This window comes from Pongo abelii, chromosome 3 (genome assembly GCF_028885655.2).
Source record: "Pongo abelii isolate AG06213 chromosome 3, NHGRI_mPonAbe1-v2.0_pri, whole genome shotgun sequence".
Classification (NCBI taxonomy): domain Eukaryota; kingdom Metazoa; phylum Chordata; class Mammalia; order Primates; family Hominidae; genus Pongo; species Pongo abelii.
The window spans coordinates 210,551,577-210,695,755 of record NC_071988.2 but is presented as its reverse complement, the minus strand read 5'-3'; the positions used below and the strand labels follow the sequence as shown (position 1 = coordinate 210,695,755).

Here is a 144,179-nt window from a genome sequence, read left to right as displayed (position 1 = left end):
ATTGCAGTGAGCCGAGATCACACCACTGCACTCCAGCCTTGGCGACAGAGCTAGACTCCATCAAAAAACAAAAGAGAGAGAAAGAGAGATATTTTATGTAAAAGAAATTTGGATTTTTGTATTCAATTAGAACCTACAAACTCATACGATAACAGGATCTGAAACTAAGGTTTCTGTTCTAGGTGGCAGGCCTATCCATCAGCAGTAAAAACACGTTGGGTTGGTTTGGTTTGGTTTGGGAAAAAGAGGGAGCAGAGAGCCTGGTACTTCCTAAGCAGAAGAGGGTGGCCCGTCTCAAAGAGATGCAGAGCAAGAAGACAGACGCTTCGATGTCAAGGCCAGTGCCTGACGCCCCTACAGCATTCTGCAAGGTGGCTGCATCCCTGAAGAGGAAGGACCGTGAATGACATAAACTGGGAACTCATCCGAGAGTGCTCAACCTAGACAGCAGCCATTGATGAAGGGCCCCACTGAGGTCACCGAGACAGTTCTTAATGGGCCTAGAACACAGGTGCCTGGCACATAGTGAGATCTGTATCAGGAAAGGTATGGGTAGCTGTTGTAACAAAGTCCAATATGTGTCCAACATGTGTGTGTACATATGTTTGGGTGTGTATATTCTATATTTCCAAACAGATTTATTTCCTGTATATCCAAACACAATAGCAGTTCTTTATCAAATCCAAATAGCTATTCGTGATTATGCATATGACCCTCCTTCAAACGCAGATTCCTTCCTTCTTGGCTTCTCCCACCTCCTACACTGTCTTCTAAATTTTCATCTGAAACAACTAGGCGAATGGGAAGGAATGTGCAGAACTATGTGTGAGACATTTTTTAGTTTGGGTTCTCCAATGGACAGAAGACATGGAGATGAAGGTTTGCATGAAGTGTTTTTCTGTGGGAGCATTTATGGAATCAAGTATTTTCTGTGTCATTGAATACACTGACAGGGAAATAAAGATACTGACATAAAGCAAGTTATTCGTTTGTTTTCAATCTTCACAATGAATAAGAAAAAGGCATGGGCCAGGCACAGTGGCTCACGCCTATAATCCCAGCACTTTGGGAGGCTGAGGCAGGTGGATTACGAGGTCAGGAGATCGAGTCCACCCTGGCTAACACGGTGAAACCCCATCTCTACTAAAAATGCAAAAAAATTAGCCAGGCATGGTGGCGGGTGCCTGTAGAGCCAGCTATTCAGGAGGCTGAGGCAGGAGAATGCCGTGAACCCGGGAGGCGGAGGTTGCAATGAGCCGAGATCGTGCCACTGCACTCCAGCCTGGGTGACAGAGCAAGACTCCATCCCCCCCCAAAAAAAGAAAAGAAAACCACATGCTGTAGACTGACTGTGTTAAAATCTAACCCCACCCCCCCGGGCGTAGTGGCTCACGCCTGTAATCCCAGCACTTTGGGAGGCCGAGGTGGGCAGATCATGAGGTCAGGAGTTTGAGACCAGCCTGGGCAACATGGTGAATCCCCATCTCTACTAAAAATACACACGCACACAAAAATCAGCCAAGTGTGGTGGCACGTGCCTGTAATCCCAGCTACTCAGGGGGCTGAGACACGAGAATTGCTTGAACCCAGGAGGTGGAGGTTATAGTGAGCTGAGATTGCATTCCTGCATTCCAGACTAGGAGACAGTGAGACTTCGTCTCAAAAAAAAAAAAAAAAAAAATCTGACCCCCATTTTGATGGAGGTGAGGCCTTTGGGAGGTAATTTGGGTTACATGGGGTCACAAGGGTGGGGCCCCTCAATGGGATTAGTGCCCTTCTAAAGGAGACCCCAGAGATCCCCTCGATTCTTCTGCCATGTGAGGACACAGTAAGAAGACACTGTCTATGAACCAGGAAATGGGCCCTCACCAAACATGAAGTGTGCCAGTGCCTTGATGTGGGACTTCTAGCCTTTGGAATTGTGATAAATAAATGTCTGTTGTTTATAAGCCATCCATCTATGGTATTTTGTTACAGCAGCCCAAAGGGAGGAAGACATGGTGTGATGCATCTTTATTGAACTTGTGAAGTGACTCAGAAAAAGCCACTCTAACTTTAGCTGTTTATTTCTTTTATACAGTTATACTACTGAGTGGCCAAATAGAAAGAAGTCCCAAAAGCTAGAGTAGGAGGGAGTTTATCTTCCAAATTCCAGGACTCTCAAAAACAAATAATGGTTCAGCCTTAAGGAAGAATGTCAGACAGTCCTTAGCACCTTCTGGAAGAAGAGCATTCAGTCACTTTGAGATATGTCTGCTGGCCAGGGAGAGAGCCTTTAAGAGCTAGGATGATCTGCTTCCACACTGCTGATTAGAAGGAAAACCAGGGCTGGCCTTGTCTTATCTGTTCCAAGGAGGAAGGGAGGTGTGGGCATGCTCTATGACTAAGCAGGGAAGAAGGAGGAGGGATGGGGGCAAATTGGTTGTTTGGGGTATAAACAGGAACTGTAATCAGGGAAGGCAATTCCAGAAGATTTTGTTACTGAAATTCTAAGTAGAATGGACTTCATTACAATGTCATCAAGCCTATAAAAAAATCAGGTGTCAGGATTGTTGAGTAATTATCTTAAAAGCTGGCACTGGGAATCCTGCTATCCTTTGTGGAAATTATCTTAATAAGCTGTTGGCGGTGAAAGGTGATACTCTGCAAATATGGTAGCAGGAAGTGAATAAAATAATCGAGCATGCTGTTCTACAAATTGATAGTAACTGAGGAGGAGAATCTGAGAAAGCAGAGAGAACAGGGTACACACATGAGAAAAATGGGAGCGGCAGAGAACAACAGGGCGCTCTGAAAGATGGGACAGCTTCTCTCCTTAGAACAGTTGTTCACATCCCAGTGATAAAAATCCTCCTCTATCTCATGAGATCAAAAAAAAAGCATAGTTGTATTAAACAAAGGACTCTGGTTATTTGGTTTGGTTTTGTTTTTGGTGGAAAAATCAAGGAATGGAGTGAGTTAAACATACACATAAATGCTAGAGTAGAGATAAAGGAATAACAGCAAAGAATGTAACAGAGACAAGAATGAGGGCCCAGAAATTAATCATATGGATCCCCTCCACACACACACACACACACACACACACACACACACACACACACTCTTATCCACAGATTTGCAGAATTATTGAAGAGGGCATTGAACTTAACAGACAATATGAAACAGAGTGAATGTTAAGGTTAAAAGAAGACTCCAAGTGACATGTAGCTTACAGGTTTTCTCATGCACTTAACACACATACACACTGAAACAAAGTTCTACTTTCCGTCTCAAAATGTCTTTTGTCCTGGTATTGGCCTTTTGAATTAGGAAAATGAACTGATTATCAAACAAAGGAACTGTACTGTGCCTTGACAAACTATCAAGAACTGAAATACACTGTTCCCCTGGGCTGCCTGGTCTTGAGGTAATGAATATGATTTTAACAATGTGGTATCTTCCCAGCTACCACCCACTAAACTCTACCCAGTGCTGCAATTGCCGCAGTCAATCCTAGGCTTTTCCAGCACTTGAAATCCAGCCAGCAGGGAACTGCAATACCTCCTCTTGGAAGGTTAGCAATAAGGGATTCATCACACTATGTGTATCAACACCCCATCATTAAAGGACCCGGTGCTATTTACCTAGCAGTTGAGTAATCCCATTTGGGGATACTGGGATCACAGTATATAGTGATCACAACACATAGCACAGGACCCTCTCTGCTATATCTGCACTGCAGAAGTCAGAAGCCAGACCAAGATTGCCCAGAAAGCTGTGATGTGTGACTGCCTAGAGAAGGACCTGCAGTCTCCCCTAAGTGCCTGGGACATAGGACGATTTTTGTCCAACTCTCCATCCTTTTGACTAACTACTCCCCAAACTACCTTTGGGTAAAAGCTGATTGTGATAGGTTTTTGTTTGGGTTTTGGTTTTTGTTTTTTGCTTCCAGTAAACTCACAAAGTGGGAACGTCAACTCAGAAGGTCTGAAGAGGAAGAAAAGGACCAAGTTTTTAAAATAGAGTCCCATCTCTTCACAGAAAGGCATTAGATGGTAGAGAAGGGCTATTGGGAAAGATCTCTCTCTAACTCTCCAAATGGACACAGCAACCCGCTTCAGGAGCCGGGGAAGTGTTGCAATGGGGTGTCCAGTCCCCCACCTCCTCCTCTCCAGTGCCCACTCGCTGGATTCTCAGAGAAGGTCCAGTCACAGGCTCATAGCCATGCTTCTTAATAGAAGTGTGAAAGAGATAAGGGTGCAAAGTGGCAGCAGCTGGGCCAGGCACGGTGGCTCACACCTGTAATCCCAGCATTTTGGGAGGCCGAGGCAGGCAGATCACCCAAAGTCAGGAGCTGGAGACCAGCCTAACCAACGTGGAGAAACCCCATCTCTACTAAAAATACAAAAAATTAGCCAGGCGTGCTGGCGGGCGCCTGTAGTCCCAGCTACTCAGGAGACTGAAGCAGGAGAATGGCTTGAACCCGGGAGGCGGAGCTTGTAGTGAGCCGAGATCGCACCACTGCACTCCAGCCTGGGCGACAGAGCGAGACTCTGTCTCAAAAAAAAAAAAAAAAAAAGGATTCCAATCCTTTTCTTAAGTGTTGATCTGTTAAGTTGTGCTCTCAAATGGTTCCTGGTTGTTTTCATGCCCTTTCCCCAGGAATGAGTTTTGCTTCTCTGCAGCTGATCAAAGCTTTTTGTTAGCAATGGTTTTTAAGAAGAGACGGCCAAGAGTCTCGATTCCCTGACCAGCCTGTCCTATCACCATGACACCGCTTGGATGTCTAAGGACACTCCAGGCAGACTTGTCAGCACCAGTGAGTCCTTCGGTTCTAATGTGCCATGTAGCAGTTTAGCTCATGAGCTGGAATGAATCATGTAGAAACTTTAAAAACCTCATTAATGCTATGCTAAGCATCTAAACTACTCAGTCCATATTTTATCTTCCCTGTCCTCTCCCAAGCCTCACTTGATCTTTTAAAGACCCAAGACTTCAAAGAAACCCTCAGGTACATCTTACTGCACTTAGTGTACAAAATAAGAGAAAGAGTCAGAAAAAAAAGTATTATGTTATAAATATATTTATAACATTTTGTATCTGATTACTAAATTACTAAATTAATACTAATTTGTTAGAGAATTTGATAAATATGAAAACTAAAACAACATTTTAAAACTAGTCATTTAGTCACATCACCTAATCTTAGCTGCTATTTGATAAATTCTTCCTTTAATTATACTCTAACTATATATTTGTTTTTACATCTTTATAAACCTTGTGCATGTACTAGTTTCAAATTTGTGTAAAGTTTTCCAGGCAAAATAGGAAGTGATTATAACTCTGCCTGAGAAAGCTGTGTGTGGTGGTTGCATATATAAAGCTGGATTGAAGGAGGAGAATCTGGAGTCCAAAAAATCCACATGAGGCCAGGCTGAGTAGCTCACGCCTGCAATCCCAGCACTTTGGGAGGCTGAGGTGGGTGGATAACCTGAGGTCAGGAGTTCAAGACCAGCTTGGCCAACAGGGTGAAACCCCGTCTCTACCAAAAACACAAAAATTAGCTGGGCATGTTGGCGGGCACCTGTAATCCCAGCTACTCGGGAGGCTGAGGCAGGAGAATCACTTGAATCCGGGAGGAGGAGGTTGCAGTGAGCTGAGATCGCGCCACTGCACTGCAGTCTGGGCGACAGAGCAAGACTCTGTCTCAGAAACAAACAAACAAACAAAAAATGAGAACAAAACAGGCATGGAAAAAGATTAATGCAGTAGCAAGGCAAAGAAGCTGCCAGGTGAAAGAAAAATCTTTTCCAAAGAAGCATTTGTCTAAGTCAGTCTTTTCCGTAGAGTTCTGAAGGAAACCACAGGGCAGCTGTCCCAGATGGGTAGGTAACAGTTTCACAGGTAACCAATTCTCTCTCTCTCTTTTTTTTTTTTTTGAACTTAGGCACAGTTGTAAATAAACACTGTATCACTTATTTGCCTTCAATTTTCCCATTCTTCTTCTACCAGCTTTCCTAATTTTAGCAACTAGAAAAAGAAATGTACATAAAGAATAAAATTCATGATGCCAGTGTGAAGACTTTCCTGGCTGCCTTCTAATCATTTTGACCCAGGCTCCTACTTTGTGTGATTTCCTAGAAATGTCATTAGAAAGTGTTCATTGTTAAGTGCTCAGATATTAGCTGTGTGCTCCTTGATGTCAGCTTGCTTGATATGTTCCATAGGTGTGGCATATACACATTCTTTATTGTTTACCAAAATTGAATTGTCAAGATTTTGTATTCATCATCAAATGGTGCATCTGACCATGTTTCTAGATTTGGGAGCAAATCTGGATTCTTCTTTGGAGGTTAAAACAATGCAGTGTGCACACTAGGAAATGACTAATTGCTTGATGCATGAATGTGTTACGGCAGAGACCATCATAAATAAACATTAGCACTAATTTTTAAATGGTATGTTTGAAACAAAGAGGTTTCAAACCTGTTTATTAATATAAAACAGGATAAAGATTTGCACCTGTTTAATTAAGAGAAATTAATAGTTTCATTGAAGTGTAGTGTGAATGTCTGCAGAGGTGGAAAAATTTTTATAACTAATAAGATGATTGTTTAGAATTCCTTTGTGCCCTCTGAGCACCATGGGAAGGAAAAAAAAAACATCACCCATATCTATGATTCCCACTGCCTCCTTTCAACTGAATTACCATGTGACTGAGTTGAGCTGATTGGCCCCTGGGGAAATGACATACACTCCCTGTTAGCCACTGGCTTCTGATGCAAACTGGCATCAAAAGGCAGTGGCTAATGCCTATGGACTTTCCTGAAAAATGAGCAGTAAGAAAATTATGCAATCAGTGAGCTAAATCTGGGAAGCAAGGGAAAAATAGAAAATTGCCAGAATTCATGCCTGCTTCTTCTTTTGGAAAATGATGGAGAAAAAAAAAAATCCAACAAACCAATCAACAAATTTCCTGCCTCATTTAGAGCTGGCAATTTCCACAGCTCCATTTCCAACAGACAGCATGGGCTCCAGCCAGCATTTTCCTAGTCTCAACCAATAGATTGCTTTCTGTAAGCATTTGTTTCATCATTCTAAGGCAACCATGTGCCTGAATTAACTTATAACTATACATAGACACATGGATAAATTTTTCAGGCTTTATCCTAGGAAAGAGCAGCCCAATATGGAATTAGTTGTATTTGGCCTGTCAGAGGAGCAAAGTTGAATTCACCATAAAGAGGACAGAAAGACATTTGTTCACGTGGTCTCAGCCTCTAGACTTTTTCACTTTCTCTTGCATGTTAAGACTTTCTTCTCAGCACCAGAAAACAAGACAACACTAGCAAATGTCTGACTAAACTAAAGCATGTTATGTTTGCCAGTACAATTTGATTCTTCCTGTTGCCGTTCATAAGTAATTTTCACTAAAAGTATTATGTTTGTAAAAAGATGTATCTTGAAAATAAAAAACATTTTTGCAATATATAAAAATTTACTTAGTACTTTTCTGCAATGCATTAGCATAAATACTGGGCTTGCGGAAGCAGAGACATGGGTATATAAAGAGGAATAAGGCACTGATACTGCATTCGGAAGAGAAGAAAATGCAACATGAACACCAAGGAAGTAGCCTACCCCAATAACGGCAGGACCACACAGTCAGACAGACCATGGGGAATATTGCCTGACATACCCAGCCTCAGGTCTCTAAGTGTAAATGCTCTGTTTGGGTAAAGAGCCACCACTTCAACATCTATTATCCTGTCACTGCATCCCAGGAGTATGGCAATGGTAGCATGTCCTCCAATACCCATAGCAGCCTGGGGATAGGTAAGTTGACAGGAAGGAAGGGGTTGTTTTCAGTCTTGTTCTAGCATCATGAAAAGTGTCTGTGGCTTTCAAGCCTTTGCTCAAATGTCACCTTCCTAAATAACCCTATTTAATATAGCAAACTGCTACATTATATATCCGTTATACTATTTATCTGCCTCACAGCTGTGCTACTACCAACAGTGTTTGACTTTGTGTCTTATTATTGTTTGCTTCTTCATTATACATATTTTATCATCTGTTTCCCCCTTAGAACATACACAAAACAAGGGGAAAGACTTTGGGCAATGTTTGTGCACTGAAAAACAGTGCCTGCCATAGAAAAGATGCTTGATAAGTATTTGCGGGAAAAGTGAAGGAACAAAGAACATTAATAGTTGTAAATTGTTGTGTGAATGAGCAGTTTGCAATTATTAATTTAGGAGTTTGGAGCAATGACTCTAATCAAAGAACTCAAATCCTACAGTCTAAGTTACTGAAATGTTCTACCCCTCCATGGATCAAGAGGAATGAATGAACTCAACACATGGCGTGGTCGGTGTGTTGCACTCTCAGTGGATAGTAACTATTTGCTGCTGCATTATCATTCTCAGGTGGTAAACATGCTATGCCGAAGACAAACTAAATCCACCTCATTTGCAATATGATTTAGGATAAGCCACCAAGACTAAAGAAATCCTGCTCTGCATTGTTAAGTTTATCTCATTGGAAAAAAAAAAAAGGCAAAGAGATAATTTTCTTGAACATCCCAACACTGTATAAATAATATGGTGATCTAATTGGAAAGCTTTTAAAAAGTCATTCGGCCGGGCATGGTGGCTGGTGCCTGTAATCCCAACTACTCAGGAGGCTGAAGCATGGGAAAGATAGCAAGACTCCCTTCTCTCTCTCTCTCAAAAAAAAAAAAAAAAAAAAGCCATATGAAAAATTTCCTTCAACCTGAAGATAACATTCATTTACTTGTTATATTATTTTCTACCATGGCCACTGGGAAACCTTGTTCTTCACACAGCACATCATCCTCTGTCCACTTTACAATATACAGCTCTGCCAGAAGTAATGCACCTTGCCAAAAAACTTCTGTGCCTACCCTGAATAGACATAAATTAGCCCCTTCTAAATCTTTGCTTTAAGCTTCCGTTCTCCATGTACATGGCATCTGATTAAAACTTTTTTTCTTTTTTTCTTTTCTTTTTTTTTTTTTTTTTTTTTTTTTTTGAGACAGAGTCTCACTCTGTCACCCAGGCTGGAGTGCAGTGGCGTGATCTCGGCTCACTGCAATCTCCACCTCCTGGATTCAAGCAATTCTCCTGCCTCAGCCTCCAGAGTAGCTGGGATTACAGGCACCCACCACCATGCCAGGCTAATTTTTTTGTATTTTTGGTGGAGACAGGACTTCACCATGTTGACCAGGCTGCTCTAGAACTCCTGACCTCAGTAGATCCGCCCACCTTGGCCTCCCAAAGTGCTGGGATTACAGGTGTGAGCCACCGCAGCCGGCCTCCTCTCTCTACTTTTATGCCTCATGTGGGCAAGAGCCTGAGACCTGTTCTTTAGGTTTCTCTTTGCAGCTTTGATTCCCACCCTCCCAGAAGTGCCAGCTCCAGCCACCTTGGAGAGAGAACCACTGCAGCAGCTATGCCTGTTGCTGGTTGAAGAAAAGAAATCACTCAGCTAAAAATGTAAATGTTCAGTAGTATTCTTGTATAAAAGTGGTTCTGACTGTAAAAGTACAAGACAGGTATATACGGCACCGCTCAAAGCAAATAAAAAGAAGCATGGTCTTCTGTCAAGGTTTTCATGTACCTGTTAGGATGGCTCAGGCACCAGCATTAAATGGGGGCAAACTTTTGACTGCGGTGACTTATTTTGCTGTGTCGATCAAATCTCTTGTCATAGAAATCTATTCTGTAATGCTTTTTACATTTCAAATTTTGAATTATTCATTACATTTCAGATGTATGTATGTGTGTGTGCCTATCTATTGTGTAGGTTTAGCTTGTGTTTTAGATATTGGTCATTTACATAATTTATATAGATTTACTGAATTATTCAGAAATAGAAAAATTCAGTGTGAAAGGTAAAGTAACATATGGGCTAACCCATAGACTTTTCACTACACCCAATCTAATGCAAAGTTGTGTTTTGTTTTCCGCTTTTTAATTGCCAAGTTTAAATTCACAAATCAGGTTAAAGGATGTCGTCTGAATAAGTGTGGCCACAAAATCAGCAAAAAATGGATCAAAGCTGAGTAATAAATAATCAATTGCCAATGAATGTCTTGAAGTTCTTAAAGAAAATACATTTATGATCAAATTTATGAGCCATTATTAGAAATGTAGTTTACATCTGTGAAAGCCAAGCAAGCAAACCCAAAGATGGACTGCAGATAGGGCCACAGTATGTAAAAATCCAGGTTCTGATTCTAGGTGATCCTTTGTCTAAAATATTGCAACTGTAGTTAGCCCTGTTTAACGATACAATTGTCCTTTACATCCACACTTAACCAAATTCCTGCAATAATGTTACTAAAATGTAGCAGGAACAGAGATTTCACTTATTACGAGAGATGTCTGATTCAAGCATTTAACATCTTGCCTTTGAGGTATTTTTCTGGAGGTTTTAAACAACCCTCCAGGCAGTTCCTATTTTAATTTATGTGGCTCTGTGAGTCGCCATGATTGTATTCTATAATCAGCCAAAGGTGCACCAGCTCCCTTAAAGGTGTAACTTTCCTTTCAATGCACTGGCCATGGAGGCACACGGACAGGCACTCAATGCCTCCTTCGTCTTCATGGAAATGTACACTTGGAGACACAGTCTGCTCGTTTCTAACTTTATTCAACAGAAATGTTTGAAACACATTTTTAACCTTTTGCTTGCATATACGGAGGTTTGGAGCAGTCCCCACTACTTTTTGTCAAATCCAGTTCCAACCAGCCCACCTGGCCAGATTGTGTCAACACAACTGGGAGGGACTAACTTTTTGTCCTTAGATTCAATTTGAAATTCTCAATCACATGTTTATTTAACCTCTAACTCAGGTAAGAATTGGCACTGTAGGTAATGCCAATCTGATTTAATATGATTGTTGTTTAACTATATTTTACCAAAAAAATTAAAAATCTGTATTAGAATTTTATGTACCACAGTTTTTATACATCACTGGTTTTATAGTTATATTGAATATTATTGACTATTCCTCATTAAATTCTGCTTCAACTTACTATATTTAAAATGTAGTAGTATTTTAATCTTCAAAATAAAAAATTGGTATCTATTAATAATTTACTGCAAAAGATTTATCGTCACTTTCAAGTAACACTTTTTGTTTGCTTATAACACTTGCCTTCCATTTGATTTTGGAAATGTTTCTAACTCAACTGAGCTGAATTGTTTATTTATTCATTTTTATGAATCAGTTGTAATCGTGTGGAGTTTATCAGTGCGTAAGTATTGTAGATAGTGTAAATTATGTATCCTGCTCGACATTAATCCACTATTATTAATATTTTTACTTTATTTTACAGAAAACTATGTTATATTAAAAATAATTTTTAAAAGAGGAAGTTACATTCAAGTTATGGAGCTATGTCTGAATTTAACATTTTGCTCTTTCCCCAGATACCACAACAACATGACCCTTACTTTTGTGGTGTAAAGACTGAGCACAAATTCAGCTCCACTAGAGGAAAATGTTCTTTGCTGGAACCTTTCTACAACACTGCCAGTTCAAGCAAACAGATTGCCTATTCTTAAATAAGTATTTTTTTAAAAAAAAGAAAAGGACAATCTGTAAATATAAATTACAAAATTACAAAAGAATAAGAGCGGAGGGGCCATAAGTCCTTTTCACATGTACCATTCTTTTTTTTTTTTTTTTTTTTTTTGACAGTCTCCCTCTGTCGCCCAGGCTAGAGTGCAGTGGCACAATCTCGGCTCACTGCAAGCTCCGCCTCCCAGGTTCAAGCGATTCTCTTGCCTCAGCCTCCTGAGTAGTTGGCACTACAGGCGCCCGCCACCACGCCTGGCTAATTTTTTTTTTGTATTTTTAGTAGAGACAGGATTTCACGGTGTTTGCCAGGATGGTCTTGATCTCCTGACCTTGTGATCCACCCATCTCGGCCTCCCAAAGTGCTGGGATTACAGGCGTGAGCCACTGCACCCAGCCATGTCAGGCTAATTTTTGTATTTTTAGTAGAGACGGGGTTTCACCATGTTAACCAAGCCAGTCTTGAACTCCTGACCTCAGGTGATCCACCTGCCTCAGCCTCCCAAAGTGCTGGGATTACAGGCATGAGCCACCACACCCAGCCACATATACCACTCTTACACTCCATTTACCCAGCTCGGTTTCTATACAGTTCCTATTGTTTTATCTCATTAGAGTGGCTCCATCTCTTCTTTCGATCACCAGTCCATGAAATAGTGAGCATGGCAGGGCTGAACACATAGGCCTGAGCACACTCTGCAGGCATCTGTCCAGGACAGCCATGAACCAGCAGTAGCATCTGTGAAAGAAGGCCTTCAGTCAATTACAAACTCACGTGGGTGACTATACAATCTACATGTCACTAGCTTGCCCAAAATACTCCCCAGAATGTCTTTGTCACATTTTTTTATTGAAATTCATATATGACATGTTTATAGCATTTTCCAAATCTTCCTGTCTAAAAAGACTATTTTAAAAAGTATTTAATAATCTGGTATTTCTTAGTCTTAGTTAATTTATCCTAACCTGATTACCATTTGCTTTGTGAAAGCTCATAAGCCGTTATATAATTATTCACTCTAGAATTTTATTATAACTTCAAGCTCTCTGAAATGGTGCTCTATTTTGTGGAATCTATCATGTTATTTTTTTATTAAAAATCACTGCTCTCCCTTATTCTAAATCACATTTCTCATAATTATATGCCTTTCTGACACAAAGAAGGAAAATGTACTATAATAGGCAAAGTTCAGTGAAATCATTAAGTTTAAGTCTTGGGATCTAGAAATTCCTAAAATGGGGAGTGGCCTGAATTAGGCTAGAAAAAAAAAAAAGAAGAAGAAATAGAAGGCTGATGAGCGTTGACATTTTTTTGACAGGTGTGATCAGCTTTGTAAAGTTTTTATGACTTTAATTGAATTGACTTAGGAAGCATCACAATGCCTGCACGTCAATGCATACTTATATGAAAAGAGTTTATACTAGCCTAATCTATCCCACCTACACACTGCCACTGTTTCTCTTTGTATACTCTGGAATAATATAGTACTTAACAGGATTAAAATATCAGGATATTGTGATAAAGACTAGAAGACATAGAGTCTATTCACATCTAATTTTTCTGTTGTTATTGTTGCTGTTGTAATTATTGAGAACAAACTGTTGAAAGAAACCATATCAGAGTTAGTGTACTTACCCTACAGAACATGTCTTTCTGGGTCTTATAGTATAGAGGAATTAATACCAAATACAAAAACCACTTATGAATATGAATTCCACAAGCAATGACAGCCTTTTCCTAAAAATAAATCCCTCTCCAGAGAACTTATAGTGCCTTATTTTGAATATTTGGATTACTCGGAAAATTTCAGACAAAGGTTTCCAGGGGAATGTGCAATAAAACTGTGTCATGCTCTTTCCATACTTCAGCGGATTTGCCTATTTTAGAATATGTTTTGGAAGCCTATTTGACATCAATCATTTTTAACATATGGATTTTGAAAACAGAACACAGATTCTCCTCGACTTACAATGGAGTTGTGTGCACCCCCTGCTCCCCATTAAACCCATCCTAAGTTGAAAATAACCTAAGTGGAAAGTGCATGAATACACCTACCATACAGAACATCACAACCATACCTATCCCACCTTAGATGTGCTCAGAGCATTTACATTGGCCTACAGTTGGGAAAAATCATCTAACACAAAGCCTATTTTGTAGTAAATAAAGGGCTGAATATCTCATATAATTTACTAATGACTCTACTGAAAGTGAAAAACAGATGGTCACAGTATGGTTCCTATTCAATGCCTGTCACTTAAGCACCATTGCAAAGTTGAGAAATCCTCAATTGAACCATTGTAAATCAGAGACTGTACATTTAATTTTAAAAGTTCATGTAGCACCCTATGTGGTTTCTATTTCAAATTTATTAAATTATACGAAACTGGGAAAACACTGATTTTATATTCATAGACCTACACCTTGGCCCCTGAACTATGTATTTCTGTTACCCTATTTCTTCTTTCCATTTCCATTTATTTATCTGTTCCTTTATTTGTTTAAAAGGTGAATGCCTAATATACGAGAACTAGTCTAGAATTAGTTTAGAATGCTAATTTTTTAAAAACATCACCACCCCATCTCAAATGTTCTTAATTATTTCAGAACTTATATCAATAGAAGTACAGATGTATAAACCTATGATTATCTCACAATATTATAAGTGAATGTATGTGCCAGGTAAATTAAAAGTGAAAATGAAGACATGCCTATGCTTGCCAGGTAGGGATCATTAGACTAGCGTTAAATAAATGCTAACATTTTCTTATGGCACATCACAGCTCCTTCATGTTTGTCACTCATAATAACTGATCCTTCTACTATTATATCATCCACCATGTCTTTGTTTCTTTTTCTTTTTTTCGAGACGGAGTCTCACCCTGTCTCCAGGCTGCAGTGCAGTGGCACGATCTCGGCTCACTGCAACCTCCGCTTCCCAGGTTCAAGGGATTCTCCTACCTCAGCCTCCTGAGTAGCTGGGATTACAGGCGCCGCCACCACACCCGGCTAATTTTTGTGTTTTTAGTAGAGACAGAGTTTCACCATGTTGGCCAGGATGGTCTCCATCTCTTGACCTCGTGATCCGCCAGCCTTGGCCTCCCAAAGTGCTGGGATTACAGGTGTTAGCCACCGTGCCCAGCCATAATCCATCATCTGTTAATTGATGTTGCAGGTTTGTGTTTCACTTCTTAGGCCAGTGATAAACATCAATGATTATAAAGAGTGCAGAAAATACTTGAAAACTTGGGAGAGTATATCTGGTTGATTAATATTAATGAATCATAATAATGTTCATGCAATTAAGACTGTACTTTCTTCCACAAATTAAAAGGATCTGTTAGGAATAAACTCGCACTTGAGATGTTCCAAACAGCAAGGTACTTATTTCTTCCATTCTCTTAATATGGTGCTTATGTTTACTTTTTATAAAGTGCATTTCGTAACAACACGGGCACAGTACCTCCTGTGGTTGTTTGTGGAGAGCTGGGGAACAGGCAGAACCATTTCATCTGTCGAAGACCTACTATAATGAAGTCCCTCTCAGCTCTCTTAATGACCATGAAATGAAGAGCTTGCTGTAGCTCTATCTGGCTTACTGGTATTCATATTCCTCCAGCATCCTTGTACATCAGACGCAGGGCATCAAGCCAAAAGAGAAATGGCTTTTTGATTGGATAAATCTTAAAGCTCATGGGTATAATGCCATGCTTCTATGACTTAGGTATTTTTTTGTAGTACATGATAGTAAACACTCAAACATTATGATGTAGGCATTGCAGTCCTCAGCAAAGGACAACTCAGGCAAACAAAAGACACCATAACTCACAGGTGTTATATATTGCCCGTAAATTACCAGCAGCTATGGATGACAGTGAGGAGCTGACCCCCATCCGTCTCCGCATTGCCATTCAGCTCTCAGAAAGTCTAAGAGCAAAGAAGTAAAAGATGATTTATGGTAAGTTGCCAGAGACCATGCTTGGGTATTGCTGTGTGTGGAGCAGGGATCAATTCACGGCTTACAAATTTGTCACAGGACACTGCATCTTCCAGTCTGCCACCTTTAAATTAAGTGTCATGATGAGAGAAAAATATGGCATTGCCTTAGGGGAAAGATGCCGCATTTTGATTAGACTACAGAAATGGTGTGTGACAGTGAAAGGTAGAACTTTAGAGTTCTCATTTGCTCACAGCTTTCAGTCTAGTATCTACGGTGTAGAAACAAGAGAGAAAATATGTAAAACACAGAGGAAAAATGAAAATCCTTACAACCAAAATGAAAATGGTGTCCAAGTCTGTAGCATTAAAAAAATCACTGATCACCAACAAGAGAACTGCCTCCCTCTAGCTCGTGACCATAGCCTCTCAGCATTTTAGAGGAAGCCAGCGTGTAGCTTTTCTGCTCAAAGAAATTTGCCTAGATATCACCATGCCATGAATATTTATTTGAAAACCTTAATTTATGTACTTTCTATTTTATGATCATGAGGGTAAGGCAGACCAAGGACACGTGATCAATACTGGACAACTTTACTTCTCTCTCTATAGCATCTGTAAATTATTTTTATTTTAAAGGCTTAGGCTTAAAATCTTTCTTGGGCTAGTGTGGTAAGACAATTAAATAATTAAAGCTCTGCTGACTAACATAAGCATATTATTCTGCAGATGTAGATCTGCCTTTATAGAACATTCCAGAAGCATTGTGGACTTTATTTGCATTCATTCCGGTTGTGTACGTCAATACCTCAAGATAAAATCAGCACATATGAGCTTAGTCTTCGGATTTCTCCTGCTTTAGACAAACAGCAACAGATAGACATGATCTATATCGATACATATAAAAGATCCACTATAAAATATACATAGGATCTACTATAAAAGATCTATCTATATGTATAGAAGATCTATCTAGATCTATCTATCTATCTGTAAATTAAGTGTGGGTTTTAAATTGACAAATAAGTATCCAGATATTCAGTATGATTAAATGTCTTCTTGGAGCTCACACATCTGAATTTTTTTTTTTTTTTTTTTTGAGACAGAGTCTGCTCTGTCACCCAGGCTGGAGTACAATGGCATGATCTCGGCTCACCGCCACCTCCACCTCCTGGGTTTAAGCAATTCTCCTTCTTCACCCTCCCCAGTAGCTGAGATTACAGGTGCACGCCACCACATCCAGCTAATTTTTGCATTTTTAGTAGAGATGGTGTTTCACCATGTTAGCCAGGCTGGTCTCGAACTCCTGACCTCAGGTAATCCACCTGCGTCAGCCTCCCAAAGTGGTTTGAGCCATCGCTCCCAGCCACACATCTGAATTCTTAATCTTGGTCCTAAATCTGTTTCTACTCCATCTCAGTAGACATCACCTCCAGCACGCTAGGGATCTCCCGGACATCACCTTCTCCATCGCCTCCTACACACCACACTTCCCCCAGTCCTATCAGTTATGCTTCCAAAATCCATTGCTGGTGCATCCCGTTCTCTTTGCGTTGCCCGTCTCCATGGTAAGCCACCTCCATCCTTTTCCTCACCTATAACAATAGCTTCTCAATTGATCTTGCCATTTCCTCTCTCCATTCAAATGATCTTGTATAAAGTAAATCTAATTGGTTTCTCTATTTTGTAAAGCCCTCAATGTTTTCCAATTTCAGGTAAGATTAAACTACAAGCCCTTGATGTGACACATGAAGTTCTTCAGTTTCTGACTGCTACTTACACGAGAGGTGTCCAGTCTTCTGGCTTCCCTGGGCCACACATAAAATACACTAACAGTAACGATAGCTAGTGAGCTAAAGAAAGAAAAATCGCAAAGAATTCTCATAATGTTTTCAGAAAGTTTATGAATTTGTGTTGGGCTGCATTCAAAGCCATCTTGGGTGGCATGCGACCCACGGGCCGTGGGTTGGATAGGACTGACCCCCACCCGATTGACTTACATCTTCAGCTGAATCCCACGTGCCCCTCCCTTACTATGCTTCAGGCACCCAGGTGTCTTTTCAATTCTGTGACTATTTTCTGCTCTTTGCTTGTGCTGTCTGTCCTCTGTACTCAGAATCTCTCCTCCCCACCCTGTGTTCCTGAGCACCTCACCTCCCCTTTCTGTGTGAAGTTTCCAGGAAGGACTTTCCCTGACCCCAGTCCTGGTGGATCTCCCCATTATCTTCTCTCAGAGCATCCTGCTTTCTTATAATGCACAACTTGTATTTAAATTTTGTATTTACTTAATATTGGCTTTGCCCATTCAACTGTGGACTTTATTAAGTCAGGTGTTTTTTGTTTTGTTTTTGTTTTTGAGACAGAGTTTCACTCTTGTTGCCCAGGCTAGAGTGCAATAGCGTGATCACGGCTCACTGCAACTTCCACCTCCCAGATTCAGGCGATTCCCCTGCCTCAGCCTCCAAAGCAGCCGGGATTACAGGGCCCGGCTAATTTTGTGTGTGTGTGTGTGTGGAGACAGGGTTTCACCATGTTGGTCAGCTGGTCTCGAACTCCTGACCTCAGGTGATCCACCCACTTCAGCCTCGCAAGGTACTGGGAATACAAGCGTGAGCCACTGCGCCCAGCCAAGTCAGGCTTTTTTATTTTTATTTCTTTTTCAAGATGGAATCTCGCTCCGTCGCCAGGCTGGAGTGCAGTAGCGCAATCTTGGCTCACTGCAACCTCCACCTCCTGGGCTCAAGTGATTCTCTTGCCTCAGCCTCCCAAGTAGCTGGGATTACAGGTGCAAGCCACCACACCCAGCTGACTTTTGTATTTTTAGTAGAGACGGGCTTTCACCATGTTGGCCAGGATGGTCTCAAACTCCTGACCTCATGATCTGCCCGCCTTGGCCTTCCAAAGTGCTGGGATTACAGGTGTGAGCCACTGCGCCCGGCCCAAGTCAGGCTTTTTTATTCACCACAAAGCATCAAGGAAATAGCACACCCCTTGACACAGGGTCTGTATTCACTGACATTTGTCGTGTTGTAGCTATGAATCAAACCATAAACTCAGTGTGCAAGACACGACCATTTCTTTATTCCTTTAAACAACACAACCCTCATTCTGAGCCTCCATGCCTGGGAATGTCAGGACATTTAAGTACAAACATTATGGGGCTCTCTCCCCCTCAAAGGATCATACTGGGACCCACCTGTGACCACCTAAATAAATGGGAAAGGACCATTATTCTTAAGCCTCATTGTTCACCACTGACAACTGCATAGTTCAAGATCATGAGGACCCTTGCGTCTGATGGCTCTATTTCTGTGCCACGTGTGATGTATGAGAGTGTTGGCCAGTGCTGAGAAGCTGACGGCCTGCAGTCTCCCTGGGCATACCCATTTTCTGGGGTCCTGTCAACTTCCCAGGCACCACCAGCATGCGGCATGTGGGTCTTCCCTGCTCACAAGCCTACCTCCCCTTCCCAGCATAAGGGAAATTGTTCTGGCCACCTCTCTATTCTTCACAGCTCCCTACTTCTCTCTTCTTTTGTCCTCGAAGGCACTGACTAGGCATAAAGGATCTATGAAGACTGCTTAAGAGGAAACACTGAATCTGGGCCTTCCTGCTCCCTAGGTGGCCTTAAACCACTCTGAACCTCAGTGCTCTCATCTGTAAAATGGGATGGCATGAGTACCCACCTTGTGGGACTTTTAGAAGATTAAATTAATGCATATAACCGTCACAAGAGTCTGATTCATAGTAAATACAGAATAAATGCTAGTTTTTATTCCTAGGATAGGTGCAATCCAGGCAGCTTCTGTTTTTGACTCAGCCAGGAAAACGTCTCCTGGAGCAATGAGGCACAACAGGGCCTGGCTTTAAATTTTTTCTGTCCACACACAGGCTGGATGATAAGACTCGTTTTTCTTTTTCACCACTGCGTCTCTGACACCTAGAGCGATTCTGAGCCTATAGCAGGGACTCCATAAACGTATTGAAGAGCTCATTAAAAAATCACAGCCTAGCTTCAGGTGAGGAGTAGGAAGACGAAGTCTTCCGGGCCCACCCGTGAGGTGAAGTGAAGTGAAGCAGAGACCGATGACCCAGGCCCAGGGAGAGCGCCCTGCAGCACCGACAGGTGCAAGGTGGCCGTCACAGCCGAGCAGCAAGCTACAAGACCCACTGCGAGCAAAGGGAGCGGCCTGGCCGCGGGCCAGCGCGAGGACAGAGGAACCCAGGGCCCTGGGGCTGAGCCAACGAGAAGCAAGTCCCTGGGAAATGGAACGGGCTGGGACTGCGTAAAGGCCACGTCCGTGTCTGGCCCGGCAGGTGGGGCCTGCGGCATCCCTGCTTCCTACTGCGGAGGAGAACGAAGAACGGGTCCCAGGATTAAGCAAGGGCACAGTCTCGCAGAGACTCGCAGAGGAGTGTCTGCAAACAAGGAGCTGGCAGTGGCGGTGCGGGCCACAGAGTCCTGCCCTCACTCCACCGAGCCCCGGGAGCGGGCCAGCCCGCTTACCAAGGCCTGGAGCCCGGGGCCGTGCACACCGCTGGAGCCCTAGCAGGTGCTCAGCCATCACCTGTTTAACGGCTGAGCGGGAGGGGAGTAGAGCCGGGACAGAAATCAGGGCGTGAGCGGCCCTGGCGGGAGTGCACCGTGCACGGGAGGCTGAGGGTGACGCGGGCGTCCCGGGGATAGGGAAGGAGGAAGGCAGCGCAGGCCGGTCTGGGACCGCGGGGAGTTCCCGGCAGCAGCGGGGAGGAGAGACTGGCAGGTGCAGAAGGCTTTGCATGCCGCGCACATTAGCTTGTTTCTCAATGTGCATTTTTCTCCAGTCAATTAATTTGCTAACCACACTGAGGAAAAACAAAAACGAAAAGCAACCTTGTTAAGCAGTGCCCCGTGGAGTTTCAGCACACCTGATTATACAACTCGGCCCCTCGCATTTTGTCTCTCTGATTGAACATTACCATGTAGCAAACTGTTCCCCTCTAAGTATCCCTATTTGTTCTTACGAGGAGCAGGTGACAAGCCTGAATACTGATGCCACAATCTTCATTAGACAGGAGCTCTAATGACACTTTCAAGGGACAAGGAAAGCACAGTCAGATTTGTTTCTGCCGGGCTAATTGCCGTCACTTTGAATTTTTAAATGTTTGAAATATTTCTACGGAGTTTACGGTGGCTCACGCCTGTCATCCCAGCACTTTGGGAGGCCGAGGCGGGCGGATCACGAGGTCAGGAGATCGAGACCATCCTGGCTAACACGGGGAAACCCCGTCTCTACTAAAAATACAAAAAATTACCAGGACGTGGTGGCGGCGCCTGTAGTCCCAGCTACTTGGGAGGCTGAGGCAGGAGAATGGCGTGAACCCGGGAGGCAGAGCTTGCAGTGAGCCGAGATCACACCACTGCACTCCAGCCTGGGGGACAGAGCGAGACTCCGTCTCAAAAAAAAAAGAAAAAAGAAATATTTCTACGGAGTTTAAATTCTTAGAGAGTGAGAAAGCAATAGCAATTTATAAAACTAGTAGAAACTATGTTGAAACTCTTCATAATACATAATTTCTGTGCTTATCAACATATTTTTCTATTTCCTATTATATATATAGGAAATAGAAATATATCCACTAAATATATTATAGTGGAGATATATATATCTCCACTAAATCTTTTTAGCAAGCAAATGAGAAAGATTTCTTTTTTTTTTAATTATTATACTTTAAGTTCTAGGGTACATATGCACAACGTGCAGGTTTGTTACATATGTATACATGTGCCATGTTGGTGTGCTGCACCCATTAACTCGTCATTTTCATTAAGTATATCTCCTAATGCTATCCCTCCCCCCTCCCCCCACCCCACAACAGTCCCCAGAGTGTGATGTTCCTCTTCCTGTGTCCATGTGTTCTCATTGTTCAATTCCCACCTATGAGTGAGAACATGCAGTGTTTGGTTTTTTGTCCTTGTGATAGTTTGCTGAGAATGATGGTTTCTAGCTTCATCCATGTCCCTACAAAGGACATGAACTCATCATTTTTTATGGCTGCATAGTATTCCATGGTGTATATGTGCCACATTTTCTTAATCCAGTCTATCATTGCTAGACATTTGGGTTGGTTCCAAGTCTTTGCTATTGTGAATAGTGCCGCAATAAACATACGTGTGCATGTGTCTTTATAGCAACATGATTTATAATCCTTTGGGTATATACCCAGTAATGGGATGGCTGGGTCAAATGGTATTTCTAGTTCTAGATCCCTGAGGAATCGCCACACTGACTTCCACAAGGGTTGAACTAGTTTATAGTCCCACCGACAGTGTAAAAGTGTTCCTATTTCTCCACATCCTCTCCAGCACCTGTTGTTTCCTGACTTTTTAATGACTGCCATTCTAACAGGTGTGAGATGGTATCTCATTGTGGTTTTGATTTGCATTTCTCTGATGGCCAGTGATGATGAGCATTTTTTCATGTGTCTATTGGCTGCATAAATGTCTTCTTTTGAGAAGTGTCTGTTCATATCCTTTGCCCACTTGTTGATGGGGTTGTTTGTTTTTTTCTTGTAAATTTGTTTGAGTTCTTTGTAGATTCTGGATATATTAGCCCTTTGTCAGATGAGTAGATTGCAAAACTTTTCTCCCATTCTGTAGGTTGCCTGTTCACTCTGATGGTGGTTTCTTTTGCTGTGCAGAAGCTCTTTAGTTTAATTAGATGCCATTTGTCAATTTTGGTTTTTGTTGCCATTGCTTTTGGTCTTTTAGACATGAGGTCCCTGCCCATGCCTATGTCCTGAATGGTATTGCTTAGGTTTTCTTCTAGGGTTTTTATGGTTTTAGGTCTAATATTTAAATCTTTAATCCATCTTGAATTAATTTTTGTATAACGTGTAAGGAACAGATCCAGTTTTAGCTTTCTACATATGGCTAGCCAATTTTCCCAGCCCCATTTATTATATAGGGAGCCGTTTCCCCATTTCTTGTTTTTGTCAGGTTTGTCAAAGATCAGATGGTTGTAGATGTGTGGTATTATTTCTGAGGTCTCTGTTCTGTTCCATTGGTCTATATCTCTGTTTTGGTACCAGTACCATACTGTTTTGGTTACTGAGAATGATTTCTACAAAAGAAAAATTAATACTAACTTTGTTTTGCCAAGAAATAGCTTTTTACGCTGTCAAAAACATTTATATCGTTTTCTATTTGCTGGTAGTTAAAAATGCACTTGGATTATTAACTTTTTCTTTAAATGAGGGAAAACATAAAAATTGAACTGGACAAGCCTATCTTGCTATCACCAAAGTTTTTCAACTTTCAACCCCCTTCCCCCTTCCTCCTGCCCAGACTTCCCAAGTACTCCACATGCATCTCTCAGGCATTTGCATATTGCCACTGCATTTGACTTTACGAATGCAGTTTATCTGCCCACTAAACTGCAGCTCCCTGAAAGGGATTCATGTCCCAGAAGGTATTCTGGAATACCACATGCAACAAACAAATACACAAGAAAAAACAAAAAAAAATGCTCTTGAATGAATTCAAAATGTTTAATAATATGCTTCTAAAAATATATGGGGGTTAAATTAGAATATACATTAGAATGGAAATCTATAATAAATTATATTTCAGGTTTCCAAACACAAATGCATTCACACAAGATATGGATATGGAAAATATAAATATAAAAGAATTATATATAGGTACTCTGCCCTCTGAAGGTCTTTTTAGTTTCATATCCTGAGCATCTTTCTTCACGGTTTAAGCTTAAAAGTAAGGTTTTGGTGTGGTAGCCAAGAAGAAACTATTTATAAGTTTGTCTCTTCTTTTGATCTTGTCTTTTTAAAAACTTGACTGAAATAACTGATTTTTGAAATAAGCTACCTTTTTTCCTTACTTATTCCCTGCACAGAAAGTTGTTACCAAGCCAGGGAATATGTTTCCCTGCTTCACAGCATGTAGGCACAGCCGTGTGACCACTACTGTAGCGTGTGACAGCAGCCATCTGTGTCGCGGGGTTGATGCCTGCACGCCCGCTCCTGGATGCCTTCTATTCTACTGGAGACTGCATTTCAGGTGGCAGCACCGTGAGACAAAAGCAGCTTGGGCCCCTCAGGAAGGGTGAGAGCCATTGCAGCAGAAGTACCTTCACTGGCCTTTAAGATACTGGACTGAGAAATAAGCCTTTACAGTGATTACTATGACTAGAGGTCGTCTGTGGCAGCGGTTCACATTAACTAACCTAAAATGCCAGCAGACTTATGAATGTGTTCAAATATCATAATGTCATAATACGATACAGAAAAGAACTTGGTACAGCCTGGAGCAAACCCTGAATATGTGGTATCACAACGTTCTAGTTGAAACAGGTGACCCTGGGCAAGTCAACCCTACTTACTCCACTTGCCTGATGGGGATGTAACAAAAAAGCAAAAACTGATGAGATAATGTGTGTGTGTGTGTGTGTACATTCCTCAAAAATCAAAAGCACTGTGTAACTTCAGGTAGTCTTATGGTTATGATAAAGATGAAAACATCAACAAACAATGACACCTGAGCACACACAGTAGAAGGGAGTGTAGCAGTGGCTATCAACAGCAGTGCAGAATCCTAGACACTTGGGCACACAGCATGAGAGAATATTTCACTGTGAAAACATGAAGTTTCTTTGGATGTTATTCCTCTGGACGTAGTTTCTTCCCTCACCTATCTGTGAATGACTGGTTCTTCCAGCTAGGTCAACTGTGAATCTAATCAAACTTAGGCTTCAGGACTATCTATTGCATAAACCGTTTCTAAAAGCCAACTACAGGCTGGCGCGGTTGCTCATGCCTGTAATCCTAGCACTTTGGGAGGCTGAGGCAGGCAGATTACCTGGGCTCAGGAGTTTGAGACTAACCTGGCCAACATGACGAAACCCCATTCCTACTAAAAATACAAAAATTAGCTGGGCGTGGTGGTGTATGCCTGTAATCCCAGCTACACAGGAAGGAGGCTGAGGCAGGAAAATCACTGGAACCCGGGAGGTGGAGGCTGCAGTGAGCCAAGATTGTGCCACTGCACTCCAGCCTGGGCAACAGAGTGAGACACTATCGCAGGCGGAAAAAAAAAGAAGCCAACTATAAACAATATAAACACATTATGATTTTTTTCGTAAAGGAATCAGGTGAAGCATAACTTCCTGAATTCTTGCAACCATGAAGCATTGTGGCAACGCTACAGTCAGCAGGCATAGCTGCGTGACTCTATGAGCATTCACATGCTTTTCAGAGCCCACTGTTTCAGGTCACATATCTTAGCCTACCTCATACTGCAAGAGGTGTAGAATTGTCACTAACACAGCAAAAATGTTCTCAATCTTATAGTTCTTATGCAAAAGCAACTTGATAGAAGTTTTCCAAACTTTGACAACAATCCTAAAAATTTCACATGGCCAATAAAGAGTTAAGAAGCTAAAATAATTATTTCTAGGCTGGGCACAATGGTTCATGCCTGTTATTCCAGCATTTTAGGAGATCGAGGCAGAAGGATTGTTTGAGCCCAGGAGTTCAACACCAGTCTGGACAACGTAGTGAGACCTCATCTTTACAAAAAATAATAAACTAAACAGGTGTGGTGGCACAAGCCTGTAGTCCCAGCTACTCAGGAGGCTGAGGTGGGAGGATCACTCGAGTCGAGGAGGTCAAGTTGTAATAAGTCATGACTGCAACAGTGAACTTCCGCCCAGGCTGTACAATTTTGGAGGTCCTCTTTAAGAAAACTAATGCAAAATTATTTTTTTTAGAATGTCTCAAAAAAAATTCTTCTTGAAATAAATTTCGATCAACCATACAAGAAGCAAGGCATTTTTTCTATTGTCCCTATTGAAAATAATAATTTAACTTTCTTATTTGAAAGTAGCTTTTTTTTATTTTTTGAGACAGAGTCTCTCTCTGTCGCCCAGGCAAGTGCAGTGGCGCAATCTCAGCTCACTACAACCTCCACCTCCTGGGTTCAAGCGATTCTCCTTCCTCAGCCTCCCGAGTAGCTGGGATTACAGGTGTGCACCACCACACCCAGCTAATTTTTGTATTTTTAGTACAGATGGAGTTTCACCATGTTGGCTAGGTTGGTCTCGAACTCCTGACCTCAGGTGATCTGCTCACCTCGCCACCCAAAGTGCTGGGATTGTGGGTGTGAACCACCACACCCTGCCAAAGTTTGAATTTTAGAATAGAAACATTTACTCATTACACCCATTCATTTGTTCACACAATTCTAATCTATTTACTTCTTTTACCATTTAAGTTACAATAATTCAGACTGTCTCAATGATTTATGTAAATATGAGAAATAGTTTTATTTGAAACTATCAAGATCTGTGGTTAAATGAACTGATTATTTTTAAAATATATACTTACATTTCCTAAACATGTTGTTTTAACTCAAAACAAATAAATTTGCATTCATTTGCCAAACATGTGCCATAGGGCTGAGGCCTTTTGCATATGTGATTCTGACTGGCAATAGGTATTATTTTTCTGACCTAAACTAAAACCATAATTCTTGATCTATGAATTCAAGTTTAGCTTCCTTTGAAAAGGAGCCACTTGAGAAGCGATCTGAATGCAGAACCCATCTGGGGTTTGACCCTCCTTTGTAACACGTGCCTTCTACGCCACTCATGATTTTCTTACCTACTTGCTTTATCAAATATTTCCAATGCATTTTACTTAGCTGGTATAGAAACAACTTCCTTTTTCACACTCATTTTATGACTTACATAATATTTATTTATTTATTTAATTTTTGAGACAAGGTGTCACTCTGTCCCCCAGGCTGGAGTGCAGTAGCACAACCTTGGCTCACTACAACCTCTGCCTCCCAGGTTCAAGTGATTCTCATGCCTCAGCCTACTAAGCAGCTGGGATTACAGGTGCCTGACACGACACCTGGCTAATTTTTGTATTTTTAGTAGAGACGGGGTTTTGCCATGTTGGCCAGGCTGGTCTCCAACTCCTAACCTGAAGTGCTCTGCCCGCCTTGACCTCCCAAAGTGCTGGGATTACAGGCGTGAGCCACCACGTCTGGCCTACTTACATAACATTTAAAAAAATTTTGTAATTATGAAATATAACCAACGTAAATCAGTTTGGGAACAACCATTCTTATTAAGCATTGTCACCAAGCAGGAATAGAAGGATGTGGGAGTCTTAGAGAGGACGTGTTCTAGGAGCCACAGGTATACACCACTGCGTACACCCTGGTCAGTGTGTTGAGATCAGTATGTTTTATACCTCAAGCAAATGAAAACTTTGATTCAATAAATCAGATCAGTAGAGGTTGAGTAAAGCGTTTCTAGTATTATGATTTTTATTTCAGCTTTTCCCATGTAGTCAGCAGATGATCTACGATGATTTCTGGCTTTACTTCTATTAACTACAATGAACTCTTCTGAGTCAACGGTGCCCAGCAAAACTTTTCACCTGCATTTGGGATTCTTGCCTGTAGTGAGTAAATCAACAGGGTAATGCCCCTTGTAGGTTCTGCCACCCATGCAATGGCTGTCGTGTTTCCTTCCCACACAGGATGGGGATGCATTCACCTGTTTCCCGCGATGAAGCCATGTTTCCCTAAATTCGTTCCTCATCACTTCTCTGGAATCCTCTAGAAACGGGGAAAGAGAGAAGAAAGACTTGGTCTTTATCATGGTGATGTATTTTTCCTTTTGTTCTATATAAAAACAAGGAAAACAAAACACACATATACACTCTACTAGTTAATTACAGTAGGTAAATGCACAACATTAGACTGATTTCCACAGAGGAAACTACAGTTTTGCCTATTCATTTACCATTGTGTAATACCCAGTACGTAGTCGACTACTTGGCAGTCACGGGCAGACATGTATACCAGTTAAATGAATAAATAACTCATACCTTTTAATAAATTTTTATTTTGGAAGAATTTAATAACGAGGAGATTGTTTATATCCAAATTACCCAAAAACAGTTGGTCAAAAGTTCAGCAAACTGTGAAGTTAGATTTTATTCTCTTTACATGTTTATTTTTAAACTCCATTATACGTAATGAAAACACTAGATGTATATTTTTTTAATTGGCTGACAGGCTTAGTCAAATGTTTCTGTATTTTATGGCATTAAGTAATACAAAATTATACTTTGCAATAAGAGTGTAATATTTGAAATAGCTGCCATTCACTAGAAGGGGCTACTGGCTATTTGAAAATGTTAGAAATGTTGAATTATTTTATATTTGTAAGAAAAATATAACAAGATTGTAAACTCTTTAGTTTTGTTGGCTATTACTTGGATCACAGATTGATACATTGTGTTATGCTATGCTATTTTGTGCTAGGTTACATCATATTATACTATGGAACTAAGTTTTCCCTTAAAATGGATAGAATTCTACAGTGGCTATTAGCTTTTGAACTGTAGCATAAATATGACTGCCACCCTATAATGTTAACACACTGCTCCAGACTGTTGAAGACTGACTGATGTCCCTTTGTCCCAGGAGGAATTTAACCCATGTGCAAATATGGGCATAGGTATTTATCTTCTTTGACTTTGCTTTTTTTTTTTTTTTTTTGAGAGTCTTGCTCTGTCACCCAGGCTGGAGTGAAGTGGCACCATCTCGGCTCACTGCAACTTCCGCCTCCTGGGTCCCAGCAATTCTCCTGCCTCAGCCTCCCAAATAGCTGAGACTACAGGCGCCCGCCACCACGCCCCACTAATTTTTGCATTCTTTAGTAGAGACGTGGTTTCACCATGTTGGTCAGGCTGGTCTCAAATTCCTGATCTCGTGGTCCGCCCGCCTCGGCCTCCCAAAGTGCTGGAATTATAGGCGTGAGCCACCGTGCCCGGACTGACTTTGCTTTTCTCTGGGGATCCTACTTTAGGACCTGGAAGAACAGGACACGTCATGAGCTGGAGAAGACATATCATGTGAACAACAATAGACTAAACTGTGAAACTAAAAGGTCAGTCCAACTAAACTCTTTATTTCCCTTGCAATAGTGTGTTGCAGATAAATCTCAATTAAGTGGCTGCAATTCCCCTAGCCTTGAGTGAGGAAGGATGGAAAATGTAAGACAACTACAACTCAGTTTTATATTAGTACACCTGCACCTCTAAACATTGTCTTCTCCAGTTGTATATAAGTTTTCTTTAGCCTTGGAAAATGTGCAAAACTTTTTTTTTTTACTTTATTGCAAAAGCATTTTCAGTGCTTGTATTCAATTATACATAAATGTTCTGAGATTAGGTGTTGGATATTATACATTAATATAATTTAAATATTTATGGAAGAATTTAATAACTAAATGGATTTGAAGTTTTTACATTGACATTAGGACATTTTAAGCAATGCTTTCATGTAAGTTAATTTATAAACTAAACAAATATGTCTTTCTAAAAGCACTATTATGTTTGCTTTATTCACTTATTAAAGAACACACGTTGGCCGGGCGCAATAGCTCATGCCTATAATCCCAACACTTCGGGAGGCCAAGGTGGGTGGATCACGAGGTCAGGAGTTCGAGACCAGCCTGACCAACATGGTGAAACCACATCACCACTAAAAATACAGAAATTAGCGGAGCATGGTGGCGCACCCTGTAGTCCCAGCTACTCGAGAGGCTGAGGCAGGAGAATCACTTAAACCTGGGAAGTGGAGGTTGCAGTGAGCCAAGATCATGCCACTGCACTCCAGCCTGGTGACAGAGCGAGACTCTGTCTCAAAAAAAAAAGACCACACGCTATGTTTCAATAATTCTGAAATATCAACTTTTTTAACATCTTGCCAATAAGTAAATAATAGAATATACAGCTAAACTTACCTAAACTCTAAAAAATGTTTTTCAAAATGCTTTTACAATGCAGAAACAAGACAATCAATTAGAAAAACATCTTTGTAGCAAAAATTTGAATAGTTTTATTTTTTAAAATATATGCTTAGAAACGTTCAGGCAAACAGGAAGAGTCTATGAATTTTAACTGTGGTAATGATGCCACTCTTCTAAAATCATTACACATAATCAGTTTAACTGAAAAATGGAACAACTTGAAATAATCATTAATAATACGACTGATTTTTCATACATTTAAATAGGGCTAGAAATATAATCAAGTCTGCGTATTGGAGGAAAATAATTATCTTACTTTGTCCCATAAGATTTTAATTTCAAGGCTTCCAGCAAATATTTCTCAGAAAGGTTGTTTTCTGGTGAAAAATAAATGATTGTTCATTATAGTCAGCACACTGGCATTGTAATCCTGTCCTAAGTTCTAAGACTGTGGAAGACTCTCCTCACCACACATAGACAAGGTAACAATTATCAGTATGAGTTAGGAGTCTGGGCCTTAACTACTAGTACCAACTTCTTCGTCATAAAACCTAAACCAACAAGCTTTCCTCCTGCCTTAATTTAGAGTAATCATCACAATTTGGTTATAAAACAAACAAAAAACTATTCCTGGTAACTGGTAACCAAATACAATATGTTAGCAGATGTGTATCTTGTAAAACAACAAATGGGCTTTGTGTAGCAGTCTTCCTGCTTGTGTATGGGAATGCTTCTTGTAGGGCAAGGATTCTAATTTTCAGTTATTATCAAAACCTTAATGTCATCCCTGGGCTACTCCTTAATTTCATCCTCGGTTCCTTTGTGATGGCTCTTTCAGCCATGGGCACTAACTTTAAAACCCTCTTCAAATTCCAAAAAGGATATATTTTCTCTTTTCTTTACTTATTTCTGCTATAAAGCATCATTTGGTGTTACTAGTATTGATAAAAATAAAAGCTAGGAAAATGACTACTTCAGTTTCTGATTATGGAAGGACCTCTTACACTAATCTCCCTGAACAATGATCAATTGATTACCAAGTTAGTAATTACAATCTGATTTGCTCAAAAGTCACTTCCAATGCTAAACAGATTCACAATCATTATGTCAACAGGTCGGATATAATCTACCTACTTTTCTAGTGGCTCATAAATTCAGTCAAATTTTAATGGGTGATGGAGTAAAATCCAGGAAATTTTGTCAAGAAATGTCACCAATACCAATATATTAGATTCCCTAATAATAACAGGGCTTTTTTTTATTATATCCATCACAATAATTGTCCCTATACTAGCATAGGTGCATACTCTGTGCCAAAACATTAATATACGAACTTTCTAATATCATTAAGAAATAAGTACATTTAGGCCAGGCAAGGTAGCTCAAGCCTGTAATCCCAGCACTTTGGGGGGCTGAGGCAGGGAGATCACTTGAGGTCAGGAGTTCGAGACCAACCTGGCCACCATGGTAAACTCGTCTCTATTAAAAATACAGGAATTAGCCAGGAGTGGTGGTGGGCATCTATAATCCCAGCTACTTGGGAGGCTGAGGCACAAGAATCACTTGAACCTGAGAGACAGAGGTTACAGTGAGATCGTGCCACCACACTCCAGCTTGGGTGACAGTGTGAGCAAAACTCTGTCTCAAAAAAAAAAAAAAAGAAGGAAGGGCCGGGTGTGGTGGCTTATGCCAGTATTCCCAGCACTTTGGGAGGCTGAAGTGGGTGGATCACCTGAGGTCAGCAGTTCAAGACCAGCCTGGTCAACATGATGAAACCCCGTCTCTACTAAAAATAAAAATAAAAATTAGCCTTGCATGTTGGTGGATGCCTGTAATCTTATCTACTCAGGAAGCTGAGGCAGGAGAATTGCTTGAACCCAGGAGGCAGAGGTTGCTATGAGCCCAGATGGTGCCACTGCACTCCAGCCTGGGCGAGAGAACAAGACTTTGTCTCAAAAAAAAAAAAGGAAAGAAAGAAAAAGAAATACACTTAAAAGTGACTTTAAAACAAACAATCAAAAGATATTCTAGACAAGCCAATCCTTTTCACAAATAATTTATAATAGCCTATCTTTTTACAAGATATCTGCCCTCTATCGAAGATACCAGTATTTAAAACAATAATATGCTAATAGAATTTCATCAGATGGTATATGTTAGTGGGCCAAGAGGATGGGAGTTACCTGAGTTTCTCCCCCAAACATCAGTTCTGGGAAAATAGATTCTCAAAGTGTGTGTGGGAGGGTGGAAGGCACTCCAGAGAAGTCATTTTTAATTTTGTGTGTGTTTTAGAAAAGGACATGCAGGTTTCATTACTTAAATGAGTTTGTATTTTTTGGAGATACATACTGATATTTATGGATGAAATGATATTTTTCCAGTAAGGGTTCAATTAGAGAAGCAGAACCCCTAGGAGAGGTAAACAGTAAGGGGTTACTCTGGAGATTTGACCTTCAGCTCCTAGGGGAGCTGGTCACACCATTTATGCGAGGCTGCTGGTGCTGGTGCTGGTGCTGGTGCTGGTGCTGCTGCTGCTGCTGCTGCTGCTGCTGGTGCTGGAGACTGAGTGTTCAGGCGGGTAGCAGGGCAGGGAACGTGATGACAGTGGGTGAAGACGGGCGACACTGGAACTTGGGAGAATGGGCCAGAGCCCACACAAGGACAAGCTGTGAGCCGGGTTCATCTCTCGCCACGTTCAAGCCTTCACCCTCAATGCGCAGGTGCCTGCAGGAGAAGGTGACTTTTCACATGGAGCTAGACCCTGGCCTGGGCCAGAAACCAGAGAAGCCGAAGGAGGATCTCACAGAGCAGGGAGATCTGCAAGGCCCGCTCTGCCTGTGACAGACGAGAAGCAACAGCGTGTCTGGAAACGGCAGCCTCGTGCCCCGCACCGACCCTCCACGCATCAAATCAAGCTGGCCCAGCGCGCTGCAGCCTTCCGGATCTCACGCAGCTGTCCTGTGGGCCAGGCTCCCTGGAACTGTGCAGCAGCAGAAGTTCTAGGAAGTGCAATAGCGGCTTTGCTAAATTGACGCGATGCAAATTCACCACCGGTGTGATGCCCGGAGGTGGCTTTCAGCATCAGTCAGGAGCCTAGCAGTGTTCGCCACCAGCAAATAGTGTTTAACGGGGAGGAAGGGGATATGGGGGCATGACGATATTCTCTGCACATCGATTTGGAACTTCCTGCAATTAAAAATGTTATTTAAGGCCGGGTGCGGTGGCTCACGCCTGTAATACCAGCACTTTGGGAGGTCGAGGCGGGCGGATCACGAGATCAGGAGTTCAAGACCAGCCTGACCAACATGGTGAAACCCCATCTCTACTAAAATACAAAAATTAACCGGGCGTGGTGGCGCGCGCCTGTAATCCCACCTGCTCGGGAGGCTGAGGCAGGAGAATCGCTTGAACCAGGGAGGTGGAGCTTGCAGTGAGCCGAGATCGGGCCACTGCACTCCAGCCTGGGTGACAGAGCGAGACTCCATCTCAAAAAAAAAAAGTTATTAAGAAAGAAAAGGAAAGAGAGAGAACACCTGAGAAAAGCAAAAGCTGTGGCAGGGAGGAGGGTGGAGGCGGGTGGAAGGCTGAAGGTGGTAGCCTGGGCATAGTCACTGGATGGAGCAGCCAAAAGGTGGAAGGAAATGCTTTTCAGTGATTCCTGCGTGACGCTACACTGCAAAAATGCTAAGAACAGCCCACACCACCTATGCAGGTCTCCTTGGGGTAACGTGAAGGTTTAGGAAATCCTTGCTGGGGCAAAAATCAGCGAGAATGGCCACCTGCTCTTAGACCTTTCCCTTCCATCCTCTTCCTCCAAGTCCCCAGCCTGGTGCATTTCCCCTGAGGCGGGGCCTCCTCCAGCACCACTTCTTCCCAAGGGCCGTGGTGTGCTGGAAGCAGTGGCAGCAGATGGCAATGGTCCACCAGAGTTCCAGGGGCCTGGGCTCTCCACGCTGGGCCTCACCCTCCCTCTCTTTCCTAAACCCACCAAGAGGGGTCTGGTCTTTAGGACGTAGTATGACCTTGCAAATATGTGTTCACAGGCCCAAATGCCAAGACAAGAACTAAAACTCCCTCAAGAGAAAGAAAACAAACTAAACAGCATAATAAAGATCAGATATTTATTGACTGCTTACTAGAGCATTGTCACTGGCATTGGAGAAAGAGCCAAGAATCCTAAAAGGAAACAGCCCTACCTCCACATCCCGCCCTGTGGTGCTAACACTGGAGAGGAACGGGGGAAGTCAACACATAAAATACATAACAACACAAGGACGCTACTCAAGCCGCTCCAAATTAACTGACATTGGAGGTCCTGGCTAGCACAATAAGTGAATAAAAAGAAACAGAAGGCATGCAGATTGGAAAGAAACAAACACGTCACAATGTGTAGGCAGCATAATTGTCTTTGTGTAAAATCCCAGAGAAATTGCAAAAAAAAGCTGCTAGAACAAAATAAGTGACTTCAGTAAGGTTGCAAAACACAAGGTCAATGTACAAACATCAATCAGATTTCTATATACCAGGAATAAACAATTGGAGAGTAGAAATTCTGTAAAAATACTGCCCCCGGTGCCCACGGTTCAACCTGATGAAGGGCTTCATCTTCACGACTGTCTGCCCTACGCATATTGAACTAGCCTAGCCAGCCTCCACAGTTATGGAAGCCAATTCCTTGTAATAAATCTTTCTCTTTCTCTCTTGCTGTTGAGAATAGATGATCTAAATAGAAAGATAGATGATAGATAGATGGATAATAGATAGATAGATTTTCTACTGTGTTTCCATTAGTGATTGAATTTTGACTAAATCCATAAAAGAAAAAGTGATAAATAAACTTTATCAAAGGTAAGAATCTCTGTTCTTTGAAAATGACTATTAAGAGTAAAAATACAGGCCAGGCATGGTGGCTCACGCCTGTAATTCCAGCACTTTGGGAGGCCGAGGAGGGCGGATCACGAGGTCAGGAGATCGAGACCATCTTGGCTAACACGGTGAAACCCCGTCTCTACTAAAAATATAAAAAATTAGCCGGGCGTGGTGGCAGAGCCTGTAGTCCCAGCTACTCGGAAGGCTGAGGCGGGAGAATGGCGTGAACCCGGGAGGCGGAGCTTGCAGTGAACCTAGATCACACCATTGCACTCCAGCCTGAAAGACAGAGCAAGACTCTGTCTCAAAAAAAAAAAAAAAAAAAAAAAAAACAGTAAAAATACAATCTATAGACTGGAAACTAGCATTTGCAAATCATTTCTCTGATAAAGAATTTACATCCAGAACATATAAAGAACCCTCAAATTTAATAAGAAAAACCCTAAGTAAGAAAATGGGCACAATATTCAAACAGATTCTTTATCAAGAAAAACATCAAAATGGCTAACTAGCTCATGAAATGATGCTCAGTATCATTAATGATTACAGAAATGCAAATTAAAACCATGGGATACTACTAAATACCAATTAGAATGGCAAAAAAAAAAAAAAACCCTCATAATGCCAATTGCAGCTGTTGATGGTGAGCACCTGAAACTCACACATTTTGTATAAAAATGCAAAATGGTACAGCCAGTTTCTGAAAGAGTCTGGCAGTGTGTTATGACAATGAGACTATTTATATCATTATTGTGATAGTGTTTCAACTTCTGTATACATCTGTCAAAACACACAAAACTGTATACGAAAAAGGGAGAATTTTACTGTATGTAAATGTATCTTAATTGATAAATAGGATAAACAGGTATATATAACATTAGGTTGTGATGGATGCTAAGAAAGAAAAGTGAATTGGTTGGGGGAGATATAAAATGGTCAACAATGTTGGTGAAATTTTAGATGGGGGTGAGGGAAGAAAGATGACTTTTGACAGGAGTCCTGAAAGAAGTCTGGCATATTGAAGAAGAATAAGATCAATGTGGGCAAAACAGGGTGAGTAAGAGAGAGAGGCAGAGGCTGAAGTCAGAGGGTTGAGTCAGAGGTGAAGGGGGATTGGCATCAGGTAGAGCCCCGTAGGTCACAGTGAGGCTCTGACAATCACCGTGAGTGAGACACAGAGCTGTTAGACAGTTTGGAGCAAAAGGCTGACATGATCTGGCCTACCTGCTAACAGACTCTCCTCTGTCTGCTGTGTTGAGTAGAAACAGGCAAAAGTACACTAAGAAGACCAGCTACGGGGCCAACCCAGGCAGAAGGTGGTGGTCTGGGTCAGAGATAAGGCAGTGGAGTGGTATAATGTGGTCACATCCTGGATATATTGTGAGTGTAAAGCCAACAGCTTTCTGGTAAACTGGATGCAGAATGTGTATGAAAGAAAGGAATCAAGAATGTGGAAGGTAGAAAGACGTTTGGTCTAAACAACTGGAAGAATGAAATGTCTTCATTGAAATGGAGAAGACGACAGGTCAGCTGGCACGTGTGCAGAATGCATGTATGTCAGTCTGGCATATTGAGGTTGAAGAGGCCTGTTATACAGACAGCAGAGATAAGAAATAGGCAGTGGGATATCTGAGTCTGGAACTCAGTGAGAGGTTCCAACTGGAGGTAAACATGAGGGAATCATGCCATAACAATAATATTTAAAGCCATGAAGCAGGATGAGATCCCCAGAGAAAGAGTATAGATAGAAAGAGAAGTTCAGGCCAGGCACAATGGCTCACCCCTGTAATCCTAACACTTTGGGAGGCCAAGGCAGGTGGATCACCTGAGGTCAGGAGTTCAAGACCAGCCTGGCCAACACAATGAAACCTCATCTCTACTAAAAATACAAAAAATTAGCTGGGCGTGGTGCCAGGTGCCTATAATCCCAGCTGCTCAGGAGGCTGAGGCGGGAGAATCGTTTGAACCCGGGAAGCAGAGGTTGCAGTGAGCCGAGATTGTGCCACTGCACTCCAGCCTGGGCAACAAGAGTGAAACTGTCTCAAAAAAAAAAAAAAAGAAAGAAAGAAGGAGAAGTTCAAAACTGATCCTTGAGACAATCTATGCATCAGAAACATAATTACAAGAACACACAGATCAAGGAGCTCAGCTAAGCATGGCAAATATGCTTATGAGATAGGGAGGACAATAACGATATCAAACAGGAGCAAAGCATCTCTAAACCTGAACTAGGTAAAAATGTAAGTATGAAAAATGTCACAGTTGAAATGAAGAAGAAATGGTTCATATAAATAGTAGGATAGACATAAGCTAAGTGGTGACACCTTCCAGAGGGCAGCAATAAAGGACACAGAGGAGATAGAACAGAAAATCTAAGAGAAATACAGGCTAGAAATAAATGTGCCAGCATCAAAATTACGAGTCTCAAGAGCAGAGAAATAAAAATGAAGCTGAGGAAGTATATAAGAAATAATGGAAATGAATTTCTCAGAATTCAAGAAAGATGAACGATCTTAAGTAAAAGAGCTCACAGAGGACCAAACAACTGAAAAAAAAAAAAAAAAAAAGCACACTCAGATAAATTCTAGGAAAATTTGGAAATATTGTATACAAGAACAAACTTCAAAAAACTTTTAAATAGAAAAGATCATCTACAAATGAGCAAACCAACACATTGAATGCAAACAGATAATGGAAACCCATTTTTACCATTTTGAAGGAGAATCATTTTAGCTAGAATTTTCTACCCAGCTAAATAGTCCATTACTTGTAAGATTGTAATAAAAATATTCTCAGGCATACAGTTTTTAAAATGTTTGCAATGGAAAGATACGTACTTAAGAGTATCCTCAAGAAATTGAAGACAATATTCAAGTATGTTATAAGTGATATAGAAAGTAGAGGTTATACGCAGTAATATGGAAAGTAGAAGTTATTTTTTAAATTGTTGTCTAAAAAATAAGGCCAGGACAAAATAAAAGAAAATGTATTCAAGTTAATCCAAAACTAAAATGAAGACATTATCAATATGATACGGCTGTGGTGGGGGTGTGGGCTAGTAGACTGTAGGACATAAATATATGTTAAAGTATTTTCTGATTCAGGAAAAGGAAGAGGTAGATATCAATAACAGGATAACTGAGGCTCAAAGGATGGAAAAAGAGAGATTAAGGTAATATGAACCAAAAGAAGGCAGGGGTAGAAATCTCAGTATCTGACAAAGATTTTACAGTAAAAATGTCATGCTGGAAAAAAGAATGTTAAATATGTATAAAATATTTCAGGGAATAATAGAACAGATTCTCCATCATGCCTACCACAAACTCATATGTAACTAACTATAGGATTACAGTGTATCAAGCAACAATTAAAGTGTAGGGAGAAATCATGACATCAACAATTGGAGCTGGAGATTACAAAATACCCTTTTCAGAAAATGGTATATCAAGCGGGCAAAAAAAGAAACAGAGATATTGAAACCTATCAATAAAATTAAGACATGTGAGCTATAATATACCGTATACAGAACACAGAATATTTGAAGTCTCACTAAATACCAAAGAAGAAATTTAACATCTCATTACAAATCGAGTAACCATAACTATAATAATTTAGTTTTCTAATCAATATCTTGAGCTCATGTATTGTATATTATTCAATTTTACAAAAATTACCTGACAGTAAAGATTGAATGATGTTAAAAATAGCTATAATGTGTCAAACCTTGACAAAAATAATTATAGTTATTTTAAAGTGATTATAAATAATAAGACACAAAAGATTACAAAATTTTAAAATAGAAGTGATTGAATGTTCCCACAAGTACCTATCATTTTTATGGCAAGTTTAAATTATATTTGTCTTAAAGAAGAATTTAGATTAATTGAAGGAAATATTAGGATTACATTTTTTTTTTCTGAGAGCTGAAGTTGTTGTGAAAATATTTTAGCTGTTGAGTTAAATATCAAGATCTGACACTGAATTTACATACCATCCTGTCCTTTACTGAAAACACAATGGATCTGTCCTTCATTTCATCATGCACCAAACCAGTGGGGTTAATACTGTTCATTCTAGAGTCAGTGGCTATCATATGCTCACATTATGGATTTTAGCAGGGCTTCCATTTATTACTTTAAAAAGCAAAGACACAAAGTTACATAGCAGCCTGCATTCATCTGTAATATCATAGCTAACGTCCTCTCTGGTATGTGGTTATTAAGTTCATTGCTTTCAGTATCCCCTTCACATTTACTGCCTTTGAATTTCAGCTGAGTAAGATTACAAATTCTAGTCACAGCAGCTTATCTCAACCCTATGTGCTGCTTTCTAAAAAGCAGGTTCCAAGTGACAGGCATCATTAGGTATATTTTCTTCCCTTACACTAGTTTTAAAAAGCATTTGGATTTTTTTAAAACAAGTAAATTTCTTATTGATGGCAAAAATAATAATAATTTTATGTTGTACAGTATACAATCAGGTGATAAAATCAATACAATGGTAAGAAGCAAAGCAAATACATGACACCACCCATTAATTCCAGTGGAAGGATAAGAGCAAAAATACTTCATTTTAAAACAGCCCATGTGTTAACTAAAGTAATATGCAAATACTCTGACAATTATTGTCTGCTAACTGCAATAAGAGTGATTTAAAATATTACAAAAGGGCTGTTATAATCTATCAAATTATTCATAACTACTTACTTGCCAGCTCTAATTTCACATTAATATTTGCCATTTGCCTAAGTGATTCTAACCAAAATGAAGTCCAAACCATTTAAAAGGTTATTTATTAATTAGGCAGTTGATTGATGATTATAGAGTGGAAAATTGTGACTTAATGTTTCAAAATTCTTTCTTCTCATTGTAAAAATGACAATTTTTCATTCAAAGACTCTAGACTTTCCCACAGTGATCATCACGAAATTTATTTACTAGTCTGGTAGTTACTGGGCCTCTGTAATAAAACATTCTGTCAAGTTCCATTTACTTAAAATAAACACAAACAACAGAAGAAGTTGCTTAATCTCAAGCTTTCCACTGAAATAATATTTTTCTGTAATGATTCAAACAGAAAATACAGGTCTGTGTGTCACAAAGGAATTCAGTGCTGAGCATTTGCTGGCTCCCTTCAAGGTGATTAATCCCATCACATACTAGGTGCATAGGACTGTTCCACCCTCCACGCCAGGGGCTGTGGACTTCCTAAGCAGCGAGAGCAGGCAAACTTCCTGAACCGTGCACTCTCCAGTAGCAGGCGGCTCGTCTTTAGACCCTTCCAGTCCAATATCCACGCTTCAAGCTCCTGGTGTTGGCATGCTTAGCTCTGACTGATTATACACATAGAAAATCAAAAGGCTCTACAGATGAACATGTAATTAATAAATGATTTTGGAGAAGTTGCTGGATATGTCAATACACAAAACCAAGTGACTGCTGTATACCAGCAATTAACAATTAGAAAATTATCTTCTTAAATTTCATTAAAAATAGCATTGAAAATATCAGTGCTACTTTTGTGCCACTTCACCATGAAGATATGTTCTTAGCAATGCACTATCAGACAGTTTCGTCATTGTGCAAACATAGAGTACACTTACACACACCTAGATGGTGTAGCCCACTACACACCTCAGACCTTGGCTGTGTGGTACAGCCTATTGCTCCTAGGCTACACACCCACCTGTACAGCAGGTTACTGCACTGAACACTGTAAGCACTTGTAACGCAATGGTCAGTATCTGTGTATCTACAAGAATCTAAACATAGAAAAGGTACAGCAAAAATACAGTATTTTAAAATCTTATGGGACTGCTGTCATACATGCAGTCTATGGTGGGCTTTTAAGAAAGGTATAAAACAGCCGGGTGCGGTGGCTCACGCCTGTAATCCCAGCACTGTGGGACTGTGAGGCGGGCGGATCACAAAGTCAAGAGATCGAGACCACCCTGGCCAACATGGTGAAACCCCATCTCTACTTAAAAAAAAATACAAAAATTAGCTGGGCATGGTGGTGTGCACATGTAGTCCCAGCTATTTGGGAGTCTGAGGCAGGAGAATCACTTGAACCCAGGAGGTGGAGGTTGCAGTGAGCCGAGATCACGCCACTGCACTCCAGCCTGGCAACAGAGCAAGACTCCATCTCAAAAAATAATAATAATAAATAAATAATTTTAAAAATAAAGGTATAAAACATCTTTTCTCTGAAAACTGCAAAATATTATTGAGAGATATTAAAGAAGACCAAAATCAATGCAAAGATATACATTGTTTCTAGGCTGGGAGACCCAGTACTGCAAAATATCAGTGTTCCCAAGGTGATTTACAAATTTCACGGCAACTCCAATGAGGAGCTCCACCTTTTTTGTGCACCTTGATAAACTGATTCTAAAATATAAATGCCCAATGCAATAGGCCAAGAATGGCTAAGAAAATCTTGAATAACAAAGTTGGAAGGCTTACAAAACCGACAATCAGACCTTATTTTAAAGTTGAGCTATTAAAATCAGTGGGTTATTGGTCAAACAGTAATAAATAGACCATAGGAAGAAAAGAGAGAGTTCAAAAAATAAAAAAAAAAAAACACACACACACATAAAACAGATATAGATATTCAATGTATAGCAAAGATGGTATTGTGGGGAAAAGCAGTGTTTTAATAAGTGGACATAAATTGGAAATCTATGTGAAAAAAGTTAATATTGACTTCTACATTAGCCATAAGCAGAAGAATACAAGACCTCAATTTGAAGGGAGAAGAAAATAGAAAAATATCATGTGTCCATAAAGTAGATAAAACCAGGACCCAAAAATCACTACTGAGAATTAGAATTGAATTAAAAACTTCTGTTTATCAAGATCCTGCTGCAAAGTAGGAGAAGATATATGTCATCAATATAACTGAAAGTTCATTATCAGAATATACAAGAAATTCCCACAAATCAATAAGAAAAATGCAAACAACCTTATATAAAAATAAACGAAAGACATAAACCTGGCTAGACCCCAAAGAGAAGACCGAAATGGCCAATCAGGGACACTTTAGGAGGTGGAAAGAGGAGCGGTTGATTATTTTACCGTGACAACTGATGTCAACGGAACTCTCTTGGGCAAACACATGAAGAGTCTCAACTTAATTAGGGATCAGTAAAATGTCAACCAATGCCACAAGGTAACACCATTACCAGAATATCTAATTTAAAAGAAAGTCATACCAAGTGCTGCCTAGTGTGTGGTAGAACTAAATCTCCTGCACTGCTGCGGGAGGGCTAGTTATATGTTGGAAAATGTTGGCATTGTTTACCGAAGGAAAATATACGTTTCCTGTGGTTCACCAGTTCTAGTCCTAGGGATATGCCCAACTGAGCTGTGTGCTAATGGGAACCCAAAGAAATTCACAAAAGTTATCCATAATAGTATTATGCATAGCAGTAAAAGAAACTGGAGGAAAGCTCTCTATTCATCAACAATACTGTCCATAGATTTTTAGATACCCCATGAGATAGAAATATGATTCAGAAACGAAAACTAACAACTGCTACAGATGATCCCCAAAAGCACACTATTATGCAACAGCAGCCCAGCTAAAAAGGAAGCATCCTTCCATATTCCATACACATAAAGCTCTGAAACAGCCCAAACTCACCCCTGGAGTCACCAGTCAGGAGAGCAGTTGCAGGGAGAGAAGCGAGGGTGAGCGATGGCAGGAGGAAAAGCAGTGGTCCTGCAAAAGCTTCCAGCAAACCAGTTTGGGAGCACCGATGTGCACAATAATTCCTTTTTTTTTTTTTTTTTTTTTTTTTTGAGACAGAGTCTTGCTCTGTTGCCCAGGCTGGAGTGCAGTGGTGTGATCTCGGCTCACTGCAAGCTCCGCCTCCTGGGTTCAAGCGATTCTCCTGCCTCAGCCACCCAAGTAGCTGTGACTACAGGTGCCACCACCACACCCAGCTAATTTTTTGTATTTTTAGTAGAGACGCGGTTTCACCGTGTTAGCCAGGATGGTCTCCATCTCCTGACCTTGTGATCCACCCACCTCGGCCTCCCAAAGTGTTGGGATTACAGGCGTGAGCCACGGCGCCTGGCCTTTTTTTCTTTTTTCTTTTTTTTTTTTTTTTGGAGATGGGTTTCATCATGCTGGTCAGGCTGGTCTCAATCTCTTGACCTCAGCATGCATTTTATATTCTTCTTTTTCTTGGTTTTGACTTTCTATTTATATTTTTCTTTTTACTCATTTATAATTTAATATTTTATTGCATATGTTCTTGTTTATAAAATGCTAGGGTAGACAAAGACAAAAATGAGGCAGGAAATTATTAAACATAGAAATAATAAATAATCCCAAAAAGTACCATTCTAGATTTTCATTTTAAATGCATTAGCTTTTCAGCTGGCAATGTGACCTAAGGAAATGCAGTTATTTTACTGTGGTCTAGTTTCCTTCCCTAAACCAGGAGGGAATTGAGTTGGATAGTAGTCTGAGGTCCCTCGTACCACCAGGACTTAGCCATGAAATTTATGTGCACGTAACTTGGTATAATATCCTGAAAACATTTTCTGTTAAGTAAAGTTCTGGAATTTCATTCTTGGAAACTTATAGCTAAAAAATATTGATTGAAACTCTCAAGAGAGGCTGTGCTATTTTTTATACAAATAGCTAAATATGAATACTATGAATATTTCCCAACAGAAAAATGTGAAGAGTTGGAATCTTGTAGTCACAGAAATGAGAAAGGCACTAGAGATTTCATGCTGCATTTTGCTTAGTTTAGGAGTCACATAGTGGTTTACAAGAATTTAACACACAGAATAAATAGCACATAGCTGTGAGACAAAGTGTGTTAAATTGTGACTTGAGATTGAACTAGATAAAAATAACTTCTTCCTACATCTTTGCACACAGAATAATCAAGGGAAAAAGTAATGTAGCTCATTTGTCTGACACTAAATAAAGTTTGCCTTCTACTTGAGGGATACATGGAATGCTTTATTTTATTTTATGTTATTTTTATTTTATTTTATTTTATTTTTTGAGATGGAGTCTTACTCTGTTGCCCAGGCTGGAGTGCAATGGTGTGATCTTGGCTGATTGCAACATCTGCCTCCCAGGTTCAAGCAATTCTCCTGCCTCAGCCTCCCAAGTAGCTGGAATTACAGGGATGCACCACCATGCCCAGCTAATTTTTGTATTTTTAGTAGAGACAGGGTTTCTCCATGTTGGCTAGGCTGGTCTCGAACTCCTGACCTCAGGTGATCCACCCACCTCGGCCTCCCAAAGTGCTGGGATGACAGGCGTGAGCCACAACACCCGGTCAGGAATGCTTTATTGACATATCCATACCATCTAGTATGTGCCTTGAGATCAATATAAGGCAACAATTGTATACAAAGTTTCCTTCAACTGAAAAATTACAGTATTCTTTGGCAATCCTTCCAGTTCAAGAGGATGCTTCTAAGTTGGCTTAATAAAGGGGTTGCAAACATTTGGATTAAACTTCCCAGTTAAGTGAGATATTTAGAGCCATAGCTACTGCGGTTGATACTGATAATGACCATTACTCTCCTGAACAAGGGAATGTCCCAGCCTGATTGCAGCCTGCATTTTTCTTTTCCTTTCTATTCCTTTTTTAATATTTTGTATCTTTTAGGGTATTTTTTTGTTTTGTTTTTATTTTCCTCTCCCCAGCTCTTCAATATGCAGCTTGAATTTTTTTATCTATCGAACAGAGCCTCCCAGTAACAATCTTCGGACACTTTCCAGCTTTCCCCAAGTAGAGATATGCGTCATGCATAAATCTGGTCTTCAATGTTAAGCCAAGAGTTTTCAGTCCTCATGGACAGGTGCTAAGTACTTGCACAAAATGCCAAGTAATATAAAAAGAAGATAAAAGGAGATCTCTGTTCTGAAGAGTCACCAACTTAAAGTCACAGTCATTTGCAGCGGCTACTCACTTTCCATTTATTCCAACAATGCTGCCTACCATCCTTTTATATAAGTTAAGATGTCACATTACTTGTGTCTTGAGACCACAGTGAAAGCATGAGTATGGGGGAGTGTACCATACATAAATGAAGAGTAGATAGGCTTCAGTCTTTACTTTGCTAACTCCAAGTACCATTGTTTCTGAAAGAAAGTCCCGATACTACTAATGAAAACCTAGAGTTCTTACTGTCACACAGGCATCTGATTACACAAGTACTCTTGGAATTCAAATAAAAAATCACAGAATGTGGCTAAATGAGGGCTTTAGGACAAGCCCTCCTAAAAAGCAAGTTCCTCACAAGAGAAACTTAGATGTGACTCCAATTCCTGATAACTGCCTCTACTGATCTATTCTAAGGCCCTTTGTACAACAAATAAAGATATATTTCTTCTTATTCACCATAGTTCATGTTAATATATTTGACAAATCATTTAGAACTTTTTCCAACTTTAATGAGTCTTCCTCAATTCCAAACATTGGGTCTGAATGGAGACAAAAACAAATGTATATAACATTTAAAATATCGACAGTTGAGTTTGCTATCTATGAAACCTTAACTATTTGCTGCTTATGTTGCATAGATAATTCATCTGAGTCAAAAAGTTCTTATTTTATAAATTATGCTTAACTGCAAACTTCAAGAAGTTAAAAAATTCAACCCTATATACACTCATGCATTGCTTAATGATGGGGACACATTCCGAGAAATGCATCATTAGGCAATTTTTGTCGTTGTGTGAACATCACAGAGTGTACACAAACCTAGATGGTACAGCCTCTGGACACCTGGTGGACACCTGGGTTATATGGTACAGCCTATTGCTTCTAGGATACAAACCTGTACTCAACACTGTGGGTAACTGTAACACAGCGGTAAATATTTGTGCATATTACCATATCTCAACATAGAAAAGGTAATGCTTTGTGATATGACATTATGACAGCTATGATGCCATGAGGTAATAGAAAATGTGCAGCTCTCTGTATAATTGTATAGGACCGTACTATTTAGGTGGCCTATCACTGACTGTATGTGCACTTCTTTAAGAAGAGTCTAAGAGCCTTAAAGATAATGTCGACTCTTTCCCAGTCTTTCCCTTTACTGATTTCCCTCTGAACATATCAGCACAGCCTTTCCTGAGACTCTAGACTCTGTGGCGTCTTCTTGGTTCTTTGTACTTTTCCCGCATGCCACCAGACCCTACCGAGAACAGTTTTGTATTCTTGATTACATAACTTCCTAATTTAGTTTTTCTCCGTAGTTAGCTGTTCCATCTCCCTTACCCTTACCCTGTCTTCCAATAAAACTGGACAATGAATACCTTGGAGTCAGGAGGAAGATCTGCTGTCAAGACAACAAAAAGCCAAGGCTGGGCGAGGCTATGAAGTTCAGCTGCATTCAGAAATGCTAGTTAGTATCAGCCTGATGTGACTGAGTACCTACGATTTTCCAGGGCTCTTCAAAGCACTTTACATGTATAGAATCATTTACTGCTCCTATATTTTCACTGAATTCATTAATATTAGTTTGCCATGAAAGACTGGAAAACAGAAGTTAAATAATTTGTTCCAAGACACACAACTAGAAAATATCAGAGTCAGTTTCCTATGCTAGGGTGACTAGCTGTAGAACCTAAGCTGTTAAACACTAAATCATATAAGCACTCTAAACAAATTAAAAATATTCCATCCACATCTTCCACTCTGCATGGCAGGTTGTGGAGTAGGAAAAGTAATGAGAGGAAAAGAAGAAAGTAGAACAGGAGGAAAATGTCATTGTTCGAAAGGCAGTCAAAACTTTAGAAACATCCAGTAAGGAATGGAAAAACAAGGCATTCTGGATTTTCAGCTCAATTTCCCAAGATAGTACAAGAGGGAGGCTGCAGATCTACTTAGATCCCAGCTCATCTCTATATGTTGAAACAAAGGACAAAGAGTTGGTTACGATGGGCGACAAATAAATGAATCTAAAATACCATATTTTGGCTGGGCACGATGGCTCACACCTGTACTCCCAGCACTTTGGGAGGTCAAGGCAGGTGGATCATTTGAGGTCAGGAGTTCAAGACCAGCCTGGCCAACATGGTGAACCCCCACCTCTACTAAAAATACAAAAAAATTAGCTGGGTGCGGTGGGCGTGCCTGTAATCCTGTCTACTCGGGAAGCTGAGTCAGGAGAATCTCTTGAACCCGGGAGGCAAAGGTTACAGTGAGCCAAGATCGCACCATTGCCCTCTTGCCTGGGCAACAGAGTGAGATTCTGTCTCAAAAAAAAAAAAAAAGGTATATTTTCTTATAAAAAAGATGCAAACAGGCTGGGCGCGGTGGTTCATGCCTGTAATCCCAGAACTTTGGGAGGCCGAGGTGGATGGATCACCTGAGGTCAGAAGTTCAAGACCATTCTGGCCAACAATGTGAACCCCCGTCTCTACTAAAAATACAAAAATTAGCTGGGCGTGGTGGTGCACACCTGTAGTCCCAGCCACTCGGGAGGCTGAGGCAGGAGAATCACTTGAACCGGGGAGGCAGAGGTTGCAGTGAGCCAAGATCACACCACTGCACTCCAGACTGGCGACAGAGCAAGACTGTCAAAAAAAAAAAAATGCAAACAGACTTTGAGGACTGATGGCTGAGACTGGGAGAGGAGACTGTAGTTTATGTGGATTTAGGAGTGGAGACTAGTAGCCAGAATCACCATTCCAGTGGCCAGTATCACACACCACCCAGGGGTAGACATACAGGCTAGTGGAAGAGAACTCAGAGTCCAGAAATAAACCATCCATCGATGGCCACTTGATTCTCAGCAAGACTATTCAATGGGAAAAGAGAGAGTCTCCTCAACAAATGCTGCAGAGACAATTGGATATCCCAATGCAAAAGAAAAAGGTTGAGCTTTTCTCTCACAAAAATTGACTCAAACAGCTCAAAGATCTACATTTAACAGCTAGTAACCATGAAACTCTTAAAATAATACGTAGGGGTACATATCCATGACTTGTATTTGGCAGTATGACACCGAAACACAAGCAACGAAAGAAAAACAACAGCTATATTGGATGTTATTAAAATTAAGACTTTAGTGTATTAAAGGACACCATCAAACGGTAAAAAGACTGCCAGGCGTGGAGTCTCACATTTGTAATCCTAGCACTTTGGGAGGCCCAGGGGGGCAGATCATTTGTGCTCAGGAGTTTGAGACCAGTCTGGGCAACATGGCGAAACCTCGTCTCTACTGAAAATACAAAAGATTAGCTGTGTGTGGTGGTGCACGCCTGTAATCTCAGCTACTTGGGAGGCTGACGTGAGAGGATCCCTTGAGCCCGGGAGATGGAGGTTGCAGTGAGTCAAGATCATGCCACTGCACTCCAGACCAGGTGACAGAGTAAGACCATGCCTCAAATGAATGAATAAATAAATAAATAAATAAATAGATTTGCAAATACTGTACATGATAAAGGACTCATATCAAGAAATATATAATGAATTCTTATAAGTCAACGATAAAAAGACAAAATCCAATTAAAAAATGAGTCAGAGATCTGAGTTGACATTTCTCAAAGAAAGACATGCAGATGACCAGATGACCGACACATGCAAAAAAGAGCTCAATATATTGATCTCTTGGGAAATGCAGATCACAGCAGTGTGCTGCCATTTCATGCTCACTAGGAGGAATTTTTGTTTACTTGCTTGTTTTTTGACATGGAGTCTCGCTCTGTCCCCAGGCTGGAGCGCAGTAGTGTGATCTCAGCTCATGGCAACCTCTGCCTCCCAGGTTCAAGAGATCTTCCTGCCTCAGCCTCCTGAGTAGCTGGGACTACAGGTGCACACCACCACAACCGGCTAATTTTTTTGTATTTTTAGTAGAGACGAGGTTTCACCATGTTGGCCAGGATGGTCTTAATCTCTTGACCTCGTGATCCCACCTGCCCTGGCCTCCCAAACTGCTGGGATTACAGGCGTGAGCCACTGCGCCCAGACTGTAAATGTTTTTAATGCCACTTATTACACACTTTAACATGGTAAAATGGTAATTTTATACGTTTGTTACAACAAAAAAATTATATTATTACAACAAAATAAATAACTATATACATATATCACATACCACCCTAAAATAACCGAGAGAACCACTTGTGTCTCAGCAACCTGAGTCTGAGTTTCCATCCAGGCCAGCCATTTTGCAGCAGGGACTGCTGTCTTAGAAGACAGACACTGCTGTCTTAGAAGAAGACTGCTGTCTTAGAACCCCCTCCTTTACTGGCACACATTACCACATACCTGACACCTCTTTTATAAGAGCAAGAGGAGGCCAGGTGCGGTGGCTCATGCCTGTAATCCCAGCACTTTGGGAGGCCGAGGCGAGCAGATCACCTGAGGTCAGGAGTTTGAGACAAGCTTGACCAACACGGAGAAACCCTGTCTCTACTAAAAAAAAATACAAAATTAGCCCGGTGTGGTGGTGCATGCCTGTAATTACAGCTGCTTGGGAGGCTGAGGCAGAAGAATCTCTTGAACCCGGGAGGCGGAGGTTGCGGTGAGCCGAGATCTCGCCATTGCAATCCAGCCTGGTCAACAAGAGTGAAACTCCCTCTCAAAAAAAAAAAAGAAAGAAAAAGAAAGAGCAAGAGCAGAAAAGAATATTTGGGAGACTATGTAATTACCCAAAGAGAATGAGCTTTTACAAAAAGGGGATGTTTTCATCATTGCTGAGGGTTGTATTTACTCTAACAAAATATTTCATACTTTTCCTTTTTTTCTTTTTCTTTTTTTTTTTTTTTTTTTTTTTGAGACAGTGTCTCACTCTGTCACCCAGGCTGGAGTGCAGTGGTGCGATCACGGCTCACTGCAGCCTCAACCCACTAGGCTTACGCAGACCTCAGCCCCCGAAGTAGCTGGGACTACAGGTGCATGCCACCATTCCCGGCCGATTTTTAAAATTTTTGGTAAAGACATGGTCTCACTATGTTGCCCAGGCTGGTCTCAAACTCCTGAGCTCAAGCAATCCTCCTGCTTCAGATTCACAAAGTGCTGGGATTACAGTCATGAGCCACTGTGCCTGGCCCCAAAAGTACTTTATAGTTTTTATATATGCTTTAAAAAATTTGTCAGCAGACGGGGGCTCTTACTGGTTAAATTGTGTCCGCCAAGAAGATATGCTGAAATCCTAAACCCTGGTACCTAAGAATGTGACTTTATTTGGAAAATAGGGTTGTTGCAGATGTAATTAGTTAAAATGAGGCCATTCTGGAGTAGGATGGACCTTCGTCCAATTAACTGGTATCTTTATAAGAAGACAGAGACACACAGGGAGAACATTATGGGATAACAGAAACAGAGATTAGGGTGATGCGGCTGTGAGTCAAGGAACACCCCCAATTAACATTCACTACCAGGAGCTAGGAAGAAGAAAGGAAGGATTCTACCCAGAGTCTTCGGGGGTGGGCGTGGCCCTGCTGATGACTAAATTTTGCACTCCTGGCCTCCAGTGCTGTCAGAAAATACACTTCTGATGTTTTAAGCCACACACGTGTGGTATTTTGTTACAGAAGTCCTGGAAAATGAACTCAAGGGTTCGTAGAGAAGATCAGATGAGCTACAGAGGTGTAATTGTGTGTATCTGAGTATTGCATGAGCAAGATGCGGACGCTTGTGCAGAAGAACGGAATCTGAAGTGAGCAAGACATTACTGTGTGCCTAGCCCTGCTCTAAGCAATTTATAACCCCCATTGGATTTAATACCAAGTATCACCTAGCTCTCCAGCCATATGAGTTAAGTTCTAATGCTATCCTCAATTTAGAGACAAAATATGCACTAATTCTGTTTAAATAATTATCCTTTCAAGGGATGTATTATTCTGCTCTCGGATTCTTTCTGGTGAATAATGAAGCTTTTTGCCATTATGCAGCTTTCATGGTATTAAGTACTAGAAATTTAAATGTTCAATTTCAATGAGAAAAATAATTGGCAACCGTCTTCTTTCTTCAAAACTTGTTATATCAAAGTTAAATCTATAATAAAAAGAACAATACAGACCTGGTCTCTGTTACATTCATGTAATGTGCTAATAATCACCATATAAAATAAATTAAAATGACTCAAATATTACCCTGATTACCAGGCACAGAGGAAAGCCTTTTTAAACTATTATCTTCAAAACAAACACCTGCTTTAGGTATACTGATTACAGGTTTAAAAAAACTAAAACTATAATTTAAATTAAACCCCCAGAGAGCATTCTAGCTTTTCTACTTTAGGAAATATTTCAATTCCTTGACGCCAATAATTATTGGATGTTTTACTCATATTCTACCTATTTCTATTTTTACTTTCTTTGTTCATAAAGTATTTCAAAACAGCTACAAAATACAAGGAAAATAGAAGGGCTAAGAATCTTACAATGCCCATGTGCCCACACCATGCTTGGAAAACCAGAGGATCTCTCAGTTCCTCCAGACATCTGCTTTACAATGGAGTGGTTTATTGCTGAATGAATATTAACTTCAGACAGAGGCAGCAAATGCCATTTCTCCACCTCCAGATTTTTCTAATTCATATTCTTCATGCTGAAAACAAACACATCGGTTTGAATTTGCTTCATTCTTGCATACCCTCATTTCAAAATATCAAGAGCTTCCATTGTTTGGCAAGCCCTAAAGCCTAGTGATTGATTTTTGTCATTATTATTCATTATTATCAATTTACACACTCTATCAACATCAGCAGAGTGGGCTTTAGAATTTAACTGCTTAACAATAAACATGAAGTAACACAAGCACAGGCCCCAGGTTTTACACTCGCACATTTATTGTGCCTGTGAATTTACAATTTTTCTTTTGCCGTAATACAACATATAATACATTTATAGAGTGATAAAGCTTTGTAATTAATATATAATTAAGCAGATAAAACACTGATATATACAGCCAATAAAGTGCTTCTGGAATCTAAAATATTGTGAATTATAAAAGACAGTTAGATTGATAGAAACTACACAGTGAAGAACTTTGCTGTGCAGAGAAGTTCTAGAAGGACACAGGCCTGCAGAACAGCTTCAACAGCAGCCAGGCCACAGCTTCTGACAGGACCTGGTATGAAGACACAGAAGACCACATGCTCATATCCCTTTAGCTTTGCCAACATAATGGAATTACCAGACTTTCCCCTCCACCCACTCCCACCAAGCAAAAGGAGACCACAAGAACACGCTTCTCTCGCAAGCTGAACAGTACAGAGGACTGGAGATCAGTGGCTTTACATACACAAATGTATTTGTTCATACATTCAATTAACAAGTATTTTTTGTTAGGTAGTAATGATATTAAAATACAAAAGACACTCTTCCTGCCTCTAGGAGATCACTCCCGAGTTAGCAGAGTGTGTAGCCATCTCAATGCAGCAGTGTAAGGCATGAGTTAGCTATCAATTGCTGAGTAACAAATCACACCAAAACGTAGCTATTTAAAACAGCACACATTAGTGACTCAGAGTTTCTCTGTGTCAGAAATAAGGGCATGGCTTAGAAGTGTCCTGTGTCTTGGTCTCTCACAAGGTTACAATCAAAACGTAAGCCCAGCTGGGCAAGGTGGCTCACGCCTGTAATCCCAGCACTTTAGGAGGCCGAGGTGGGTGGATCATGAAGTCAGGAGTTCAAGACCAGCCTGGCCAAGATGGTGAAACCCCATCTCTACTAAAAATACAAAAAATTAGCCAGGCACAGTGGCAGGTGCCTATAATCCCAGCTACTTGGGAGGCTGAAGCAGGGGAATCTCCTGAACTCGGAAAGCAGAGGTTGCAGTGAGCTGATATCATGACACTGCACTCCAGCCTAGATGACAGAGTGAGAAAAAAAAAAAAAAAAAAACACCGTCAGCCCAAGGTCTGCAGTTTCATCTGAAGACTCAACTGTGGAAGATTCCCTTCTAAGCTTACTCAGTGATTTTTGGCAGCACTCAGTCCCTGTGGGCTCCTAGACTGAGGGCTGCAGTGTCTGCTGTCTGCTAGCAGAGGCCACCCTCCGTTCCTTGCCATGTGGGCCCCTCCTACACAGCAACTTTCTTCATTATTACATGCAAGCCAAGAAGGCGGCAGAGAAAGCCTGCTAACAAGTTGGAAATCATGGATTTTCATAAACTAACCACATAAGTAGCATTTCATTTATTTTGCTATATGTATTGGTTTAGAATTGAATTATTACTTACAGTCCACCCACAAGGGCAGATTACACAGGCATAAATACCAGGAGGTAGAGATTACTGGAGGCTGTTTTAGGAGTCTGTCTACCAAAGGCACTAAAATGATCTCCATCCCACAGTTACTTTTACCACCAGTAATCCATGCTCTCTAAGATCTTGACTAGTGGAGTCGCTTTGGAGCACTGTAAACCTGTGCTTTCTAAGGCGTCCTTTATTATGAAAGTATACTACAGTGGCTAGGTTAGACTATTAGCTCTCCAGTAAGTGCCAAGCTATGGGACACAGGAAAGAAAACCTTTGATGAGATGCAGTGACAAAAATATATATATATCATGGAAAACGAAATGGTGGCTGAGAGAATGGGCCTGGAGCATAGCCTGTGGAGAGGAAGGGAAACAAGAGGAGAGGTAGCCTGAAGTCTTTATTGACTGTCTGATATAACCAAGATATGAAGGATAACATGGATGATAATAAGGCTACCCCTAAAACCAGCTTAGCCGTGGTCCCTTAGTATTTCTTGCGGCCACTCTTGCCTCTATGCTTGTCACTGATGATTAGATGGGTAGAATTTGGAACCATGGGGGAGCTTCTTTATCATGCCCCACTCTATAAGCTTAGAGAGTGGGATGAGTGGTGTCAGAGCTTCAAGAATAGAAATGCCAATTACAGTTTTCCTTAGGAATTATCATATAGCGCTTTAAAAGTGGTTCTGCCTATGATGAATATTTAATTTTTACCAAAGAGCCAGTGCCTGCTTGGCTGGGTTAGCGAACTCAGGATGACAACAGTGCATTTTCCAGCATGCTTGGGCCCAGGACTGAGAATCTTTCGCCAGTCAAAGCTAGGCGTCATTCCTGCCAGTACATCTACTCACAAATTGATTTTCAGTTCTGCTACTAAAGGTAGGCAGCCCACCCTGCATGCTTTGCTTTTCTCTTTGCTAGGAATGTGTGCAGTGCCAGCTCTGCAGTGGAAGAGGGTGATGGTGCCATATGTGTGCCCTTCACTAGACCGTAAGCTCCTATTCATCATCATGCCCCTATTTCTGATGCATACAAGCCACTCATTAATGTCACAGAGGAGGTTAATGGATCATGGTGACATGCAGGCCCTAGAAGCAAATGGAGCAGCTTCCAGGACTTCCAAGGTCTGTTTCTGGTGTTAATGAATTTGCTAAAAATAAGGATTTCATTTACCAAGGTCACTGGAGACACGATTTCTGAAATGATCTACTTGACAAAACAATATTATAATAATCTTTTTTTTTTTTTTTTTGAGATGGAGTCTTGCTGTGTCACCCAGGCTGGAGTGCAGTGGGACGATCTTGGCTCACTGCAACCTCTACCTCCTGGGTTCAAGCAGTTCTCCTGGCTCAGCCTCCCAAGTAGCTGCGATTACAGGCACCCACCACCACACCCTGCTGTTTTGTATTTTTAGTAGAGATGGGATTTCACCATGTGGCCCAGGCTTATTTCGAACTCCTGACCTCAAGTGATCCACGTGCCTCGGCCTCCCAAAGTGCTGGGATTGCAGGCATGAGCCACCGCACCTGGCCAATCAATTTTTTTTAAAGAGATAGTTATTGGTTTCATATTTTATAAATTAGGGATCATTGTGTCATCCCATGTGACTTCCGTTATAATACTTAATTTAGGAAGCTATAGCATAAACAAAGACTTTGATTTCCAAGACATTGACTATGACAAGTGAAGTGTATTAGAGACCAGTCACTGTCACATGGCTCAGATCAATTACAGAGGAGTATCGGAAGGCTGATGAAATACATCCTAAGTTATCTATTTCCTCAAAGATACCCATTCAATCATGATAACTTTAATTTTTTAAATCAGTATTCCTAGGAAAAAGATTAACTTTGAATATATTTTCAGATAAACAGAGTATTTAACTAGACTTCTTCTCTAATTCAACTTTGCTTAAGTTTGGACTAGATACCCATTTGCCCACGGTAGATAATTTACAGAAAACAGACAGGAAACACCAATGCCTTTATTTTACATTGAAAGTTTAAACATAGCAATACTACTTTGATCTTAACGTAGTGAATCAAGCACGCATATTATGGCAAAGGTTCATCATTGTTCTCCCAAATCTGTGCTGTCATTTTCTCTCTCTCTCTCTTTTTTTTTTTTTTTTTTGAGATGGAGTCTCTCTCTGTTGCCCAGGCTGGAGTACAGTGGCACAATCTCAGCTCACTGCAATCTCTGCTTCCTGGGTTCAAGCAATTCTCCTGCCTCAGCCTCCTGAGTAGCTGATATTACAGGTGTGTGCCACCATGTCTGGCTAATTTTTTTTTTTTTTTCTTTGAGAGGAAGTCTCTCTCTTGTCCCCCAGGCTGGAGTGCAATGGCATGATCTCGGCACACTGCAACCTCTGCCTCCTGAGTTTAAGCAATTCTCCTGCCTCAGCCTCCCAAGTAGCTGGGATTATAGGCACCTACCACCATACCCGGCTAATGTTTGTATTTTTAGTAGAGATGGGGTTTCACCATGTTGGTCAGGCTGGTCTTGAACTCCTGACCTCAGATGATCTGCCTGCCTCAGCCTCCCAAAGTGCTGGGTTTACAGGCGTGAGCCACCACGCCTGATTTTTTTTTTTTTTTTTTTTTTTTTTAGTAGAGACTGGTTTTACCACGTTGGTCAGGCTGGTCTTGAACTCTCGACCTCGTGATCCGCCCTCCTCGGCCTCCCAAAGTGCTGGGATTACAGGCGTGAGCCACTGTGCCCGGCCCATTTTCTTTTTATGTAAGAAACGAGCCTGCATCTCCCAACCTCTCTTGCAGCTACGAGCTCTAGTCAATGACATCTGAGTGCAAGGGACACGTTCCACTTCCAGATCTTGTCTATAAAACTCACAAGCATGCTCACCCATGTTCATTTTCTCTTCCAGATACTAGGGGTGAAGGCATTTATGACAATCTTTGAAGCCATTATGACAGTCTTTGAAGATAACAGTCTCTTCCACACCAGCTGCCTAGGCGATTATATAGGAGAGAGCCTCCCAATAGACACCCCCATCCAGGACTGCTTCATGAGCTTCAAATGAACTGTTACCGTGCAAGGATATTTTTGTTATGGCAGCTAGCATTACCACGACTAACATATGCACACAATTATGCAGGGATTTGGATCAGAAATATCCAAGCTTAGAGGAGTATCTCCCAGTTATGCAAAATGTGTTCATTCTTGTGGATTATATTAATAATTTGAATTTATTTATATAAATAAGACTTAGGAAAGTAATTATTATCAGATTGTTACTTCCTTTAAGAAAGTATATCAAATATTTATATATGCCCAGGAGTAACAAGCGATATCACTGATTAAATATTTTGTATAGCCCCAAAGAAAGAAAAATTGTAAAAATCTCTCTGGTCATTTGTCTTCCATACTGTGGGAGAAAAAAAAGTTGGGGGGCGGGGCGGGAATTGCTAGCAGATTCATATTCCCTAGAGTCATATGAATTTAGAAACTATAATTTTGTGGTATATTACAGCAACATAAAAAAACTTCTTAAATCAGAATTAATTTTTATTGCCAAATAGAATCTCTCTGGAAATAGAGTTTATAATGAAATTACTGGCAGATTTTTAACCATAATGGTGAAAATGAAAAGACTGCAGCAATTTAAAACAAGTTTTTTGGTTTGAGGTCTGTCAAAACAACAAACTGTATGTTTCTTATTTGGTTGCTTGTTCATTAATGCTTTATTAAATATCCAAAATCTGCAGTTCCAGCTAATTTGGTCTCACCTCGCCCAGGGTCTTAAGCATTCAGTGTTGATAATCTTTTGAAAGGGCATTTGTCACACTAGATGAGCAAGCAGTAAAGAAATATGCAGAAATGAGCTTCCTACTGAGTTATTTACTTGGAATAAGCGTATCCCATAAAGTGTTCGGCTTAAAGTATTTAACTATAACAACCCAAGAACCACTAAAACCGCGGCAGCACAGAGAGTTCACCAAAATTTAATACGGACAATAACACAAAGAAAAACTTAACTCTGTGGTAACCGGAAAGCAACAAAGTCAAAGTACTAAAGGCAAAAACAAACAAAAAAAACAATAAAAAGGTGAAAGAGTATTAAAGCAAAACTTCTGCAATTGCAGTAAACATTGGAGAAATAAAGTTGAAATGTAATATAACAGGTTACTTTTCATTAGTATTTCCCAGTTTACAAAATTCACGTTACTTTTACAGTCTGTAGGTAAAACAGAAATTATCACTACTTTGCAGATAAACTATTTAATGGTTCTTTAAAATATCATTTATGCAACAAAAGTAATAATTTTCAATGCTTTAGGTCACTTACCTTCTGACTCACTTAAGGAACAAAAATAAGTGATGTTTTCCATCTTAAATTACAAAGTATAATTTTATGGTTCATTTATACCACAAACATAAAAGTGTTGAAGAAACTGAGGAATTTATTCAACTTCTCATAATTGGTTTGACTAAAGCCAAAGTTTTCTTTCTGATTTCTAATCCAGGCTTTTACCACTAATAGCCTGCTATGGAAAAGACGTATCTTTTTCTCAATACACCACCTGAATTAGATGACTCACTAAAATGCATATATTCGTTAATCAAATCATTCCTGTCACCTCCTATGTAACAAGCAGTGAAGGAGACCAGGTGCCAAAGTCACAATGGCATAGATGTAGTGCTTGCCCTCATAAAGCTTAGAGCCTGGAAGTGCACATTTTCTAAAGGAGATACTGGTGGCATCTATGTGTCAAGGCAGCAAGACAGACTTAATTTCCTCTGTATCATGTTCCATTTAGAATGTAATTTCCTGTGATAGCCATCATCATTCTTCAAGTTTAGGTTTGGAGGCTTAACGTTTCAGGTTCAATATTCCACAGACATCACACCTGAGATGGGGCAGTTGAAACTTGGAATCTTGGGTGGTGGCTGTGAGGACCAGCTTGTTTAACTCTGGGTGGAGAGAGCTGAAAAGAAATATGGTAAACTAAACGGCATCTCTTTCATTGACAGACAAGACCTCTCAAAAGAGGAGTGCATTTATCTGCCCTCCCTAATTCTTCCAGCGAGGGGCATAGTTGTGCCTCCCTAAGTCGACTCAGAGTCCTGTCACAATTCACCCACTAATTCACACAGCCACGCACTCTGTTAAGACATACTGAGCACCTACTCTGTGCCAGCATCCATTATACAGCTGATGATGACAGTGACAACACTGTGAACGAAACAGATGCAAAATCCTCTCCTTGTGAAGCTTCCGTGCGGTCCATCAACATGTCCTGTGGGCAAAATGAATATTAGGCTAGTGGCAGGTATAAGCAGTGCACGCCTAATGCAGAGGTGGGAAGTACAAACGGGGGCAGGGCCTGTTTGAAGTTCAGACGGGGAGCAGGAGGGGCTCAGTGAGGGGACCTTGGGTCACATCAGCAGGTGCCTAAAATAAAGATTTTCCTTAAGTAAACATGGTTAATGCAGGAAATGCACCGCTGCCTGGGTCCACCCCTGTGAACTGGCCTCCCCCAACTGCAGTGCTGCCCAGCTGCAGTCTTCCACAAAGTTTCTGCCCCCCTCTTCCATCCAGACCTTTATCCTATGACCCGGGTTGGTAGCTCTCTCTCCTGCCCTGCGCCCTGCTCTCTGTAAGACCCGTCATACTTGACATGTTAATACGTTAATCTTTCACAACATGCCATGCACCATTCCACCACATGTTACATATGTAACATACACTTAATCTTCACTACAACCCCCGAAGTAGTCACTGTTAACATCCCTTGTTTACAGAGGAGGAAACAGTTTAGACACTGCATCAGGTCACACATAAGTAAGAAGCAGGACCGGCATTTGAACCGGTTGGAATGAGTGAATGCTGTTATATTGTCTTTTGATCTAGGGATGATGCGGTACCAGGGACTAGGTCTTTTGTCCTGACAGGTCTCAGAAAACAATTCCACAATTGTGGTGCTTGGCCTGGGAGTACATTGAACTAAAGGAGATTGGAAGGCCTTGGGAGCAGCCTCAGCAGCAAAGTGGCTCTCTGACCTTCTCCCGTCCTCCTGCCTTCCACTGCTCTTTCTCCCCCAAAGCGAGTCACAGCAACCAGAATTCCTCTTCCCCAAGGCAGGTCTTACAAACTAGGACCCCTCTCCCCAAAAGACAGCCATAAAACCTAAAACAGTCGTTCTCTCTCCTCCCTTGAAGACCCTCATTCTAGAGGGTCCTGCCCCACACGAGGAGGAAGGCGCGCTGTACAAAGAGGCCAGGAAGAGTCTGAACAGGCAGGCCTCCGTCTGTTAGCATTAGATCAGACCCTCCTGTCCAGTCACATTGCTGCACGGCTGTCCATTCGTCATCTAACTGGAGCATAAAAATGGTTTTTCCTGAGTCTTTGGATCCTCATTTCCGAAGGTTCCTGTGTCACATAAAAGTTGGATTAAATAAGTTTGTTATGCTCCTCTCTTGTTAACCTGTCTTTTGCTACAGGAATGTCAGCCATGACCCTTATGACAGGTGAGGAAAGGAATCATGCCTTTCTGCCCCTGTAATCCTCATTGCTGAATCGTGGCACAATGCTCATTGCAAGATCCTGGTCTAGACCTGCCGTTCTGAGCCACACCACAGCCCGGTATTTTGGCCCCATGAACGTATTGTCTGGACAGACAGCCTGATGCTGTCATCTAACCCCCGCACGGTGACTTCCTGGCTGTGTGTGCTACCTAGTGACAAGGTATCTCTTTCCAGTAGTTCCAGGAACATGGGAAAGACTGGAGAGACCTTCGGATAGCAGAACTGGCCTGGCATGATGCATCTCAGAGCCAGGGCTTCTAGCTGGGTCTTCTTTCTCTGCATAATGCTTGCATGAGAGAATAGCAGGGGTGTGGTGGGTTGGGGCAGGGATCCCTACAAAGACCTAGATGAGGAAGGGAACAGCAAGAGCTGAAGTTATCTGAATGCTCGTTGCTACCAGGCACTCTCCTAAGTGCTGTTCACGTAGTAACTCACTTAAAGAGGGATGAACCTGCCGGGCGCCGTGGCTCACGCCTGTAATCCCAGCACTTTGGGAGGCTGAGACACGCGGATCATGAGGTCAGGAGTTCGAGACCAGCCTGGCTAACATGGTAAAACTGTCTCTACTCAAAATAAAAAATAAAAAATAAAAATAAAAATAAAAATTAGCCGGGTGTTGTGGTGCAGGCCTGTAATCCCAGCTACTCGGAAGGCTGAGGCAGAAGAATCGCTTGAACCGGGAAGTGGAGGTTGCAGTGAGCCAAGATCTTGCCACTGTACTCCAGCCTGGGTGACAGAGCAAGACTCTGTCAAAAAAAAAAAAAGAAAAAAGAAAAAAAAGAGGGATGAATCTAGAGGCCACTATGCTAAGTGAGATAAGGCAAATACAGCTTGATCTCACTTGTACGTGGAATCTAAAGAAATCTAACTCATAGAAACAGGGAGCAGAGGGTGATACCAGAGGCCAGGAGGTGGGGTGGGAATGGAGAGGTGTTAATCCAAGGGGACAAATTTGCAGGCATCAGATAATTAAGTTCTGGAAACTGAAACATACAGCTTGGAGTTAATAACAATACATTATCTACTTGAAAATAGCTAAAAGAATAAATGCACACATTAAGAGATGGTGTGAGGTGATGAATATGTTAATTAGCTTGATTGTGGTCATCATTTTATAATGTGAATGTATATCAAAACATCACATTGTACACCTTCAATAGATAGGATGTTTATTTGTTAATCACATTTCAGGAAAGCTGAAAACAAATGTTTTAAATAGGGATATTGACCTGCCATACCATCTTCACAGGGATAATCTGTGAAGCAGGTTTAAGCAAATTAAGGAAGATTATGAAGTGGAGAATGGAGAAGTCCAAAACACTTTGATCTTTGAAATTTGAGTGGAGATACAAGAAGAAAATACTTTCAAAACTGAGAGCAATGCTCTGTTGACCAAAGGTTATTAGATATAGACATAGATATAATAAGTATATATATACACACATATATATTTAACATTTGGTATACACACACACACACACACACACACATCATACCTTTGTTCTGGGAAATCACTCGAATGAATAATTTAGTTATGCAAATGAAAAGCAGCAATATCTATGGCTCCAAGGAGAAAAACTGCTCTGCACAAGAATGGGGAGAAGTCGAGTAAATAATAGGCTGAATTGCATCTATGCGCACTGCTGCTGTTGTTATGAACAAAGAGAAATTTGTATTAGGTATATATTGAGACCACCGTGTTCCTGAAAACTATTAATTGTGGCCAGGCATGGTGGCTTATACCTGTAATCCCAGCACTTTGGGAGGCCAAGGCTGGCAGATCATGAGGTCAAGAGATTGAGACCATCCTGGCCAACATGGTGAAACACCGTCTCTACTAAAAATACAAAAAAAAAATTAGCTGGGTGTGGTGGTGGGTGCCTGTAGTCCCAGCTACTTGGGAGGCCGAGGCAGGGGAATCACTTGAACTTGAGAGGTGCAGGTTGCAGTGAGCCAAGGTCACACCACTGCACTCCAGCCTGGCGACAGAGCAAGACTCCGTCTGAAAAAAAAAAAAAAAAAAAAAGCCAGGTGCGGCAGCTCACACCTGTAATCCCAGCACTTTGGGAGGCTGAGGCGAATGGATCACCTGAGGTCAGGAGTTTGAGACCAGCCTGACCAACATGGAGAAACCCCATCTCTACCAAAAATAAAATATGAAATTAGCCGGGCTTGGTGATGCATGCCTGTAATCCCAGCTACTCGGGAGGCTGAGGCAGGAGAATCGCTTGAACCCAGGAGGCAGAGGTTGCAGTGAGCTGAGATCGCACCATTGCACTCCAGCCTGGGCAACAAGAGTGAAACTCCATCTCAAAAAAAAAAAAAAAAAAAACCATTAATTGTTCAAGTGAAGAGTTTATCTTTTCAAGCTGATGTCAGTAGAAAATCTGAAGCTAAGAGTCCTGAGGAAGCTACGGGCGCATGAGCAGAGCCCTGGGGGACTCTGATCCCAGTGTTCTAGGTCTGCACCCAGCTGGCAGCACAGCCCGGCAGGGCAGAGGGTCTCTCTGCCTATCACTGCAAGAAAGTTGTGCTCACAGCCCTGTTGTCAAGGGAAGCATATGGAGGTGGAGGCACTGGAGAAACCTCGGCATGGCCTTGGCAGCCTCATGCATGGAACAGTGCAGTGATGTTGCTCCTTCAGGCAGCTTTGAGGACAGTGGCAGTATCTCCAGCCACCTGGGGTTTGGGAAGAGACTGTGGCTCCAATCATGAGAGCGATGCTGGAAGGGCTGGCCTTTGAATGCCCATAGTACACACCATATCGCTTTGGGAAATTCCAGTAAGTAGTATTTCACAAGGGTTAGGAATATCCAGAAGTCAAGCTGTCCTTGACCTTGGCATTATTGTAATGCAGGCATTAAATACTGGTGTATCCCATTTGCACTCCCAGGAATAAGCCTAAGCTCTGTGGTTATACAGCTTTTTAAATGTCACCTTTATTAGGGTCTAAAACAAAACAGTCTCTGTTCACTCTGATGGCTTCAAAGGGAAGAGGAAATCAAAGGCCTTAAAACTCTTCTTCAACTTCCCAAACAAAGCTTTAACAATCGCTGACCTCAGCCTTAGCATTCCTCAGTTGGAGAGCAATTTTATTTCCTTCCTTTGTGGTACGTTTCTGAGGTGTTTTTATTTTCCCAGTAACTTTATATTTCCCATGTCATTATTTTTAAGCCCCCAAAAATGAGGGAAAAAATGAGATTGCCAATATCTATGCATATATAAAGAGGGCCAGTGCGGGGGCTCACGCCTGTAATCCCAGCACTTTGGGAGTCTGAGGCGGGCTGATCCCAGAGGTCAGGAGTTCGAGATCAGCCTGGCCAACATGGTGAAATCCCGTCTCTACTAAATACACAAAGTTAGCTGGGCGTGGTGGCGCACACCTGTAATCCCAGCTACTTGGGAGGCTGAGACAGGAGAATTGCTTGAACCCTGGAGGCGGAGATTACAATGAGCTGAGATCAAGCCACTGCACTCCAGCCTGGGTGACAGAGTGAGACTTCATCTCCCCTACTCCCCCCAAAAAAAGGGAAAGAGAGAGTAACACAATTTTCTGTGGGTTTTTTTTTTCTGTTCAACATTTAAAGAAAAATTTTACAAACAATTGTTTTTAGCAAGTTTTGCACAATGGATTTCATACATTGCCATCGATTACAAGCTAAATATCTCAGTTATTCTCAGAAGATACAGACACACACAAATTCCTACATGGATCCAAAGAGCCATAACAAGGACAAAGTGTGATGACAAGTTATATAATTGTGCAAATGTTAAAGTGAATGAAGGGGATGCTGACCACTCCGTTGCATGGGTGATCCTCTGTGGAAGTCTATATTTAAGAGGCCAGAATTGTTTCTTTCTCGACCACAGTAAACACACATTGCTATGTAATTTCCAGAGTGAAGATACTAAATATACTTTCTAAATTGTATCCCCAAAAGCCTGGCAGAAGCAAACACTAAGACATATGGAGGGCTAAGCTGCTAGGGAAAGCAGGGGTGATGATAAACAAATGTGCAATAGGTTTATTTATTTATTTATTTGAGACGGAGTCTAGCTCTGTCACCTAAGCTTGAGTGCAGTGGTGTAATCTCAGCTCACTGCAGCCTCCGCCTCCTGGGTTCAAGCAATTCTCTTCCCTCAGCCTCCTGAGTAGCTGGGATTACAGGCATGCACCATCAGGCCTGGCTAATTTTTGTGATTTTAGTAGAGACGGGGTTTCGCCATGTTGGCCAGGCTGATCTCGAACTCCTGACCTTGTGATCCGCCTGCCTCAGCCTCGCAAAGCGCTGGGATTACAGGCATGAGCCACCGTGCCCAGCCTATTTATTTATTTATTTATAAGACACAGTCTCTCTCTGTCGCCCAGGCTGGAGTGCAGTGGCATGATCTTGACTTACTGCAGCCTCTGCCTCCTGGGTTTGAGCAGACTCCCACTTCAGCCTCCTAACAATCTGGGACAACAGGTGCCTGCCACCACTCCTGGCTATTTTGGGGTTGTTGGTTTTTGTTTTTTGTAGAGACAGGGTTTCACTATGTTGCCCAGGCTGGTCCCAAACTCCTGGGCTCAAGAGATCCTCCTGCCTCAGCCTCCCAAAGTGCTAGGATTTCAGGCATGAGCCACTGTGCCAGGCCTCAGTAGGTTTTAAAATGTCAGCACAAGACATCATAGCACCCTTGGGAACCCCTCACCGGTACTGAGGTGAAGTGTTCATTTTGATTAGGGCATATGTAAGATTTTTATGGTGATTTTTTGACAGTGGCAGTAAATTTGGGATAAAACTTTTTGCAAGTTATTATAATATTTAATAAAATGACACGTTTTACAGATTAAGCCTTTAAGATAAATAGGTAGAAAGTCTCCTCATCCACATCTTCACTCTCCACATATTTTCTACGAAGATTTTATCCTAAAACTTTGCCATAAAAATATTCCGGGGGTTGGAGAAAACTTCTAAACTAAAAACCCAGCCGGGAACGGTGGCTCAAGCCTGTAATCCCAGCACTTTGGGAGGCTGAGGCGGGCTGATCACCTGAGGTCAGGAGCTCGAGACCTGACAGGCCAATATAGTGAAACCTTGTCTGTACTAAAAATACAAAAATTAGCCTGGCGTGGTGGCATGTGCCTGTAGTCTCAGCTACTGGGGAGGCTGAGACAGGAGAATCACTTGAACCTGGGAGGCGGAGGTTGCAGTGAGCTTAGATCATGCCACTGCACTCCAGACTGGGTGACAGAGTGAGGCTCTGTCTCCAAAAAAGAGAAAAAAAATGATAAAAGACATATTTAATTGTATTTCCAAAAAATAAAATTGCACCAAAATATGTCATACAAATTTAAAATATTGGAAAATAATTTTTGTACTTTTTTCTGCAGATGGTACTTAATGGTTAATAACCTATAATAAATATATAAACAGCTCTAAAATTAATATGAAAAAGACAACAGAAACCAATAGGAAAACGGGCAAAGGGTGTGAATAGGAAAGTCCTAAAAAGACAATTCCAAATGGCTGGTAGATCTTTCACCAGATGTTTCAACCCACTAGTAGTCACAAAATGCAAATTAAATTAAAAATCAAATATTATGGCCAGGTGCAGTGGCTCACACCTGTAATCCTAGCACTTTGGGAGGCTGAGGCAGGCAGATCATGAGGTCAGGAGTTCGAGACCAGCCTGACCAACATGGTGAAACCCCGTCTCTACTAAAAATACAGAGGTTGCAGTGAGCCGAGATCCCACCACTGCACTCCAACCTGGGTGACAGAGCGAGACTCCATCTCAAAAAACAAAGAAACAAACAAAAAACACAAATATTATTTTATAGCACCTATGCATGCAAAAAATTAAAAGAAGCATTAAACCTATTGTGAGAAGGTAAAAGAGTTGTGTTTTTTTGTTGTTGTTTTTTTTTTGAGACGGAGTCTGGCTCTGTCGCCCAGGCTGGAGTGCAGTGGTGTGATCTCGGCTCACTGTAAGCTCCCCCTCCTGGGTTCACGCCATTCTCCTGCCTCAGCCTCCCGAGTAGCTGGGACTACAGGCGCCCGCCACCACGCCTGGCTAATTTTTTGTATATTTAGTAGAGACAGGGTTTCACCCTGTCAGCCAGGATGGTCTCAATCTCCTGACCTCGCGATCTGCCCGCCTCAGCCTCCCAAAGTGCTGGGACTACAGGTGGGAGCCACCGCACCTGGCAGGTAAAAGAGTGTTCTTATCTAATGCTGGTATCATATGAGCTTTGCATCTGACTGCATCTATTAAATTTTAGAACATGCTTTTTCTCCTGGGAATGCCATCTTTAGGAATCTTTGCCAAAACAATCAGAACAACAGTTGATAATGATATACGTGCAATGATGTTTACTGAAACGTTGTTTATACTGAACAAGATCAAGAAGAAAAGTGAACACCCACCACAGCAGGGACTGATTAACTACAGACATTTTGGTCAATGAGGGCCCACCTACATATCTAACCGTGATCCCATAAGATTATAGGGCCCATGTACATATCTAATGGTGATCCCATAAGATTATAATACCATATTTTTACTGCACATTTTATATATTTAGCTATGTTTAAACACGCAAGTACTTACCATTGTGTTACAATCTCCTGCAGTATTCAGTGCAGTAACGTGCGGTACAGGTGTGTTACCTAGGAGCAATAGGTGTGCCATATAGCCCAGGTGTGTAGTAGGCTCTACCATCTAGGTTTGTGTGAGTACACGGTATCATGGTCATATAACAAAATCGCTACTAAAGGACACATTTCTCCAAATATATACACATCATTAAGCAACACATGACGGTAATGTCACATCTGTGCCTAAGTACCATGCAACCGAAACAACGAATAAATTGGTTTCTGTACTAACTTAAACAGATTTTCATTACAGATTATTGAATAAGAAAAATAAAATACAGAGTGTATATAAGACACATTTTTAAACAATGACCAGAAATACTCTGTAAATTCAAATATATGCATATACATTAATATAAATATACAAATTTTACATGTGATACTATGAGTTTTGAGAAAAGTACAGAATCATCCACATCAGGTTGTTACTATGGGTTATCTGGAATGATAGCTGGGATAAGGGAGGATAATACAGGTGAATGTGGAAAGATTGCAGGAGCAAGCGAACAAAGGAAAAAAACTAGCATTGATATCTCATCTGTGAAAATAGTGTATTTATGTCTGTGTTTATAGTCATAAAAAATTAGAAAATATTTAAACGCTTAAGGTCAATTGTTCTGTCTGAGAATTAGATGAAAGCTAAGCACCTAATTCCCACAAAAGCCCACATCTGCACACAGATACAAAAATTTGCTTCTAGTTTTAAGGGGATTTACAGATGCTTTAGAATTCATCCATGGATACCAGACTCAGCCCGTCTCCATCACTGTGTGATGCGTAGACCAGGGACCGTAGCCCAGACTCAGGCCGTCTCCATCACTGTGTGATGCGTGAATCAGGGACCATGGCCCAGACTCAGGCCGTCTCCATCACTGTGTGGCTGCGTGGACCAGGGAGCGTAGCCCAGACTCAGGCCGTCTCCATCACTGTGTGGTGCGTAGACCAGGGACCGTAGCCCAGACTCAGGCCTTCTCCATCACTGTGTGATGTGTGGACCAGGGACCACAGCCCAGACTCAGGCCGTCTCCATCACCGTGTGATGTGTGGACCAGGGACCACAGCCCAGACCAGGCCGTCTCCATCACCGTGTGGATGCTTGGACCAGGGACCACAGCCCAGACTCTGGCCGTCTCCAACACCGTGTGGATGCGTGGACCAGGGACCACAGCCCAGACTCAGGCCGTCTCCAACACCGTGTGATGTGTGAACCAGGGACCACAGCCCAGACTCAGGCGGTCTCCATCACCGTGTGATGTGTGAACCAGGGACCACAGCCCAGACTCAGGCGGTCTCCATCACTGTGTGATGTGTGGACCAGGGACCATAGCCCAGACTCAGGCCGTCTCCATCACCGTGTGATGTGTGAACCAGGGACCATAGCCCAGACTCAGGCCGTCTCCATCACCGTGTGATGTGTGAACCAGGGACCACAGCCCAGACTCAGGCGGTCTCCATCACTGTGTGATGTGTGGACCAGGGACCACAGCCCAGACTCAGGCCGTCTCCATCACCGTGTGATGTGTGGACCAGGGACCACAGCCCAGACTCAGGCCGTCTCCATCACCGTGTGATGTGTGGACCAGGGACCACAGCCCAGACTCAGGCCGTCTCCATCACCGTGTGGATGCTTGGACCAGGGACCACAGCCCAGACTCAGGCCGTCTCCAACACCGTGTGGATGCGTGGACCAGGGACCACAGCCCAGATTCAGGCCGTCTCCATCACCGTGTGGATGCTTGGACCAGGGACCACAGCCCAGACTCAGGCCGTCTCCAACACCGTGTGGATGCGTGGACCAGGGACCACAGCCCAGACTCAGGCCGTCTCCAACACCGTGTGGATGCGTGGACCAGGGACCACAGCCCAGACTCAGGCCGTCTCCAACACCATGTGGATGCGTGGACCAGGGACCGTAGCCCAGACTCAGGCTGTCTCCATCACCGTGTGATGTGTGAACCAGGGACCACAGCCCAGACTCAGGCCGTCTCCATCACCGTGTGGATGCGTGGACCAGGGACCGTAACCCAGTCAAATTTACTCCACCAACCTGACATTTGAACAGATAAAGTGGTGCTTTGGCCAAATTTGACTGCCAAAGTCAAGATGATTCTCCCATTTAAATGCAGCCTGTGTATACCTGTGTATACGTAGTAGCTGGCTCAGCCCGATGCATTCGATCAGATGTGTGCGTCTCCCTCACAAGCCATATGGAAGTCCATATTGTTTTTCTTTATGGCAGAAGCCTCCTTGGGCTTGAATTTTTATGCAAGGAAGGTTTTAGAATTCTAGAGAAATTATTCTAGTGAACCACATCTAATTAATCCATTCTTTCTGGCAACTGAAACACAGAACCTCAGCTTAGAGTTAACTCTTTCCGTTGTTATTTGCCTATGTCAAGCTATTATCCCTTGGGCAGTACACAAAGTACAGGAAACCAGCCAAAACCATTTTCCATTAAAATGTCCACATAGAAAGGGAATAGAGTTAACTGGTTCGGAAATCCAGAGGCAATCGTAAAGGTTAATGCGGAACAAGGTATTTGAGTCCAGCTTTGCCTTTTCAGTTGTAAAGTGGAAGTGGTTTTTCAAAGTACAACATTTTTAGAAAAGGCATCTTCAGAGGGCCAGGCAGTAAGACCTACTTTCAATCACAGCCTGCCAGGAGCATCCAGTCCAGCATGGAGTGCCAAGGCAAGAAGCTGTATTTTCTCCTTGCTTATTCGGTCCCGAGGCCACCTTGATGAAAAGTTGTCAAGTTACATGGGGACTTGGTAATGGGACTATTATAGACAAGGCACTAAATGAGTTCGAGAAACTCATTCATCTTATTGACTGTGCTTGCAGTCTAGAGAGAATGCATTTACTTTGAGTATAGTACAAATAAACTTCTATAGCACCTTTGACTCAAACACATCTAAGGCACTTTTCAGCAAAGTACGACACTAAAATGTGCAAGTGCACTGTCACAGAAAATGGACCAGTTCCATCATGTAAAATTTCTGTTTGAATAAGGTTTTCCATTTAGCATTTTGTTTTCTAGGTTAAATCACATTCAGGAATAGGCTGAAATTATTAGTGCATGATTAGGTCCTGGAAGATTCCACATTCATCAGCACAAATCTTGTATCGATGATCATGGAAATATCCTGCAGATATTTTATTATTGAGCTCTGAAATGTGCATTTCATAACATCTGTTTTGTGCAAGCACTGACGAACTGGCAGTACAAATTACTCTGGAAGTGGTTTGAGTCTGAGTTATCCGGTTTGGCTTCCTTGGTCGCCTGAGCTAGATAATTTTCAAAGGTCGGCTTCGTTTTTGTTATGTGGACATGGCCCAACCCACCCTGCCCAGAACATGTTTTGCACATCTTCCTAGCTTCTTCCCAATTTGTGATGGCAGAAACAGGAGCCAGTGTTTTCTTTTCTTTTCTTTTCTTTTTTGTTGTTGTTGTTGAGACAGAGGTTCACTCTTATTGCCCAGGTTGGAGTGCAATGGAGCGATCTCAGCTCACTGCAATCTCCGCCTCCCGGGTTCAAGCGATTCTCCTGCCTCAGCCTCCTGAGTAGCTGGATTACAGGTGTGCACCATCACGCCCGGCTAATTTTGTATTTTTAGTAGAGACGGGGTTTTTCCGTGTTGATCAGGCTGGTCTCAAACTCCTGACCTCAGGTGATCTGCCCGCCTCAGCCTCTCAAAGTGCTGAAATTATAGGCATGAGCCACCATGCTCTCCCGCCAGTTTTTTCTTGTACTCACTTGCTACTGAAAGCAACTCAGGAGAACCTTCAGAAAGGTGCTATTTCCTAATGGTAACACCCAGTATATTTTCAACTTTCTATGGATACACTGGCAAGCTCCTCCATTTTAGCTTCCCCAAAATGAACATCAGTATAAGACATGTCTTTTACATTTCAACACTCTGATGATGCCCCAGATGTATTTGATTTTTAGGTGAAATTTATAGTTTTTCCATCTGAAGCTGGTGTCCTCCACCGATCAGATGAACTGCATCTTTGCCAAAGAGTGATTCACATTGTGTTGTATGCATATAGCTAATAAAGATAGGCAGAATTGGTACATGTTTTTGATGCTTCTCCTTTACTCAGAATTATCTAATATTTTACTGTTTTATAATTCTGCAGGTTTGTATCAAGATAAATACTTACAATTCTGCAGGCTAACAAGAAATCTATGCCTGTGCTGCCATATTATCTTTTATATGCTGAATGTTAACATTTTCTGGAGGATGGCAGGAATGTTAACATGTCGATGTTTAGGTGGAGCCTTGAACCTGAAACATGTGTGTCTGATAAAATGTGCATTCCTGATAAATAATAAAGGGATTTGTGGGCACAAGCGTTCAGAACAAGGGTGGTATACATTTATTTATTTATTTATTTATTTATTTATTTGAGATGGAGTCTTGCTCTGCCACCCAGGCTGGAGTGCAGTGACATGATCTCAGCTCACTGCAACCTCTGCCTCCCAAGTTCAAGCAATTCTCATGCCTCAGCTTCCCAAGTAGCTGGGATTATAGGTGCCCGCCACCATGCCCGGCTAATTTTTGTATTTTCAGTAGAGACAGGATTTCTCCATGTTGGCCAGGCTGGTCTTGAACTCCTGACCTCAGGTGATCTGCCCGCCTCGGCCTCCCAGAGTGCTTGGATTACAGGCGTGAGCCCCCACGCCTGGCCCAAGGGTATTGTTTATGATACAGTATTTTTATTTGCTTTCAAATATTTGCAGTAATAAAGGAGTTATAAGAAGATACAGAATGGGCTCCACATGCTGTCCATATATCATCACATTATTGATTTTAACTGTGATTTCATATAATGATTTGACCATCTGATTCCTGAGTTGAAGACTTGCTTCAGAACCCTCTCTTTAAAGCCATAATAGTTTTCTTCATACAATCTGAGCTCCTAAAATCTGTGAACAGTCTATGTGTTTTCTTGTTCTTTTTTTTGAGATGGAGTTTTGCTCTTGTTGCCCAGGCTGGAGTGCAATGGCACGATCTCAGCTCACCGCAACCTCCACCTCCCAGGTTCAAGCCATTCTCCTGCCTCAGCCTCCCAAGTAGCTGGGATTACAGGCCCCTGCCACCACACCTGGCTAATTTTTTTGTATTTTTAGTAGAGATGGGGTTTCACCATGTTGAGCAGGCTGGTCTTCTGACCTCAGGTGATCTTCCCGCCTTGGCCTCCCAAAGTGCTGGGATTACAGTGTGAGCCGCCAGGCCCGGCCTGTGTTTTCATTTTCTAATACTGTGTAACAGATTACCACAAATAGTGGCTTCAAACAATGTAAACTGATTCCCTCACAGTTTCTGTGGGTCAGAAGTCCGGGCACAGTGGAGCTGGATTTTCTACTCCCTGTCTCACCAGGCTGAAATCAGGTGTTGGCCAGGTGTGGCACTCCCCTGGAGCATGAGGTCCTGGTCCAACCTCCCTGGCATTGATGGGGTCATTTCCCCACAGCTGTAGGATGGGGGTCCTATTTTCCTGCTGGCTGTCAGCCAGGGATGCCTCTTATGCCCCAGAGGCAGGTACCGTTTCTACCATATAACCCACTCCATGGGCAGCGTGTATGTGAATGCTGGCTCTTTCAGACGAGCTGGGGGGCATTTCTGACTTTCTCTCTGTGACCAGCCAGAGAAAATTCTCTTCTTTTAGAGGGAGCTCATGTAATTAGGTCAGCTCCACGTAGATAATCTCCTGGTCTTAAAATCAACTTATTTAGACCGTTAATTATATCTTCACACTCCCTTCCCAGCAGTAACTAGATGAGTATTTGATTGAATAACTGGAAGGAGGTTCCAGGGGCCAGGAATCTTGGGGGTCCATCTTAGAACTCTGCCAGGCACAATCCGTAAGTCTCTTTATAGACACTACGTCTGAAATCACAAGCAAGTAGAATCAGAAATCCAGTCGGGAAAGCCTGTCCCTCTACCCGCTTCAAGCATTGGATTTTCATCTGAAACATGGGGTTCATCAGACCTTGAAAACTGTTGTGAAGTATGACATGAGACAAAGGAGAAGCTTGGGCATTCTACCTAGGTATGATGGTGAAGGGGTGGGGTGAACGGAGCAACCCCCCAGGCATTGGTGGGATGCCCAGGGAAAAGGATGTCTGTGGACAGCCCCCACCCCATTATTTCAGGAGTTTTTTTTCTGGTTGTTGTTGTTGTTTTTGAGACAAGAGTCTTGCTTTGTCGCCCAGGCTGGAGTGCAATGGTGTGATCTCAGCTCACTGCAACCTCCGCCTCCTGGGTTCAAGCGATTCTCCTGCTGCAGCTTCCCGAGTAGCTGGGACTACAAGCACACGCCCCGTTGTCCAGCTAATTTCTTGTGTTTTTAGTAGAGACAGAGTTTCACCTTGCTGGCCAGGCTGGTCTTGAACTTCTGACTTCATGATCCTCCTGTCTTGGCCTCTCAAAGTGCTGGGATTACAGGCATGAGCTACCACATCCAGCCTCAGGAGCTTTAAATGATGGAAGCCAATGCAGGCACCCCCACTGAGGCTCCAGCCCAGGGGTCCACCATGGGCTGCCTGCAACCCAGAGCCCTGAACCCACCTTCCAACAATTGCTACGTGGGGCCACGTGCATCCAGTCTCAATGTGGCTCCCACACACTCGTGACCGCAAGGTTCTTCCCTTGACTTTTCACAGGACTATCTCCTTGGCTCCCCTCACGCAGGAGCTCAGGCTTCCTTCAACATCCCAGTGACATATTATCCCCATTACCTTGATTTATAGACATCTAACTTTGTTACAACCTGAATTCTCTTGTACGTATTCATCTCTCCCAGCAGAAGAATAAACTCAATGATAGACTTTGTCTTTCTTGTTCATTACTGTGGCAGAGTGCTCAGTTCCCTTCACTGGATAATTGAAGAAATGAATGAATGAGAAACTCAGAGGTCTACAACCTCTCCTGGGCAGAAGCCCGGTCTGTTCACCCTTCTATCCTATGTGTGTAGGTGACATAACTTGTAACTAGCTGGGTTTACATACTTCCTGTGAATGTGTCAACATTCATGGTCCTGCCCTGGAGATGCAGTAACATTTAAACAAAACTTGTAAGCTTTACCTAAATCTACACTGCCTAGGAGGTTGGGGCAATTTTTGAGAAGCTGGGAGATACTACATAAATGTAGGAAAGAGATACACAGTTAGGATATAGACATGGGCTTTGACATCAGGCAGACATAGGGTTAAGTCCCACTTTTAAAATTTCTCTAGTTGTGTATACTTAAGCAAGATCCTTAACATCTCTGAGACCCAGTATGCTCCCTTACAGAAAGTTAAGAAGAGGTTGGGTGTGGTGGCTCACATCTGTAATCCCAGCACTTTGGGAGGCTGAGGCAGGGGGATCACAAGGTCAGGAGTTGGAGAGCAGCCTGGCCAATATAGTGAAACCCCGTCTCTACTAAAAAATACAAAAATTAGCCGGGCATGGTGGTGCGCACCCGTAGTCCCAGCTACTTAGGAGGCTGAGGCAGGAGAATCACTTGAACCCAGGAGGCAGAGGTTGTAGTGAGCCAAGATCGTGTCACTGCACTCCAGCCTGAGCGACAGAACGAGACTCCGTCTCCAAAAAAATAAATAAATAAAAAGAGAAGAATATCCTAAGGTGAAAAGATGTCTACAATATATGTGTGTGAGTATGTGTATGTAAGTGTATGTATGTGAGTATGTGTATGTGAGTATATGAATGTATGTGTATGTGAGTGTATGTGTGTGTATGTGAGTATATGTATGTGAGTATATGTATGTGAGTATATGCATGTGAGTATGTGCTACAGGTTTCTAAAATAATGATTTACTAGGTACCAAAAGGCAATTATGTTGGTGCTCCCAAGTGAGATCCTATGTCAATGTGTGCAGATTTTCAAAGAGAGTTTTTAAGCACCATCTCCACAGCTATCAGACTCTTCAGTTGGGCCAAGGACATTCAGAGATCTGAGCAGGAAGGAGGAGACTATCCGTGCCGTTATTTCTTTACAGAGCATCCTGAGCTACCAACCCCAGGTCATTCCCCAGGGAGGGCAGTGCCCCCCTCCTCCTGTCCTCTAGATTGGAGAGAGAGGTCCGGCTGCAAGAGGGCCAATGGAGAGCTTGCTTTTAGTTGCAAGCTTTTTAGTTGAGGAGCTGGTGGCCTGGGGCCTGGAGCTAGCCCAGAAGATGTAGAGGGAAAGGGAATGGCTGACAAGTGGTGATGGCGCTGGGGAGCATTTCTGTGCTGCTGACTTGGTGCTGGTCAGGTCTGGCCTCTCCCACTTTGCCCACCTTTCCACCTGTGCTGCACCAGCTGAAGCTCCAGTTCGCTAAGGAAGAGAGGAAGAAATGCACAAGGCAAAGATGTGGAGGGGACAAGCAGACTCCCCTTTCCCAGAGCACACTTCCAGCCTGCAGCAGCCCTGATCTGGGAGAAGAAAAGCTTTATGGCCAAGCCAAGCTCAGAGTTTCACATTTCTTTACCTGAGTATTTTATTTGGTGAATCGAGGCTATATGGCAAGACTAGACGGAGAGGTGAAGTACAAAAACAAAGCAAAACAAAATAAAAAACCTCTATCCACTGCTGTATTGTGTAATTTCCTAGAGAAAATGTACTTGCTACTTTGATAATTAAATAGAGTTTAATTTGAGGATTTAAATCATCTAATAAATGACATTACCAAGCCAGTACATACTCTGTACTAAAATGCACGTTCACTTTCTCCCTGAAAACATTTTTTGACAGAAATTGCTATTGTCATGATATATATATATAATATAGATATATAAATATATATCTATATTTTGCATCGTCTGGAATAACCACAAATTCCAACGACAGCCACATTCATCAAGAAAGAAGATTACTCCCAGAAGGTATGAGTATTCCCCTATGCAGATATTAAATAGTCAGAGGACAGAGAACAGGTCATTTAATGTGGCATTTAATAGATCGTTAGAAACCTTTGAAAGTGCAGTTTCTGAGGAGTTTTGTGGAAAGAGGATACATTGCAGTGAATGAATAGAGAGCAAGGAGGAAGAAGTGGAGGCAGTGGCTGTTGACATGCCAGAGAAGCAAGGCAGCAAGATAGGACGGCGGCTTTTGATCGGATCACAGACTCAAATGAGGGGCAGCTTGTTGGGAGGATGGAGAAAGGCTGCTGTATGTCTGAAGGCCCAGAGGAAGAAGCCAGGGGCAGGAGAAAGATTTAAGATGCAAAAGAAAGGAGTAATGAGGAATGCAGAGATTTGTACTTTTTCATTAAAAAAAGTACCAATGTTGATTTTTATTTTGCACCAGCTATATAGAGACATTTTGCTAAGCATTTCTATAAGGCATCTCCCAGCAATCTAGTGAAGTAGGTACCATTACGCCCTTTTTTATTTTTATTTTTATTGTTTTAGAGACAGGATTTCACTCTGTCACCCAGGCTGGAGTGCAGTGATGTGATCACAGCTCACTGAATCCTTCAACTCCTCAGCTCAAGAGATCCTCCAGCCTCAGCCTCCCATGTAGCTGGAAATACAGGCATGCACTACTGAGCCTGGCTAATTCCTTACTTTTCCAAAGTGAAAGAGGTCTCGCCATGTTGCCCAGGGTGCTCTCGAACTCCTGGGCTCAAGCCATCCTCCTGCCTTGGCCTCCCAAAGCGCTGGAATTACAGGCGTGAGCCACTGCACCCAGCCCATTATGCCCATTTTAAAAATGAGAAAACCGAAGCTTACAAGGTTGAATTACCGACTTAGTTAGCCAAGTTTAGCACAACCTCAAATTTCTGCTCTTCCCTCTACCCCACTCTAACATTTTTTTAAAGAAAGGAGACCAGAAAAATAGCTGACAAAAAATACGCCAACAGGCCAGGCACAGTGGCTCACGCCTATAATCTCAGCACTTTGGGTGGCCAAGGTGGGCAGATCACCTGAGGTCAGGAGTTCAGGACTAGTCTGACCAACATGGAGAAACCCCGTCTCTACTAAAAATACAAAAATTAGCCGGGAGTGGTGGTGCACACCTGTAATTCTGGCTACTTGGGAGGCTGAGGCAGGAGAATCGCTTGAACCCGGGAGGTGGAGGTTGCAGTGAGCCAAGATCATGCCACTGCACTCCAGCCTGGGCAACAGAGCGAGACTCCATCTCAAAAAAAAAAAGCCAAGAATAACGTGGGGGAAATTTAGTAACCTCCTAAATAAATAATTTATATTCTTCCAAATAAAAAAGCTAAACACGAAAGAAACATGCAATTGAAAACTGAGGAGGAGAGGAGGTTTGGAACAGTCACTGTGGAAAATATGTTAGAGAAGCCACAAAAAATGTGTATTAAAGACTGTGACCTCTTATCTCTGCCAAAAATAAACAAACCTCTAAAATGCATTGCACACGAGCTCCTGGATAATCTCGCTCACTTCAGTAATCACACCACTGTAGTCACATGTACTATTGGTCTGACACTCCAAACTTCTTCAGATTGTGAACTGAGGTCCAGAGATTATAAAAGTTAAGTGGCATGTGCTCTTCAGAGTTACAAATCGAACCAAATTAATCCAAGGTATGAAGTGCTTTTTTTTAACCAAACATACAATTTTCTTGTCTGGAGAAATTGATTGATTTCCTAAAGTTACTTTGAAATTGTTTTTTCAAGGGGCAAGAAGACTTTGTCAAAATATGGCAGTACGTTTTGAAGGAAAAAATAGAACAAAATGAGATTGTTATTAACCTTTATAGTCTGTTCATTAGCCTCATCTTTCTGACTGTGAGAGAAATGGGATCCCAGTAGAATGCTTTCTTTGCATTTTTGCTGACCTGACAGAAGATGCTTTTATTTAAATTATAGTTCATTTCATTGCCATGGTGTTATATATTAGAAATTGATTACCCCCTTCTCTTCTGTAATAGCTTCATTATATTTGGGGAGAGCTTTTCTTTTGTTTTTAAAGAAAAAAATAATGAGTGTATGAAAGTGAAATCTTAATTTCTATTGAGTCTGTGATTTCAAATAAAGCATTCTGACTATAATCATAGCATTAAATTGAATTGCCAGACAATTATTGTTTTCTGAATAAAATGAGGTTGCTTATTAGGTTTTTTTTTTTACAATCAAATATCAATTATTACCAACCTTCTAAAAGCATTATAATGAGTCTGACACCCACTTTTAAGCACATAAAAAGAGAATTCATTGAAGTTGCAAACTATTTCTAGCCCTATATCTCGTCAGTGATTTTAAAATGCCCCTTAACTGTGGAATAGTTGCCACATTTCATGATTTTTTAAAATGTTTTCAAGCTTTTAATTAAGTTATTTCAATATTTTTTACAGCTGAGCTGGTAAAAGTTTGACTTAAGCTCATAAATAATAAAGTTTAACAAATTCCTGAGATTTGGGAGAAAGAAAAAGGCTGAAAATAAGAAAAAAGAAGCATAGGTTAAATGTAAAATCATTTTTCTGAATATTGATAATCTAGCCATGTTTTCCTTTTTTTTTTTTTTTTTTCTGCCACGGTGGGGACAGAGTCTTGTTCTGTCGCCCAGGCTGGAGTGCAGTGGTGCAACCTTGGCTCACCACAATCTCCACCTTCTGGGTTCAAGTGATTCTCCTGCCTCAGCCTCCCAAGTAGCTGGGATTACCAGTGTGCACCACCAAGCCCAGGTAATTTTTGTGTTTTTTGTAGAGACGGGAGTTCACTATGTTGGCCAGGCTGGTCTCAAACTCCTGACCTCATGATCCACCAGCCTTGGCCTCCCAAAGTGTTGGGATTACAGGTGTGAGCCATTGTGCCTGGCCCTAGCCTTGTTTTCTGTTGGCTTTTTGAAATTTATTAAGTGAGGTATAAAATAGACCAAAGTTGCTGTCCCTGCCCTTAAAGAATTTATAGTCAATAAAGAGGTTCATGTATAAGTGAAAATACTGAAAATAACTCAAGGGTAACATGTTATCACACTCATCGTTATGTGGGACAGGCCACTGGATCCATGGGTGCCCTGGATATTCCTCTAGGGATTTGTGAACAAGCGAATGAACACCTGGAGGCAAGGTCAGTTGTCACCTGCCCCAGGTCAGTTCCGTGAGGGGGTCTACCGGAAACAGACGATGTAAATTGGGGCCAACTTGCCAAAGCAGGATTTCTTCCTGTGATATATTCTTCATTAATTTCCCCAGGCAACATTTAATGTACTCAAAAATTCAATCCTCATAGAGTTCCCTTAAGTTGGACAATATGCTTTATTTGTTGAAAACTTTTTCATAGAATTTCATAGAATGAAGTGTGTGCTTTTCTTCATTCAATTAACACTTGAGACACAGATACGCTACTTCCATTAACAAGAGATTTAGACGATGGTTGGCTCCAAGTTCTAATGCGAATTATAGACACCACTTAGAGAGCAAGGGTGAAACCACTACTACAAAAAACAAATTTTATTTTTTTGCCTGAAGATTCCCTAAGGACTCTTAAAACTCCATGTTTTTAATTAATTTCATTCTCTAACAAGAGCCTGACAGGATTCTCATGATATTGAGAAGCAAACATAAAGATTAAATAGCCTGTAATCCCAGCACTTTGGGAGGCCGAGGAGGGCGGATCACGAGGTCAGGAGATCGAGACCATCCTGGCTAACATGGTGAAACCCCGTCTCTACTAAAAATACAAAAAATTAGCCGGGCGTGGTGGCGGCGCCTGTAGTCCCAGCTACTCGGGAGGCTGAGGCGGGAGAATGGCGTGAACCCGGGAGGTGGAGCTTGCAGTGAGTCCAGATCGCACCACTGCACTTCAGCCTGGGCGACAGAGCGAGACTCTATCTCAAAAAAAAAAAAAAAAAAAAAAAAAAAGATTAAATAAGTACTACTATCAGTCTTCGTAATCCTATTCTAGAAGCAGCAAACCTATCAGGTTTTACATTAGTTTTGGACATGGATGATATTAATGAAATATTTACCAAACCTTATGGTTGTATTGGGTCAAGCCCAGGTCTTGCCTCTTTGCCCTCACTCTCCACAAAACCATGACTCTGCGATCAGAGACCGTAACTCTTTTATTCCTGTGCCTGGGAAGGAGTCGGTGCATCATGAGAAATACTGATGAAAACATACATGAAAGAAAGAATAAATGAATGATGAAAGCTACTTCAGGGGAAAGGAGAAACACAGAACAAAAACTTAGTTGTGAAAAGTTCTTGGCACCCAACTAGTAATACAATTTCAGAAGAAAAACAAAACCCAAAAGAATAAGCAAAACAAAGAGAACCCTCAAGTGACGGTCGCCGACAGTTTTTTGCTTGTCGGGACCCTCTTGAGTTCTTGAATAAGCACCAGCTTTCTCTGCAGTCCTTGCTTTGTGGAGAAAGAAGGACTTTATCCTACCAGTTACAGTATCGAAGAAATAAACCAGCATTTTACGATTAATTAGAGCTCATCAATACAAGTTCATTTCTGCTGTCTTTATCTCCTGCATATGTAAATAGCAGCAGACCTACACAGTATTAGGCATTTGGAATGGAAGGCAGAAGAATTTTGTTTGTTTCTTTCTTTATTCTTTTTCTTTTTTGAGACAGAATTTTGCTCTTGTTGCCCAGGCTGGAGCGCAATGACGTGATCTTGGCTCACCGTAACCTCTGCCTCCTGGGTTCAAGCGATTCTCCTGCCTCAGCCTCCCAAGCAGCTGGGATTACAGACATCCACCACCACGCCCAGCTAATTTTGTATTTTTAGTAGAGACGGGGTTTCTCCATGTTGGTCAGGCTGGTCTCAAACTCCCGATCTCAGGTGATCCGCCCATCTTGGCCTCCCAAAGTGCTGGGATTACAGGCGTGAACTACCGCGCCTGGCCTGTTTGTTTCTTCTCTGTAGAGACAGGGTCTTGTTTTGTTGCCAAGGCTACTCTCAAACTCCTAGCTTCAAGTGATGCTCCCATCTTGGCCTCCGAAAGTGCTGGGATTACAGGTGTGAGCTACCGTGCCTGGCTGGAAGAATTTATGAAAGCTTCCCATAGAACTGTTTCCTCCAAATGCTAGAATTTTTCTTAAAAGAAAATCAGTATCAGGAAATTAGTATCAGGAAATCAGTCATATACAATATGCAGAGGCAGTTGTGACTCTCCGGCACAACATCTATGAAGGAATGAATTTAGAAAAGTATTCCACTCACTTTTTCTGAGATGTAAGGAAACTTGAGACTTAAGCACCCCACATGAATGACATCCTTGGATCCAAGAAGCAAATACCTTGAATACTTGGCTCAGAAGAAGCTCTTCACGTATTCTTCAAATCACTTCAAAGCTTATTTTGTAAATAAAGGTTCATCTTCATACAACATTCTGAAAGTCTTGCAGGATGCTAATGAAGGACATGTAGACCTTCGGAATTGTACTGAAGAGCCTGGAGAGGTCTTCTGTGCCTGTGTCTATTAGCCCTAGGAGGTGTTCAACACATTAATATTCAAAAGCCGTCAAATGCATGCATCTTTGTTGGCTGGGAAACCAGGCTGTCTGTTTATTACTATGAGGTTTGATTAACAGGGCAGCCTTGATGATGACAAAGCTCCTACAGGTCTATTCAAGGAAATAATGAAAACCAAGAGTTCTAGCCGGGCGCAGTGGCTCACGCCTGTAATCCCAACACTTTGGGAGGCCTAGGTGGGTGGATCACCTGAGGTTAGTAGTTTGAGACCAGTCTGACCAACATGGTGAAACCCCGTCTCTACTAAAAATACAAAAATCAGCTGGGCGTGGTGGCGGGTGCCTGTAATCCCAGCTACTCAGGAGGCTGAGGCAGGAGAATCTCTTGAACCCGGGAGCAGAGGTCACAGTGAGCCAAGATCACTCCATTGCATTCCAGCCTGGATGACAGACAGAGGGAAACTCCGTCTCAGAAAAAAAGAAAAGAGTTCTTAGAAGGTGGAAATTAAAGATATGCCATAATGTCAGAAATCAATTCAGAAAGAGGAATGACCAAGAAATGCAATTAGTCAGCTAACAGGCAAGTACACTTGTAGAAAAGTCCACATGTAGAAAATGCTAGACCCACAGATGGTCATTAATAGGGGGACTACAGGCACTCTTTGCCTAAGAGAGTCCTGGTTTCTCACATTGTACAGTGACCCAGCTGGCTTTACATTTGTCCTAGAAATTGTTATTTATTTAATGAAGAATCATTATTATTATTATCTTTTTTTTTTTTTTGAGATGGAGTCTCGCTCTGTCGCCCAGGCTGGAGTGCAGTGGTGCGATCTTGGCTCACTGCAGCCTCCGCCTCCTGGGTTCAAGCAATTGTCCTGCCTCAGCTTCCCAAGTAGCTGGGACTACAGGCTCACGCCGCTGCGCCCAGCTAATTTTTGTATTTTTTAGTAGAGACGGGGTTTCACCATGTTGGCCAGGATGGTCTTGATCTTCTGACCTCGTGATCCAACTGCCTCAGCCTCCCAAAGTGCTCATATTACAGGCGTGAGCCACCATGCCTGGCTATTATTCATATTCATAGTTGCAGTAAGAGAAGCCAGAATGCTTTGGTGGACTTTCACTCTGCACTTCCAGCTTCTGCCAACGTCCCATCTGAGCTGTGGGAGACCCATGTGCAGTAAGCAGTCCTCCCAGTAACAGTTGCTTACATCTAAAGGCCTGTGACCCACCTCTCTTTCCCCAGTCTTTCCCAGATGCATCTGTAAGTAATTCCTTCCTTTCAAGAGCAGTTTGTTGGTTCTCTGATAAAGTAAAATGCTCTCTAATCAGCAGCTGTGGTCAGTGATTCCTAGGCTTAGTGTTGACAGATGTAACGCATATTGCTGCCCTTGAAGGACAGTTAGTGTAGCTGACCAACTGCTGACCACAAATATTTGAAAAAAAGTAAAATAAAAAATAGCAATTCGATAATAAAAAATAGCAATACAATAACAAAAAACAATACAAATAAAAACGGATACAGTATAAGCGCTACATAGTTACTATTTACATTGTATTAGGTATTGTAAGTCATCTAGAAATGACTGTATACAGGAGGGTGTGCATGGGTTCTGCACAAATCCTACACTATTTACACCAGAGACTAGAGCATCTGCAGATTTTGCTATCTGTCAGGGTCCTGGAACCAAGCCCACACATTTGCTGAGTGACTATTGTAATTTCATCCAAACCAGCTTCTGTATTCTACCAATCAAAACTGAAGCTGTACTAGCTGTATTTACACAGTCACATCACCACACAATCAGAGTGACTGAACTACAAAACTTCCAGGATGAAGCTTAATGTTAAATACACACACACACACACACACACACACAAATCAGTCAGCATGCTAGAAGTACACACATTCTCTCTTTGCTACCCATCATCAATCAGAGTTTAGAAATACTTGAGAACTTGGAGAACTTTGTGTGTGTGTGTGTTTTTTTGAGACAGAGTCTCACTCTGTCACCCAGACTAGAGTGCAGTGGCGACATCTCGGCTCACTGCAACCTCTGCCTCCCAGGTTTAAGCTATTATCCTGACCCAGCCTCCCAAATAGCTGGGATTACAGGTGCAAGCCACCACCACTCAGCTAATTTTTGTATTTTTAGTAGAGACGGGGTTTGACCATGTTGGCCACGCTGGTCTTGAACTCCCGACCTCAAGTGATCCACCCACCTTGACCTCCCAAAATGCTGGGATTACAGGCATGAGCCATCACACCAGGCCAGAGAACTATTTTATTTTATTATGATTAGTGAGATGGAGTCTCACTCTGTCACCAGGCTGGAGTGCAGTGGTGCAATCTCAGCTCACTGCAACCTCTGACTCCTTGGTTCAAGTGATTCTCCTGCCTCAGCCTCCCGAGTAACTGGAATTACAGGCATGTGCCACCATGCCCAGGTAATTTTTGTATTTTTAGTAAAGACAGGGTTTCACCATGCTGGACAGGATGGTCTCGATCTCCTGACCTCGTGATCCACCGCCTCGGCCTCCCAAAGTGCTGGGATTACAGGCATAAGCCACTGCACCCGGCCCAGAGAACTATTTTATACATCAACCTAGAAGGAAGCACTTTGGTAAATGAGTTCTTTGGGTTGTAGCTTCATATTTTTTCAAATCAGTTATAAGTACTCAATGTAATTACTCAATTGGCTGGGCATGGTGGCTCATGTCTGTAATCTCAGCACTTTGGGAGGCTGACGCGGGTGGATTGGATCACTTGAGCCCAAGAATTTGAGACCAGCCTGGACAAAATGGTGAAACTCTGGCTCTACAAAAAATACAAAAAATTAGCCAGGTGTGGTAGTGTGCACCTACAGTCCCAGCTATTCGGAGGCTGAGGTGGGAGGATTGCTTGAACCCAGGAGACAGTGGTTGCAGTGAGCAGAGATCGAGTCACTGCCCTAGCTATTCGGAGGCTGAGGTGGGAGGACTGCTTGAGCCCAGGAGGCAGTGGTTGCAGTGAGCAGAGATTGAGTCACTGCACTCCAGCCAGCCTGGGTGACAGAGCAAGGCCCTGTCTCAAAAAAAAAAAAAAAAGAAAGAAAGAAATACTCTATGGATAGACCTGAAAGACCTGAAACTTCCAATTTGGAAGCTTTTAGAAAATTTTAATTATTGATAACAAAGTTTGCATTTAGAAAGACATTGAAACGTATCACCCTAACTTTTTCTTCTCACTCGTGTGTTAATCACTATGATATCTCATCACTATGGTATTGCCATCCATCAGCATGGATTAGTCATAACACTCATTTTTGAAGTGTACCCATATCTTCCCCGGATGTTTTGTGAAAACAATAAAGTGATTAATACTATAATTTTTGTCAAATGGTGCCATACCTACTGTAAGCATTATTCTGTAAGTTGCTTTTACCATTGCTCTGCAACCTGTATGAGATTTCTCTAAAAGCATGAGACACGTAGTTCTATTTCATTCCTTTTATCTTCTATATGTTATTGCATTATATGCCAATGACACAATTAAATTATTTATTCTGACAAAGGACATTTACTCTGTTTCAATTATTTTGCTTTTACGTGCAATGCTGTGGACATTCCTAAACACTTGTGCAAGAATCTTTCTCTCGGGTGTTTACCTGAGAGAGAAACTGCCAGGTTTTGGGAGTGTACATTCCAGCTTTACCAGATGCCGCCAAACCGCTCTACACAGTGGTTTCACTCACTTCACTCTACCAGAACGTTTGCGTGTTTCCTGAGATCCACATTCTCATGGTTATTGAGTGTTGTCATAATTTCTTTCTTGTTCGCCTGATAGAATTAAAATGCTGTCTGGTTACTATTTTAATTTGCATTTACCTGATGCTGTCAGAATTTTTTAATTTCAAAAATGCGGCTTTTATTCATATAGATTCTTCAAAATATATATCTTGGTTTGAATTCCAGATGTGTTCTACCAGCTCAGCGACCTTCGCCATGTTTCTCAGTTTTCCTCATTTAGAACTTTTTTTTTTTTTTTTTTGAGACAGGGTCTCGCTCTGTCGCCCAGGCCGGAGTCAGTGGCGCAATCTCAGCTCACTGCAACCTCTGCCTCCTGGGTTCAAGTGATTCTCCTGCCTCAGCCTCCCGAGTAGCTGGGACTACAGGCACCCGCCACCACACCTGGCTAATTTTTGTATTTTTAGTAGAGACGGGCTTTCACCATGTTGGTCAGGATGGTCTCGATCTCTTGACCTCGTGATCCGCCCGCCTCGGCCTCCCAAAGTGCTGGAATTACAGGTGTGAACCACCGCACCCGGCCTCCTCATTTACAAAATTTTAAAAAATACATTGCTGCTAATGTTACAGGAGTGAGTTAAAAGATGGATGAGTTAATATAGGTAAAGCAAGCACTTACAACTCTACTTGGTACAAAAGTTATATAAGTTTTATATATTAGTGTTCATTGATCACCTATTGTACATTAGACATTCTACAGGATCTAAAGTTAAAGTTTGCATAGCCTTCCATTCTAATGAGTCTAACTCTTGATTATAGTATTTAGAACTGATGAAGCATGTAGCTTTTTCCTCTGCTCTCAGTGAAAAAAAAAGCAAAAAGGTTCAAAAGAATAGGAAAAGTTATTGTTAAAAAATACTGTACACATTAAACACACAGTCCAACTGGGCATGCTTTTTATTTTATTCCAACAATTTCTAACAAGCAGCCATTGTTGATCACGTGAAAACTTTATCCAGGGAGAACTTGAGAAACAGAACTAACCTATATATAGAAGATAATAGCTTCCATTTATTAAGAGCTGACGTTGTTCCAGGCACTGTTCTAAGCACTTTCTGAACCTAAATTAATTCTCACAAGTCCAAGAGATCTCTTCCAGGTTGGGCCAGGGTCCAGATGTTAATTGAGCTCCCTGGTTTCACTCCCCTCAGCCATCCACAGGGTAAGCCGAATGTGGAGCAAAGACCTGGAGGCTGACTCTGCTTCCAACAGCACTCCTGGTTTTGGTTTTCTGTAAGCAGCTCAGCGGCCACAGAGGAGGGTGCTGCCGGGTGCCGGTAGATGGGGGAAGGGAACTACTAGGGCAGCAGGGGACCAAGTTCTAAAAGAAGATAAAGCCTCCAGCCCAGATTACAACCCCCAGATCTTACTCTCTGCCAAAGGAGCAGGACCCCATCTAGGGCTCAAGAAGACACAGGATAAATATGAAAGAGCAGCGGCAGCAGCAACGTAATCAGCTTGGGGGGAACCGCCTCCACAGCTTCATGGCAGGAACAGACTCCAGTCCAGAGACAGGCACCAGGCACACAGGCCTGAGGGTATTAATCCCCCCATCCGGACTCAGTGGGAATCTGTTTAGACTGGATCGGATACGAAAGTGCTGGGAAAGGAAGAGCGTGGTCCCTTTAAATAATACCCAAGCCAGGAAAGGAAGTGCTGGGTGGAGGAGGGACTGGTCCCTGGCTAGGGCTCCACCCCCACGGACCTAGGTGAGGACAGGTATTTCCTGCCCAAAGGTTGCATTTTCCAAGACCACCCTGGCCTGCCACGCCCCCATCCCGGGCCTATAAAATCCAAGACCTGCGGGCGGGGTGGGGAGGTGGCTCACGCCTGTAATCCCAGCACTTTGGGAGGCTGTGGCCGACAGATCACCTGAGGTCAGGAGTTCAACACTAGTCTGGCCAACACGGTGAAACCCCGTCTCCACTAAAAATAGAAAAATTAGCCGGGCGTGGTGGCTCACGTCTGTAATCCCAACACTTTGGGAGGCCGAGGCAGGCAGATCACGAGGTCAGGAGTTGGAGACCATCCTGGCTAACACGGTGAAACCCCGTCTCTACTAAAAAATACAAAAAATTAGTCGGGCGTGGTGGCAGCGCCTGTGGTCCCGGCTACTCGGGAGGCTGAGGCAGGAGAATAGCGTGAACCCGGGAGGCGGAGCTTGCAGTGAGCCGAGATTGCGCCACCGCACTCCAGCCTGAGTGACAGAGAGAGACTCCGTCTCAAAAAAACAACACAACAACCGAGACCCCAGCAGGCGATCACACAGACGTCCAGAGGAGCACATGGACAGAAGAAGGTGCAAGCGGCTGGTCGTGGAGGGGACCTCGGGAGGAGCACGCTGGTGGCCATCCACTGGCAGGACGAGGCGGAGTTTGGCCGGAGCCACCGAGCGGCCCCACTCCAGGGGAAAACCATCTCCCTTCTGGCTCCACCACAGGCTGAGAGCTATTTCCGCTCGATAACACTTGACACTCATTCTCCAAGCCCACGTGTGCTCCGATTCTTCAGGTACACCAAGGCAAGAACCCGGGTACAGAAATCCCTCTGTCCTTGCGATAAGGAAGGGGGTCTATTGAGCTGGTTAACACGAGCCGCCTATAGACACCGTGTAACACACGCCCCCTGGGGCTTCAGGAGCCGTAAACATTCACCGCAGACACCGCCGTGGGGTCGGAGCCGCACCGCCCTCTGTCTGCGCCCCTGGAGGTTTGGGCACTGAAGAAGCGAGCCACACCCCCACTGCACCCCTGCTAGGGTCACAAGGGAACGTTTTCTGTTTCAGATCTGCTTATTGCCGTGGTCAAAACAACGGTCCAGAACACATCAACTGTCTTTGCTACTCCAGGCCCTGGTTCCAGGAGGCCCCATCTCCACACCCTGGGAGCGCTTCTATACACAGGAAGAGGTCCAGGCGGAGATTGCTTGGAGCCAACACTGGGCCGTATTTCTTTTCTACCCTGTTAGTTTAAAAATAGATTTAGTTTTCCCCGAGATTCAGATAGGCGTGGTTTGCATGTAATCATCCTGCAAAGCAGCTGGTAATCACACGAAAACCACTGTTAATGTGTAAATGTTAACACTGAGAGGTGGTGGTGGACGGTATTGTTTTCCTGGCTACACGGGTGATTTTCCTGTTTTTCTGGTCACCTCAGAGATTATACCTTTATGATTTTTACATGTATTGTCAATGTAATGTAGTGTCTGAATATTTAATCAAATAGAATGTAGGTTTTATTGAATATATCTTCTAAGGTCTGTATTGAACAGCAAACACTAAGTATTGTTCTCACTATACTAATGAATAAATGTATCATGAGTTGTATCTGAAGAGAATAAAATGCAGTATATGCATAAACAGATTGCGCTGATGTAATAATAACTATTAAAGTCAGCCATAATGATATACGTTATAACAGGGAAATACATAAAGGGTCAAATGACATGAACAAAAGGTTCAGAAGTAGGAATGAAACATATAAACACTTACAAAAAATTAAAATACATGCAAATTAAAACACATTTCCCTTTAAAATCTCTTCAATTAGAAAAAAATGGCTTAAAATGATAATTTCTCATGCTGGCAAGGGACTAAAGAAATGGCTACTCTCACACGTTTCTGATTGTGTTTTTAAATGCTCCAATGCTTTAGGGAAGCAATTTGGCATTACATTAAAAGCCATAAAAATATTCATACTTTCTGTGCCAGAACCCCATTTATGTAAATATGTCTTAAGAAAATAATCTAAAACAGGGAGGAAGTTATAAATTCAACTGAGCATTGTTTATCATAGCCCTCAAATAGAAATAAATTAAATGTCCAATGATTTAAAAAATTGTTTTAGCACATTCGGTCATTAGAATACTATGCTTCCCAATAGAATTAATAATTACAAACATTCATGCAGGCAATATGGAAAATGCTCATGGCATAAATGGTAAATGAATAACTTTCTTTTTGGAGTAATTGGTAGAAATACATTAAAACAAACTGTAAATTTTGCAAAAAAACTTGTTTGTACAATTCTATAAAAATAAGTATGCATGTGGGAAAAGATTAATTTACCAAATGGACCTAAATATTTACTTTAGCCCGGTCGGGATTGCTTTTTCATTTTTCTGCATAATTTTTAATGTAATTATACCACTTTTTAAATTCCAAATGGAATCTGTAGAATTTTTAAATTAATTGTATGAGTTTAAACACCAGACACCATATACAGGAAAATTTAAAAGTATTTTTCTAAATAATAACTTGGTCAAGAGAAAATTGAATACATGATGACATATTGTTTAGAAAACTGTGAAAATCAAAACATATCAGTTCCCATGGAATCTAATCAAAGCAGTGCTTAACATTATAGTTTTAGATTTAAACACTTTTTCTAGAAGAAAGTTAAAATAAGTAAGCGATTAATGAAAGAAAGTTTTAAACACACACCCCAAGTAGAGCAAAGGAAGGAAGGAGAGAGGGAAGGAGAGAAGGAGAGAGAGGGAAGAAGAGAGGGAAAGAGAGAGGGAAGGAGAGAGGGAAGGAGAGGGAAGGAGGGAAGAAGAGAGGGAAAGAGAGAGGGAAGCAGAGAGGGAAGGAGGGAGAGAGGGAAGAAGAGACGGAAGGAGCGAGGGAAGGAGAGAGGGAAGAAGAGAGGGAAGGAGGGAGAGAGGGAAGGAGGGAGAGAGGGAAGAAGAGACGGAAGGAGCGAGGGAAGGAAGGAGAGAGGGAAGGAGAGAAGGAGAGAGAGGGAAGAAGAGAGGGAAAGAGAGAGGGAAGGAGAGAGGGAAGGAGAGGGAAGGAGGGAAGAAGAGAGGGAAAGAGAGAGGGAAGCAGAGAGGGAAGGAGGGAGAGAGGGAAGAAGAGACGGAAGGAGCGAGGGAAGGAGAGAGGGAAGAAGAGAGGGAAGGAGGGAGAGAGGGAAGAAGAGACGGAAGGAGCGAGGGAAGAAGAGAGGGAAGGAGGGAGAGAGGGAGGGAGGGAAGGCAGGAGAGAGGGAAGAAGAGAGGGAAGGAGGGAGAGAGGGAAGAAGAGAGGGAGGGAAGAAGAGAGGGAAGGAGGGAGAGACGGAAGAAGAGAGGGAAGGAGGGAAGAAAAGAGGGAAGGAAGGAAGGAGAGAGGGAAGGAAGGAAGGAGAGAGGGAAGGAAGGAAGGAGAGAGGGAAGGAAGGAAGGAGGGAAGAAATCAAGGAAGGAAGGAAGGAGAGAGGGAAGAGGAGAGGGAAGGAGGGAAGAAAAGGAAGGAAGGGGGAAGGAAGGAGGGAGGGAGGGAAGAAGAGAGGGAAGGAGGGAAGGAGGGAAGAAGAGAGGGAAGGAGGGAAGAAAAGGAAGGAAGGGGGAAGGAGGGAGGGAGGGAAGAAGAGAGGGAAGGAGGGAAGAAGAGAGGGAAGGAGGGAAGAAGAGAGGGAAGGAGGGAAGAAAAGGAAGGAAGGGGGAAGGAAGGAGGGAGGGAGGGAAGAAGAGAGGGAAGGAGGGAAGAAGAGAGGGAAGGAGGGAAGAAGAGAGGGAAGGAGGGAAGAAGAGAGGGAAGGAGGGAAGAAGAGAGAGAAGGAGAGAAGAAAAGAGGGAAGGAAGAAAGGAGGGAAGGAAGAAAGGAGGGAAGGAAGGAGGGTGGGAGGGAGGGAAAAAGACAGGAAGTAAAAACAAATAAGACAAATCAATGTATTTTCTATATTTCTTGCAAAATGTATAGCAATTTGATATCTAAATCTAGGGTCAGGTAGAAAGTGAAATGTAACTTTAAAATGTATATAGCATAAACTCTGTATCACCTAATTTAATGGAGATTATTAAATTATATAAACCTCAATGGTTGGAATTGGCACCCATTTTTTCCTTTTCCTAATTTACTTAAAACAACTGTTACAAAAGCATGAATGGTTTTATCAAAGCAAAATCAGTATGCCAAAAATTCTCCCAGGGATTTCATGTTGGGAAGTTTCAAAATATAACAAGTTAACATGTATTACTTCATTTGCAGCTCTGTGTGATCTCAGAAGTCATCTAACCTACCTACACTTCAGTTTTCTCACTTACAAAGGAAATAGTATTAGGTTGAATCCTATTAAATTGCTGACATTGAATCATCTTTTTAACCTATAAAAATGACAATTTATTATAATTCAGCCTTATGATTTTACATTTATATAAAATCATAGAGATAATTTTAACCACTAGCTTTGCCCTGTGACTTTCTGGTGAAGTAAAGCCACTCCTAATCAGCATTGAAGTATTTATTTTCTGCACAAGGGCAACACTCCTGCCTTTCTGTTTCCAGTAAGTGATGTGGGCATCCCTTTTAGAACCTCATTGCAGCCCATCAGCATGTATGCACCTCTCGTTGCACCGCTGTAAGAACCTTCTCAAAAACAGGCTGGGGTCATTCTTGCTTATGTGTATGACATAGAAAGATTTGAAGTTTTAGTAGAGTGGGAAAATAATATAAGCCAACAGTTTCCAGAATTGAGCAAAGGCCGTACTCAAAGTGAGCCAATGGTTAAAGCAGAAGGCAGAAGAGGATTCAAGGACGATGATTAAAGAACCAACTGACCTTTAATCGTAAATGTCAACGTGACTTAGCAATGACCAAGATCTAAGGACTGAGAAATTTCATTCTGCCACAACTTTTCCACAACCCCATTTTGCACTACCGTTAGGTATGGGAGATACTTGTATTCCGTGTCTCTGTGGTACAGTCAAGGGAGTTGTTTCATTTTTCTGACTCTACGCAAAAAGTAAACTATAAAAATTGATGTAACAAAAACCCACAGTTTTCATAAGGTAGACTCATAAATAAACTGAAATATAAAACATTTCCAAAGCACTTGAAATATGTGCAGCAAATTAGATTTTATGGTACAACTTTTGTGTCCAAAAAATTAATTTTAAAAAGTAAACCCCCGTGTAACATTGTAGAAGGTGAAATGTTACCTAATTCATTCCCATTGGCAAACATATAATTCCAAACCTTAAAAAAAAGTCTAAAAATTATAGACCTATGTATGTTGAATATATCTGTAAAATAAATCAAAGAAAATACTAATGAAGACTTTTTAGTAATAGATTTAATTTTTTAAAATACTGTGAACAAACTGAATTTATTCCAGGAACATAATCATTCAGCAACAAGAACAAGAAACCACCTATTATTATAAAGTGCACCATTCTGCAGGAAAACTCATACTGGAGACATTCTAGAATGTAATAAATGAGTCCATGTGAAAGGGGAGGAGAAAAACAAGAGTGGGTGGGGCCAACCAAGTGGGACTAACACAGAAGTCATCACAGCCTCCTCAGAAATTTTCCAACAGACGAATTCATGTGCAAAGGCCTGTAGCAAGTTTCAACTCCATCCTATAGCCAAAGGAGCACGATCTGGCAACTAAGATGTGGAGGAAAAAATAGTCTATTCATTTTGGAGCAAGGTTTCAGCAAACAGGATCTGCTCTGTGGGTTTTTTGGGAAGTGGGATCAGTAAGAGGAAAGTAGAAACGGAAAATGTGGTCAATATAAAAGAATGGAAGACTTCAGACTACAGCCAGGTGAGCGTGGTTCCAGGCAGGACCTGGTACTCCTAAGAGAAATCACCGTGCAATCAGGAAAGCAAACCGTAGTCCAGTGTCTTGGTCTGTGTTTTTTCAACTGGAAACTCTGAGGCAAGAAGTGGGTTCAAGTAATTTATTGGGGAGCTTTTCAAATAAGCTGTGAGGTGTATTTCAGGAAGCCTCACACCATCATTCTGAGAGATGGAGGTGGATGAAGAAGGAGTTATCACCAAGCTGCAGCAGACCTCCACGTTGGGCCAAAAGAATATGGACAAGTCACAAACAGCATCTGCTACACTCTACTATAAGAGAGTAAGATGCAGAGGGCCGGGGAAGAACATACACACCGGAAGTTCACTGCAGGCACGCTGGATGAATAACACTCGTTTCAGACACCGGGAATGGTCCAAATCCACTCCTATGCTGCCTCCACCGGAACAGGGCAAGATAGAGGCCTTGACGGTCTTAAGCATCTACAGCTGAGTGAGAACAGAGTAATCTGAATAGACACCATTACCATAGGTTAAAAAAGACTGAAAGAAGAAAACAAATATATATACATATACACACACACACAATACACACACACACACACATATATATACTTTTAACTAATATCAGAAAAATATATATTTTTTGGAGATGCAGTCTCGCTCTGTTTCCCAGGCTGGACTGCAGTGGAGCGATCTCGGCTCACTACAACTTCCACCTCCCGGGTTCACGCCATTCTCCTGCCTCAGCCTCCCGAGTAGCTGGGACTACAGGCGCCGCCACCACGCCCGGCTAATTTTTTGTATTTTTAGTAGAGACGGGGTTTCACCGTGTTAGCCAGGATGGTCTCGATCTCCTGAGCTCGTGATCCGCCCGCCTCAGCCTCCCAAAGTGCTGGGATTACAGGCGTGAGCCACCGCTCCCGGCCAGAAGAATATTTTTTAAAAGAACAACATTCGTTCCCAATTTAAATATTTTGAAAAAGGAAAAAATAGTTTCTCTTCTGATGAAACAAAATTATTTTAAACTAAAAGTTTATGTTAAACTCCATCCAAAATCCCAGTCATTCTTTTTAAAATTGGGAAGAAATCAGTATGGCAACAACCGCCACAAATGTTAGTGTTTTAAGAATTTAGACGATACACTTAGATATAACCAGAAACACTGGGAACAAATAGTGAAAAAGAAATGAACAAAACATTGTCGTTTGCTGATAACAACAACAAAAATTCAAAAACGCTATACGAATTCTAAAATTGACTTTAACAAAAAGAAAATGATATAAAAGAAATAAAATCTCAATAGTGTGTATGACTGTCAGCAACACACAGCTAAATATAATCCAAATTAATATTGTATTTGGCCGGGTGCTATGGCTTATGCCTGTAATCCCAACACTTCAGGAGGCCAAGGCAGATGGATCACCTGAGGTCAGGAGTTCGAGACCAGCCTGACCAACATGGTGAAACCCTGTCTTTACTAAAAATACAAAAATTACCTGGGTGTGGTGGCAGGCGCCTCTAATCTCAGCTACTTAGGGGGCTGAGGCAGGAGAATCGCTTGAACCTGGGAGGCCAAGGCGGAAGTTGTAGTGAACCAAGATCGCGCCATTGCACTCCATCCTGGGCAACAAGAGCAAAACTCCATCTCCAAAAAAAAAAAAAAAAATTTTATATATATATATGTATATATATAGTATATAGTATTTGTATTAGAAATGTTGAGAATGAAAGTAAGAGTAAAATATGTGACCTACAGAAATAAAAAAAATCAAAACCTAGAGAATTTCTTTTCAAAAATCAGTAAAAGTTTTCTAGCTTACTGCTAGATAAAAGACTTTCACCTTTATTACAACACAAAAAAATACTCATATTAAGATCATTTGTGGACTCCCTTTTCCAAACCCAAGGTGTTCATTTCAGATCTCATACCACTAGGCATCTCCTCAGATTTGTATTTGTTAACCATGCCTTGCTTTGAGAATCTTTCTTCTTTTGAAATCTTCAGAATTTTCTCTCTCCTAGTTTCCTTGAATCTCCAGTTTCTACTTCCCACTTTCTTTCCTTGGCCTCCTCTCTCTATGTATAACCTAATATTGAGTTCCTTTCATGTTTTTATTTTTTCCTTATTTTCACTTTCAAAACCCAAATTCCCACCTAGTTCACACCTCAATATACTGTAATTTGACTTTGAGCATGTCTAGCACATCTGCTCCTAGACTGCAAACTTTACCAAAACAAAAATAAATAATATCTAATTCATCTTTGTATAACCATTGCCGCATTAACACAGAGCTTGGCATATAAAAGATACTTAATACATGTTTGTTAAATAAATGAACAGATTTAAAATTTGTTAAATTTATGCCAATTTATAAACTAAATTCATTTTTTAAATGTGGTATATATATATAACGGAATACTATTCAGCCATAAGACTGATGTCCTGTCATTCACGGCAACGTGGATGAGCCTGGAGGACTTTATGTGAAGGGAAATAAGCCAGGCACAGAAACACAAATATGTTCTCACTCATATGCGGGAGCTTAAAAAGTTGATCTCATTGAAAGAGATAGTAGAATGCAGGCTACCAGGGGCTGGGAAGTGGTGGAGAGGGATGAAGAGAGGTTGCTTAACAAGTACAAACATAATTAGACAGAAGGCATAAGTTCTAGTGTTCAATAGCACAGTAGAGTAACTGTAGTTAACAATAATTTATTGTGTATTTCAGAATAACTAGATTTAAAATGTTCTCAACGGCCGGGCGCGGTGGCTCATGCCTGTAATCCCAGCACTTTGGGAGGCCGAGGTGGGCAGATCACGAGGTCAGGAGATCGAGATCATCCTAGCTAACACGGTGAAACCCCGTCTCTACTAAAAATACAACAAAAATTAGTCTGGCGCGGTGGCGGGCGCCTGTGGTCCCAGCTACTCGGGAGGCTGAGGCAGGAGAATGGCGTGAACCTGGGAGGCGGAGCTTGCAGTGAGCCGAGATCGCACCACTGCACTCCAGCCTGGGCGACAGAGCCAGACTCCGTCTCAATAAATAAATAAATAAATAAATAAATAAAATGTTCTCAACACAAAGAAATGAGGTTTGCGATGATAGGTATCCTGACATGTTCACTGCATTGTATGCAGAGATCAAAATATCACCTGTGGCCAGGCGCGGTGGCTCACACCTGTAATCCCAGCACTTTGAGAGGCCGAGGCTGGCGGATCACTATGTCAGGAGATCCAGACCATCTTGGCCAATATGGTGAAACTCCGTCTCTACTAAAAAATGCAAAAATTAGCTGGGCATGGTGGGGGACTCCTGTAATCCCAGCTACTCAGGAGGCTGAGGCAGGAGCATCACTTGAACCTGGGAGGCGGAGGTTGCAGTGACTCCAGATCGCGCCACTGCACTCCAGCCTGGCCATAGGGCGAGAATCTGTCTAAGAAAAAATAATAAATAATAAATAAATAAATAAATAAATCACATGTACCCCATATATGTGTACGATTATTATGTATCAATTTTTAAAAATAAGGAAGTTGAAAGAGTTCCATCAGACTACATTGCACATCACTAAAAAAGCCATTTGGTAAAACTACAGTGGGATACAACTGCACACCCACTAGACTGTCTAAAGTTAAAACAACTGACTGTACCAAGTGTTGCCCAGTGTGTGGAGGAACTAAAACTCTCACATGCTGGTAGTAGGAATGTAGAATACACTGAACTTTGGTAAAGAGTTTGGCGATTTCTTACAAAGTTAAATACACACCTACCATATGACCCAGCCAATTTTAGGTATTTATCCAAGAAAAATAAAAGCATATGTTCATTGAAAAAGCTGTACACAAATGTGTATATCAAGTTTGTTTGTAGAGGAGAAGACCAGAAAAGTCAATGTGATAACTTTCTACATAAAACTGTTTATTTTAAGCATTAAGCTTGCTAAGATTGGGGGGACAGATGCATTAGGGTTTTAGGAATGGGGGAAGAAGTGAAGGTTTTATCCAGCATGAGTGCCTTAGCAGGATAGTGAATAGGATGCACGCATCCATACTCTGCCCTCAGCTTGGCTGTGTGCTCTTTGATTGGTTGTGTTAGGAGACACAGTTGCAAGCAGGGATGTTTGTCTGGGGGAGCGCCTGTGAGACTGACTGAAAGGAAGGAAGAATGGACTATCTGAGGAAAAAACACCAATCTCAAATTACATCTTCCTTGACATTGCCCAGAGTAACTTATTCTGGCTTTCCAAGGGTTCGATGACTGATAGCAAAGCTGAAAGTACATGATTCTAGTTTGTTTTGTTTTTTTTCAGATGGAATCTCACTCTGTTGCCAGACTGGAGTGCAGTGGGGCTATCTCAGCTCACTGCAAGCTCCGCCTCCCAGGTTCACGCCATTCTCTTGCCTCCGTTTCCCGAGTAGCTAGGACTACAGGCATGCACCACCACGCCCAGCTAATTTTTGTATTTTTAGTAGAGATGGGGTTTCACCATGTTAGCCAGGATGGTCTTGATCTCCTGACCTCGTTATCTGCCCGCCTCGGCCTCCCAAAGTGCTGGGATTACAGGCATGAGCCACTGTGCCCAGCCACATGATTCTTAAATAAATTTCTTTGCATGGTTCCAATTTATGCTACTCCATGTATTATTTCTGATACCCAGAGACGCAAGGCTGCTGCCACACCTGTGCAGCATCAGACCACCACACACACTTCTGTGCACTTGTCTTTCCTGTACTTAGGTGTGGCCTACGAAATCATGTATTCCCCACAATATGCCAGGATTGCTCCACATGACATAGAATGTGCCACAAGCACAACCATGAAAATGTAACATAAGTGGCAAATCTGAGGCCAAAGCAAAACAAAATAAGAAGTAAGATGAGCTGGGGCTGTGGGTGATAAGCAAAGATAATGGGTACGCAATTTATCACCTAAACACAGAGCACTTCCGAAAGGGCAGGGAGTGAGTCTCCACCAACATAAATAAATGACTGCACAGCACAAGTAAATAAATGAATGGGAAGAAGAGACAAATCTCCCTCACAGAAGGATTCCCAGCAATTGATGGACACTGCACCTGCAGAAGGGAAGCGTGAGTCACTGCTCCATACATGTGAGCTGCACACAGTGACCTCCCTCTGAGGAGTTCAGTGTGGGGTAGGGGGAGTGGGTCTGCAATGAAGAAAGCTAACCAACGCTTCCCAGCAGGATCAAGGTCAACATCCACTGTGAGGAACCCTGTAGTATGCACCTCTGATGTGACACGAGAGGAATGCCGCTTTGTCGCTCTTGTCTTCCTCTCCAGATCTCATAATACCGATCAAATGATGAGAAGAACATCAGATAAATTTTGACAGAAGGCATCCTGCAGAATGATTGACCAGTACTCCTCAAAACTGTCAAGGTCCTTGAAAACAAGGAAAATCTGAGAAACAGCCCCAGCCAAGGAGAGCCTACGGGGCGTGACAACTCAGGGCAGGGTGGGATCCTGGAAATGAAAAAGCCATCAGATAAAACTAAAGATGTCAGAATAAAATACAGACTTTAGTTAATTGGACAGTAAGGCCTCACTTAACCTCCTCAATAGGTTCTTGGAATAATGAAACCAATTTTCTGACAGGCTAATTGATATAGACAAGAATTCAGTTCTATAGCATATTTCTGGTCACAAAAACATCCTTCTACCAATTATTCTAGTATTTTATTTTATTTTATTTTATTTTTATTTTTGAGATGGAGTCTCGCTCTGTCGCCCAGGCTGGAGTGCCATGGCACGATCTCAGCTCATTGTAATCTCTGTCTCCCATGTTCAAGAGATTCTTCTGCCTCAGCCTCCTGAGTAGCTGGGACTACAGGTGCCTGCCACCACGCCCGGCTAATTTTTGTATTTTAGTAGAGATGGGGTTTCACCATGTTCACCAGGCTGGTCTCGAACTCCTGACCTCAGCTGTTCTCGGGCTCCTAAAGTGCTGATTACAGGTGTGAGCCACCGCACCCAGCCTACTTTTGTGTTTTTTTTCTGTTTCTTCCAAACTGCCATTTATCTTCATTAATTATCTCCCTATTTTCTAGTATATATATATGTACACTTTTTTTGGGGGGGTGGGGAGCGGGGACAGAGTCTCATTCTATCGCCCAGGCTGGAGTGCAGTGGCGCAATCTCGGCTCACTGTTCTGCCTCCCAGGTTCATGCCATTCTCCTGCCTCAGCCTCCCGAGTAGCTGGGACTACAGGCAACTGCCACCACACCCGGCTAATTTTTTGTATTTTCAATAGAGATGGGGTTTCACCATGTTAGCCAAGATAATCTCAATCTCCTGACCTCGTGATCTGCCCACCTTGGCCTCCCAAAGTGCTGGAATTACAGGCATGAGCCACTGTGCCTGGCCATTTTCTAGTATTTATTTAAACTACTTCCACCACACTGAGCAAAAATGACCTTATAGTTAATTTATGTGTGTCTTATTTTCTATATTACATTATAAATAGCTGGAGGACAGAATTCTTTCTTGATCCATTTTTGCCATCCCCGTGGAATCTGGCCCAGTTCCTCGTGTGCAGCAGCTCTCAGTGACCACACATGCAAATCCTCTCTACAGGAAGCCCACCTTGGCCATAGGTTCATGGAAACTGTGATTTGAAGCTAAATTACTGTAACCAAACAAATTTTCCCGTAGGCTAATGCCACAGACCAGGGTGAAGTTCATGTAGTGTATTTCTGGTCACAGAAACATGACTGAACTCCTAAGTAAAGACCAAAACAGTTCTCATATTAAACATTGAAATAAACGTCAGCCAGATGTACATTTAAGAAAGATTAATAAAAACAAGTGAGATAATGACTTACCTGCTTATCCAGTTCAAGATCGCCAGTGGCCACAGCCCATCCCTGCAGCTCAGGGTGCCAGGCAGGACCCGCCCTGGCCAGGATGCCCTCCCAGGGCAAGATGACACCCTCACCCACACTCACACTCACCCTCACATCCACACTCACCCATCACTCAGATTCACTCACACTCACCCACACTCATCCACTCACCCTCACATCCACACTCACCCACCACTCACATTCACTTACACTCACCCTCACATCCGCTCACCCTCACATCCACACTCACCCACCACTCACACTCACTCACACTCACCCACACTCATCCACTCTCACCCTCCCTCACTCATATTTACTCACACTCACTCCCTCACACTCACACTCATTCAGTTACATTCACTCAGCCACACTCTCACCCTCACTCTCACATTCACTCACCCTCACACACCCGCACTCACCCACACTCACCCTCACCCATCCACACTCACTCTCTCTCACACACCCGCACTCACCCGCACTCACCCACACTTACTCACCCCAGTACCATGGAGACATGCTGGTGAACCCGATGAGCACAGCTTTGGGAGCTGGAAGAACCGTGAGCACCTGGAGAAAATCCACGCAGACATGGGGATAACCTGCAGACTCCACACAGGTGACCTTGCTGGGAAGCCACTTTAAAAAAATTAACATTGTAGGCCAGGTGCTGTGGCTCACACCTGTAATCCCAGCACTTTGGGAGGCCGAGGCGGGTGGTTTACCTGAGGTCAGAAGTTCGAGACCAGCCTGGCCAACATGGCAAAACCCTGTCTCTACTAAAAGTACAAAACTTAGCCAGGAGTGGTGGCAGGTGCCTATAATCCCAGCTAATCAGGAGGCTGAGGCAGGAGAATTGCTGGAACCTGGGAGGCACAGGTTGCAGTTAGCTGAGATTATGCCACTCACTGCACTCCAGCCTGGCCAACAAGAGCCAGACTCCATCTCAAAAAAAAAAAAAAAATTAACATTGTAACAAACTAACATTGGAAGAAACACGTTATTCAAGGAACTGCTGTAATGTATCAAAATTGGTTTATTAATTTTAACAAAGGTACCATGTTAAGAGGTTGATAATAGGAGAAACTAGGTGCAGGGTATGAGAACTCTGCATCTCTCTATTTTTCCGTAAATCTAAAATTGTTCTAAAAATAAAATCTCCTTTTTTTTTTTTGAGATGGAGTTTCGCTCTTGTTGCCCAGGCTGGAGTGCAATGGCGCTATCTCGGGTCACTGCAACCTCCACCTCCTGGTTTCAAGCTATCCTCCTGCCTCAGCCTCCCCAGTAGCTGGGATTACAAGCATGCACCTCTATGCCTGGCTAATTTTTTGTATTTTCAGTAGAGATGGGTTTCACCATGTTGGCCAGCTGTAATCCCAGCTACTCAGGAGGCTGAGGCACAAGAATCACTTGAACCCAGGAGGCGTAGGTTGCAGTGAGCCAAGATCATGCCACTGCACTCCAGCCTGGTAACAGAGTGAGACTCCGCCTAAAAAAAAAAAGAAAAAAAAAAAAAAATGCTCAGAGGCCACGAAAGTAATAGCACATAATGCATTAATTAATATGCCAGATCTGCCAACTTGCCAGGTTACATTGGAACAGGTTTCTTAATTTTGCTTCTCCTCAATTTCTCATCTCTAAAACTATGTTAACCTGTGTACCTAAGTAAAAATCATGTGTCATGCTGGAGTGTTATAAATATGAAATACAAACATACACTGACACACACATGCACACACACATCTGTAGTGTATTCATGTTGTGTCAATAGGTATATTATCTATATGAATATATAGAGAGAGTATATATATACATACACACACACATATATATATACACACAAAGAAAGAGAGAGAGATTATCATGTTGTTTATTCTTTAAAATGAGGGTGATGATTTTAAGTACTGTGGTAATGAGAAGTGTTAAAGAATGACCTCAATGATGCCGTGGCTATCAAGGAACCAGGCGGTTTCCAAAGAGTAGTCATTAAAAAGAGATAATCTAATATAGCAAACTTAAATCCAAGCGTAACTATAAGGTTAAGTAGATAAACTCACCTTTTTAAAAAAAAGGAAACAAGGTTCATACCGTTTTTTAAAAAAAGCTATAGTAAAAAAATATTCTGCCTAGAAGGAAGGGACAAAGCAGGGCGGCATGTAAACGACTAGTCAACAATACATAGCAGACGATTAAACACGGAAAGAAACAACAGTTCAGCTGCTAATATTAGACCACATTGGATTCAAGGCAAATGAGAAGGGCACTTTGTAATTTATAAGGAGCATAATTCACAGTGGAGAAAGTAACTCTCATGAATCTTTACATTTTAATCTCCCACACTAAAGTAAAACTGCAGGAATCAATGGAAATGTAATCACCGTAAGAAATTTCAACACACTCATCCAGTTCTGTAACAGATCAAAGACACCAGAAATAATGGATACAACTGACTAAATATTATAATGAAAAAGACTTTGTTTATGTTTGTGTCTGTTCAGTTCTGTAAGCTGAAAACAAGTGTCTGTAGAACATTTATTTTCAAGTGTATCTGAAATTACACATAAAAACATGACTTCTATAATTTCCAAAATAAGATAAATAACCACATTCTTTAACCATAATACAAAAAAGGAGAAATTATTCCTAGAAGATAAAATAGAACTGGCCAAATGTGTTAAATGTGTTTTGTTTGTTTTTTTCTTCAACTTTTATTTTGTGTAAGTTCAGGGGTGCACGTGCAGGACGTGCAGGTTTGTGACATGGATAGACATGCGCCATGGTGGTTTGCTGCTCAGATCATCCCATCACCGAGGTAGGAAGCCCAGCATCCATTAGCTATTCTTCCTGATGCTCTCCTTCCGCCCACACACCCCCACAGGCCTCAGTGTGTGTTGTCCCCACCTTGTGTCCTCATCATTCAGCTCCCACTTATAAGAGAGAATGTGTGGTGTTTCGTTTCCTCTTCCTATACATTAATATTTTCAAAACTCACTCTTAAAGAGCTCCTGGGTCAAAGATGAAATCAAAACTAAAATAAAAGAATATATTTAAAGGAGCAATAACAAATACTAAAATGATGGAATAAATTAGCTTTATTTTTAAAAATACACTTTAAATGCTTTCATTACTAGCATAGAAAATACGAATAAAAATAGTCATACATTGGGCTGGGCGCCATGGCTCACGCCTGTAATCCCAGCACTTTGGGAGGCCGAGGCAGGCGGATCACAAGGTCAGGAGTTCGAGACCATCCTGGCTAACATGATGAAACCCCGTCTCTACTAAAAAATACAAAAAATTAGCCGGGTGTGGTGGTGGGCGCCTGTAGTCCCAGCTACTCGGGAGGCTGAGGCAGGAGAATGGCGGGAACCCAGGAGGCGGAGGTTGCAGTGAGCCAAGATTGTGCCACTGCACTCCAGCCTGGGCGACAAGCCAGACTCCGTCTCAAAAAAAAAAAAAAAAAAATAGTCATACATTCAAAGTAAAGGTTAGAAAAGAAAAAACAATCTATAAGAACATAATTAAAAAACAAAAATTGGTGAGTAACTAAAAATACAAGCGAGATATAACTTTAAATTTAATTTATTTTATATTTTTCATTAATTTATTTAATAAAATTAGTAAAATATTTAAACCACTCAATATTAATGACTTTTGTCTTGAAATACTCATTTTCCTTTTGTCATCAATTCTTTGGTTCTTGAAGCATCTTGAATGGCACCCTTAGAAGCTGTTCTATCTCATTTGGAGTTTCCTCCTGGTATCTAACATGGCATGAATGTTGTTTTTCCTTAGTGTAACTGAGTTCTTGCATGGCAAGAAAAAAGAAAAAACTGGCTCTGGCATTCTAAACAGGAATGGACTTTGTTGGAAACATATCTGTAACTCCCTGGCTGTAAGCGAAGGCTTAAGAAGCAGAATTATGGGCCAGTAATGGTAATCCCAGCACTTTGGGAGGCCGAGGAGGGCGGATCACGAGGTCAGGAGATCGAGACCATCCTGGCTAACACGGGGAAACCCCGTCTCTACTGAAAATAGAAAAAATTGCGTGGTGGCAGGCGCCTGTAGTCCCAGCTACTCGGGAGACTGAGGCAGGAGAATGGCATGAACCCAGGAGGCAGAGCTTGCAGTGAGCCAAGATTGCGCCACTGCACTCACTCCAGCCTGGCCGACAGAGCGAGACTCCATCTCAAAAAAAAAAAAAAAGAAGTAGAATTATTTATAATAGGATGGGAAACCATGAAGTCTTAGGAATCTGAGCAGCAAGAACTCACGCGAGAGCTTCAACAGTTTGCCTGATCTAAAATAAATACTCTACAACTATTGTGTCCTTGTGCTACTCTACTCAAGACAAAATGATCTAGGAGATTTTAATCACATTCCTCAGCTACAGCAGGGCACAGCAATTGATTTTTGACACACCAAAGCTGAACACAATGGGGAAAGATGTAATTCTCCAAGATATCAGAATACTGGTTATCAAAAGAACCAACCACGTACCTGGGTGGGGCCAATGAACCCTTCTCACGCTGAGTGTTCTGTCCTGCTTCCTATGCTCCCTTCTCCTCTTCTGTCCTCTCTTCTCGCCTCTTCTCATTCTGCACACACTCTCCAAATATCTCATCCCCTCCAATGGTTTTAGTTCTCATCTATATTCCGAAAATTCTCAAATCCGTATCTCAATCCCAGATCTCTTCAAGCTTCAGACTGTTATATCTATAAATTTATTCATAGATAAACAAGGGTACTTCAGATACCTCATGTTCCAAATTAAATTCACTCCCCATTACACCGCTCCACCCCAGCGTATTTTGTGGAGTGGCCACGGTGACAGTGTGAGTAGTGATTATGAGAAAGAGCAGACTCCACTTGAATTAATATTATTGGTACAATTCTAGGGAGGTTTCAGGTAAAATGGTGTCTGAGAGGAGGCTAAAGGGCAATTAAAAGATGACCCCATTCAGACAAGGCAGTGTATTGGAGGCAAGAGAAGAAGCATAGGACAAACAGGGAAGTTTCCTGAGCAAATGAGACATGAGCAAAAGGGTTGACATCAAAAGAGAACATGAATTATCCAATACGGGTGAAGTGTGGAATGAGAGAGAGAGAGAGTGTGTGTAGATAGAAGCAGTAAGATAGTGCGATATGGCCTCTAAAGATACAGGCTGATGGATCATGAGATATGGGACCTATTTAAGAAGGCATTGAAAATTTATAGGGAAGAAATTCATCTATAAGACTTAATTTTTGAAAAATCTAGAGAATGAATTGGAATGAGAATGACTGGAAGCAAAATCAACTGGGAAATTAATGTAATGATCCAGTTGAGAAATGACTGTAGTTAGGTCAGGGAAATGGCAGTGCAGTTAGACAGAAAGGAAATTATTTTCTTATTAATGTATTTATTTGTTTTTTAGAGATGTGTTTTTGAAACTGACCCAATTGTCTCATAGACATTTTTTTTTTATAAACACAGAAATTGACCCGCCTGGTCTTAAAGCTTGAAACTTATTAACATATTTTTTTTTTCTGAGTTTATCCCTCAGGGAAAGACCTTCAGGCCTCTCAAAAAAAGAGTATCAAAGAACTGAAAGTCAGCAGATCACCACATCCAATGAGATGCTGAACGCCTCATTCATCATGATGGCTTCCTTGCCCCTCGCTGCTTCCTGTTTTCTTACACACTGTTACATTTCTTCCCTGCTATAGAAACCTCTGGTTTTAGTACCACAGGGAGATGGATTTGAGACTGAGCTCCATCTTCTTGGCTGCAGCAACGATTAAGGCCATCTTCCTTGGCAATACTCATCGTCTCAGTCATTGGCTTTCTGTGTGGCGAGCAGCAGGACCTACACAGAGGCTGAGGTGTTTCAGTAACAGTCTTGCTGTGTTGCCCAGGCTGGACTTGAACTCTTGGCTCAAGGGATTCTCCTGCCTTAGCCTCCCAAGTAACTTGGACTGCAGGCTCTTGCCATCATGCCTGACTAGGAAGGGAATTATTTTAAGAGCAGCTTCAGAGACTGAATTTTCAAAATTTCAGAATGAATTAGATATAATGTAAGAGAAGAATAATTTTTGGCTTTGGAAACTGGATTGTTGGTGATGTCATTCATCTATATTAGAAGAGGAAAAAGAAAGGCTAGTGGGGTAAATATGTTAATTAACTTGATTGTAGTGATTACCTCAGTGTGTATTATGTCAAAATATGTTGTACACCTTAAATATACACAATTTTAATTTGTCAATTATACCTCAATAAAGGTAAAAAAATGGATTAAAAAACAACAAAAAAAAGAAAAGCTAGTGGGAAAACACCATAAGTTAATATTTTGCAACATTTAGTTGGCGGTTCCTGGGAGGAAGTCTACAGGACTTGCTGGATATGTAGGTTTGAAGTTCAGGAGAAAGGACTTAGTTACAGAAAATGATTTGGGAGCGATGAAATTGAAGCCATAAAAATAAATCATCGTCTGGGATGTGAGGCGCTCCTCACACCGGCCGCCATCCCGTCTGGGAGGAAGTGAGGAAAGCCTCTGCCCGGCTGCCCTGTCTGGGAAGTGAGGAGCACGTCTACCTGGCCATCCCATCTGGGAAGCGAGGAGCGCCTCTGCCCGGCCGCCCAACGTCTGGGAAGTGAGGAGCGCCTCTGCCCGGCCGCCCAACGTCTGGGATGTGAGGAGCGCCTCTGCCCGGCCGCCCCGTCTGGGGGGTGAGGAGCGCCTCTGCCCGGCCGCCCTGTCTGGGGGGTGAGGAGCGCCTCTGCCCGGCCGCCCCGTCTGGGAGGTGAGGAGCGCCTCTGCCCGGCCGCCCAACGTCTGGGATGTGAGGAGCGCCTCTGCCCGGCCGCCCCGTCTGGGGGGTGAGGAGCGCCTCTGCCCGGCCGCCCCGTCTGGGAGGTGAGGAGCGCCTCTGCCCGGCTGCCCCGTCTGGGAGGTGAGGAGCGCCTCTGCCTGGCCGCCCCGTCTGGGAGGTGAGGAGCGCCTCTGCCCGGCCGCCCATCGTCTGCGAGGTGAGGAGCGCCTCTGCCCGGCCGCGCTGTCTGGGAGGTGTACCCAACAGCTCCGAAGAGACAGCGACCATCAAGAACGCGCCATGATGACAATGGCGGTTTTGTTGAAAAGAAAAGGGGGAAATTTGGGGAAAAGAAAGAGAGATCAGATTGTTACTGTGTCTGTGTAGAAAGAAGTAGGCATAGGAGACTCCATTTTGTTCTGTACTAGGAGAAATTCTTCTGCCTTGGGATGCTGTTGATCTATGGCCTTGCCCCCAGCCCCCTGCTCTCTGAAACATGTGCTGTGTCAACTCAGGGTTAAATGGATTAAGGGTGGTGCAAGATGTGCTTTGTTAAACAGATGCTTGAAGGCAGCATGCTCTTTAAGAGTCATCACCACTCCCTAATCTCAAGTACCCAGGGACACAAACACTGCGGAAGGCCGCAGCGACCTCTGCCTAGGAAAACCAGAGACCTTTGTTCATGTGTTTATCTGCTGACCTTCTCTCCACTATTATCCTATGACCCTGCCATATCCCCCTCTCCGAGAAACACCCAAGAATGATCAATAAATACTTAAAAAAAAAAATTAGTTGAAATTTAACTGGCTATTATTAGCTATTATAGGACCAGACACCATCTCATTTTATAAAATAGCATGGGTGCTGTGATGAGCTGAACGTGTGGGTTTAGCTTTACAGGCAGAGAAGGACTGAGGAAGGCAGAAACTGGGATGAAAAGCAGACTGGTAATTTTAAAAGTTACTTTTCTCATAAGGTTAAAGCAAAGGGCACTTCTTTACCAGGCTGGCTCAGCTAAACTGGGCCCCTTCTGATTGGTGGCTGCAAGTCTCCTGTTTTTGGAAAGCTGCCGGTTTTGAAGTTCAGCTTGATTATGTGGCTTGGACTGGTCTGTGGGGCCCATTGTAGAAGCTCAGTCCCAACAACGGCCTCCCATAAACTTTGTTTAATGCAGTGAAGAAAGGAGACTGAAGTGCTAAAACCAAAACCTGAAGAACAGCTTTTAAAGAACAGAGAAAGGCCGGGCGTGGTGGCTCATGCCTGTAATCCCAGCATTTTGGGAGGCCGAGGCGGGCGGATCACGAGGTCAAGAGATCGCAACCATCCTGGCCAACATGGTGAAACCCTGTCTCTACTAAAAATAGAAAAATTATCTGGGCATGGTGGCGGGCGCCTGTAATCCCAACTACTCCGGAGGCTGAGGCAGGAGAATCGCTTGAATCCAGGAGGAGGAGTTTGCAGTGAGCCAACATCACGCCACTGCACTCCAGCCTGGTGACCGAGCAAGACTCTGTCTCAAAAAAAAAAAAAAATATATATATATATATATGTATATATATATATGTTTATATATATTAGAGAAAGAGATGCCTGGAAAGCATATAGATAGATAGATAGATAGATAGATAGATAAGAGAAAGAGATGCCTAGAAAGAAGATGGAGAAGTATAGCCTGAGAGCTGGGTGTGGTGTAGAGACAGCAGTGGTGTCTAGGAATTCAAAACAATTTAGCTCTTAAGATAGAGTAAAAATAGAAGTAAAGCTTTTAAAGGGTTGGACCCAGCAACAAGTAGGTTTTCATTCTTTGGGAAAACAGTTTAGTGGGATGATGGAGACAACATTTGTAACTAAATAGACAACGCTTTAAAAAGGTATATGAAGCCAAGGAACCGGAGTTTGGTTTTTTCAAGTTGGGAAGGAAATAAATACGCTTTCATGCTGATGAGCAAACAAAGGTTGAAAATATAGCAGGGAGATGTCATCATTAAGACTACACTTACTGAGTTAGTGGAAGGAAATACAATTCAGAGCATAGACTTTAAAAAAGTAAAATGAAGTAGAAAGCATTAGCTTTATATGCCGTGTCACTGTAAGGGGAGAAAAGGGAAACGGTGGGCGTGGATAGGGATTCTTCTGCAGTGCTGATTTTGTGGGAGTGAGAACAGCGTGGGCAATCCTCTTCTGTGTCTGCAAGGTTAACTGCAGGGGATGAAATGAGCTTGGGGGTCAGAAGAGAGTAGAAAATGTCTGAAGTATCTCCTGATGAGAATGAGATCAAGGTGGCTGAGGAGACAGGGACTCCTGATTATTGAGCTTAGATATCATGCAGTTACAGAGCGGCACTCATCTCTAAAGCTGTGAAATTCTTTACCGGTACCTCTGATCCTCACATTTGAAAAGGCAGAAAAGGTAGACATTTAATTTATAACAGACAGAAATTTGGGCATGACAGAGTTTTGAGATACAATAAGAGAGTTTTTGGAGTGATAAATCGTGAACACAGTAACTTAAACTTCAGATTTCATAGTACAATTTCTTATGGCAAAGTCCAGTGGGAAGCCGTGGCTGAAATGAAATGAAATCCATTGTCTCTCATGATAAGGAGGCCAAGGAACTTAGAAATTAGGGTGCATAATGTGGCAACCCCATGAACACCGAAGTCATTTTGGATGATGGGTTCAGGGTGGAGAAAAAAGTGACCCTGGCTTTTAAATCTCCAATGAGTAGTGTAGAATGGCAAGGAGTCCTGGATGAACATGAGGGAAGTTACAGGCGGGCTTCCTGGAGGCTGTGAGCCTCAAAAGGAATGGGCCTCACGCTCAGGCAGCCGAACAATTTTATGAAAGTAGCCACTCTGAAGTTTTTCGTTTGTGGAAGAATAAGCTGCTTCAATCTGAAGAATTACAGGCAACTGATGAGCACGGTGGCTCACGCTTCTAATCCCAGAACTTTGGGAGGCCAAGGCGGGTGAATCACCCGAGGTCAGGAGTTCAAGACCCGCCTGGCTAACACGACGAAACCCCATCTCTACCAAAAATACAAAAATTATCAGGGCGTGGTGGTGGACACCTGTATTCCCAGCGGCTACTCAGGAGGCTGAGGCAGGAGAACCCAGGAGGTGGAGGTTGCAGTGAGCCGAGATCACGCCATTGCACTCCAGTCTGGGCAACAAGAGCAAAACTCCAACTCAAAAAAAAAGAAAAGAATTATAGGCAACCACTGTGCTCAGTGGATATCCAAGTTTTAGTTAAAGCAAGAAGATAAAAAAATATATATTCAGTGAAGGTTTCAAAAGTTTAAGATAAATTGTGGACCAAAGAATGGACTGTCTGGGGGCATAGTGGCGAGTTGGGAAAGTGGGGAGCTGTGTGAGGAGGGATGGGCAGAACACCTCTGGAGGGTGGGGGTCCCGATGCACGGGCTTCCTGAGAGGGGACCAAGGAGAGCAGGGCTGTCAGAGATGGTGTGGAGATACAGCCTCAATTTTTCTTTTTCTTTTTTTTTTTTTTAGACGGAGTCACTGTGTCACCCAGGCTGGAGTGCAGTGGCACAATCTCGGCTCACTGCAAGCTCCACCTCCTGGGTCGCTCCATTCTCCTGCCTCAGCCTCCCATGTAGCTGGTACTACAGGCACCCGCCACCATGCCCGGCTAATTTTTTGTATTTTAGTAGAGACGGGGTTTCACTGTGTTAGCCAGGATGGTCTCCATCTCCTGACCTCATGATCCACCCACCTCAGCCTCCCAAAGTGCTGGGATTACAGGCGTGAGCCACCGCCCCCGGCCACAGCCTCAATTTTTCAAATGGACTAATTCTAGAGTTTTTCTCATGTTGAAACGGGACAAGTTCCCTTGTCCCCCTCACATGGCGTGCAACAGGGGGAGTGGCTGACTTCAGTTCCCTGCTGCTCAGACCTCTAAGGGGAGCATGCAGATGGGCAGGTCATGGGGCTCCGACCCCACAGCAGTGTCTAGGGGTGAACGCTTACAGCTCCTGAAGCCCCAGAGGGCGTGTGTTACAGGGTGCTCTCAGCTTTCATCGTCTGTAGGTGTCGTGTTCATCAGCTCGATTAGACCCTCTGCCTTATTGCAAGGACACGCGGCTTTCTGTACCCTGGGTTCTTGCCTTGGTGTACCAGAAAAATCAGATCACACGTGGGCTTGGAGAATGAGTGCAAGGTCTGATTGAATGATGGAGGTAGCTCTCAGCAGGTGGGTGGGGAGGGGGAAGGGGATGGAGTGGGATTGAATATAGAAGTAGCTCTCAGCAGGTGGGTGGGGAGTGGGAAGGGGATGGAGTGGGATTGAATGGAGGAAGTAACTCTCAGCAGGCGGGTGGGGAGTGGGAAGGGGATGGAGTGGGATTGAATGGAGGTAGTAGCTCTCAGCAGGCGGGTGCGGAGTGGAAAGGGGATGGAGTGGGATTGAGTGGAGGAAGTAACTCTCAGCAGGCGGGTGGGGAGTGGGAAGGGGATGGAGTGGGATTGAATGGAGGAAGTAACTCTCAGCAGGCGGGTGGGGAGTGGGAAGGGGATGGAGTGGGATTGAGTGGAGGAAGTAACTCTCAGCAGGTGGGTGCGGAGTGGGAAGGGGATGGAGTGGGATTGAGTAGAGGAAGTAACTCTCAGCAGGCGGGTGGGGAGTGGGAAGGGGATGGAGTGGGATTGAATGGAGGAAGTAACTCTCAGCAGGCGGGTGGGGAGTGGGAAGGGGATGGAGTGGGATTGAATGGAGGTAGTAGCTCTCAGCAGGCGGGTGCGGAGTGGGAAGGGGATGGAGTGGGATTGAGTGGAGGAAGTAACTCTCAGCAGGCGGGTGGGGAGTGGGAAGGGGATGGAGTGGGATTGAATGGAGGAAGTAACTCTCAGCAGGCGGGTGGGGAGTGGGAAGGGGATGGAGTGGGATTGAGTGGAGGAAGTAACTCTCAGCAGGTGGGTGTGGAGTGGGAAGGGGATGGAGTGGGATTGAGTGGAGGAAGTAACTCTCAGCAGGTGGGTGGGGAGTGGGAAGGGGATGGAGTGGGATTGAATGGAGGAAGTAACTCTCAGCAGGCGGGTGGGGAGTGGGAAGGGGATGGAGTGGGATTGAGTGGAGGTAGTAGCTCTCAGCAGGCGGGTGGGGAGTGGGAAGGGGATGGAGTGGGATTGAGTGGAGGAAGTAGCTCTCAGCAGGCGGGTGGGGAGTGGGAAGGGGATGGAGTGGGATTGAGTGGGAAGGGGATGGAGTGGGATTGAGTGGAGGAAGTAACTCTCAGCAGGCGGGTGGGGAGTGGGAAGGGGATGGAGTGGGATTGAGTGGAGGAAGTAACTCTCAGCAGGCGGGTGGGGAGTGGGAAGGGGATGGAGTGGGATTGAGTGGAGGAAGTAACTCTCAGCAGGCGGGTGGGGAGTGGGAAGGGGATGGAGTGGGATTGAGTGGAGGAAGTAACTCTCAGCAGGCGGGTGGGGAGTGGGAAGGGGATGGAGTGGGATTGAGTGGAGGAAGTAACTCTCAGCAGGCGGGTGGGGAGTGGGAAGGGGATGGAGTGGGATTGAGTGGAGGAAGTAACTCTCAGCAGGCGGGTGGGGAGTGGGAAGGGGATGGAGTGGGATTGAGTGGAGGAAGTAACTCTCAGCAGGCGGGTGGGGAGTGGGAAGGGGATGGAGTGGGATTGAGTGGAGGAAGTAACTCTCAGCAGGCGGGTGGGGAGTGGGAAGGGGATGGAGTGGGATTGAGTGGAGGAAGTAACTCTCAGCAGGCGGGTGGGGAGTGGGAAGGGGATGGAGTGGGATTGAGTGGAGGAAGTAACTCTCAGCAGGCGGGTGGGGAGTGGGAAGGGGATGGAGTGGGATTGAGTGGAGGAAGTAACTCTCAGCAGGCGGGTGGGGAGTGGGAAGGGGATGGAGTGGGATTGAGTGGAGGAAGTAACTCTCAGCAGGCGGGTGGGGAGTGGGAAGGGGATGGAGTGGGATTGAGTGGAGGAAGTAACTCTCAGCAGGCGTGTGGGGAGTGGGAAGGGGATGGAGTGGGATTGAGTGGAGGAAGTAACTCTCAGCAGGCGGGTGGGGAGTGGGAAGGGGATGGAGTGGGATTGAGTGGAGGAAGTAACTCTCAGCAGGCGGGTGGGGAGTGGGAAGGGGATGGAGTGGGATTGAGTGGAGGAAGTAACTCTCAGCAGGCGGGTGGGGAGTGGGAAGGGGATGGAGTGGGATTGAGTGGAGGAAGTAACTCTCAGCAGGCGGGTGGGGAGTGGGAAGGGGATGGAGTGGGATTGAGTGGAGGAAGTAACTCTCAGCAGGCGGGTGGGGAGTGGGAAGGGGATGGAGTGGGATTGAGTGGAGGAAGTAACTCTCAGCAGGTGGGTGGGGAGTGGGAAGGGGATGGAGTGGATTGAATGGAGGAAGTAGCTCTCAGCAGGTGGGTGGGGAGTGGGAAGGGGATGGAGTGGGATTGAATGGAGGAAGTAGCACTCAGCTGGTGGGTGGGAGGGGGAAGGGGATGGAGTGAGAAGGTGATTTTCCCTCGGAGTCGGGCCGCTGGGTGGCCTGACTCCCCTCAACCGCCCCGGCGAGATTCCCCTCCACCCCGCATCTCCGCCGGCTGATGGCCTGCCAGCGTGTTCTTCCCCCTCTGCTCCTCTGGACATCCAGCTGCCTGTGTACTCTAACACGGGCGTGTTCCTCTCAAAGTCCAGTGGGTTGTGTCTGTGCCTGCCAGGGCCTCAGGGTTTTTATAGGCACAGGTAGGGGCCGTAGTGGGCCAGGGTGGTCTTGGGAAATGCAGTATTTGGGCACGAAGGCAGGAGTGCCTGTCCTCACCTAGGCCTGTGGGCACAGGCCTGAGGGTGGACCCCTAGCCGGGGACCCACTTTTCTCTACCCAGGACTTCTCTGACCCTCTCACGTCTCAATGTGAGTGGGTAGGAACTGGAGGGGAATGTAACTTAAGCCTCTTAACTGTGATCATATGCTTCTCTCCCCAGTAAACATCCCTATCTCTCTGCTAGCCTAGCCGACCGCTGTAAGGGAAAAGCACGAATGTGAAAGTAGGTATTGTGCAAAGGTGAGCACGGCCCTGGAGTCTAAGATGCTGCAGTGCAGAAGTGGAGCTCCAGGCTTCAGGCTGTGGCAGAGAGCACCCCCGAGCACGCGGCATGCAGCCAGCTTCCTGGGCCCTCCAAATCCAATCCACCCACCCGGTTCCTAGAGTCCGGGATTTCCTCTGAGCCCGCAAGTCTCTGAAACTTAAAGGCAGTCCAGCAGAGTAATTAATACAGAGATCCACTGCTCTCCTGACTTCGGGCAGTTATCTTACTTTTCTCAGCTTGCGATGCTTGTCTGTAAAACAGGTATGCCTTCCTCACTGAGGCACTGTGAGAATGAAAGTCAGCAATCTAAAACTTCTTGCTCAGTGCTGGAATAAAACATGTGCTCAATGAATGGCAGCTATTATTATTTTTTCAGAAAAATGTTCTGGCAAGAAGCACACAGGGCTCTTCAGAGACTGTGTTCATAGTCCCGAGCTGAAGGTAGGTGAGGAAAGAAGGATCCAATTTTAGAATAGGTGTCTCACTTTCTTCATTTAATTTTCCTGGTACTAAGCCAACCCCTTCTCCTTGCCTGCTACCTACCTGCCTGTTAAAAACTGCAATCCAGGGGTTTTTGGACCTCAGCTCTGGAAACTTTGATTATTAATTCCAGGGAGGGACCGCACAGTGCTATATTGTTAAGGCGTCACAGGAAAGCCTGGTGCATAGCCAGCTTTGCAGGCCACTATAAGCTGTAGACTCTTCTAGAAGGTCACTAGACTCTTCTTCATAGCAGTCATTAGGTGAAAATCGCATTCATAAAGGACAGGTTGTATCTCAGGTACTGTACCACTAAATAAAGGGAAGAAGTTTTGAATGTCCTCTAAACGATTTGGCTCAGTGACAGCCTTTACTTCTGGCTTGGAGCCCAGACCAGGCCCGCCTTATTCACGTGGGCGACCATCACTTCGGATGCTGGAGGTCCAGCACTTCACAATCCCACCTTTCCCAAACTACCTTATGTTCTTGCCCCAGTGTCTCTGCTGCTTCTTTGCTTTCCTTCCCCAAAACTGAAAATGAAAATTTTTATTCCTTTTAAAACATGTACTGGAAGTACATATTTTAAAATGTACATAATTCAAAAAATCCAGAGCACATGTAAGGAAAACTAGATTTCCTGCCTTTCTCTGCATCCCAGCCACCTAGTTCCCTCTACTTGGAGACAAGCGCTGCTGCCAGTTTCTAGGATCTTTTTTCAGAAATCTCTTTTCAATGTATGAACATATTCTTCCCGTACATGGAGTATATTATACCTTTGCACATTTTATATTCCAGTGGATATTGGAAATTTTTCTTTCTTTTTTTTTTTTTAGACAGAGTCTCTCTCTGTCACCAGGCTGGAGTGCAGTGGCACGATCTCAGCTCACTGCAAGCTCTGCCTCACGGGTTCAAGAGATTCTCCTGCCTCAGCCTCCCAAGTAGCTGGGAATACAGGCTACAGGCATGCACTACCACACCCGGATAATTTTTGTATTTTTTTTTTTTTTTTTTTTTTAGTAGAGACGAGGTTCCACCATGTTGGCCAGGATGGTCTCGATCTCCTGACCTGGTGATCTGCCCACCTGGGCCTCCCAAAGTGCTGGGATTACAGGCGTGAACCACCATGCTTGGCCCTGGAAAAATTTCTTTATCAGCATGTACAGACATTCCCTGACATGATGGTTTGACTTACAGTTTTGTGACTTTAAGATAATGCAAATGCAATATGCTTCAGTAGAAAGAGGCAGAACATTCTCTCGATGCTGTGTGGTGGCAACGAGTCACAGCTCCCAGTCAGCCATGTGATGACCTGGGTAAGCAGCCAGTACTCTGCAGTGGTCTGTGTTGCCAGATGCTTCTGCCCAGAGGTAGCTGCTGTGAGTGTTCAGAGTACACTTAAGGTAGGCTAAGCGCTGATGTTCAGGAGGCTAGGGGTATTAAAGGCATTTTTTATTGATACATAATATTTGTACACATTTATGGGTCTCGTGTGGTACTTTGTTACACGCAGAGAATGTGTAGTGATCAAGTCAGGTTACTTGGGGGTACCTAATGCATTTTTGACTTACAGTATTTCCAATTTATAATGGATTTACTGAGAAGTAATCCCAATCTTGGCTGACGAGCATCTATATAGATGTTCCTCCTTTTTTATAATAGCTGCATATTCTCCAGTGTACAAATGGAGCAACACTTTATTTAGTTGATTTTGTTGTAAAAATTACCATTTTTCAATCAGCGGCAAGATTCAAATATTGGATAATTCAGTGTAATTCACTTCTATGGTGCTCTGTGTGCCTTGAAGGGTTGAGATAGCTAGCTGACTCACAATTCTTCCTATTATAAATGGGTTTTTATATTTTGCTTACAAAGTTTATTTTCCATGAGACACCTTCTCATCTGTGCATCTTGATGCTATAGAATGTGAATTTTAAGAAGATCCTTAATTACTAAATCTTTTTAGGCCAATAGTGATAACCAGATGCTTTTCTCTCTAATAAATGCAAGGAGGAAAAATGGGCAAAGAGACTCTGCGAATAAAACAACAGAGATTCCATGGAATACCAGAGCTGAGATTCTGCATTCTCTCTTCAAGAACTACTGAGAATCATGAAAGTCACTCCTCCTCTGCAAAACCTCCTGAGAAACCTTTCCCGAGGGAGCTATCCTGATGGTTCTCGTCATATATCAATACTGTGATCAGGAAAAAAGACCTGCGACCGCAAATCCTGGTAATAAAAAATAAAAGATTCCAGTAAGTACGTAAATCAACAAGGTAGAGTTCTTTTTTGTTTGTTTGTTTTGAGATGGATTCTCACTCTGTCCCCCAGGCTGGAGTGCAGTGGCGCGATCTCGGCTCACTGCAAGCTCCAACTCCTGGGTTCACGCCATTCTCCTGCCTCAGCCTCCGGAGTAGCTGGGACTACAGGCGGCCGCCACCACGCTCGGCTAATAACAAGGTAGAGTTCTTAAGGTGAAACAGTTCATGTTCATGTGTGTGTTTGTGATTTCTTCTGCAAGGTTCTAGACCTTTGGGCGTTTACTGACGTCACTGACAGACATGTGAAAGGTGAAATTAGGGGAAGGTTTTGATAAAGGGAAATGGAAAAAATAAACTTAACTGTATTGCATATGGAATGGTGGGAGATGCTAGTAGATATAGCTAGCAAAAATCTATGAAGCAGGGCCAGAACTTCTTGTGAGAATCTGCGAAAATTGAGGCTCAGAAGTGACAGCTGATGCTATGACACTGAAAACCTTCCTGCTCTTCATCCCAGCTACTGCATCTCCCCAGCAAAACAACATGCTTGTTTCACTCATCTTTAAAAAACAAAATAATAAAAAAGAAAAACTTCTTGCATCGTATTGTTTTTTTCTCTAGTCCACTTAATTCCCCAATTGATCATCTCATTTATTGCACCCATTCCCCTTTCTTTCTCTATTTATCCTACTAAAAAGATACATTTTTTCTCTACCACTCCATGACAGTTAATTTTGTGTGTCTATTTGGAAGGTGGTTTTGCCTGAGATTACCATTTAAATCAATAAACGCTGAGGAAGCGGATTATCCTTTAGACTGTGGGTGGACCCCATCCAATCAGGTGAAGGCCTGGTTAGAACAAAAGGAATGACCCTCCTCTGATCAGGATAGAATTCTCCAGGAGACTACTGCTGATATCTCTAAAACTGTTAGATCTTCCAACTATTCTTCTAAAAATTCTCTTCTTTTTATTTTATTATTTATTTATTTATTTATTTTGGAGACGGAGTCTCACTCTGTTGCCAGGCTGCAGTGCAGTGGTGTGATCTTGGCTCACTGAAACCTCTGCCTCCTGGGTTCAAGCGATTCTCCTGCCTCAGCCTCCCAAGTAGCTGGGACTACAGGCACACACCACCATGCCCAACTAATTTTGGTATATTTAGTACAGACAGTTTCACCATGTTGCCCAGGATGATCTCGATCTCCTGACCTCGTGATCTGCCCACCTCGGCCCCCCAAAGTGCTGGGATTACAGACATGAGCCACTAAGCCCAGTCAACTCTCTTCTTTTTAATTTCTGTGGTGCTGTCTTGACAACTTTTTTTCTGACTGCTGTAATCATTCCTTTTCAGTATCTCCCAGGGGCTCCTCTTGCTCCCCCTGACTCTAGGGTACTGGCGATCTCCAGGAATCTGTCCCCAGCCTTGTCTCCCCACATTTCTTGGTTTGGGTTTCAAGTGGAAGACTCTAAGTTACAACTCCCCCACAGAATCTTCATTCTACACCACTCCGCGCCTCTGAAAGAGCCGAGAGGACCTGAAAGGCGTAAAGAGGGAAGCCCCTGAGGGGTTGCGGGGAGACTGAGGAGCAGTGGCGTGAAGCTGGGGCAGACAAGGGAACGGGATGGCGCATCACGTCATGAGTGTTCACAAGGTCGTGTGCTCCTTATTGATGTCTTATTTCAGAATATGTTAGGAGTGTTTATTAGAAAACATTATTAGAAATTTATTAGAAAACATTATTAACATGGAGACAAAATTGAAAACTATTGAAACATTACAAGTTTTCAAGTGATATTATAATTTTCTCATCCAATAAATATTCAGTTTTAAGAAGTTAAAAGTAAATTTTATTAGAGTTCTACTTTACAAATACACAGAAGCATACAACATAAGTGAAGCCAAAAGACCAAAACCAAACTGGAATACATCCATTGTTTTAGTGTCAGACAGCAGGCTTTTTTTTTTTTTTTTTTGAGACGGAGTCTCGCTCTGTCACCTAGGCTGGAGTGCAGTGGTGCGATCTCGGCTCACTGAAAGCTCCGCCTCCCGGGTTCCAATGATTCTCCTGCCTCAGGCTCCCAAGTAGCTGGGACTACAGGCGCCCACCACCACACCCGGCTAATTTTTTCGTATTTTTAGTAGGGTTTCACCATGTGGCCAGGCTGGTCTCGAACTCGTGACCTCAGGTGATCTGCCTGCCTTGGGATCCCAATGTGCTGGGATTACAGGTGTGAGCCACCATGCCCGGCCTAGACAGCAGTCTTTGACTGAACAGTGCTGCTCCTTACAGAGCAGGGTAACTCATAGGCAGTGTGCTCTGAGTCAGCCTAAAGGAATTATGTGTTACTAATAGCACATGATACAAAATTTCAGAAGAGAAACACCAAAATTTCAATAGAAAAATGAGGGAAAAAGCATGATAGGTAGTTCACATTAAAGAAAAACAAATGTCATTGCTTCTCAGCCTTTTGGCTAAGATCAAGTGAAGAAAAACAAATGTTTTTTAAACTAATGAAAATACGCACAAGGTTCTCATAGTAAAATAAATACAAATTTGAAATAGCATTTCTTAGTCTTCAACTGGGACATTTTTTAATTGTCTAACAACATACTTAAAAAAACAAAATATTTGACTGGATAAGTAAATTCTCATATATTCACAGCATAATGTTTTTATAAGGCCATTAAACAAAGGAGACTTCATTTATGATAGTTGTCTAAATACCAAATCTTTCCAAAAATATCATGAAATGATACAGACGGATTATTTTGAAGATAAAACCCCACAAGAACAAAAACCTGGAAAAGAAATAAAAAGCACCAAAATTCTGAAAGAAAAAAAGGAAGTAATATTTAAATGAGCAAATCCAAACGTAATAAATACTAAGCCAGAGGTAGAAAAAGGCCAGAAGTAACCAGTTTGCAGAAATCCCAAAAGGCTCAGTAATTTTTGGCTCCAGGAATCTTAGGAAGTGCAATTAAACATAGGATTGTTTCCAAGAAGTGGAAGGTCTGTTTAAGCAATTGGCTCACGTCATCCAACAGAAGGCTGGATGGAGGTTTCTTCTCTGTAGATCAGAGGATCACCAGACAAGACCTGCGATGCCACATTAACAAAAAGGGATCACACTGGACTTTGCTCACATACAGAATTTCACATATCCAGCCTTCTTCCCCCACCTGATGTGCAGAATGCCGGCCTGATATCCAGGATCTTGTCCTCCAAGCAGACCAGAAGCTACTTTTCTGAGAAATCTGACCTATCCAAGGAAGAAAATTTAGAGACTGGCATAGTGAGGCTCCAACAAGTCAGCCCAACTAAATCTCTCTGCAGTGGGGCTAGGCTTAAGCCTTGCCCAATCAATTTGCTAATACCCCAATCTTTTTTTTTTAGGGGCGGGTGGGGGGAAATGGAGTCTTGCTCTGTCGCCTGGCTGGAGTGCAATAGTGCAATCTTGGCTCACTGCAACCTCTGCCTCCCAGGTTCAAGCGATTCTCCTGCCTCAGCCTCCCCAAGTAGCTGGGACTACACGTGCGCCATCATGCCCGGCTAATTTTTGCATTTTTAGTAGAGAAAGGATTTCACTATGTTGGCCAGGATGGTGTCGATCTCTTTACCTCAGGTGATCCGCCTCCCTCAGCCTCCCAAAGTGCTGAGATTACAGGTGTGAGCTACTGCACCCAGCCACTAATACCCCAGTCTTAAATATGAGCAGACAACCATGTGTCTCTAAGCAACTGAAGACAGCCTCTCACCTTAAAAATAGAGTAGAACAAAAAAACAATAATAAGTAACTTGGAGAAAATTGAGACTATGCAGGAAGTCAAAACTCTGTAAAATAGTCACTAATGTCCACAGAGAAATAAGAGGATATATGGCATCCCTGAAAGAAAAATAGGTCTAGAAGGATAAGGAGGAGGAGGAGAATTATTTTGGAGAATAAGAGAAAAATATGATGTCTGTAATTAAAAACTTAACCAAGAAATTAATTAAAAATTAAAATTTAGATCTCCCAAAAAGTAGAGCATGATTCTAAGAAGTACAAAATAAAATATGAAAGTTACAAGGATTTTAGACTTTCAATCCAAAAAAGAATCCCTTAATCCAAGAAAAAAAGAAAAAAAAAAAGGAGGAATGTGAATCACGAAAAAGCACTCCATCAAAACCCGACTGCACTCATATTGTCTGGTGCCCTGGCTGAAGTGGTAGCCAGCATGGCTGGGGACTGACTGGGCTTCTCTGTCCAGGAGAACAATCAGACTTCTTACAAGCTGTCATAAGTCTCCCAAAGACAGAACATGGAAGTTACCATAACTCTGAGGGACAAGGCTTAGAGCTGCCACATTCTACTGAGAAAAAGCTAGTCACAAGGTCAGTCCAGATTCATGTGGGAAAGAATAGACTTTACACATACAAAGATGGGAGAAATTATTAGCAGCCCTCTTTTGGGAGGGTTAAAGTCTGTATTCTACATATCTGTAGTGTAAATCATGCTTATATAGTCATAATACAAATATTGAATACTTATCTAACAAATATAAGTAAATTGGTAGAATGGTACATGAAAACGTGTAAATGTATGTGAAATGTGATGAAAGAAAATAAATTTGATCTAGTGAGAAGTCAGTAGTTAAGCTTAGGACTCACTAGCAGTAAAGTCATTAAAAACATGCGATTACATTTAATACCAAAAGAAAAGCTATGTGAGCTTAATTATTGTCTCTGAAGAATGAGAACTAGAAGGAGATGAATATAGTACAATTTAATTTTGTTTTTTTAGACAGTTTCTCTCTTTTTGCCCAGGCTAGAGTGCAATGGTGCAATCTCAGTTCACTGCAACCTCCACCTCCTGGGTTCAAGCAATTCTCCTGCCTCAGCCTCCCAAGTAGCTGGGATTACAGGTGCCCACCACCACGCCTGGCTAATTTTTTTGTATTTTTAGTAGAGATAGGGTTTCACCATGTTGGCTAGGATGGTCTCAATCTCTTGACCTTGCGATCCTCCTGCCTCAGCCTCCCAAAGTGCTGGGATTACAGGCATGAGCCACCGTGCCTGGCCAAATACAGTAGTACAGTTTTACATATTAATCCTTATAGAACTATTTGAGGCTTTGAAATATGTACATTTACAACTTTGAAAAAATTAAAACTAACAAATAAAGAAATTTTATGTACTAGACCAGGCGCAGTGGCTCACTTCAGGAGGCTGAGGAGGGCAGCTCGCCTGAAGTCAGGAGTTCAAGACCAGCCTGGGCAACATAGCAAAACCTTGTCTCTACCAAAAATACAAAAAATTAGTTCGACGTGGTTGTGCACACCTGAAGTCCCAGCTACTTAGGAGGCTGAGGTAAGAGGATGGCTTGAACTGGAAGGTGGAGGTTGTGGTGAGCCAAGATCCTGCACTTCAGCCTGGGTGACAGAGAGACTCTGTCTCAACCAAAAAAAAGAAAAAAGAAAAGAAAGAAATTTTTTGTAGTAATATGGACAATCACTAGGATACATTAAGTGAAAAAAATTAACAGAGAAAAGTGGGTTAAAGGAGGGTCAGTGTGGAAAAGCATAAAGGTTTAAAATATCTTTTGAAAAATACAAAATTCACCTATAGACTTAAATGTCCATAAGGAAGGGAACTTAGTACCTCAGGAATAGACAATAGATCCTTTTCCATCATTTTAATTTTACAGTACATAAATCTACTATTATTCAAATAAATAATTACATACCAAATAGTCTAATTTATCTGGGTGTGTGTGTGTGTGTGTGTGTGTGCTTCCCAAGTTCTGTGTAAGCAATCTTTGCCTACTAAGAGGTAACAAAGATATTCTCCTATGTTTTCTTTGAAAAGCTTTATAGTTTTAGTAATTACATTTGGATATATAGTCCACCTTGAATTAATTAAGAAAGACCTGGCTGGGCGAGGTGGCTCACTCCTGTAATCTCAGCATTTTGGGAGGCCAAGGTGGGTGGGTCACTTGAGGTCAGGAGTTCAAGATCTGCCTGGCCAACATGGTAAAACCCTGTCTGTACTAAAAATACAAAAATTAGCCAGGCATGATAGTGGGAGCCTGTAATCCCAGCTATTTGGGTGGCTGAGACAGGACAATTGCCTGAACCTGGGAGAAAGGGGTTGCAATGAGCTGAGATTGCACCAATGTATTCCAACCTGGGCAACAGAGCAAGACTCCAAATAAAAAAAAAAATCCTACATAAATTGTGCAGTATTTCTTTCTCTGAGCAATGTTTTATATCTATCTGCATAGTGATTTTACACATCATTTTGTTACCAAAACAGCAAGGGTTTGGTCTAGGTCCTGCTCTCACTGTACAGAAAGCCAGTCAACAAGTATTGCCAAGGAAGAAGTTTTTAATGGGACGCTGCAGCCAAGGAGATGGGAGCTCAGTCTCAAATCCTCTCCCTAACTGACTACAACTAGGGATTTATACAGCGGGAAAGAAATATAACAATGTGTAAGAAAACAAGAAGGCATATGATCTGGTGAGTTTCAATTCTTCGATACTTTTTTTTGAGAGGCCTGAAGGTTCTTTCCTGAGGACCTCAGATAAAATGAATACAAGTTTCAAGCTTTAACAGCAGAAGGGTCCGGATCAAGAGGTCAGGAGATCGAGACCATGCTGGCGAACACGGTGAAACCCCGTCTCTACTAAAAATACAAAAAATTACCCAGGTGTGAGTCCCAGCTACTCGGAGGCTGAGGCAGGAGAATGGCATGAACCCAGGAGGCGGAGGTTGCAGTGAGCCGAGATCGTACCACTGCACTTCAGCCTGGGCAACAGAGAGAGACTCCATCTCAAAAAAAAAAAAAAAAAAGAAAGACAGAAGATAAAAAGCTTCCACTCTCTTAGACAATTTCAAGTATACACTGCATCCATATATACAAGGAGGCAGTGAATACTTGAAATTGTCTGAGAGAGTAGATCTTAGGTGTCCTAACCACATACACACAATACACACACACACACACACACACGTAACTATGTGTGATGATGATTGTTAAATAACTTGACTGTGGTAGTCATTTCACAATGTATACTTATCTCAAATTACCATATTGTATTCCTTGAATATATATAATTTTAATTTATCAGTTATACCTAAATAAAGCTGGAGGAAATAATGTATACTGGGAAGGAACAATATCCACACATTAAGTTTATTTTTCTTATTTTCTTTTTTTATTTTTGTTTGAGATGGAGTCTCACTTTGTCCCCCAGGCTGGAGTGCAGTGGTGCCATCTCAGCTCACTGCAACCTCAGCCTCCCACGTTCAAGTGATTCTCCTGCCTCAGCCTCCTGAGTAGCTGGGATTACAGGCACCCGCCACCACACCCAGCTAATTTTTGTATTTTTAGTAGAGACAGGGTTTCACCATGTTGGACCAGGCTGCTCTCAAACTCCTGACCTCAGGTGATCCACCCGCCTCAGCCTCCCAAAGTGCTGGGAATATAGGCGTGAGCCACTGCGCCCGGCCCACACATTAAGTTTACAAAACAAGACACAGAAGGGGAAACTATGGAATAACAGGACTAGAAAGAGGAGATTTTGTAAATGTTTTTATTATGAAAATATTTGATACACATAAGAGAATGTGACAGATGTACATTTATATACACACAAACATATACATCTGTAGATAGGATGGATAGATAAGATTAGATAGATGATAGATAGATAGATAGATAGATAGATAGATAGATAGATAGATAGATAGATAGATAGATTAGATAGATAGATAGACAGACAGATAGACAGATAAGCAGATAGAGATAGATTTTCATGAAACAAACACCATTGACCCCTTCACCCACACTAAGACATGGAACGTCACTGTTGTCTCTGAAGCTCCTGTTTGCTTCTGTCACTTTATCCCTGCCCCTGGGTTTTCTCCAAGAGTTCCATTCACATAAGTGTTGCACAGCTGTTAATACACTGCCTCATCTGCTTGGTTTTGAATTTATAATACAGTATCACACTACATATCTTTCCACAGCTTGCTTCCTCAATGTATTAACTTTCTGGGTTTCAATCACCCTGACATGTGTAATTCAAGTTTATTCATTTTGACCATTATATAGTGTCCAATTCATGAATAAACCTCTATTTCTTTATCCATTTTCCCACCAATAGACCCAATAGACATTTGGTTACTTGCAAGGTTTTGTTCTTGTTTTTGCTTTTTGCTATTATTAACAATGTTCCTAAAAACATTATTTTATATGACTCCTTGTGCAAAAGGGCAGACATTTTTTCTACAGCACATACTAGAATTGGGCATACTCACATTCAATTTACAAGATAATGCCAAATTGATTTCAAAAGTCATTGCACCAATTCACACTCTTAGCACCTGCCCCAGGGACATACTTGTTCTACATCCTGGTCATATGTACCTATGTATTGGGTGTAGCATGAGATTTCATTAAATATTAATTGCCTTTTACTGATTATTACGAATTGAGAATCTTTTTATATATATCTACTGGCCACTTATATTCCTGTTCTGTAAAGTACTTGTTAGTACCTTTTACAGATTTTTCTAACAGGTTATTTCCTCTACTGTGAAATTTTTTCACATCTTTTCCCCACTTTTATTGATTTACTGATATATTTTTATATTTTCTGGATCATAATGCTTCATTAATTTTATGTATTTAAAAAAAAATTAGGCCAGGCATGGTGGCTTATGCCTGTAATCCCAGCACTTTGGGAGGCCGAGGCGGGTGGATCACCAGAGGTCGGGGGTTCAAGACCAGCCTGACCAACATGGAGAAACCCCGTCTCTACTAAAAATACAAAATTAGCTGGGTGTGGTGGCGCATGCCTGTAATCCCAGCTACTCGGTAGGCTGAGGCAGGAGAATCGCTTGAACCCGGGAGGGGGAGGTTGCGGTGAGCCGAGATCGTACCATCACACTCCAGCCTGGGCAACAAGAGCAAAACTCCATCACAAAAAAAAAAAAAGAAAAAAATTATTTTCCCTGCATGTGTATCATATTTTTGCTTTCTTTATTGTATCTTTTGATAAAAAGAAGTTTTTAATTTTAATGTAGTCAAATTTATCAAGATGTTTTTGTGGCTTGTACATCTTATATGCTGTTTCAGAAATACTTTCCTATTCAAAGGCCATAATGGAATTATTCTATACTGCCTTTAACATTTCCGAATTTTTCTTTTGCATTTAAAACCATTAATGCTTACAACATCTGTCAACATGAAACGAGAGAGTTCTCTGACCCCCTCACGGAACACATGATGGCACGTGGCTCATTTATTAGGCTGCTGCGTGTTCAAACACTTTAAGGGAGGGAGAGCACACAGGTGAGCTGGGGTGAGCACACTTGGGCTCTGACCCCCCCAAGCAGTGGCTAGGGGTATTACAATGTCCTTTAGCCCTGCCACCCAGGGAAAGCTAAAGTGCTAAACAGCTCAGTGAAGAGTCAGTGTGACAGCCTTTTGGGTTCCTGTACCCAATGGGTCCTGAATTCCTGTCTAGCTTCCAGGAAGAATCAGCTCACACGGACTTGAAGAATGGTGAATGCAGGGACTTTATTGCGAGGTGGAGGTGGTTCTCAGTGGGATGGGGAGGTGGAGAGGGGATGGAGTGGGAAGATGATTTTCCCCTGGAGTTCAGCCATCTCGTGGCGAATCTCTTCTATGACCGCCCCCAGCCAAACTCCTCCGCACATTCAGACACTTCTCTTTTCTGCTTCTCCACTGTGCCGCTCTGCTGCTCTGCTGCTGTGAGGCCCTTCTGCTCATGGAGCCTGAGGTTTAGGGGTTTTATGAGTACAGGATGCGGGGTCGGGGGGGCGGGGCGTGAGGGTGGGGGACCAGGGTGGTTTTGAATAAAGCAACATTCGGACGGGAAAACAGAGATAACTGTTTTCATTTAGGGTCGCAGTTTCCAGGCTTGAAGGTGGGGCCTTTGCTGAAGAACCACCTTCTTCTACCCAGTGTTTCCCTGCCTCCTGTCCATATCAAACACGCATGCACACACACTCATATAGGCACATACACACACAGAGAAAGCAAGCGAAAGGGAGAAAGAGAGAGAGATTTAATGGACTAGCGCATATTATCCCCATTCACATACAGGATAATTTCACCACTTATCAAACCTCCACACTTTCATTGTGTTATTTCCAGACAATCTATCAAATTTCTTTTCTCTATTGGTCTATTCTTGTACTAATGCCACTGTCTTATAGTCTATGGATTATGATGCATCTTGATATCTGAGGAAGCATATGTTCCCACCTCATTCCACTTGAAGAGTTTCTCCCATCTGTTCTTAATATTTATGCTGCCTTATACATGTTTTTTCTTTTTTTTTTTTTTTTCCTGAGATGGAGTTTCATTCTGTCACCCAGGCTGGGGAGCAGTGGTGTGATCTCGGCTCACTACAACCTCTGCCTCCCGGGTTCAAGATTCTCCTGCCTCAGCCTCCCGAGTAGCTGGGACTACAGGCACGTTGCAGCACGCCTGGCTGATTTTTGTATTTTCAGTAGAGACAGGGTTTCACCATGTTGGCCAGGATGATCTCGATCTCTTGACCTCATGATCAGCCCATGTCAGCCTCCCAAAGTGCTAGGATGACAGGCGTGAGCCACTGCGCCTGGCCCATATACATTTTTAAATTAATTTTCCCATTTCCTTTTAACCCTGTTAGAGTTTTGTAATTTAATCAACTTTATTTTTTAGACCAGTTTTAGCTTCACAGCAAAATTGATGAGAAAGTACAGAGAGTTCTCATATACCCTCGGTCCCTATACACACACAACCTACTCCACTACCACCATCCCCCATGAAAGTGGTGCATATTTGACAAATCTAAAGACCTGCAATGATACATCATTATTACTCAAATTTCATGGTTTCTATTAGGGTCCTCTCTTAGGGTTGTACATTCCATGGTTTTTAACAAATGTATAATCACACATATCCACCATTATATTATCATACAAAATGGTTTCACTATCCTAAACATCTTCTGTTCTCCACCTAATCATCTCTCTTTACCCTTAACCTCTGGCAACCACTGACCTTTTTACCATTTCCATAGTTTTGCCTTTTCCAAAGCATCACATGACTGGAATCATGCAGTGCATAAACTTTTCGGATTGGTTTTTGTTTCAGTCATTTATAATATGCATTTAACATTCCTCCATGTGGTGGTGTGACTTGGTAGCTTATTTATTTTTAGCACTAAATAATATCATATTGTCTGGAGGTGCCACAGTTTCTTTTCTTTTTTAACCTAATGAACAACATCTTAGTTGTTTCTAAACTTTGGCAATTACAAATAAAACTGCTATAAACATTGACGTGTTCATTTGGGTAAATACCAAAGAGCATAACGGCTGGACTATATAGTAAAAAAATGTTTAGTTTTATAGGAAACCACCAAACTGCCCTCCATGGTATCAGTACCATTTTATGAGTACATCCACTCCCAGCACAATGTAACAGAGTTCCTGTTGCTACACATCCTTGCCAGCATTGGTGTTTGGGATGCTCACCTTTTTTCTTTTTTTTTTTTGAGACAGAGTTTGGCTCTCGTTGCCCAGGCTGCAGTGCAGTGGCGCGATCTCGGCTCACCACAACCTCCGCCTCCCGGGTTCAAGTGGTTCTCCTGGCTCAGCCTCTCAAGTAGCTGGGATTACAGGTGCCTGCCACCACGCCCGAATACGTTTGTATTTTTAGTAGAGACAGGGTTTCTCCATGTTGGTCAGGCTGGTCTCGAACTCCCAACCCCAGGTGATCTGCTGGCCTCGGCCTCCCAAAGTGCTGGGATTACAGGCACGAGCCACCGCGCCCCGCCTGCTCCCCTTTTTAATAGGTGTGTAGTGCTATCTTCTTTTCTAAAAATTTGTAATACTTGGTGATAAAAGATGTTGACATCATCTTTACATATGCTTATTTACCATGCCCGGTAGCAAAGTGTCTCTTCTTTCATGATCCCTTATTGTTTACGTTGTTCCGCTGTAGCACTGTAATATGTCCTAATATTGCCTCGCTCTTATTTGTCTTTCTTTGGATCTGTCATGATTTGGTACTATGATGAGCCAATAACCCTGAAACTTCCGAGCTGCAAAAAGAAAAATCAAATGAGAAATCAAATGGAATGAATGAAAGACACACGATGGATTCGTGTCTTTCATTCCAGAAACACTGTTAGTCATTACTTCTTGAAATATTTTGGCCGGGCACAGTGGCTCACACCTGTCATCCCAGCACTTTGGGGTGCCAAGGCAAGATTTTAAGACCAGCCTGGACAATATGGTGAAACCCTGTCTCTACTAAAATTACAAAAATTAGTCTTGCGTGGTGGCAGGTGCCTGTAATACCAGCTACTCGGGAGGCTGAGGCAGGAGACTCACTTGAACCCAGGAGGCGGAGCTTGCAGTGAGCCTACATCACACCACTGCACTCCAGCCTGGGCAGCAAGGTGAGACTGTCTCAATAAAAAAAAAAAGAAATACTTTATTCCTTGCATGTTTCCAATAATCTGCCTCTTAAATTCTGATTATATGCATGGTGGATTTTCTACTTATCTCAAACTTTTCTATTTTCAGTCTATTGCTCTCTTCATGTAACAGTCAATACAATTTTTGAATAATTCACTTTACTAATTGTTCTCTCATCTCTAGCAATTTGTTTTAACCCTTCCACTTCTGATGTTTGGACGTTTTCAGAGTTCTTTCTTTCTGGTGGGTGGTGGTCTCTCCGGCTTCAGGATTGAAACTGCAGAGCTTCACTGTGAGTGGTACAAATCCTAAGGCAGCACCTCTGGAGTTACTCACCTCTCCTGTCTGGAGTTGTTCATTTATCCCAAGCAGAAATGTGCATTTTTCCCAAGGGGTTCAGGATCTCAGTGGCCTCAAAATGGAAACTGCAAACTTTCACCCAGAGTGTTACAGCTGGTAAGAGACAAGGCAGACCCAAAACATCAGTATCAACAAGATTTACAACAAAGAACAAAACAACAAATTCTCCACCAGCTAAAACGCGACCCAACCACGTTGCCAGCTACTGGCTCAAGCAGCCTGCTTTTATTCCCTTATCTGACCCCACCCACATCCTGCTGATTGGCCCATTTTTCAGAGAGCTGATTGGTCCATTTTACAGAGAGCTGATTGGTCTGTTTTAGAGAGCGCTGATTGGTCTGTTTTCACAGGGTGCTGATTGGTGTGTTTACAATCCCTGAGCTAGACACAGAGTGCTGATTGGTGCATCCACGCACCCCAAGCTAGACATAGAGTGTTTATTGGCGCATATACAATCCTCCAGCTAGACATAAAATTCTCCAAGTCCCCACCTGACTCAGTGGACTCAGGAGCCCAGCTGGCGTTGCCTAGAGAATCCCCTACCGGAGCAGCGGGCGGAACTGCCTGCCAGTCCCATGTGGTTCGCCTGCACTCCTCGGCTCCTGGGCGATTGATGGGACCGGGCGACGTGGAGCAGGGGGCGGCGCTCATCGAGGAGGCTTGGGCCGCACAGGAGCCCACGGTGCGGGGGAGACTCAGGTATGGTGGGCTGCAGGTCTTGAGCCCTGCCCTGCTGGGAGGTAGCTGAGGCCCGGCAAGAGTTCCAGTGCGGCCTGGGCAGGCCGGCAGTGCTGGGGGACCGGGCGCCCCTTCCGCAGCTACTGGCCAAGGTGCTAAGCCCCTCACTGCCCTGGCCGGTGGTGCCAGCCGGCCGCTCCAAGTGCGGGGCCCACCGAGACCACGCCCACCCGGAACTCGCGATGGCCTGCGACCGCCGCGAGCAGCCCTGGTTCCTGCCCTAGCCTCTCCCTCCACACCTCCCCGAAAGCAGAGGGAGCCGGCTCCGGTCTCGGCCAGCCCAGAAAGGGGCTCCCACAGTCTGCGGCAGACTGAAGAGCTCCTCAAGTGTGGCCAGAGCGGACGCCAAGGCCGAGGAGGGGCTGAGAGCGAGCGAGGACCGCCAGCACATTGTCACTTCTCAATAGTACCAAAAAAAAAGTCAAATATTTACTTGTCTTTGTATGTCTTATTGTACCTGAATTTTGAACCATTCACCTGCCCAATATATTACAAATAAAAAATTTACATAAAATTTAAAATAAATATTCTGAGCATATTGATCCTAGGTTGATCCTATCATATTGATCCTAGTTTTCATAATATTAAGATATATTTAGATAGTTTTTGTCTTCAGCTTGGTCTCACAGTTCAAATGCAAAGAACTTTCTCAACCTGAGAAGCAGAAATGACTCATATCTAATACATCTAAGTGTTTCATCTAATGTATTCTGAGCATGACTCCTCAAGATTGCATAAGGGGATGGGGGTAAGGTTTCTTAGCTTGTCCTATCATTTTTAGAAAACAGAACCTACAGGCTTTTTGATGTTGACCATGGATTTCAAACAATAGCTGAAATCATTACTTATGTATAATGAACATGATATAATGTTTACTTTGCAATGTTACAAAAAAAAAAAAAAAACTTTTTTACTAACCTAGGAATCTAGTAAGCTCTGGTGTAGATTTTTCTGCAAAGATGTGATTGATGGGGGAGTCAGTTCTGACTGGCTGGATCCTGGCCGTGTGTTCCGCGCTGATCTTCCCAGAACAGTGTCTGGCAGAGTTGTCCACCTCTTCCTTCAGGGCAACTTCTAACCCCTGCAATTTTCAGTGCTTGCATATATGCTTACTTCAAGCCTATTTCTGTCATTATCGTATCACTGAGTGTTTCCTTCCACGGTGCTATGCACCCTACAGTGCCCGCCTTTTCTCATCCAAACTCTAGTCTGCGGCGACACTACCAGTTAGTTCTTTTCCCTCTGTGTGATCAGTATTCCTATAGATCTGTAGCAATGATAGGAGCTAGGAGGAGGCATATTTTAAACCCCTTTTGGCTGGAGAATCCTTTCCTGCATGGAATTCCAGTCTCATTGCAAACCTCTGCATTGGGATAGCTCTTCGGCAGCACCAAATTTTCTCCTCACCCCACTACAGCGTATCTCAAAAAATTACTCTAAACCTAATTTTGGGGTGACCAAATTGAGGTACAGAAAATAAAGTTTAAATACATTAATATATTTAAGGCAAGTTATAATTAGTAAACATATCTGTATTCAAGAAACGATTTTTGTATTTCTAAGCCCTCTATTGAAAACTTCATTATCATTCTCTCAGGAAACACAGTCCAGTAGGATACAAAACATTGTGAAAATTCTCAACTTTTCGATCCTGACTGCCCTCAGGTCATCTTTTTGTGTTGGAGTGTGTTTTGTTTGGTTTTGTTTTCTAAACTACAGGGAGCATTCCCTTCTGCTTCTGGCATAATGCCTATTCCCGCCCCCATCTCCTTTTTCTCCCCCCCCCCAAGACAGAGTCTCGCTCTGTCGCCCAGGCTGGAGTGCGGTGGCGCGATCTCGGCTCACTGCAAGCTCCCGAATTCACGCCATTCTCCTGCCTTAGCCTCCCTAGGAGCTGCGACTACAGGCACCTGCCACCACGCTCAGCTAATTTTTTGTATTTTTAGTTTAGACAGGGTTTCGCCATGTTGGCCAGGCTGGTCTCTAACTCCTGACCTCAGGCAATCCGCCCGCCTCGGCCTCCCAAAGTGCTGGGATTACAGGCATGAGCCACTGTGCCCGGCCCAATTAAGGTTTAAGAGGTGCTTTCCAGCCGGCAGTGGTGGCTCACGCCTGTAATCCCAGCACTTTGGGAGGCTGAGGTGGACGGATCACCTGAGGTCAGGAGTTCAGGACCAACCTGGCCAACATGGCAAAACCCTGTCTCTACTAAAAATACAAAAATTAGGAACAAGCGTGGTGGCTCACTCCTGTAATCCCAGCAGTTTGGGAGACCAAGGCAGACGGATCACTTGAGGTCAGGAATTCGAGACCAGCCTGACCAACATGGAGAAACCCCACCTCTACTAAAAAGACAACATTAGTCGGGCATGGTGGCGCATGCCTGTAATCTCAGCTACTTAGGAGGGTGAGGCAGGAGAATCGCTTGAACCCGGGAGGCGGAGGTTGCAGTAAGCCAAGATTGTGCCACTGCACTCCAGCCTGGGAGACACAGCAAGACTCTGTCTCAAAAAAAAAAAAAAAAAAGCACTTTCCGTCCCTTAAGCACCTCCTGCATTGCTGGGTGGCCAATCATATACCAAACTCCAAAGGAAGTGTACAAAATTATGCACGAATAGAATAGGTGGATTTCAAAAGACCATTCCTACGTGTAAGTCCTATATAATTTACATTTTCTTGCAAACAAAGAAAGGAACCTTACAGACTTGGAAAGGAGCGTGTCTCCATGGGCCCTCTCTCCCTCTGTCTCCCTTTCTCCCTCTGTCTCCCTCTCTCCCTCTGTCTCCCTCTCTCCCTCTGTCTCCCTTTCCACCCTTCTCTTTCTGTCTAATCTCCCTATTCAATTCCTCCATTTCTCCCCTTTTTTTCTCCTATTTGGCAGACTATCTCCTTGCTGAGTGTTGCAGACTCACCAGCCTTAGGCCTGTTCCAGATGTCAGTGGCTAAGGGCTCCTACTATTGGGCCAGTCACTGCCCATTTCTACTGGACTGGAAGGAAATAGGCCATGTGGTGAGGGCGGGAAAAACACAAAAGAAAAAGAGCAGCTCCTGCCATTCATTTGTTAGGAGCTGGCCTGACCCTCACAGCTGGGCCCGGTGTTCTGGTGAAAGTAAACAATTTCACGGAGCACAGCATCAACAGGGTCACTCTGTGACTGTGATGGAGGGAGACAAAAACAAGATCCCTTCATAAACATGTCTGAGCACAGAATAAAACAAGAACACTGGCCGGGCACGGTGGCTCACGTCTGTAATCACAGCACTTTGGGGGGCCAAGGTGGGCAGATGACCTGAGGTTGAGAGTTCGAGAACAGGCTGACCAACATGGAGAAGCCCCGTCTCTACTAAAAATACAAAATTAGCCAGGCGTGGTAGCGCGTGCCTGTAATCCCAGCTACTTGGGAGGCTGAGGCAGGAGAATCGCTTGAACCCAGGAGGCGGAGGTTGCAGTGAGCCGAGATCGCGCCACTGCACTCCAGCCTGGGCAACAAGAGCAAAACTCCATCTCAAAAAAAAAAGAAGACTGTGCAAACCATAATACTGCCTGAACATCCCGTTCTTCCTCTAACGTGAACAACTGCCTCTGTGTGGATTACAGCTTAAGCCCTCCTGTGTTCTTCCTGCCTCTTAGATAAAAATTATTACAACGTTTTATCACAGAATCTCCACTTCTTGCTCTCAGCACCAGAGAAAAACCATGTCTCATTGATTACTCACTCAAAATCCCCTGGTATAAGCTCAAACCCCATCGCAAGCCCGTGCTGTCACCCTCTTCCTGAGATGTGCCATGGGTCCCCACAGGATGGTCTCTTTGTTACCAATAAGCCCACCTTTTTCAACTCCGGGTGTCCTGATGGCCTTTGGCTGGGAGTATTCACAGCAGTCACATCCCTTGTTCAGTCTCTGTCCTGAGGGCTGTGGGGACTTCCTTATAAATTCGCCAAAGAAGGAGGCTCACCTTTAGAGCAGACTGCAGTCTAGTTTCATATGAGTTAAGCATATTCGTCCTGTTAGAAGAACGTTGGTCCAGGGCAGGCCCAGTGGCTCGCACCTGTAATCCCAGAACTTTGGGAGGCCGAGGCAGATGGATCACTTGAGGTCAGGAGTTCGAGACAAGCCTAACCAACATGGTGAAACCCCGTCTCTACTAAAAATACAAAAACTAACCAGGCGTGGTTGCACTTGCCTGTAGTCCCAGCTACTAGGGAGGCTGAGGCAGGAGAATCACTTGAACCCAGGAGGTGGAGGTTGCAGTAAGCTGAGATCGTGCCACTGCACTCCAGCTTCAGCAACATGAGCGAAACTCCATTAAAAAAAAGAGAGAACTTTAGTCCTACCATTTGCGAATGAATAGTCACAGTATTACTCTACTCTTATCAGCACATCTTACAGGAGTTACTGCATTGGCTGTAATGGACCGTTTAATAAACCCAGGACCAGTAATACACACTTCTGTTAATTCTACTCCAAATCACTACTATTGTCACTTTGTCTCCATCAATGAGGTTACACTTCAGCACATCTCACCAAACAATAAAACTGAATATACTAGAATTATTCTTATAATAAGGTTACTGTCAAATTTCAATATTGACCAAAATCTCACTATAATTTTCACCAATCCATGGAGGTCCCTTCATTCTAATATTGTTCCCGTGCTTGTTATTCAGAACCAGTCACCCCCAAGGCAGTGTTAATATTATTTGAGAAGCACAAATAAAGGTTTCCCAGCTGAAAAATTTCCTTCCCCCTAGGCTGCCACTAGGGAAAGCAAGAAGTTAACATTTATTGAGTTTCTTCTGAATGTGAAGCACTCTCATAAAAATTTATCTCATTTAATTCTCACAACACACTGCAAGATGGGTACTATTCAAATTTTGACATGGAAGAAACTAAAGGCTGATGGTTTTCTCTGCAAAGAAGGGACTTTGTCTTGTATCTGTTACCCCTTCAGGACAGGCCAGTGGTAGGCCATTGCAGACGCTGAGTAAAAGGTCTGTTGAATAAATGAGGCTTAAAAAGGTTAAGAAAATTGTCTGAAATCCACCACTTTCTAAAAAGCAAAATAAAGTTTCAAACTCCACTCGTATTCCAAATACCTAGCATTTATTAATAGCCTAAGTTATACCAGCTGCTAGAGATTGTGCTATTTGACAATTAAACCTACGCTTTGGTATAACTATGAACATGGTAAAGAAATGAAATATTTCTAAGTAACCAACACTTTAATCAGTACCTAGTAAATAGTAAGCATACAGTAATACTAATTCCCCTTTTCCTAATTAAATAGGGACATGGTGGGTTTTTCTGGAGCCATTTTTCTCTTTGACCATCCAGACCATAAAAGTCACTGATAGCCAATATTGAGGGATTGTCACAGACTGACAGGTTCTTCCACTGCCTCCCTCAAAAAGCCAATGAGATGGAAGGTATTTTATTTATTTATTTATTTTTGAGACAGAGTTTCACTCTGTCACCCAGGCTGGAGTACAGTGGTGAAATCATGGCTCACTGCAGCCTCAACCTCCACCTCAGCCTCCCAAATATCTGGGACTACAGGCATTCACCACCATACCCAGCTAATTATTATTATTTTATTTATTTATCTTTTTTTTTTTTGAGACAGAGTCTTGTTGCCTGTTGCCCAGGCTGGAGTGCAGTGGCATGATCTCAGCTCACTGTAACCTTCGCCTCCCCACTCAAGTAATTCTCCTGCCTCAGCCTCCCAAGTAGCTGAGATTACAGGCATACCCCACCACACCCATCTAATTTTTCTTGTTGTTGTTGTTGTTTTGTTTTGTTATGAGATGGAGTCTCACTCTGTCACCAGGCTGGAGTGCAGTGGTGCAATCTCGGCTCACTGAAACCTCTGCTTCCTGGGTTCAAGCGATTCTCCTGCCTCAGCCTGCCGAGTAGCTGGGACTACAGGCAGGTGCCACCATGCCCAGATAATTTTTGTAGTTTTAGTAGAGATGGGGCTTCACCATGTTGGCCAGGATGGTCTCGATCTCTTGACCTCGTGATCTGCCTGCCTAAGCTTCCCAAAGTGCTGGGATTACAGGCATGAGCCACTGCACCTGGCCATTTTGGGTTTTTTTTGTATTTTTAGTAGAGACAGGTTTTCACCATGTTGGCCAGGCTGGCCTCAAAGTCCTGACCTCAAGTGATCCACCTGCATCGGCCTCCCAGAGTGCTAGGATTACAGGTGTGAGCCATTGTGCCCAGCCTCCAGCTAATTTTTAAAAATTTTTTGTAGAAATGAGGTCTCACTTTGTTGCCCAGGCTAGTCTCCAATTCCTGGGCTCAACTGATCCTCCTGCCTTGGCCTGCTACAGTGCTGAGATTCCAGGCATGAGCCATCCCTGCCTGGCCCAAGAACAACAATTATTGCAGCCAAGAAAGAGTTCAATAATCACTAAGCAATGGCAGGTCATTAGTGCTTCCTAGTCCTTAGCGAAGTTTAATCCCCTACCATAATTCTAATTTTGTTTTATGAATGTACTTTTAATCTCCAGACAAGAAGGGGGATCAATTTCCCTTGACTCCAAGTTTAACTATGACTACATTCCTCTCATAGTTTTATTGGCCTCTCTATTATTATAAGCAAAACAAAAACAAGTTAGCAGTTAAAGTTAAAAGCAAGATGGAATTAGAGTCATGTTAGAGTTCTCTAATTATTTATAATTATGCAAGGGTGGTTTTAGGATTAATTGGCATAGAAGTGTCTTCTTGGCTTGAACCTTCAGCAGGATTTTCTGAGACTATACTCTGGAATAAAAATGTGTGTGTGATGAGTGCCAATCACTATGATCTGTTATAAGAAAGAAGGACCAGACAAAAGGCAACCTTCATTTTACATTCACAAGATGCCAGGCCCAGGGCCCAGCTACCTGAAGAGAAAGTGAAGGACTTGGAATGCAGTCGGCTCTATCTGACTTCCATCCTGCTTGTAAGTAATGAGGAAGAAACAAAAGTGAAGAAGCGGGGAATACAAGAGGTCAGTATACAAAGAGGATAGACCGTATTTCTGTTTAAATAAGTGAAATCTATATTCAAATTCAGGCAGGAAAAAAAAGAAAGAAAGAAAATTGAGGTAGAAGAGGAGGAAAAAACCTTCCCTAGCTTTTCACTTGCTGACTTTGTTACAAGACAAAGTTACACAAACCCACTGAACTCTTTCAGCCTGTTTTTCCACTCTGCTTAGACAATCCTATAGTCTTTTTACACAGCACCTCTTCCTATTTTTAACACAATAGGCTGCTTGGGATCCACCCTCTAATCATAGAAGGATGCTACCCAAACCAGAGTGCATAAAATTGATCCCAATTGTAATGAGCCCTGAGGAGTTTATCGAAAATCTTTTATGCTTTCAACTTTGCTTGTAAACAACATCATTTTACTCACAGACAAAGAAGAGTTTGCCAATAGCAGACAGACTGTGTCATCAATGGAGTCGGCAGGGTGTGTCTGCTGGAACTGAGCCTCCCTGTGCTATTGGTGGTGATATGATGAGACTGGTCTCAGCACTTCAAGGTGCTTTTGCCCTGGTCCTGAGCTAGGTTGGCCTCAGTTCCTGGAGGTAAATTTGTACTCAGTGTGCAGTGTGACTGTGAGCCTTACTTTCCAAGAAGAACTGAAGGTCTTTCCCCCTTCTTCCCCTCCTCTGCTTCTACCCTTGATCCGTGTTAAGTGTTCTATAGCTGGGCTAACAAATCACCATGCCTTCTGTGGTTTTAAAACAACACAAATTTATTATCTCGTAGTTCTGGAGGTCTCAGAAGTCTGACATTATTTTGACTCGATTAAGATTAGGTGTGGGCAGGCCTGCATTCCTTCTGGAAGATAAGGGGAGGAGCTGTTTCCATGCCTTTTCCGGCCGCTAGAGGCTGCCTGCATTCCTTGGCTTGTGGTCCCTTACCCTATCTTCACAGCCAGAAGAGTGGCATCTTGTGTCCTGTCTGCCCTCTGCATATGTCCTTACATCTTGTCCACAACTCTCCTCAGTCATCATCTCTATTCTCAGGACCCGTGACACCATTCTAAATGGTTATTTCAAGCAGTTGTGGCAGATACACAAAATTTAATGTTGATCATGTATTTCAGACCACTGGAGCCAGGTTGTTGGCTTTTCTCAGCTGTGAGGCAGACACTGCTCCACTGTGTAACCACAAGCTCCGTGGATGCACAGTCAGCTGTAGCAGGGGCCTGTAGCTCCTCTTACCAGGCATGATGTGAGGGGACACTACACCCATCCTTCTCCCAGAGAGGGGAGATTTAGGGACCCAGGTGCTCAAGTTACTCTTTCCAAAGAAAGTTTCCATGAAAAGAAAAAGTTTAGACAAAATAAATTTTAACAGAATTTGAGCATTAAGGCATTCAGGAATCAGGCAGCACTCAGACACAGAAGAGGTGCAGAGAGCTCTGCTCCAGCAGACTGAGCAGCAAGCTTTTATAGGCTGACCATGAAAACAAAGGAATTACTCAACTGACTCCAGCCAGGCCTCGTTTGAGTACGATCTTGTGAAAAGTCCCTACTTACATAACTAACAGCTAGTTGGCTGTTTGCGACCAGTTGCTAGTTGGCTGCTTGTGATTGAGTATTAGTTGGCTGCCTGTGATTGGTTGCTAATTAGCTGTTTGTGGTTGGGTGTTTGAGACTGGTTCCTAGTTGGCCGTTTGTGATTGACTACTAGTTGATTGTTAGTGACTGCTTACTGGTTTGCTATTCGTGATTGGTTGCTGGTTGGCTTTTTATAATTAATCATTAGTTGGCTGTTCATGTCTGGTTGTTAGCTGTTTGTGATTGGTTGCTAGTTGGTTGTCTGTGACTGGTTGCTAGTTCACTGATTGGTTAACGGTTGTGACTGGCTGCTAGTTGGCTGTTTCTGATTGGCTGATTATTGGTTGTTGTCTCCCCCCACCACCCCCACCCCCCACAAATAATAATAATAATAGTCAGTTTCAAGAAATGCTTCCAAGTTGAACTTTCATTTGCTTGTGTAAGTGTTCCAGGCACAGAACCAACCCCAGGCTAATGGCCTCCTGGATGTTTTGCTTTAACACCTCTAATTTCCAAATAAATTTCCATCTTCTTCAACTGCAGTACTTGCCCATGCAAGAGTAAATAAAAAGGTGATTCTTTTTCTAACTCCTTTGCAAATGAGGAAGTTGACGCATAAATGATCCTGGACTCTCAGTGGAATCCTAGAGAAAAGGAATTCCATTTTTGCATCCTGTCATACACAGTCATTTCTGCTGCTGGAGTGCCACATGTGTTCCTAAAAATCGTTGCAATATACAGAATTGTGTAATAAAAAACTACTGTGTTTGGCTGGGTGTGGTGGCTCATGCCTGTAATCCCAGCACTTTGGGATGCCAAGGCGGGTGGATCACAAGGTCAAGAGATAGAGACCATCCTGGCCAACATGGTAAAACTCCATCTGTACTAAAAATACAAACAAATTAGCTGTGCGTGGTGGCGTGTGCCTGTAGTCCCAGCTACTCGGGAGGCTGAGGCAGGAGAATCACTTGAACTCAGGAGCCAGAGGTTGCAGTGAGCCAAGATCGCGCCACTGCAGTCCAGCCAGGCAACAGAACAAGACTCTGTCTCAAAAATAAATAAAGTAATTAATTAAAAAAATAAAGAAACACAACAACAAACTACTGGGTTTATGGGGTCCTGGGCACAACACCTAGAAACATTGTCAGCTGACACATTAAAAAAGAAGGAACCTAATAAACACTGTAGCACAGCTTTACACTTGTTAAATGGCTAAGAAATACATAAATACTACAATAAATATGGCACTGTACCTTGAAAAATATCTGAAGTTTGCTAGTGGAAGTGGGCATCAGAAGGATTATAGCTTATGAGTTATTCTGAAGCAGTAGAAGGAGAGTTATCAGGATGGACAGAAAAGAAAGGAAATCAAACGGAAAGCTGTTATACCAAATGTGCATGGGCGTGGCTCATAACACTGGCAGTGAACTGAGGTGGCTAGCAGATGTTGAGGGGTGTCTGTGCGTGTGTGTGAGTGTGTGAGTGTTTTATGCCTTCCTGGGCAGCTGGATTCAGCTAAGCGCAGTTGTCTCTGCTCACCTAGTGTTTTTCATGGATGAAATCATGCATACACAAACATGAAATTCTCTTTCTGCTTGAATTGTTCTCCAATACACCAACTGCATTGGAACAAATTTGCATTTTCAAAACAATAGCAGAACTGAATGTATTTTTATATGAGTGATCTGATCAGATCCTCCTTAGGGAGTCATGCCATCAGATTGTAGCCTATCAAGCTATTAAACATAAGCTGTTTTCAGTTGTCAGGCATCTCTGGGTATTCTTGGACAGATGGTGAGAAATGGGAATACTCTCCCACATTAAGGGCAAACTGGAGACGACTGTGAAGCTGTCTCACAGCAGAAGATGTAGGCAAGGAAGCAGTCTATCCTAGTAGAAAGGAATAGTCACTAAATCCTTGCTCCAAAAAATGTCAGTGACGTACTGTGTGATTCCAACTATATGGTGTTTTGGAAAAGGCAAAGCTATGGAGACATTACAAAGATCAATGGTTGCCAAGGGTTACTAGGTAGAGAAGGATGAATAGGCAGAGCACAGAGGATTTTTAGGGCAGAGAAACGACTCAGTACGATACGATAGTGGTGGATGCATGTCATTATACACTTGTCAAACCCAAGGAATGTGCAGCACTTTTGAAACACATTGAGCCCAAGGGTGAACCCGAGTGTGAACCCTGGACTCTGTATAATAAAGATGTACCCGTGTAGGCTCATCAGTTCTGACAAAGGTACCACTTTAGTGGGCGAAGGTGATCATGGGGGAGGATGCATGTGTGCAGAAGCAGGAGTTTATGGGAAATCTCTCTCTGTTTCTCTCAATTTTGCTTCGAACCTAAAACTGCTCTAAGAAGCCTTAAGACTTCCTGAAGTGATGCTGTTTCTCACACAGAGATTTTCCAGCCCTCACTTCTCACAGGACCCTGGAGTGAAGCTGAGCTCATCCGGACGGGGAGGACCAATTCACATTGCTCACATTGATCAGGCACAAGTTCCTGTTTGGGGATACTCCTGCATCTCAGCCAGTTTTTCTTGGGCATCAGGAAAAAGCGGTTGTTTCTACATTTTGCGTGATGCTAAGTGCAGAGACGCAAATCAGCACCCAAATGTGAGAGCACTGAGGGATGGTTAGCAAGCTCCGAATGAAATGCATGCATTTCTGAGTTTCTCTTCCAAAAAGGAGGAAAAGGAGAGTTCAGGGTGGCTCTTAGAGGCAAAGGTCTAGTGGGGTTCCAGCCTTGTAGGAAGAGGTCCTGGGGTTAAGCTGGGCAAGAGTCAGCTATGGATGAGAACAATGGTGCTTCCTAGCACCATCCACTGACCACCTTCTCTTGCACTTATGACAGCCACAATGTCAATGTATTTCCTTCCTTTTAAACAGTAACTACTTTTAGAAATTTTGCTCAGGGGACACAGGGACTCTCCCAATCCTGTACCCATCCTCTCTTCTCCGAGCCATCGTTTCCACCTTCGTTAGTTGTGTTGCTGTTGAGTGTGGGACTTCTTTTAGTCCTTTATTCCTAGACGACTTTTTTTTTTTTTGAGACAGCGTCTCACTCTGTCACCCAGTCTGGAGTGCAGTGATGCAATCTCGGCTCACTGCAACCTCTGCCTCCCAGGTTCACGTGATTCTCCTGCCTCAGCCTCCTGAGTAGCTGGGACTACAGGCACCCGCCACCACGCCCAGCTAATTTTTTTATTTTTAGTAGAGATGGGGTTTCACTATATTGGCCAGGCTGGTCTCGATCTCCTGATGTCAGGTGATCCTCAGCCTCCCAAAGTGCTGGAATTACAGGCATGAGCCACCACGCATGGCCTATTCCTAGAATTCTAAGCCACCCTGTCATTATTGTAGTTGCCGTACACACAAATACTATATTTATATATAAAGAACCATAATTTTAAAGGATAGAACTTAAATAAAAATTCTCTGACCTTGTGTCATTATAATTGCTTTAAAAGGTTTGCTTTAAAATTACTCAATCATGCTTAACTTACATGGTTTTACCATTAATTCAGTTCCATAATTTCTTATCAACAATTTATCAATCCAGGCCTAAAAGTGTTTTCCTCAATCCAGGGGACAAAAAGTGTATTCAGAGACAACCTGCCCTGCACTGACAGGAGGATGCTTTTAGTCTTTACTGATCCCATTTCATATGAATCATTTTATGTTTCACTCCAGGAATATTGACTGATTTGTGTAAAGGGTGCTGCCTCCGACCCCACTGGGGTGCTACACAGTGTAGAGTGCATGTAATTTGTTACTTTTCTATAAACCAAAAATTCCTGACTTTCAAAACACATTGAGCCCAAGGGGGATAAGGAATTGAAAGCCCGCACGCTTTTCAAAGCATTTTTTCCGTCAAGCAGGTAACGTGTGTGAGGTTTTAGTGCAGCTGATGCAGAGGTTGCTGGGGTCCCTAAATGTGCTCTCCTGTTAGCGCTTGGCTGCACCCAGTACCTAGCCGTTTTCACAGACACCTGGGACCAGATGAGCAGTGGAACCTAAGGCAAAGAGATGCTGAAGCTTCTGCATCACCCGGGTAAAGAACAGGCTCTCGCCAGGCTCGGTGGCTCACGCCTATAATAACAGCACTTTGGGAGGCCGAGGCGAGCGGATCACCTGAGGTCGGGAGTTTGACACCAGCCTGACCAACATGGAGAAACCCTGTCTTTGCTAAAACTACAAAATTAGCCGGTCGTGGTGGTGCATGCCTGTAATCCCAGCTACTCAGGAGGCTAAGGCAGGAGAATCGCTTGAACCTGGGAAGCGGAGTTTGCAGTGGGCCGAGATCACACCATTGCCCTCCAGCCTGCGTAACAAGAGCAAAACTTGAAAGAAAGAAAGAAAGGAAGAAAAGGAAGGAAGGAAGGAAAGAAAGGAAAGAAAGAAAGAAAGAAAAGAAAGAAAGAAAGAACAGCCTCTCGCTCTGAACTTCCAGGCTCCCTTACTCCCCCAGCTTCTAGCAGCTTGAAATGGTCATGACTGAAGCTGACTTTAAAACCCTGTGCTGGGCGTGGTGGAGACACTCTGCTAGTCCCAGTTCCTGAATGACTCTGTGGAGCAGAGACCACTAATTCACCAAGAATGGTTACCTGAGAGGAAGTTTTCTGCTGTTTAATCTATACTATTTGAGGTTATCTTTGGTATAGCACCTGGCCTTTACCTATTATGAGATCATCAACATCCAGTCAGCACATAGTGACTTAATGAGGTTTCATTATTTCTTTCAAGAAAAGAAAATTTAGGCCTGGTGCGGTGGCTCATGTCTGTAATCCCAGCACGTCGGGAGGCCAAGGCAGGCGGATCACAAGGTCAGGAGATTGAGACCATCCTGGCTAACATGGTGAAACCCCGTCTCTACTAAAAATACAAAAAATTAGCCAGGCGTGGTGGTGGGCACCTGTAGTCCTAGCTACTCGGGAGGCTGAGGCAGGAGAATTGTGTGAACCCGGGAGGCAGAGCTTGCAGTGAGCCAAGATCGCACCACTGCACTCCAGCCTGGGCGACAGTGTGCGACATCATCTCAAAAAAAAAAAAAAAAAAAAAAAAGAAAAAGAAAATTTAGGCCAGGCGTGGTGGCTCACACCTGTAATCCCAGCACTTTGGGAGGTTGAGGTGGGTGGATCACTTGAGGTCAGGAGTTCAAGACCTGACCAGCCTGGCCAACATGGTGAAACCACATGTATTTCTAGTCCCTACTAAAAATACAAAAATTAGCCAGGTGTGGTGTTGGGCGCCTGTAATCCCAGCTGCTTGGGAGGCTGAGGCAGGAGAATAGCTTGAGCCCAGGAGGCGGAGGTTGCAGTGAGCTGAGATCGCGCCACTGCATTCCAGCCTGGGCAACAGAGCAAGACTCTGTCTAAAAAAAAAAAAAAAAAGAAAGAAAATTTGTTCTCAAACTTTTTTGAATAGGTTTCTTAGATATTAAATAAGACGCCTTTTCAGCTCACTGATTTTTTTTCCTCTCCTTGAATCTCAGTTAGCAAAAAACTAGCTCGTCAGCATTGGCCCAAATTGACAAAATTGTTTTCCTTTCCTTTGTTTCTATCATTTAATAAGTTCCTTAATTAACAACTTTCTCCAGCAGTGGTCTTTTCTCTCTGCTGAGGTGTAGGCACAGCAGCCCTCAAAGCTGTTCCTGTGTAGATCTCAAAAGAAGAAAAAGACGAAAGTCATCTTGGTCTTTTTTTTTTTCCTTTTTTTTTTTTTTGAGACAGAGTCTAGGTCTGTTGCCCAGGCTGGAGCCTGATCTCAGCTCACTGCAACCTCTGCCTCCTGGGTTCAAGCGATTCTCCTGCCTCAGCCTCCCGACTAGCTGGGACTACAGGTATGCGCCACCATGCCTGGCTAATTTTTTTGTATTTTCAGTAGAAACGGGGTTTCACTATGTTGGCCAGGCTGGCCTCGAACTCCTGACCACATGATCTGCCCACCTTGGCCTCCCAAAGTGCTGGGATTACAGGGGTGAGCCACCGCACCCAGACTTTTTTTTTTTTTTTTTTTTTGAGACGGAGTCTTGTTCTGTTGCCCAGGATGAAGTGCAGTGGTGCTATCTCGGTTCGCTACAACCTCTGCTTCCCAAGTTCAAGCAATTCTCCTGCCTCAGCTTCCCAAGTAGCTGGGACTACAGGCAGTCACCACCACGCCTGGCTAATTTTTGTATCTGTAGTAGAGATGGGGTTTCACCAGGTTGCCCAGGCTGGTCTTGAACTCCTGAGCTCAGACAATCCATCTGCCTCAGCCTCCCAAAGTGCTGGGATTACAGGTGTGAGCCACGCCCGGCCATCTTAGTCTTTTTAAAAAATGACCTTTCACAAAGCGGTAAAATGATAAATGTGTATAAAATATATCCTTATAAACTACAGGGATTATTATTCTTAATGACTGACTTCCCATAATACCCCAATTTCTAATCAGTATGGCCTTGATCTACCACTTTTTATTAATGTTCCAGAGGTTAACATCTGCTACCCGAGATGTTGACACCATGATGTCAGGGGTTTGCTGATGAATATCCATCAGCAATCGGCAAACCCTCGGCCCTGTTGAGAAAACTATTGGTTATTTCAAGTTCAGAGCACTGATACTTGGCTTGCAATACTCATGGGACCCTCTGGTTAATTAATAACCAAGAATGTGAGATTTTACTCTACTGATTCTGTTTTATGACTAAACTTTGCTGCCATTTTAAGATTCTACATTTTGTTTCCCCAAAAGTAAATAAATTTACTTTTATAAATTTACTTCTTAGTAAAAAATTTTTTTTCTGTGCTGGTCAACCAAATGCAAAATGGAGAAAAAGACGAAGGAAACTGAAACATGAGAAGGAAAAAACTGGGTCTCTTGTAACATCTTATTCCTTCCCCCTGTGATTTTTTTTTCTCATAGAAATTCTGTATGAGTGAATTTAGTATTATTAAAATAACACAGTGGTTCCCAGAGTTCCATTGACCACCATCTTGATTCAAATGCTGTTTCAACCGGCCTGATTATTTATTTAGTTATTTATGGAGACAGAGTCTTGCTCTGTCACCCAGGCTGGAGTGCAGTGGCACAATTATGGCTCACTGTAGCCTCGACTTCCTCCTGCCCTCCCAAGTAGCTGCAACTACAGGCATGTGCTGCCACATCCGGCTAATTTATTTTATTTTTGTAGAGATGAGGGTCTCACTATATTGCCCAAGCTGGTCTTGAACTCCTAGCCTCAAGCAATCCTCCCTCCTCAGCCTCCTGAGT

General features: G+C 42.8%; 1 long non-coding RNA gene across 1 annotated transcript; it reads right to left on the bottom strand.

Annotated features, from left to right (window-relative positions):
- Window positions 1–124,317: 124,317 nt before the first annotated feature.
- LOC129059203 (uncharacterized) lies at window positions 124,318–127,865 on the bottom strand. The gene is made up of 3 exons (XR_008524926.1): window positions 127,598–127,865; window positions 126,314–126,882; window positions 124,318–124,558 (listed from the first exon to the last, which is right to left on the bottom strand). It is a non-coding gene; the product is annotated as an uncharacterized LOC129059203 (long non-coding RNA).
- Between the last annotated feature and the right edge of the window lie 16,314 nt (window positions 127,866–144,179).